Here is a 141966-nt window from a genome sequence, read left to right on the forward strand (position 1 = left end):
CTAAAGCATACATGGTGGAAAGTAATTATTTTTCATCATTCGACCATATTTCTCATCATCATTGTTCCACTTCTTACTCTATGTGGCAAAAGGGTTAAGCAGTCTCAATATCCGTGAGAGACGGACGATTCGAATCGAATTTATTAACCTGGCCAGGCAGACCTAAACACACGCATGGGGAATGCAGTCACCCACGCGACTTTTCCCCTTTTTTCCCCGGGCTTGAAACAGGCCCACTGTCCTAGGGTGCCCTGCACCCGTGCGTGACCATAGACCAGACAGTGGGGAGTATATTCCACGGCCGGTTCCATCAGGTACTTAAGCTTACCGATTACCATATTCTCGGCATGTGGTTAGTACGTTCAAATGCTTAACCACCACTACCACACACCGCGGCCTTATCCATTTTGACTAAACAGACGGGGTATCACAAGTACAACAACCCCGCCCGTAAACCTTATATTGCAGTGTGTAGTTAGCATTCAACTCCTATGAGCTCGCGAGTGACAGGAAATCACCCGACTTCTACCGAACCATTAGCATAGCCAACTAGCGACCTACACATGCTAGTGTTCAAGCATAGGTACCTAGGATCATGCAACTAAGGTTCCAAACAATTCCTGTAACTTAAATGCACAATAAACAGAAATACAAATAGTTGCATAAAATAAAATAGGTAGGACATGCTCCGGGGCTTGCCTTCCTGAGCGTAACTAGCTGTGGGCTCTTCCGAAACTGGGTTCGGGTCTTCAGTAGCTTCAGTTAGATTTACTTGAGCTTCACGCTGCTCACTCTCGGACTCCGGCACCAACTCGTACGTACCGTCAGGGAGAGTAGTCGAATCTATATGAAATGCATACGCGTGAGTTATTTTAGTGATATGATTTAATCAATTCTTCACTAAAGAATTGTACTCCAACACAAACTCAAGATGATTTACAAAAGATTATGTTACATCATTTTGGACAACCCTTTATAGAGTAATAATCATTGTACTGACTTCACAAAGTAACTCGGATGGGTTTTCTCTTTTATCCCTATGCAGCAAAAGAAGATTTTTCTTATTTATTACTAGGTTAAGCATGTCCTTATCATAAATAATGTTAAACAGAGATTATGGGTTTGAAATTTTTATGTATGATACATATCTAAATAACTTGCCTACTGTGAAATTTTCAGCCCATTTTATGCAGCCTATTAACCACGAAAAATAAAACAAACAGCTACTGCTGGAAACAAAAATGAATTTTACAGGTCAAAATATGCAAGTACTGGTAATGAAATTTTAACTGAAGGTTTTATACCTAAAGATAAGCCTGCCATAAATTTTTCACAATTAAACAAGCATTTTACAGGGCATGAAAAATAGCACAAAGTAATGCTGCATGGATCGAAATTAAATTCCATAGGCTGTTATACTAAGTTACAGAGCCTCATATTTTACCAGTAGGGTTATAAACTCAATTTAATCCCCTAGAAAAATTATCAGATTTTTCTATGCAAAATAACTATTTTTCTTGATTTAGTGTAAATAGCTATACTATTAATTAGTTGGACTGGTTCCACCTATCTAAAATTTCTCAAAATTTTTGTACAGTAACTAAACATTAATTTAAAGGCACTGTAAAAGTTTGAGCTCATTAAACCAAGCTAAACAGTATGTACAAACAAACTAATTTAAAGTAGGCATAAAGCAAGATTTAAATAAACCGATAGCTAGGCATATCAAAAGTCTATGAAACTTTTACACAAGGTTATACACATAACATGTACCCTACCGGCCAAAAATGGCTAACAACTCATGTTTGTAACTCGAGATCTAATATAAAGTACATTTTCTTTGTATTCTAAATGAAGTAAAAACTATTGAGCAAATGAAAAAGTGTATGTAACAAAAGTTGTAGATCTCTTTGCAAAGATTCCATAACAGTTGAGTTTGAATTTTTCTGATTTTTCTACGATTTTTAATCGAATTTACAAGTTCACTGGAAAATCCAGAAAATACAAAAACACAGATTGCAAAGGGGCCCCGGAATCTTTCACTTAACCCCCTGGAAACCTAAAACAAATTGCGCCGGGGTCCCTGGCCGGAGGTAGGAGACAGGGGAGGCGGCGGCGGGGGGTTTTCCCGGCGAGGAGGAGGCTCGCCGGCGGCGGGGATGGGGTCCAGGGGTGAGAGCTCACCGAGCTCTACCTAGGGGTGGGTGATGTGGTCGACGGGGATGGTCGGAGCAGGGTCGGCGGCGGCGCCCAGGGAGCGGCGGCGGCGGCTGCAGCGGGCGGCGGCGCTCCGGTGCGGGAGGAGGGGCAAGAGCAGGCCGGGGAGCTTCACGGCGCCATGAGGAAGCTAGCTCGGGGGTCGATTGGAGTCGAGGAAAGGCGGAGCAAGGAGTTCCGCGGCGGGCGGCGGCCGGCGGCGGCTCTGCTCGCGACGGCAGCGCTCGGCGGCGATGGGGGTGGACGATGCTTGGCCGTGGAGCTTCACGGAGTCGAGGAGGTCCCGTTCCGGGGTTCAATTTGGACCGAGGGGCACCGGGGGTAGGGGCTCCACGGTGAGCTCGAGCGGCGGCGGCAATGGCGTGGGCGGCGGCGTGTTCTGGCACTGGGGCGGCTTGGCTCGGCTTGGGAAGGGGAGGGGAGCTGAGTGCGAGGGTGGAACGCCCTTGGGCGAAGCAAAGGGGGAAGGGAGAGCTCGGTAGGGAGGGGAGGGCGTAGAATAAGGGCGGCGGCGGCGTGCGCGCGGTCTGGCGGTGGCGTGCTCGCCCGGCGGCCTTGAAGGCGGGTCAGGGCGCAGTGAGCGGTTTGGTGGTGTCAGTAGCGCGCGGTAATGAAGTCCGGCTGCGGTCCGCGGCTCGGCAGGGCACGGCCGGCCCGTTTGGGCGCCACGGCGGCGAGGCGGCGCGTCGCCGTGCTCTTGTCGTGGCTGTGAGCGTCAACGGCAGGGCGCGGCGAGGACAGCGTGCGCGCTCAAGTGGAGGGGCGTCAGCGGCGCGGCGAGGCAGCGCGGCGGCAGCGAGGCAGCGAGGCTGCGGCAGCGGCGCAGCGAGGCAGCGAGCGCACGCGCGCTCAAGTGCCTGCGCGCGCGCGCAGAGCAGAGAGGGGAGAGTCAGCGGGGAAGAGAGAGAGGGGAGAGAGAAAGAGAGTGGAGAGAGGAAGAAAAAGTCAGCAGTTTGACTTGGTTCAAACTTAAGATTTTCAATTGAAACTCGAAAAATTTTGAACACGAAAGTTGTTCAAAATTAAATTTCCTACAACTTTCCTTTTAGGCAAAAATTCATTTGAGCGTTGGTTTGAAAGTTTAAAATTTGAAATCAAGTTTAATGATCCCGCTCGTTTTCCGGGGTTAACTCAAAATTTCATGTTGTAACTTGAAAAACTTTGAACACGAAAGTTGTTTATCTTGTCAAACTCTATAACTTTCGTGTTGGGCAAAAGTTCATTTGATCAAGGGTGCGAGAGTTGACTTTTTGGTGTATTTAAACGGAATTTCGGCTTTGCAGTAATTGAGAAGTTGGGGGAGGGTTTAACGTGTCATTGCATGTTAATTGCCTGTTTTATATAGTGTTAAACACTGGAGGTGTTACACTCGGGTCTGGTTATCCACCTCAGTGGCCTTGAGCTTGCTAAAGAGCTCATTCACGGTCAGAGTCTCATAGCCTGCAAACTCGATGATCGTGTTCACCTTGAGATCCCACACAGAGCAGTCAAGTGCGTAGATCAACTTGAGAGCCTTCTCATGCTCTGTGTAGTCAAGGGCATCAGCAGATCTGTTCGCACCGACTTTGTTCACAATTGATTGAAACCGAGTGAATATGTCGCCAATGCTCTCACCCGGCTCCTGTGTTAAGTTCTCATATTCACGCCGGTGAGTCTCGAAAAGCCTAGCCTTAACCTGAGGTGTGCCCTCGTGGTAGTTCTCAAGGCACGTCCAAACCTTGTGGGCTTCCTGAAAACCCTGGATGCGTGAGAACTCCGCACGAGAAACGCCAGCGAACAAGGCATTGACAGCCTTGACATTAGCCTCGTGCTCGGTCACTTGCAGAGGAGTGGTCCGAACGGCAAGCACCTCGTAAGCCTGATTCTTGGTTATATCCCAAACCTCGGCTACTAAGCTCTGCAAGAAAGCCCGCATGCGAACCTTCCAGTAGGCATAGTCCTCGCCGGTAAACACAGGGATTTTACCAAGACTCGCCATGGTCGCCAAATGGTTTTCGAACCGGTTAGGGTAATGAAAACCTTAACTTGGCTCTGATAGTAATTGAGGGACCGAAAAGACGACCAGAGAGGGGGGTGAATGGGAGCCCATTAAAACTTTCGCCGAAGCAAAAGTACAGCCTATCTCCCAATTGCGCACCCAACACCTAGAGTTCCAGGTGAAGTGTGGAATAGCTATGGAAGAGCTAAACCAACACAAATAGACCCTAGGAGCGAGCGAGAGAAAACACGGAAGCGAATGAGAAAATCTGCAAACCTCACAGCCAGGGACCGGTCAGACCGGTGCAGCACCCCGGTCGGACCGGTCAGACCGGTGGTCGACACCGATCAGACCGGTTGCTCCCAGAGAGCTCGTGAACAAGACTTCAAATATTGAATCTTGAGCAAACGAAGTCCAAATCCAATGAAACTTGGAGGATACCTTCACAACTGTCCCGTGAACATACCCCCAAGAGATCTCTTCCAAAAAATTAAAGGAACTTTAGAATTCGAGGGAAGATCAAAGTGGATTGGGGTTTATTCAAGAACGTGAAAAACTCCAATTCGTGAGAACTCACGATTCCAGGGGGTTTGGCACTAGGCTAGATGGATAAGAATCGTCACAACGAGTTCAACAAAACACGAATCCAAGGGCTTATCTCCTTCAAACACAAAACACACCAAAATAGGAGAATTCGAGCCCAAAAATGCAAGGGAGGAAGGGGAGGACGAAAACTCAGCACACAAGGGTGAATCTTAAACCGATTTCATTCATGAATCTCAGAGGAATTCACCTATACAAGGCTAGAGCCTACCAGCCTATCATCCACCCTCTTGATTAGAGAGATTAGCTATAACCTAATCCTCCTTTGCTTTGGAGACCTTGGCCCTAACCTGGAGCAGAATGAAGGGGAAGGAGAAAACAGAAAAGGACTCAAGAGACTAAACTCCCACGGGTAGGTGAGAGGGGACTTAAATACCCCAGCCGCGCCCAGACCGGTCAGACCGGTCGGAGCTGTAGAACCCTATATTTAATGTTTTGATGTGACGGAAAGTTTGAAAACTTTGGAGGAACTAAACACAGGCTAAGAAGAGAAGAAATAGAGGTCCGTACAAGAAGTTAAGGAACAGGGCTCCTTAACTCACAGCAAACAAGAAGTTAAGGAATAGGTAAACGGTAGGTAAGCGGAGTTAAGCTGTCCAGCTGTGTTATGTTAGGTAGCAGCTCTCATCTGCTCTAATTTTCTGGGATATGTTCTAGCCGTGCTGTTGTAATGTTGTTTATTCATCTACAGCCCGTTTAAATGATATTCCCTTAAATGTTACACAGTGACCGATTTCGGTTCATACTACGAGTTACTCCTCTCAACTAAATGACTGTTTTTCCCAATAATTGTCTAGACAATGGGTGACTGAATGTTTGGCCTTTAGTGTTTCTTATGTAAATGTCAAGTAAAATGGATTGCAACAGGCAACAGCAGTACATCACTTTAAAATATGAGACTTTGTAAGGCATGTCAGACATGAACAAAACAGCAACCTAATTTTCATGCCATGCTCAGATAAAATAGCACACTTGGCCCTCATGTCCCAAGCCATTATTTTAGTACGCCAACTGACTACCCCCACTGTCCCACAGCACTATCACTCCGTCAGCAACGTTGCAATGATCATCAGAACAGGGTCGGACATCATTTTCCCCGTCAAGTTGCTGGCTAAGGTTACAGAGCCAACTTCAGAGCGATTTGGACGTTGTACTAGACTGCTACTAGTACAGCTCTGCAGCTAGCCAACTGCAATCCTTTGTCTCCCACTTGTGTCCCAAGCGGTAGGTAGGAGTGGCGACCTCATGGCACAAAGCAATCTGGCGTGCGCTCTGATCCCCCACTACGAGCTCATCATCAGCAATTCAGCACAAAGGCAACTTTATTTAAGCATTTGGCCCTTTTGCCACTCTTGCAAGTTAACAACAATATGCCACCATATAGAATAGAAAAAACTTCTATAATCTGTCTGCATGGTTTTGTTTGTTGGAAAGTGGCATCCTACTCCCCCTGAATCAGCAAAAAAAAAAAAAAAGGGGGCTACTCCTCTGAATAGCTTATACAAGCAAGAAGCTATGAATTTGATTGCACTGACCAACTGCAGCAGTAGAGGTGCAAATTGGTGACCTTAGGTGCACCTCCAATCCTATTTAGTTTAAAATTTTGTACTAATTCTTCAAATTGATATCTCATTTTGGAAAATTAGTACAAAAATTTAAACTAAAGATGGTTGAAGGAACACCTATGGGTTATCAATTGACACCCCTATGCAGCAGAAACATGAGGCATTATAGTGTAATGGAGCAAAACATTCTATTAGGATAATCAGAAGAAGGAATTGAGTACGTAGCATACGGTTCACCCCAAAATACAACGGTACAGGATCTTAGAAAACGCTGGCCCGCCAATCGCAGGCGGTGGCAGATCAGCTACACAAAGAACAACTCCACACACGCACGCACACTATATGCGTCGACCAATTGCAATGCAACCAAAAGTCACCCCCAACGAACGATCGAAGAACGACGGCACGATCTGGACATACACGTGTAGTTTTTATTTTCCATGTATCTTTTTTTTTTGTCTCCTCTTCTTCTCCTCCTCCTCCGGCCATGCACCACCGGTGCACGGATGGCGGCGCCTGGCGTGCTTAGTTGATGGGCAGGGGCTTGCCGTCCCACTCCTTGAGGCACTCGAGCATGGGGTCGACGAGCTTGCCCTCGCTGATGCCGATGAAGACCTTGTTGCACTCCTCGCCGGGGGACTTGAGCTTCTCGCCGGTGAGGAAGACGCAGCCGAGCTCCTCGCGGACGAAGCGGTACAGCGGGAACGAGCGGCTGTCCTTGATCCGGTTGGGCACGGCGGCGGCGCCCTCGGCGACGGCGACGCGGGCGGCCTCCACCTCCCGGGGCAGCACCGCGCGGAGCTCCTCCTCGAACTTGGTGATCTTAGAGAACACGGAGGGCTCGCGCTCGGCGTCGCCGCTGCTGAGGGCGTGGTCCACCAGCACGGCGCGCAGCTTCTGCATGAGCGGGAGGCTGGCGCTGGCCGCGTCCTCGGCGTAGGTGAAGACGGCCTCGCGGTCGATGGCGGTGATGAGGTCCTTCTCGCTGAAGCGCGCGGTGGAGAGGTCGCCGGTGGGGTTCATGGTGAGCACCTTCTTGGCCACCTGGGTGACGGTGTTCTTGACGGAGGTCTTGATGTTCTCCTCGAGGTGGCGCAGGTCGACGGCCTGGCAGAGCGCGACGATGTAGGTGGAGGACATGAGCTTGAGGATGTCGACGGCCTCGGCGGTCTTCCTGGCGGAGACGAGGCCGAGGGAGTTGACGTCCTGGTTGTGCTGCTCCGCGCTCTGGACGTGGTTGGTGATGGGGTTGCCGAGGTACTGGAGCTCGGAGCAGTAGGAGGCCATGGCGATCTCGGTGCCCTTGAAGCCGTAGTCCAGGCTGGGGTTGCGGCTGCCGGCCAGGTTGGAGGTGAGGCCGTTGTTGTAGAACTCGTTGACGAGCTCGGAGAACTGCGCGAACATGAGCTTGCCGATGTTGGCGATGGCGAGGCGGGCGTTGTCCATGGAGACGCCGATGGGGGTGCCCTGGAAGTTGCCGCCGTGGAGCGCCTTGCCGCGGTGGACGTCGATGACGGGGTTGTCGTTGACGGAGTTGACCTCGCGCTCGATGGACTTGGTGGCGGCGCGGATGACCTCGATCTGCGGGCCGAGCCACTGCGGCGAGGTGCGGAGCGCGTAGCGGTCCTGCTTGGGCTTGAGCAGCGGGTCGAGCTCGTTGACCTTCTTGGCTTGCTTCATGAAGGAGCTGCCCTCGAGGATGTGCTCCATGATGGCGGCGGCCTCGATGGAGCCCGGGTGGTGCTTGAGCTTGTGGGTGAGGTGGTCGGTGTACTCGGGCTTGCCGTTCATGACCTCGCAGAAGACGGCGGAGAGGACCTCGGAGAGCACGGCGAGGACGTTGGCGTCGTAGAGCACGGTGGCGGCGAGTGCGGAGCCGACGGAGGTGCCGTTGACGATGGCGAGCCCCTCCTTGGGGTTGAGGCGGAAGAAGCCGCCGTCGATGCCGGCGAGCTTGAAGGCCTCGGCGGCGTCCACCTTCCTGCCGTCGGCGGTGACGGCCTGCGCGTTGGGGCGGCCCGTGATGAGGCCGGCGATGTAGGAGAGCGGCACGAGGTCGCCCGAGGCGGTGATGGTGCCCCGGAGCGGCAGGCACGGGCTGACGCCGGTGTTGAGCAGCTTGGCGAGGGCCTCGAGGATCTCGAAGCGGATGCCGGAGTAGCCCTGGAGGAGGGTGTTGATGCGCACCAGCATCGCCGCGCGGACCGTCTCCGACGGCAGCGTGTGGCCGTCGCGGTCGTTGCCGAAGATGCCGGCGTTGAGATGCCTGCATGCAGCGGAGGATGGTCAGTCGTCAGTCTCAGGAGGTTCAGTCCAGGCCCCATCGCGACAAAATAGTTAACCGCCAAGTTGAAGCAACCCAAAAGACTAGTACGGGTGAACAGTGAACACGGCCTGCTGAGTGACAATTTGGATTTCGCGTTGGCTGGGTCTGCCTACTTGGGCATCAGTGGTGCTCTGCTCCATGGACTACACGAAAGGAAAACTTATCCAAACATCTGACTGCGTCCCACAACCTAAAAAATTCGTCACACGCCGCCGGCGCCGGCGCCGGCAAACATGTCATGCCATCCGGCAGAGCCGCGGGCGGCGCTTTCCCTGGGCGCATGTGAGCGGCGTGCGCGCTGTCGTCCGGCCGTATGGGTATAAGTGCAGGGCACGCAAGGCCTGCGCGCCAGCTGGGGCAAAAGAGACGCCGCGCCGAGCCAGGGCATCGTCTAAAGCCGCGGCGGCAGATCTGGAATTCTGGGTTCTGTGCGGTGACAGTGGCGCGCAAGGTTGTTTCTTAAGCTTCATCATCTACCGTGAGGTGCTGATCCTGATCTACTAGTTACTATTGCTAGACGTTACTGCACTAGTTACTACTACTCCATTTGCTGCATGCCTGCACAGCATGAGGTGTCTGCTTCAGTATTGAAGGCGAGCATTGATTTGCTCCCGTTTTTTTGCATGGATTGCAGCTGCAGCACATGAATCTCAGGAAGGAAAAAGAAAAAAAGAAGAAAGGGACGCCTTGATTGAGTAACGAACATGCCACAAAAGAATCCTAGGACCTTTATCTGGCGTGTGGGCCCCCGGTGGGAGTCGGAGGCCCTTCTTGAGTCGTAACCGTGCAATACTACTGCTCCTCCCAGTATAGTCCCAGCAGCGGAGGCAAGGAATTGATTACCGGGAGGATGAGGTCGACAGATCTGATCTACTCCTCGGGGGAGATCGAGCAGCAAGCGAATTAAGGAGCGAGACGGCGGCGGGGGAGTGTTGAATTCACCTGAGCAGCTCGACCTGGAGCGCGGGCCCGTCCTTGGTGCGGCGGTGCGAGGTGCCGCCGAAGCCGGTGGTGACGCCGTAGATGTCGCCGCCGTGGGCGATGCAGTCGAGGATCCACTCGCTGCTGGCCTTGACGCGGGGGCGGGCCTCCTCGTCGAGCTCGACGGCGACGCCGGACGCGTCGCGGGCGGCGGCGACGGCGGCCACCTGGCCGACGCGGAGGGTGGAGCCCTCGATCTTCACCACGGGCTGCCGGGCCTGCGCCACCATCCGCTTCACCTCGTCCAGGTGGCTCCCGGCCAGCTCCGCCGCCGCCGCGCCCCAGTTGAGCGGGTCGTTCTCCACGATCAGGCCGTTGCCCGCCATTGCTGCGACGCGGTGGTCGGGAGGAGGTGGTGGTACTGGTGGTGGTTGGGAAGAAGAGCCGGAGGAGAGGGTGCTCTTCTTGGAGGTAAACGGCGGGGGAGGCCGCGCTTAAATAGGGGCACGGGCGCGCCCGGTGGGCGGGTTTAGGTGAGCCAGCTGCTCTCTCTTGCTCGCCTTTCCTAGTGGGGATGGTTGGTGAATGATGGGGTGGATTGGATCTCAAAGTAAACAAGCTTTCTAATTTTCTGGTTTCAATCTTTCATCATCGATTTATTAGTATATAATAATGTTTCAGTCCCTTTCTATCGGATTTCTACCTCGTCTTGTTTAAATGCATGCCGTAAACATTTAAAGTACTAAACATAGACTAATCACAAAACCAATTGGAGAACTCGTATGTAAACTTCAAGATGAATATCTAATGAGTCTAATTAATCTATTATTAGAGCTTGTGTACTGTAGTAATTTAGTGTCTAATTATAGCCTAATTAGATTCGTTAGATTGTCTCGCAATTTACAAGCAAACTATGCAATTCATTTTTTATTTCGTCTAGATTTACTACTCCATACATGTAAAATTATCATTCGATGTGATAATTTTGAAATTTTGAATTTTATATCTAAACAAGAGGCTACTACTGCTGCTAGCCTGCTACTGAACTCTCTCTCTCTCGACCAAGGTTTATCTTTATCCGAGGGCAGAGCGTGAGATAATATTAAGGGGTCAATTTGTGAAGGCTCGAGTTCAAAGAGGCGACATGCCGCACCACAGGCAAACTTTAAGTGCCACATGTCATGGCGCCCTAGAGCGCAATGGAGAGAAAGTTTGGCGATGGTATTAGATAAGTATGCGTGAGACATCAAATAATATAAACCTAGCTAACTAAGTTTTTGAGGGTAGCAATTAGCATAAAAATCAAGTTATCAGCAACAAACTATGAATCTATGAACTTGCAAAGTTAAATTTTAGAAAAGAATCGACAAAGGGACTATCTGCAGCCTTTTAGGAGCCCTGTGCTCTTCTTCCTATGTCCAGGCGACAGTGCCCAGCGAGCTCCACAGCCGGTGAGGTAGTAACAGCTAGCGAATACAATGAAAAGAGAGCGTCGCGACGTATTATCCAACAATTATAGTCAAACGATGCAAAATGTAAGAAAAACAATAGACATGATTGCACGTGGTCCTCTTTCGATAGTTCTGCAAGATCCATGGATGAACATGAATACATGAGTTGTTTATAATAAGCGGACTAGCAAAGTAAATCAAAACCTCATTAATGTTTTTTTTTTGGGGTGGGGGGGGGGGGGGGGCCAGGCCTCCCAGAGGCTCCGCCAGTGGGTACCGGACCGGGCCGGAGGACGAACAAGCGCCACCAACCCTGAAAACGAAAACTGGGGTAGTTGGCGGGGGCAATTATTGCGTGTGCCGCTCGTAAGAAAATCGCCGGTTCGCCCAGTTCAGGCGCGCCACTCCACCACTCCTCTTCCTCCGTTTCTGTGTGCGCGGGGGGCTCTCTTTCCCCGGTTGTTGTTGCGCGGACCATCAGGCTCGCGCGCACGACACTCGTCGCTGCTGTGTCTCCTGGAGCTGTAGCTGGGCTGGCAAACCCAACTCCATCCGCCGCGGGGTCTGGGCTGGCCAGCAGCAGGAGATTTTTCCTCACCATCCGCGCGCTGCCGAGTGTTGACCGAGCCAGCCAGGAAGGCATGCGGCCTCGCACGGGCAGCGCCGTCCGTCCGCTCGTGAGGTCGTCCCGGGTGGGAAGAACGCGAACAGAGACAGGCGCAGGCTCTGCCTGATCACCATCACAACGCTGCGAAATAACAACGGTTTCCGGACAAAATTCCGGTCACCATTCAGCTGCTGGGATCATCCCCCCCCCCCCCACCCCCAATCTTTTTTGGGTTTTTTTATTGGTGCCATTACAATTTCTGGAGTTCGGATATATGCCATTACAATTCAACTATTCCGAACGATGCCATTACAATTCGTTTGAACCCTCAAACATGCCATTTTCTACGTCTTCGACGACCTTGGGCCCACAAGCAGACGTCCATATTATCGTATAGACCAAAATGCCCTTGTTGTAATCCTCTCTCTCCACTCACTGACATCGGGACCCCACATGTCATCCCCTTCCCCCCTCCATTCTTCTCCTTCCTCTGCTCTTCTTCATCCCCACGCCGGCGCCTGCACCTGCCTCATGGGGCGGCGAGCCCACGCCCTCAACCTCCCCAACGCCGGTGAGTCCTCCCTCCTCGTGCCTGCTCCCTCCTCCACAAGCGCCTCCCCGCCGGCGCCGCCCTCCTCTGCTCGCCCGCCGGACTCGCCCTCCTCTGCTCGCGGCGGGCGCGAGCGCCAGAGGGAGGAGCGGGCGTGTCCGCAACGCCGGCGAGCGCGGGGCCGCGGCGCCGGCGAGCGTGGGCGGATCTGGGAGGAGGGGCTCTGCATGGGCGAGCTCGGCGCGGCGCGGCGGGGCGGAGGGGCGCTGGCGATGGAGGACACCGAGCTAGGGCGCAGACCTCGAATGGCGCGGTGGAGCGCGGGCGTGGACCCCGAACGGCGCGGCCTCGGGGCTCGCCTGCGCTGCCGAGGGAGCTCGCACGCTCCGCCTCCGCTGGAGGGTCACCTCGCGCGCGAGGCGGGCGGACTCTCCGGCGCCGGCGCCGCTCCGACGACCGCCGTCTTCTCCACCTCCGACGATGCGGCCGCGGCACGCGCACAGGGCCGGGGGGTGCGCGCTAGGGCCTGGGGGTGGAGGGCGGCGACAGTGGCCGGGGAAGGAAAGAAGAAGAAGAAGCTGACATGTGGGGCCCATAAGTAAGTGAGTGGAGGGTGGAGAGGCAGCATGGGCATTTTGGTCCATACGAAAATACCAGAGCCTGCACGTGGGTCCAGGAGAATCAAATACATATAAAATGGCATGTTTGAGGGTTCAAACGAATTGTAATGGCATCGTTCGGAATAGGTGAATTGTAATGGCATATATCCGAACTCTAGAAATTGTAATGGCACCAATCAAAAAAACCCATCTTTTTTTGCTTGTTTGGTATAGTGGCTGGCTTAAAAAAAAACTGGTCTCAACTCTGCAGGTAAGGTCTTTAGCCCATTAGTCTCTTAACATGTTTCAACATATGAGGATGCATGCATACAGGGGCGGCGCTAGGGGTATGCCCCTGTATGCCAAGGCATATCCAAGATTTAGAGAAAAATACAAATAAGTATTCATAGATGTATATTATCCTATACAATATATGGGCTCAATTCACCAGTCCAAAGCCCAGCAAAGCAAAAGGCACAATCAATCCCTCTTATCTCTCGCTTCTGTCTCGCCCCGAGCTCCAGGCGTCGAGCCCCCGTCCCCCCCCCCCCCCCCCCCCCCCGCCCCGACCTCCCGGCGCCGCCATCCGCGCACCAGCTCCTCCCGGCCCGGCCCCAGTGCGCCTCTGCCTCCGCCTGTCCGGCGGCAGGGGCAGCCGGGCAGGCCCCTCGCCGCGACGCCGCCCCAGCAGGCAGCAGCAGCGAGAAGAAGGGGGCACCAGCCGGCCGGCGGCCAGCGGCGCCGACGAGTACTGCTCCTGTGCTCCACCATCCCTGCACCCTCGGCCCTTCAATTCAAGCAAGCCAACAACTCAGCAAGGTAAAGGTAAGAGGAACACCCTATATCCACATCCATCCACTTATCAGTGTAGTATTCAAGATTTCCTCCGTCCCGTCTGATCCCGTCGCTGCTGTCTGCCTGTTGATTCCCCTCATCCCCTGCCTCCCGCCCCTGTTAATCGACGCTCGCGGCTCGCTGCCGGGCTCACGTCCTGCTCCTGCGACTGCGAGTCGCGTCCTCCCCGCCCCCCGCCCGACGTCCGGCGTCCGGCGAGGCGGCAACCTGCCCAAGCCCAACTCCGACCGACCACCAGCCCCCTGCGGCTCCCAGCACGAAGGAGCCAGCCACCGGCGGCCTGCGGCCAGGTGCAGCCGGCGCCGCCGCAGCGGCCGACAGGACGGGCGGCGCCCCTTTTGTAGCACAGCAGCAGCCAGTGGCAGAGCCAGGAATTTGGCATACCTAGCCGTAAATTCCTGGCTCCGCCACTGCATGCATAAGGGATGCTCAATGCTTACCTTGGATAGCTATTCTTTCATTTTTCTAGTTATTAAATGTTTCACAATGTTGATGTCAAAAGTATTGCCCTTCACTTTGGGAGCTTTTAGCTACTGATGGGTGAACATTACAAATATATATACCTTTTAGTTCATGCCATATAAGTTTTATTATGTATTTCTTTTTTAAAAAATACATTATGGATATCATTATGAACATTATGTAGAGTATTTCTAAAGACTCACTTTTCACCAACTACAGATTTCCCAACAGAAGAACAACACCTTTCACACAAAACCTTAGCCCGATTGATCTGTCCGACGTTGCAAATTTTGCTTCTGTTGCCGGTCCCACGGCCAACAAAATTTTGGAGCGAGTGAGTCAACAGTCACATTTCACGGCCCAACCTGAATTTGGGCCAACAGAATATTTTAGCCCAATTGGTAAGTCTGTTCTCTCGGCCTTGGCTTCATCATGGCCTTTCCACGCTTCAGGTTCTTAATCTGTCTTCCCTCAATAAACACATCGTTAAAGTTTCTCTGACAGGCTTCTCAGTGCATCTGTTGCTTATACCTCCCTCATTAGTTCAGCATGTACACTTCTCTCTGTTGGGACCAGGGTTTTCCTTACCGGTAAGGAAAAAAAACCGGAGGTCAGCGAGAAACGTGTTTATCGGATTTCTCGGAAAATTATCAGATTTGCCATTTTGATTTCGGATGAAATTTAGAAAAAAATTCTCAATTTATGCAGGAAGTAACCTAGATTATTTCCAAACAATCTAATAGTATAAACAAGATACAACAATGCATATAAATATGACTTTCTTGCCACAACAAACAGTCTGTTTAATATGGCCACCGCTATATGGCGGCTTCCTATGATGTCGTGGAGGGACCGAGAGAGATGGGGAATGGAATATGAATAAGATTTAGTGTTAGGAGGCAGCGGGGGTGGCCTGATATTTGGCTGCACCAATTTGGTTTTGGCGGATATTCAAAAGGGCCGAAAATTTCGGGCGATAAGTAAAAAAAACCGGACCCCGCCGAGAAACAGGATTTTCAGTTTTCTCGGAAAATTCTCGCCGAGAAATTTTTCCTTGGTTGGGACACGTGGTCAATTGTTCACCTGAATACTGCTACAGATTTTCCTTCTCAAGTCAATCCATGACAACTACCCTGAGATGGACGTTTCGACTTTAGGAAGGAGGAGGACGAAACAAAACATGGTACTACCTAGCAAGCCAGAAGGAGCTCATCAGGTACGACTTCGCAGCGTGCTTTGTTGGTAGAGGTTTGTTGGATGCCGCCTCCAGTGGTTGGAACAAACGTTGCTGGTGACTGGTGACAGGAGCCACATCGCTCCAAGGTTTAGTCAGGTCAACAAGCCTAGATCTAGATGTCTGCTACCCTCACTCACCCTCGGCCTATGGGGTCTATGCCTGTTCAAGGCCAGTAATACAGTCAAGAAGCCGGATGTAAGAATTCTTACAGTCTTTTCTCAGTCTATTTATATAATACTAGTTAGCTCTTTACAATTAATACATGATTCACTCGTCTCTCTCACAGATTTTCTTGGTTCTTATGCCCAAGTTAGTTGTAAGCTTAGAGCAAGTATAATAGGAGGCGGAGAGCCAGCTTAGTGTCCTACATGGAGAGAGAAAGTCCAAGCGAGCGACTCACGAAGTGGCGACTCCCAGTGGGCGGATACCCATCTGCGCACTCCTATTAGTGGCTGAGCATTAAAATCAGTGGGGCCTGCCACCATCCCGCCCGCATTGCAGGTTGCAGCCGGCAGTGGGCGGACTTATTAGTCTTGCTCTTACAGCCCGCTTCTCCTTTCTCTCCTCTCCTCTCCTCTCTCTCCTCCATCTCATTATTTACCCGTGCGTTGCGAGTCGAGATGTACATTCTGAACTCTGAACAGCCCACTCTGAAGAAGACAGATGGTGGTAGATGTGAGGATGCGTCTTGGTTTTGCTCACGCATCTTCAGAGAAAGTGAGACGGTGACGCCAACATGGCTCACGGCTGTTGCTAGTCGCTGGTCTCTTCTCTCTTGTCGCCTTTGATCTTTCGACGTGAATATCCAGTGCTAGGAACTCAGAAGATCTACCAATCGCTATAGCTAGGGATTGTTTGATTTTCTTGTGCTACCATGCTATCAAACCATGCGAGCTTTTTACCCTTCCTCCGAAGAGAGACCCCGCCCCGCGTCGCCCGCTCGGGCGGACCCCCGGCCCCCCTCCACCACTCCCTCCTGACCTCGCCACTTCTTGGCGACGAGGCCTCATCTGCTTGTTGTGTACTTGCTCGTCTCGTCTCCACCCTTCCTCTTCCGACGGCGCTTCTCTCTACTGCAGGCAGGAGCTGGTCGTGTGGGTTCGATTTTTCCAGAGAGTAAATCTTTTTTTTATGGACTCATTATTTATTTCTAGTGGAACATTTGAAAGGAGCACAACAGACTAACGTTCAGGCAGGAAGAAAAAACAGTGGCACATATAACTTATCTAATCAGCAGTTTCAACAGGCGGTAGTCATCAGAATCATCCCAACCTTCTAGTGGTTTTTCTTATAGTTATTTGCTATTTTTCTCCTAGTGGTGCGTGGTGTTGCCCCAACCTCACTAGTAGTGTCTGTTTTTAGCGTGGCGTCTGTTTCGAGTGAGGTGTGATGTGGTGTTTTGAGTTGAGTATCTTTGTATTTTAAAATCTTTTCTTTGAATAAAAATTCGGCAAAACTTTTGCAGTCCTTTCAAAAAAAATTCAGATTCGGCAAGCACTTTTCGGACCCATTGATCCCCTGAGTTTTCGTGGACGGTGGTGGCACGGACGTGGCTCCCCTTGGTCGGGATCCGGCAGCTTGCGGTGCAGCTCCCCGCGGTGGGAGCCCGACGGCATGCGGGATGCGGCGCGGCTTCCCGCGGTGGGGGCACAGCGGTCGGCAACCGCCGACGGCGCGGGGTGCAGTTATACATCACAAGAGGTGACAATTCTATTATAAATCACTGGAAGAATTCTTCCCCACCAACTATATTTAGTGGGTCCTCAGCCCACTAGTGCATTGGTTGTTTGCGCGCAACTCACTTTATTAGACCCGGGGCCACGGAGTACCTGACGTGGCACGAACTTATATGAGGGATGGAGTAAGATATGTCATGTACATATATGCTATGTAACTATTAGTATCAAATCTTGTTCTAGTCGGATCGGATAGAAAGCACCCGAAAAGTACTCGTGAGGGATTCTAGGTGCCGCACTGACCTAGGGTTTTCATGCAACTCTGCTCCCTCGGCCTATATAAGGGCGAGCAGGGACCCTTCATTCATCAATCTATACCCAAGGCAATATAAACTACACAGAACGTAGGGTGTTACGCAACTCTCGCACTCCGAATCTATCTAAATTCTTGTGTTGCTTGCACCATCGTGTTCTTGATCTCGACGACTTCCCACGATCGTATCTCTACCTTAGTGTCGGATTGCTAATCCGTCAAGTCCACCAGGGGTACCCGATGGTAGAGTTTTAGGAGGAAAGATCTCGGAGCCAAAAGTTTGATGGTAGCTTGAAGACGCAAGGTTTAGACAAGTACGGGCCGCAATGAGCGTAATACACTACGTCATATGTTCGGTGTGGAATTAGGGTTTATGGTGGAGTTTACAACGAGTATTAAAGAAAGAGAGAGTCCTATGGATCTATCCAGGTCCCCATATATAGACCGACCAGGATCTGTGGATTATAAGTAAAGATCTGTATCTACTCGGTTGTAGGAATACGGTACGGACGTGGCTCCCCGTGGTGGGGCCCGGCTGCTTGCTGTGCAGCTCCCCTGCGGTGGGGGCCTGACGGCAAGCGGCGCGGCTTCCCACGGTGGGGGCATGGCGGTTGGGGACCTGCGACGCGGCTCCCCATGGGGTAGCCGGCGACCTGGGGTGCAGTTATACGTCCCAAGAGGTGATAATTTAATCATACATCGTCAGCCCAACAATCCGGTGCATTGGTTGTTTGCGGGCACCTCACTTCATGGTAAAAAGAAATATATAAAGAGTACAATAATCATGACAATATGCAGCACAGTACAATGAAAGCGACAAGTTAGAAAAGTAAAAAAAATCTTATTTAGTTGCAGAGTGTAAATTTTTTGAAAGAGAATCTTTTTATATTTAAAATACTAAATATAAACTAATCACAAAATTAATTACAGATATCGTCTATAAATCGCGAGACGAATCTAATAAGACTAATTAATCCGTCATTAGAGGTTGTTTACTGTAGCAATTTAGCTTCTAATTACGTCCTAATTAGGTTAATTAGATTCGTCTCGTGATTTACAATCAAACTGTGCAATGTGTTTTTTATTTCGTCTAGATTTAAGTCTCCATGTAAGTGCCGGAATTTTTTTTGGAATTTTGAATTATGCAATTAAACAAGGGCAAGATATAAAATGGTGACTCCATGTGTAAGAGGCATTCAATATAAAAAAGTCATCAATCCCAAACTGAGTATCTAAATTAAATTTTAATTTCAGCATAGTGATTGTTACGACGAGATCTTTATATCAAGATCACACTTAACTATATTTGAAACATTCTTTAAAAATATTTTTAATATTAGATAAGTAAATTTGACTATTACGACCAAATATATTAACAACAAGAATAAATAATTACTTTATATGAAGAAAAAGGTTACACATTACGAACATTTAAAATCTAAATATCATGAATAAATTAATGCACATCACGAAACAATTTAGTCTACATATCGAATAAATAATTGTATATAACAAAGTAAATATTAAACCTCAGGAATAAATTTTTTTAGAAAAAACAAAATATTGAACATTAGAAATAAGTAATTAATTATATGCAACAAAGATATTCAATACGAGGATCATTATATACCGGCTAAAATAGTATTAGATGTCAAGAATAATTGACTACAATACATGGACTAAGAATTAGCATGAGTATCGAGAAAAATATTAACAATATTACAAATAAGAATACTATGGGAAATTTATCAAGAACTTGTATACCCAAAATAATTATACGCACTCACGAAATAAATCACATCTAAAGTAAATTATATAAATTTGTGGAATGCGAAAATTATGCACCTTCAAGTAAATATATTATGAACAACAACACATGTTATAATCCATGAAAATAGTAAATTGATAAATATAATAACAAGGTTTGAAAAAGTGGAAACTAAAAAAATCGAATAAGAAGATGGGCATTGAAAGAAAAGATAAAAAGCAGAATAATACATTAAAGAATAGAATAAAAACATCATATAAGGAATGAAGAAAAAATATAAGGGAAAAATATATCAAATGTTAGAACCTTCAAAACGCTCACACATTTAGTCAGCAGGAAAATAAAACAAGCAAAGAAATAAAAATAAATAAGAAAATAAAGAAATCAGATTATATATTAGTGAAGAAATATTTATAAGTGCATTTAGAAAGAAAAAGGAAATAGGAAGGAAATGAATGAAGAAATAAAATAAAGAAAAGAATAAGTCTGGCCGCTCCGCATGTACTTGCCTGCATATGCCTGCATGGAGTCACTACCGGATTCAGTCGCTTTGCCGAGTGCCGGTTACACTCGGCAAATGACAGTTTGCACTCGACAAAATCTTTGCCGAGTGTAACACTCGGCAAACACCACTCGGCAAAACCTCCCACGGCACAGTGGTCTTTGCCGAGTGTCGGATTTCGAACACTCGGCAAAGTCTTTGCCGAGTGCCTTGGCACTCAGCATAGGAGCCACGTGGCGCGACCCTGGGCGGCATCTTTGCCGAGTACCTAACGGCAGGCACTCGGCAAAATGGGTCATTTTGCCGAGTGTTGGGTGTGGCACTCGGCAAACTTTCAAATCTTTGACGAGTGCCTAATGGCAGGCACTCGGCAAAACGGCCGCCCAGGGTCCCGCCACGTGGTCGCTTTGCCGAGTGCTGGGTCCTGGCACTCGGCAAACTTTCAAATCTTTGCCGAGTGCCAAGACTTTAGCACTCGGCAAAGTGGGTGTTCTGGTGACATTTGAAAGCCACTTTGCCGAGTGTTTTTGCATAAGCACTTGGCAAAGTTGACACATTTTTTTTCTTTTTTCTCTGTTTTTCAATATAAATACAACAACAATATATATAAATGCAGGGACATTACAGGCAGTTATAACAATAAATATATAATTCACAAATACGAGAATAGCATCGATACAAATAACGAGTCCATCACATCTAACAAGTCCAATACATAAAATATGTCCACAAGCTAAGAGTCCATCGACGTGCCAAGTCCACTAGTGTACAAGCTACGAGCAGGTGTCACTCACGGTCAAGTGGGGGGGGGCAAGATTGCCACGGAGTCGCATGCGAGTTCTGGTCCGGAGGAGGGTCGTTCGATGCGTTCCACGACTGATTCTGCAAATAGAAACACATAATTTGAGTAAGAATAACAAACATATAATAATTAATATCTACAAACAAAGTATACTCACGGGAGTGTCAGAAGGTCTCGCAGGAAAGTAAGGCTGTGCTGGTAAGGCGAAGGGAGGAGGAGGCGTCGCATAGTTCATCGATGCGCCAAGTCCTTGCATCCAGGTGACCATGCTGTGCAACATAACCGACTGCTCCTTCCTCAGCTTCCGCTCCTGCTCCAGCTTGGCCTCTATCTCCATTCGGCACCTCCTCTCCTCCTCAAACTTAGCCTCCATCTCGGCCTACAAGATTTAAACCTCCATGTTACAATACGAAGCAAAGTTTCATTTTAATCATAGAACGGCAACTAAATCTAAACTAACATGTCTCTGGTGCACGCTGGCCACTGAAGTCTCAGGCCGTGGGCGTATGGGCGGGGTCGAGTCGGTGGTACTTGCCCTAAGCTGCGAGAGACTGGGCGTACTCGCCGTGTCGACCAAGCTGTTGGCGATCAAGTACCGCTCGTGTTTCTTCCCTTGTCCCGCCCTCATGATGGCTTCTCCGGAGAGTGGCACAGTGGTCGGATCCCAAGTCTCCCCGTGGAGCGCCCTTCCCACCTCCGTGTATGCATTGATGCGCGCGTGGATGCTTGGGTTTGTGTAGGCCTCTGGTGGAGCCGCCGGGTTGTAGGCCACGTCCGACGTCGCCCTGCCCATGTGAGACATGGCATACACCGTGAAGTCGTTGAAAGACTGGCCTGGATGAGACTCCGACTGCCAAGAAGTCAACAAGATGATTAGTAAGAATTAAAAATATAGCTTTAGAAAGAATGAAGAAATTAGTGAACTTACCCAAGTATTCTTGTACTCGCCGAGACTAAGGCTCCCTTGATGATGTGCCGGACCCGGCATCATCAAGCGGCGCTCCCGGCATAAGGCGTGCTGGCGGGCCCAATCCTCGCTGATTCACTTGTCCACCATCATAGACTAGCACTCGGCCTTGTTTGCGCACCAGTTCGGAGGCACCTAAACGTAATGAAGTGCATGACATATTGTAATATCAAATACAAAATAAATGAGTAGATATGACATTTATTTACCTTTAAGTACTGGTCTCGCGTGAGAAAAATGTCCCTTGCAGCTGGTTTCTTGACACTCCTCTTCTCGAACTCGGCGCAGTACACAATGACGGCCTGGACACGCGCCTCGTAGTGCATGTCCTTCACCAGCTTGTAGCCTGTTGAGCCCGCTCGTTCGCCCGGGCCTCATAGCCTTCCTCGCACCTGTAGAAATCCTGCATATATACCCACAAGATAATTGCAATCATTATTCCAAAAATTGAAACATAATGTGATATTTCTAACAATTTAGTGCGAGGATGACTTACCCACAACTCCCCGACCACCCGCCTCGCTTTGCTGGTAAAGTTCCTTCCTTCGCGATCAGTAGCGTCCGGGCTGGCCATGTAGTGGTCCCACGTGTATGCCGGCTCCAGCACCCCGGCATGCATCACGAGTCCGGGGAAGTGCAGCCGGCACAAAAGACCCAAGATACCATTGGTCTTCCGTTTGTGCTCACCAGGCTGCACAAAAAATCACCCCTGCAAGAGTGTTTAAGGTAAAATTTTAGTTAGTATTGCAATTTTAAATATATGTAATGCATAATAAATAAGTACTAACATACTTACTTAGGCTCTAGTGGCCGAATCATCGGGCGTCTCGCTAGAGGTATCGGACGTCGCGGAAGTTGCGACGGTCCACGCAACCACACCACCCGCTCATCTCCTGCCGCCCCCTCCTCGGCCTCCTCCTCGTCCCCCTCCACGTGCTCCTCCTCCTCCTCGCTCCCCTGGTCTTCCACCCTCTCTTCCTCCTCCTCCTCCTCCTCGTCCTCTACAGGAGAAGGGGTCCTCTCCCTCCTCCCCCTCCTCACCTTACCTCCTCCACCACTCCCACTACCTCCTCCTCCACCCCTCCCTCTCCGTCTCCCTTTCTCTCCCCCTCCTCCACCACCTTTGCGAACACTACGGATTCATTGATTTCGAAATTTTGACCCACTTCTAATTTAATATTAACTTCGAACGATTATTCCCCGCAAACAAAAAATTAACAGAAAATAGTAAACCAATCAATAAAAGTTTTTTTTGTTACTAGGGATTAAATTATCAAATTTAACTAGAGACCAAAAAATTTTGAAGGCCAAATTTTTTTTTTACCTAATTTTGCCGAGTACCTAAGCTCCAGCACTCGGCAAAAGAAAATTTGCCGAGTGTCAAGTGAAGGCACTCGACAAACTACCCCCTTTGCCGAGTGCCAGGTGGTGGCACTCGACAAACACTTGACGCCATCAGCCCCACTAACGGGCGGCGCACGGCAGGCGCGCGTGCTGGGCACGTGCGCCGGCTTTGCCGAGTGCCGCCAGGCCAGCACTCGGCAAATGGGACAGTTTGCCGAGTGTCATTCTTTGCCGACGGCCGGCACTCGGCAAAGCTCGGGCATGCCGTGTGGCAGATGTTTGCCGAGTGCTCATGGCGTGGCACTCGGCAAACCACATCTTTGCCGAGTGCCCGTGTTCTGGCACTCGGTAAAGGCCGAGACACTCGGCAAATTTGGGTTTTCCGGTAGTGAGTCATGCGCACAGAATTAAAAGCTTGCTACCACACAACACGATGAAAGAAAATTAAAAGGCTATATTTATTAGTTTTTAAGAAGATAGTTGATGTGAGATTCTTATTTCTATATAAGGACCAAAGCAAGGTTGAAAGAACTTAGAAGAAGTTCAAAACTTAATCTTTCGCTTTCTTTCTTATTTCTTCTATTTTTATTTTTTATGTTCCTTGGTTGGAGGCTTGGAGTCTAAGTACTTATATAAACTTCTGACTTTATGGCTAGATGTGTTACTTTGTAGTCATAGACATTCACATGTGAATGTTTAAGATTGAATTTTCCCTGAATCCAAAAAAAATCAAACCATGCTGGCACCAGGATTTAAAGACTGCAGAGCGACAAGCAATTTTTTTTCTCGAGAACTGTAGGAAACCGAAGCAAGCTCTAGATGAGCGTTGTCCTTGTTCCTGTACTTGCAGTTGGGAAATTAAATGGAGGCTTGCGGCAAGATAACGCCATGTCCGGCGAAATCATCCAAAAAAAAAGTGCCAGTCTGGTGCTAATTAGTAATTAACAGTCCGTATTGTTCATCTCATCCATGGCACCCATATGATCACGCTTCATATAAATGATTGGAGGCGGCATGAAGTCTTCGGAATGTGGTTGCCATAATGTCACTTGCGCTGGACTAGGAACTGGAAGGCAATGGCGTCAAGTTTGTGGCATTGAGGTGTTAGCTACAGGGGAGATGGACAATATCAGTTAGGATTGGTCATGGCCTTATGCGTCATGGGTGTACAGCAAAGCTTGAGATGCAGCCACACAAGGCACGTTGACGTCTGAGCTAACCTGAGGACCTTATTAAAATTTTCTGCAGCCGACAGAACGTTTCTGCCCTGGATAGGATGAGCCGACATGCCATGCAGAGAATTTGGGTGCTGCAAGCATCTTCTAGGTCAGCGATAGCTCCTAAATCACTATGTTCGGCTGCCGTGCGGGTGCAATCGGGATTCCCTCACTTGCGCCCAAGGCAAGTCAGGGAACACTGTTCCCGTGACTTTTGAGCCTATGTGGGCCGTCCGATCTGAGATTGATGGATATGATCTGAGATTCACAGTAGGGAGTACTGTTTATCCAGACTCAGAACACTGTTTCTCTTTGTGACTTCGCTTCATGAAGTCAGAGAAGTTGGATCGGGGCGGGTGCGGCTGGCTGCTGCTGCCGCCGATTTGCGGAACGGCAGCCGCAGCCAGCATGCATATCTACGGCAAAGCAGCGGTGGATATTCTAAATTTGAATCAGCTCTAACAATATCTTTTTTAATTCTAACTTATAATAGAGACATCTTAAGAATAAAAGATGCAATAGGGAAATTGGATACCTTCCGAAAATAGAGAACCTAGTAGAGTCTATTAGAGTGTATTTTTTAGTTTAACTATCTATATTTGAGATTGAGGTTGTTTAAAGAGTCTGCTGGAGTCGCTCTTCATATCAATACACAAACTCGATATTTTTAGAATATTTTAAGTAGGACCGAACTGATAGTGTTAATTTGAGGGGAGACCGAACCAAACGGCACAGAATAGTTCCATTTCCTTTTTTTTTGCGGTAGAATAGTTCCAATTTGTCCACCACATGCCACAAATGTTTCATATGCACGTTAACGTTGGACCTACCTCTCAGCGTCACGAAAGAGTGGTGAGTGGCACAGAACATGGAAATTATTCAGCAGCATGTGGTGGAGTTTTTTTCCAGCCACCGAATCTCGACAGTGCCAGGGATCTAATTTTCCTGATGACAACGCCAGGCATCTGATTTCCGGGCATAGGCAGATGCCGCGCCGACGATCATATTTCCCGACGTGGTAGGTAAAGGATAACGAACTGCAAACAATCCAATCATCCTTGGTGGTTGATCGATTCAACGAACAGCGGTTGGCTAGCAGGAAAAAGTATGCGAGCCACCAGCCAACAGGCGCAGCCCAACGCTCGGAACATGGCTGTCCCTTGGACTACACTGCATCACGCTGTCCCTGTTTCAGAAACAGACAACCATCAACCTCTCCCGATCGAACACTGTGCATGACAGGGCTGCGTGCCTGACGAACGAGCAGTCCCTCTCCCTCTGGTACTAGTTGACACGCCTAAACGATCAGCATTGCCCAACTCAATCTGATGATGCTTCGTGGTAGAAGTAGAACAAAATAATTTACTTTACCCCCAACTTATACAAGTTAAAAAGTAGTAAAAGTTTCAGCTGATGCAGATGCCCAGGCCACGCACATTGCAGGCCATGGCGTCTCAGCATCAGGAACACAGCAAGATTCACATGAACTTTAGCTACAAGGGAACGGTAAGAATATAGAGAGTATCATCAGCTAGACTGATCGTAGAACTTCACAATGCAATGGTCTTGAAATGCTCTGTCTCGAGACGCTATACTTTGGTTTTCCTTGTGTGTGTGTTGGTTTTTGTCTCCTCTTGTGGGCAAGTTCAGGTTCAGCAGAGCGGCAGGGGCTCACCGTTCCACTCCTTGAGGCACTCGAGCAGCGGGTCGATGTGCTTGCGCTGGTTGATGGCCACCAGCACCTTGTTGAGCTCCTCGCCGGGCGACCGGGTCTTCTCGCCGGTCAGGTACTCGGTGCCGAGCTCCTCGCGGACGAACCGGTACAGCGGGTACGAGCGGCACTCCTTGATCCGGTTGGGGACCATGGGGTTGCCGCTCTCCACGGCGGCGCGCGCGGCCTCCACCCCCTTGGGCAGCGCGGCGCGGACCTGCTGCTCGAACTCGGCCACCTTGGCGAAGATGGACGTCTCCACGACGCGCTCGGCGTCGCCGTTGGCCAGCGCGTGCTCGATCAGCACCGCGCGGAGCTTCTGCATCAGCGGGTAGTTGGGGCTGCACGGGTCGTCCGCGTACGCGAACACCGCCTCGCGGTCGATCGCCGTCTGCAGGTCCTTCTCGCAGAAGCGCGCGATGTGGAGCCCGCCCATGGCGTTCATGCTCAGGGTCTTCTTGGCCACCTGCGTCACGCAGTTCTTCACCGCGGCCTTCATGTTCTCCTCCAGGTGGCGCAGGTCGATGGCCTGGCACAGGGCGATCAGGAACGTGGAGGTCATGAGCTTCAGGATGTCGATGGCCTCGGCGGTCTTCCTGGAGGAGATGAGGCCCAGCGAGTTCACGTCCTGGTTGTGCTGCTCCGCGCTCTGGACATGGTTGGTCACGGGGTTGCCCAGGAACTGGAGTTCAGAGCAGTAGGAAGCCATGGCGATCTCGGCGCCCTTGAAACCGTAGTCCAAGCTCGGGTTGCGACCACCAGACAGGTTGGAGGGCAGGCCATTGTTGTAGAAGTCGTTCACCAGCTCGGAGAACTGCGCGAACATGAGCTTGCCGATGGCGGCGAGGGCGAGACGGGTGTTGTCCATGGACACGCCGATGGGAGTGCCCTGGAAGTTGCCACCGTGGAGCGCCTTGCCACGGGAGACGTCGATGAGCGGGTTGTCGTTGACGGAGTTGATCTCGCGCTCGATGGACTTGGTGGCGAAGCGGATGACCTCGATCTGTGGGCCGAGCCACTGCGGCGAGGTGCGGAGCGCGTATCTGTCCTGCTTCGGCTTCATCAGCGGGTCGAGCTCGCCGAGCTTCTTGGCCAGCTTCATGTAGGAGCTGCCTTCCAAGATGTGCTCCATGATAGCGGCAGCCTCAATCTGTCCCGGGTGGTGCTTGAGCTTGTGGGTCAGGTGGTCGGTGAACTCCGGCTTGCCGGTCATGACCTCGCAGAACACCGCGGAGATGACCTCGGCCATGACGGCGAGCACGTTGGCCTCAAAGAGAACGGTCGACGCGAGGCCAGAGCCCACGGCGGTGCCGTTGACCATGGCGAGCCCTTCCTTGGGCTGCAGCTCGAAGAAGCCGTGCTCGATGCCGGCGATCTTGAACGCCTCGGCGGCGTCCACCTTCCTGCCGTCGGGGGCGACCGCGACGGAGTTCTGGCGGCCCGTGATGAGGCCGGCGATGTAGGAGAGCGGGACGAGGTCGCCTGACGCGGTGATGGTGCCCCGGAGCGGCAGGCACGGGGTGACGTTGGCGTTGAGCAGCTTGGCGATTGCCTCGAGGATCTCGAAGCGGATGCCGGAGTAGCCCTGCAGGAGGGTGTTGATGCGCACGAGCATCGCCGCGCGGGTGGCCTCCGCCGGCAGCACGTGGCCGTCGGCGCCGGTGCCGAAGGCGCCGGCATTGAGGAATCTGTCAGGCGGAACGGACAAAAATGGGATCAGTTCAGAGCTGCCAGTGCCAGTGGTTGACTGAAAAAAAATTGAACAATAATAACTGTGCCGACTTGAGAGTTTAGGATATGAAATTGGAGTAAGCCTACTGCTTAATTTATCGTCCATTCACATGGCAAGGAACTGACACAAGGTGGATTACTACTTAGTCAGACGCGCCTTTTTTTGTTCAGGAACCGAGTAACAGCTAATGGATATTTGCGATACACCGACAGATATGCAGAGCTGTCGGTGCAAGTAAAAAATTGTTTGCCTTCATTTTGCCAGCATGGGTAACCGGAAAAAAGAGGACTTTTGGAGCCTATCCGCCAAAAGTCTAAAGAAGCTTCGTGGATATGAGAAGTGTGGAACATGTCCACATGCTATGTCAAGTTGACGGCTAGACGATTTTCCCGACTTTTTTTTCTCATCGTTGGATCATGGATGTTCCATGGATGACAGACACGTCTATGCTCAACTACTACTCAAGTTCTTCATCCCTATCATGAAAAATGATACTTTTTTTTTCGCCCAGAAACGAATGATTGGCCTTTTTGTGTGTTAGGTAAGGCGGGAAGGAAAATGCTACTTCTCATGTTGCTGGGGGGGGGGGGGGGGGGGGGGGGCGTCCCGGTGACCGTTCCGGCCGCTGTCCGGCCCCGTGCGCGACCAACTTCCAGCGACGTGAGAGCGCTCCCGCAGGCCGCAGCGGGTCACCTAATTTCCAGCGGCGTCGTGACCAGGGTTCACCATTTCGTTTTCCGGTGAAATCCCGGTGATCGGCGGAAACGGAATTCCGTTCCGGAATTTCGGTGAATTTCGGACGAAATTTGTTGAATTTTGAATTTTAAAACGAAATATATCGAAAAATACCGAAATTTCGGATCTCGGTAACTAGCGGAAACGAAAAAAACCGAATTTTCGGCGAAATTTCGCCGAAAAGTTAAACCCTGGTCGTGACGCGAGCGCAACATCCCTATCCGGCGAGGCGAGCCAGACGGCCACCGCACGTCGTCTCGCCGCCATGTGCGCTCGCGAGCCGAGAGGACTCCGCGGCGCCGAGGACTTTGCGCGTCCACGTTGCCGCCGCGGGCACGAGGCGCACGGGCGCCAGCCCACCGGCACCAACCGATCACCCAACCAGGAAAAAGAAAGGAAAGAAAAGCTGGCGCGGCGCCGGCCGGGTTGGTCGAGTGAGTCAAAACTCGAACAGGCTCGGCGTCCCCCGCGAAACCAGCGAGCCTCTGGCTGGCGGTGGCTACCGGCCGCGGGCGCCGACGCGCCGGCCAACCTCGCGCGGGCTGTCGAGCCGCGGAGCCAGCCCCGGCCGCTTTGGTGTTGTGTGATGATCGGTGGGGCGGGGGGCGGAGACGGGCCCACCGAACAGTTGGGGTACACCTAAAGTTTGGGTGTCCGCAAGCGCACCGTGGGCCCGGTGACGGCGTCCATCAGCTCGTGCCGGCAGCCCGGCAATCGGTGGTTCGGTGCATGCATCCTGCTACCGGGTCTGCGCCGCGTGAAACGAACTGCTGGACAGCTAGAGCACAGATGGTTTAATTATGGGCTACTGAATCTCTGTTTAAATTTGGATTACATGACAAGGGCCGTGTTTGGTTACTTTGCAAATTTTTCGCGCACGTTTTTCGAGAAGAGAATTTCGTATGCATGGAGTACTAAATGAAGTCTATTTGCAAAACCTTTTCAGGGATGGGTGTAACTTTTCGAGACGAATCTAATGGCGGTAATTAATTGATGATTTACTACAGTGATACTACAGTACCCATCCTCTAATCACACGGTCAAAGGCCTCATTAGATTCGTCTCGCGATTTACACAGGGGTTGTGGAGGTGATTTTGTAATTAGACTTCATTTGATAATCCAAATTAGTGGTCAAAGTTGCTACAGTAATTCTATGGAAAGTACCCAAACACGGCCAAGTAGGCGTTTGATTGATTGATACTGCTCAACCGCTACTTGTTTATGTTCAAGTGTTTACCAATCCCTTACCCGATCGATTACCCAAAAAAAAGAGTTTGAGCTAGTAGTTTATGTCTATAGCCAACCCCACCAACGACCTAGCTAACACACCCGAAAGAGAATCTTTTCTTGCTCGGAAACTGATGGGAGTCCCGTGCAGTAACAGTAAACTGCAAGCCGGATCGGAGCACATGCAGGCGCGGCTCGCGCGAGCGCAGGATCTCGTGAGCGAACCACCTCGCATCGCACAGCTAGTTTCCTCGGATCATCAAACCACGAACTAGCACACTACTCCGAACTGAATCCTAAGCTCAGAATTAAAACTGATGCAAGAAGAAAAGAGTACGGTAATACTGACAGTAAAATGGAGCGAGCAAGAAAAAGCAAACGAAGCCTCACCTGATGAGCTCCCGCTGGAGCGCGCCGCCCTCCTTGGTGCGGCGGTGGGAGGTGGCGCCGAAGCCGGTGGTGACGCCGTAGCTGTCGGTGCCGTTCATCATGCTGCTCATGACCCAGTCGCTGCTGGCCTTGACGCGGCCGCGCGCGGACTCGTCCAGCTCGACTCGGGCCTCGCCGGCGCCGGCGGCCACGGCGGCCACCTGCGCGATGCTCAGGCTCGCGCCCTGGATCCGCACCAGCGGCTCGCGGAACTCCGCCACCATGCGCTGCACCTCGCCCAGGTGGCTCCCGGACAGGTCCTCCGCGGCCTTGCCCCAGTTCAGGGGGTCGGCGCGCGCCGCCGCCGGGGCCGGCACGCACAGGCCGTCGCCGTGCAGGGAGCGGACGAGGCCGGTCTCGCACTCCATTGTTGTCGCCGGTGAGCTCGAACACAAAACTAGTACGACAGGGTAGAGAGACTAGACTAGCTGGGGGAACACACAACAAGAGGAGTAGAGCGAGCTACGAGCGGATTACTATTAGTCTAGCTAATCGCGTGACAATGTTGTAGAAGAAGAGCTTGTGGTTGTGGAAACCCAGGCTCTTCCTGAGGACAGGGGAGGGGGGAGGGGGCGCTTAAATAGCGCGGGCGGCCATGGGTGGGGTGGGGGGAGGTTGTTGGGGGTCAGAGACTGGCATGGCGAGGCAACGAACGGGCGGTAGGTTGGTGGCGTGCCGGGCTGACTCCGCGAGGCCGCCCCCGGCCCTTGGATGGGCCGGCCAACCATCCGGCCGATGCGCGCCACGCCACGCCAGTGGCCAGCGCGGCGCGGCAGCTGGCCCCGGGCGCAGCCCGCCGTGGCCGCCTGCCGGCCGTCCGCGCGGGCCGGGCGCCCGGGAAGGGAAGCACGGGACACCGACCCGGCGCCGGCCTCGGTCCTCGGCTCGGCCGGGCGCCGGTCGCGGTTGGAGGCGGACGACGACGGGCGCGCCGCACCGGCTGCGGTTGCGGACCTGCGGTGCGGTGGTGTGGTGGGTGGCGACTGAGTGCGACGGGGTTGGTGGCGGAGCCCCCGTGTGTGGACGCGAGTCACGCGACGCGAGCTCTTGCCCGAGAGTCTTTACGGTCTCGGTCACAGTTGGTCCCACGCGTCGCCCGCCCGGGCCGTACACACACCGACGCAAACGCAACCACTTCGACCTTGGAGACGCTGCAAGCGTGCGAAACGTCGCGCGAAAATTGGCACGCAATGACGAGCTCACTTCGTTGCATTACCAGAGAACAACTGCTATTCAGAGACCGCGCAGTTTTCTTTTCCTGGCTGCAATTTCTGTCCGGTTCAGCGGTTCTGTTGCGAACCGGCAGATTCGGGCCGAACATGCCTCTGCACAAAAATGGAGAGGCTGGCTGGACTCGAAGTTTCGCACGGTCCTGTCGTTCCATGTCCGATTCTGCACCAGCAGGACTTCCAAGGGAAGCAAGGCGCTCCAGATCTGGCGCAGCAACCTGTTAACTTCCCCGCGTTGTGGGCACCCAGTTGGGATAAAACAATCATTGATCGAGACCATCTTCTGAAGCTCTCGGAGAACTGGAGAAGTGGTTTCATGAAGAGATTCCACGCTTTTTCCCCTTCGGACGCAGTCACGCGCAGGTATGCCGGGCAGGTAGAAAGCAGGTGCTGCAGGGCAACATCCATTTAGTGCACAAAGTGCTACTCTTTTCTATTTTTCAAAAAAAGCGATGGCCGTTTTATATTTTTTTTAAGCATCACTACCTGCTAGTATATAGCACACGGTTGGTAGCAACGAACTGTCAGGGCGAGCACCAGCCAGATCAACTCGTAGTGCGCGGCGACTAAGCAGGCACATGACTGTTGTTTGAAAAGGATGACACAAGATGACCATACGCCACACAGAGTTTTCTTGTCCGTGTATTGAGGATATTTCCCAACAATTGGCCCTTGTTTAGTTGCTATTTTTTTTTTGGAATTTTGGTACTGTAGCACTTTCGTTTGTATTTGATAATTATTATCCCATCATGGGTTAACTAGGCTCAAAAAATTCGTCTCGCAAATTACAGACAAATTGTGTAATTAGTTATTTTGTTTAGCTACATTTAATACTTCATGCATGCGTTCAAAAATTCGATGTGATGGGGAATCTTGTAAAGTTTTGGAATTTTGGATGCAACTAAACAATGGTCCAGATTTCGTAGTCAATCTTTCTTTTTTGATATGTTCATAGTCATTTACCTCTCCTCAAAGCTTATCAACCACAGTTGCCGCATTCTTAGTGTGGTTGCTGTGCCAAAAGGTCAGGTTAACACCATATTTCTATGAATGTGTCACGTTTCTTACCAAACCAACCTAACTTACCTAGTCAAAGTTGAAGCCATCCTATGCACCGGCGTTGTGTGTTTCGTACATTTTCCTCCGACCCACCAACATTGTCTACATTGCAAGCCTCCCGAGAAATTTTAACAACACCCTAATCCTAACTATGGTAGTTAAACTTGAAGTGAACATGTATGCATGCATCTTTTGTCCGTTGTGCATCATAACAATTTCCTTATCTCGAATAAAAAGAAACTACCCCCTCATTCAAATAAGGAAATTGTTCCCTTCCCACTGATGAACCGCCTCATTTTTCTAGTTTCATGTCAAATTTTCCCTCGGCCAATCAACATGACAATGGATACATGAGTTTTGTTGAAATAAGCTTTTAAAGCAACTCCTTAATTTCGTAACCTCTACTTTTTTTTATTCACGACTGCTCAAAGAAAGTCTTCTTTTTTAACCTTTTTTCTTCTAATTTTTAATTTTCCCCTTCTCTCCACACTCATCCTGCCTTCTTACTCTTGCCCACCCCTCCCTTCTTTTCTCTCTTTTTCACTTATATCAACACTCATCCTACTTTCTTGATCTAGCTCACTACTTCCTTCATTATAGTTTCCCAAAAAAAAGTATCTAGAAGTTTTATTCAAAGAAGTTTCCAAGAGACTTGTTTGTAGAAGTTGTGTTTTAAGAAGAGGATAGATCGTTGTCTCTTGCTCAGTCTTTTGAATGTGCTCTAGGCTCTCTTCATTTCACCTACCTAGGTTTGCCAGTTGGTCTTATCAATCCAAAGGTAATAATTTCTTTCTCTAGTGACAAGACGTGAAAGAAGACTGACCAGCACTTCAGCTTTCCTCTCACAAGCTGGCAGACTTGAAGTCATAAATGATATCTTCACAACTTTGCCTATGTACTTCATGAGTACATTCCAGCTTCACAAACTTGTCATCAAGCAGATAGATAAGTATAGAAAACATTGTCTTTGGAGAGGAGCTGAGATCAATGCAAAAAAAAAGTCTCCAAAAGCTGCCTGGGAGATGGTTTGTTTGCCATAAAAAAAATGAAGAGGCCCTAGGAGTCCTCAATCTTAAGACACAGATTAAAGCACTTCTGCTTAAGCACTTGCATAAATTATTTAAAAAAGTAGATATACCACGGGTTCAATTCATCTGGGAAAGGCATTACAGTAATGGGACCTTGCCTAGCCCAAAGAAAAAAGTTTCCTACTGGTGTAGAGATATTCTGAAACTTCTTAATTCTTTCAAAGGAATGGCTACGGTGCATATTTTGGATGGTGCTAGTTACCTTTTTGGGATGATCTCTGGCTTAATAGAGTTCCCAAACATCAGTTTCCTGAGCTCTTTTCCTTTGCCAAGGAAAAAAACCATCTCACTGAGATCAGTTCTTGAAGCAGATGGTCCTGCTATCTTGTTCCACATGCCTATCTCCAATGTTGCTCTGCAACAATTGATTGAGCTGGCTGAAGATCTCAACAACCTATAGGAAATCACAGAGCATGATGTTTGGTCCTACATTTGTGTCTCACCTTACTTCACCTTAGCAAAAGCTTATGTTCATCTTACAAGTCATAGAGTCACTCATATTGCTTTCAAATGGCTCTGGAAATCAGCCTACCAAAATAAACATAAGATGTTTTTTTGGCTGCTGCTAAAAGGTAGACTAAGTACCAGAGAGTTGCTTAGAAGGAGGACTATGATCCTTCCTTAATATACTTGTGTGTGTTGCTCTCTTGCCGTGGATGAAACTCTGACACATCTCTTCATCCACTACCCATTCACGCGGGCTTGTTGGGTTGCTATAGGGCTCCTTGTTGGACTTGACAACCCATTTTACACACTTGAGCAACTCAAACTTCAGCTGAGAGTACCATTCTTCACGGAGGTCATTATCATCATAAGTTGGTGTATCTGGATGCAACAAAACAACCTTATTTTTAAAGGAGTCTAGCCTAATCTAGAAACTTGTCTTCAGCACTTCAAGAGTGAATTTGCCTTAGTTATTCTAAGAGCAAAAGCTAGATACAAATCCCCAATGTCAGAATGGCTAGAAGCCCTTGTATAAATTTTTTCATTTTCTTTGTTTCTTTGATCTGTACCCTGTACTCTATTGTTTTCTTTCTTTAATATATAATCAGTAGGGGCTACCCATCCCGTTTCATTAAAAAATTGTTTGGAGAAGTTTTTTCTGAAAAATATATTAACAAAAAGTTATCCCTTTTGAAAAGTTAACTTGAAAAAGTTAATTGAAAATTGTGCTGAGAAGTTATACGCAAAAGTTGTGCAATAAGTTTTAACTTTTTAAAAGAAAACTTGTAGAAAAGAAAAATAAAAACCCAAACATACAAGTTGCACGAGATCACACATTCAGGCGTGGATTAGCAAGTCTTTCCCTAAATGAAAGAGCGTATATGTTTTATTTACCGATGATTTGAAACCATTATCATTTCAGAAAAACAAGTTCCTTTAATCCTCTCTATATATAGATAATTGGTAGAGAAGAAATGCATATCCTTGCCCATTTGATGTTTTTTGTTCGCTCTGCATACTAAGACGGCATAATATTTGGGTTATATTTGACAATCATACCATGCTTGCATGAGTTGGGTCAGTCACTAGTATATCAATCTATCTGTCTTACAAAATGTTGGCACACAGCCTTTGCACTATGTATTGCCTCCAAGATATGTTTGCAAGGTAAAAAACCAAGATGGTACAGATCATGTGTGAGCCTATATTATCCAAATATCCAATTAATCACTGTATGCTTTCAACATAGCAACCTTCCTAGAAGATGTGCTAGCCACACCAAGACCCATTTTGTAACGTAAAATTTCATGGGATTCGTGTAGGGATAAAACTTATATGAAAATTATTAATCAGTTAATTATATATTGCTTCCTCTAAAATTCATGTGATTCGTAATGTTGAACGTGTGCTTGATCTAGTTAACAGATATATGCCTTGCGTTATAATGGAGGAAAATAGACATCTCGCAGAGAAGGATAGGATGAAATTTGAATTTATTTTGACAAAAGATAACATGGATGCAAAAAATGGGTATATAGGCACCTAAAGAATCATTACCCTTTTGCTACTCAAGCAAACAAAACGCTAATTTTGAACAATTGAACACTGCATTCTTATTCTACTCGGTTTTCTCTGTTCAGCAGATGGGCAGGGGCTCGCCGTTCCACTCCTTGAGGCACTCGAGCAGAGGGTCAATGTGCTTGCCCTGGTTGATGGCGACGAGCACCTTGTTCAGCTCCTCGCCGGGAGACCGCGTCTTCTCGCCGGTCAGGTACACCGCACCGAGCTCCTCGCGCACGAACCGGTAGAGCGGGTACGAGCGGCACTCGGCGATCCTGTTCGGTATCGCCGCCGTGCCGTTCTCGACGGCCGCCCGTGCGGCCTCCACCGCCTTGGGCAGCGCCGCACGCAGCTCCTCCTCGAACTGGGCGACCTTGGCGAACACGGATGTCTCCGCGCTGAACTCGGCCGCGCCGTTGGCGAGGGCGCGCTCCACGAGCACGTTGCGCAGCTTCTTCATCAGCGGGTAGTTGGCGCTGCACGGGTCGTCGGCGTAGGCGAACACCGCCTCGCGCTCGATCTCCTGGAGCAGGTCCTTCTCGCAGAAGCGGGCGACGTGGAGGCCACCGGTGGCGTTGGTGCTCAGGGTCTTCTTCGCCACCGTCATCACGCAGCTCTTGACGGCGCTCTTGACGTTCTCCTCGATGTGGCGCAGGTCGACGGCCTGGCACAGGGCGATCAGGAACGTCGAGGACATGAGCTTCAGGATCTCGATGGCCTCGGCGGTCTTCCTGGAGGAGATGAGGCCAAGCGAGTTCACGTCCTGGTTGTGCTGCTCCGCGCTCTGGACGTGGTTGGTCACCGGGTTGCCCAGGAACTGCAGCTCTGAGCAGTACGACGCCATGGCGATCTCGGCGCCCTTGAACCCGTAGTCCAAGCTTGGGTTGCGCCCGCCGGACAGGTTGGAGGGCAGGCCGTTGTTGTAGTAGTCGTTGACGAGCTCTGAGAACTGAGCAAACATGAGCTTGCCGATGGCGGCGAGGGCGAGACGGGTATTGTCCATGGACACGCCGATGGGCGTGCCCTGGAAGTTGCCACCGTGAAGCGCCTTGCTGCGGGCGACGTCGATGAGCGGGTTGTCGTTGACGGAGTTGATCTCGCGCTCAATGGACTTGGTCGCGGCACGGATAACCTCAATTTGGGGGCCAAGCCATTGCGGCGACGTGCGGAGCGCGTACCGGTCCTGCTTCGGCTTCATCAGTGGATCGAGCTCGCCGAGCTTCTTGGCAAGCTTCATGTAGGAGCTGCCCTCCAAGATGTGCTCCATGATGGCGGCAGCCTCGATCTGTCCCGGGTGGTGCTTCAGCTTGTGGGTCAGGTGGTCGGTGAACTCCGGCTTGCCGTTCATGATCTCGCAGAACACGGCGGACAGGACCTCGGCAAGGATAGCGAGAATGTTCGCCTCGAAGAGCACGGTGGAGGCAAGTCCTGAGCCCACGGCGGTGCCGTTGACCATGGCGAGGCCTTCCTTGGGCTGCAACTCGAAGAAGCCGCCCTGGATGCCGGCAATCTTGAACGCCTCAGCCGCGTTCACCTTCGTGCCATCTGGGGCCACCGCCACAGAGTTCTCGCGCCCGGTGACGAGGCCGGCAATGTAGGACAGCGGGACGAGGTCGCCGGACGCGGTGACCGTGCCCCGGAGCGGCAGGCACGGCGTGACATTGGCATTGAGCAGCTTGACGATCGCCTCGAGGATCTCGAAGCGGATGCCGGAGTACCCCTGGAGGAGGGTGTTGATGCGGACGAGCATGGCCGCCCGCGTCGCCTCGGCCGGCAGGACGTGGCCGTCGGTGCCGGTGCCGAAAGCGCCGGCGTTGAGGAACCGGATGAGCTCCCTCTGGAGCGCACCGCCCTCCTTGGTGCGGCGGTGGGAGGTTGCGCCGAACCCGGTGGTGACGCCGTAGCTGTCGGTGCCGTTCATCATGCTGTTCATGACCCAGTCGCTGCTGGCCTTGACGCGGTCGCGAGCCGACTCGTCGAGCTCGACGCGGGCCTCGCCGGCGCCGTTGGCCACGGCGGCGACCTGCGCGATCCGGAGGCTGGCGCCCTCGATCTTCACCAGCGGCTGGCGGTACTCCGCCACCATCCTCTTCACCTCGTCGAGGTGGCTGCCCATGAGCTCCTCCGCGGCCTTCCCCCAGTTGAGTGGGTCGGCGCGCGGCGTCGCCATGCACAGGCCGTCGCCATTGGTAGCGACATTGCTCTTCTCGCACGCCATTGCTGGAATGCAAGCGCAGAGAACTAGAAACACAGAGAAGCTAAGGAATTCTTGTGAGGGGAATGGATGTAGCTTAGTTTTTCAGAAGCTGTTCACAGGAGAGCTAGTGCTGCGCTAGGATTTGGTAGTGCTGCTCTTCCTGGAGAGAAGAGGTCGGAGTGGCGGTGTTTAAATAGGGCAATAGGCTCCCGAGCCCGGAGAAGGGAACGAGCGGGGCGGTGTGGAGTGTGGAGACTGGTCCAAGACGACCAAGGCTGGGCGCGAATTATTTGGCCGAGAACATGTTTGATCTTGCGAGGCCAGCGGCGTGGAAATTTCGTGGTGGGCGCTGGCGCTGGGGCAGGAAGAAGCTTGGTCGCCGGGTATTGGTTGGTGAGCGTCAGGACTCAGGACCCAGAGAGTTGGTGAGGACGCGACCGCCGGGACGCATGCGCATTGGCTTGGCCTTGACTGGATGTGCTTGCTTTGAGAACTGGGCTGCGTGCCTGCGTTTGTGATCTTGTCTTTGGTTTGGACCTTTGCTGGCTGCTGCACTTTGGTGTGATACTCTGATGAACTTTCCATGCTTTCAGTTTCCGCGGATGCAGCATTTGCTGACCAAAGTCGACGGAGTGCTTGGGTCAAATGGAATTTTATGTCCTATTTCTGGTACTGTTTTGCTGATAATCATCTTATGAGTTATGAATTTTTTTTCATGCTTTGTCCTTTTTGAAAGAAAATTTGTCGTTTTAGAATACTATTTCCAAAGTACTTCAGCTATCTCAAACTTTTCTAACGTCGGAAAAAGACCACCCTTTCTTTGCGGGGTGGGGGCAATGTAATTTACGGGGACCGTAAGCAGCCTTCCGTACGGTCGATCTCTGGCCATGTTTGGATGAATGCATCAAAACTTTTTCACAAAAAGACGAATGCATGCATGAAGTACTAAACGAAGTTTATTTGCAAAACTTTTTTAGAAATGGGTGTAATTTTTCGAGACGAATCTAATGAGCCCAGTTTCATCATGATTGGCTACAGTGATGCTACAGTAACCGCACTCAATCATCTTCCAATCGTGCGGTCAAAGGTCTCATTAGCTAGAGCAACTGCTACAGTACCATAGTTGTGGAGGTAATTTTGTAATTAGACTTTATTTAATATCCCTAATTAATGGTCAAAGTATCATTTCTCTCTCATCAAAACTTTTACACACCTAAACCAAACATGGCCTCTAACACTAACAAATGATAACGTACGCAGCAGGAATTGAAGGCAAAGCCAGCTCCAAAGCCAACGCCCAACCCAGCAAGTCACGCGTCCCAGACCCCAAAGCCAACAACGTATAATTGAAGTAGAAACTATACACACAAAAATTTAGATAGAAATATTTATAACATAAAAGTTTGGTCAAATAACAAAGATAATATTGTAGACAAAAGAGAAAATATGTATAAAAGGTAAGAAACAAAAATCAAGAAAACAATTGGAAATTTTTTTGAAACATCCTTAGGGTGAAACTTCAAGAAAATTAAATCTGGAACAAAAATTTTAGGAGAAAAAATTTGGAAAGCAGAGGAAATGCTCACTTCTAAAAGGCTTAAAGGCTCTGATCAAGGCAATGAACATTTTGCACTTGGAAACTAATAAGAAAGGAATTCAAATAATAACTTAAGAACAAAATTGGCAGAAAAAATTTCAGGAATGAAAATTCAAAAGCAAGAAAAAAATTGAAAGAAAAAACTCAAGATCAAACTTTTGGAGAAAAAATTAGAAGTAAAAATTTTAGAAGCAAAACTTAATACCTAGTTTGGGAGATAAATTTCGGGAACAAACTTAGTAATGGGTTGGAGCTAGGCAAGGAAGATAAAAAATAAAAAATGGAAAGGGAATAAATTGGTGATAAATGTTTTGAGATCGAAAATTTTGAAAAGAAAAGTCGTCGTGCATAATTTTTTTACAAGAAAAATTTAGGAGCCAAAAAGGTTTATGCAAAAGATTATGAGATAAAGAAATTGGAGATAAATTTGTTGACACAAAATTTCAAGAAAATGAATCAAAGAAACAAAAAGAATTGAAGAAAAAATTTACAACATATAAAAGTTAGAAAAGAGAAGGTGAGAAAGTGGAGCCGGAAAGGCAGAGACCATCTACCGGCCCACGTGCATGTACAGCGTGTCGACTGTGCGGAGCGCTCCCCACGGTCGACCACAAAACCAGTATCGGGCCTTTCTGGTCGTAAGGCTCTCTCGCCACGAATGATTTTGTGATTTTGTAGGCAAAGGAATAATACAATATCTCAGCTTCTATATTACAGTGCAATATATGCAGCCTTTATTACATGTACAAAAGCGACCATTTGTTGCCAACAAAGTGGAATTAAATGTAGCTAGCTTATAAACAAAGTCTATTACTAAATTGCCACCCATTCTTCACAAAGATATCAATTGTTCTAGCCTCCAAAGATCGATAAGCTCTTGGTATAGTGTCGTGGTCCTCTTGATGTAGATTCAGTGGTTAAACAACTTCCTACAGATAAGTCCCCTGTCCTAATGGCTTTAACAATGATTTTCTAAAAAATGTGGGTAATTATTTGCAGTGACTTCTATGAGCTGTGTGAAGCTTTTCACCAAAACAATTTATGTTTGAGGAGTTTGAATGGTTCTCACATTACTTTCCTGCCTAAATTTGACAATCGTACTAAGGCAAGTGACTTTAGGCCTTTCTCCCTCCTAAACTGCTCCATGAAGTTTATCACAAAGCTGTTAGCGAATCAGTTACAATAGATAGTGCACTCATAAAAACCAGTATGGCTTTATCAAATCTAGAGCCATCCAAGATTGCCAAGGCATTTAATAGAATGGAACATCTGGCAATGTTGACACTGATAGAAGCCAAAGGATTTTGCACACAGTGGTTACAATGGATGAAGAATATCTTCTCCTCTGGAACTTCTTCATTCCTCCTTAATGGTGTTCCTGGTAACCGTAAGAGGGGAGTGAGACAAGGTGACCCTCTTTCACTTTGCTCTCTGTGCTTGCTGCAAACTTTCTTCAAACACTTATTCATCATGCCAAAGACCAGGGGAGGCTACAACTCCCAATTCCATGTCAATATACCACAAACTTCCCAATTGTTCAATATGCTCATGATACTTTGATCATAATGGAAGGTTGAACAAATCAACTCCAAACACTACAGTAAATTCTAGCTACGTTCTCAAAGGCTAATGGTCTTTCTGTGAACTTCAACAAATCTTTGTTGGCTCCTATCAACACCCTGAAAGACAAGCTCAATCTCTTAGCCAACTCTTTTAATTGTGTGATAGGCAACTTCCCTTTTACTTATTTGGGCATTTCACTGACCACTTCAAAACCATTTGTAGCCGACTTCCTACCCTTGATAAAAAAAATTGTGAAAGAAGGCTACTAGCCACTTCATCTTTCCTCTCTCTCTCAAGCGGGAAGATTACAAATGACTAATGCAGTCTTTATCTCCATCCCAATATTCGAACTCGGTACTTTATCTTGCAGTCTTGCCCAAAATAGTGATCAAACAGATTGATAAGTATAGGAAACACTGGTTGTGGAGAGGATCAAATATTAATGCAAAACAACCTCCAAAAGCAGCCTGATCAATGGTATGTTTACTGAAAGAGGAAGAGTGTTTAGAAGTTCTGAATCTTGCAACCCAAAATGAAGCCTTACTCATCAAAAATCTTCACAAGTTTTTCACCAAAGTGGACGCCCATGGGTACACCTTATTTGGGAGAAACGTTATAGAAAGGATAAAGTCCATTTTTGGCCATCCAACTCTTACCTCGGTTTGGTTTTGGCCATCGAACTCCAAAACCGGGTATCTTCGACCACTCAACTGTCAAAACCGTTCATATTTAGCCATCCGTCTGTTTTGGTGACCGGTTTCGCTGACATCGACGCCGCGTGGCAGTTGGGCCCACTTGCTAGCGTTACAACCCCTCTGTTCTCTCTATCTCTCTCTCTCCTATCTCATCTCCTTTCTCCTCTCTCCTTCCTGCTCGCCGGCGCGGCGGCGCGGCTTCCCCCGGCGCCCTCCCTCCCTCCCTCCCCTGAGCGGGGCGACGACCCCGTCCTCGGCGGCGTGGTCGGCCGGCGGCGGCAGCCCCGCGCCCTCCGCCTGTCCTCCGTGGCCCGCATTGCGGCGTCGAGGGCGTCGAGCAGCCGCCGCGCCCCCTCCTCCGTGGCGAGCCGTCGAGCACCTTGTCCCAGCAGGCGAGCGCGTCGGACCCGCCCTGGCGCACCCGGGCGAGCTCGGCCTACGCCTTGCCCAGCTTGGCGACGGCTGTAACACCCCGGGTGTTTACGCAGTATTTTAATTAGGTGCCTGCACAGTAATGGTGTAGGTTTGCTATGCATCTTGTGCTTGATTTACTTAAAAAGGATCTTTTTGTAATTATGAAAGGTTATATGTGTAATTATGATTTTATGCAAGGTCCTTTATATAGTTATTTCTGAATATAGCTTTTAGGGAGGGTGTTTGTGCAAAATTTCAGTGCATTTATTGCATGGCAACCAATTTTGCTTGTAAGTCTATGTTTGTAGTGAATTTACATTGAAAAAGACAAATTTCCTAGATTTCAAAATCCCTTCAATGATTTTAATTTTAGCTCTTGAATCTTTGGTCAAATAAATTTTTGCACAACATCAAAGTTGTAGATCTTGAAATTTTGAACAACTTTCATGTTGGGCACTTTTCCATTTGAGCTTTGGTTTAAAAGTTATCACTGGTTTACAATTTAGTCCCTGGAACTTTTGGAAATTGCAAAATCGCCCTTATCCCCTTCTTCCCCACCCCTGCTCTGTTTCGCCGCCGCCCACCGACGGCGCCGACGCCGGCGCCGTGGAGAGGCTTCCCGGCCGCCTTTTTCTGTCGCGCTGGCGCCCACGCGTCGCCCCGGAGCCGCTCCACCGCCCTTGCCATCGCGCTGTGCCTCTCCCGGCCGTGCCACGCGCGCTGCCGCGTCCAGAAGCACCCGCGCCGGCCGCCACCGCGACGCCGCCGTGGCGAGCTCGCCGCAGAGCCCCAGGACCCCTTCCAGCGCGCGCATGAGCACCTCAAAGACCCCAGCGACCTATTCCTCCCTTTCTTTTGCTCTCTCCGCGCCCCCAGACCCAGGAACACCACCGCCGCCATCCGCCGAACGCCGGTGAGCCCAGGCCGCCGTTGAACTCACCCCTCCGCCCTTCCCCGTCCCAAATTAACCCCTCCAGTAGCTCCTACGTGGTCCCGCGCGGCTCACCCACCCTTTTTCCTCGCCAATCCTTCACCGGAGCGTCGCCTCCGCTGACGCCGACCGCCGCCGACCGCCTGGTTACGCGGAGCCGTCGCCACAAGCCGCCATAAGCCGCCCCGAAGCCACCTAGAGGTGCTCCTGGACCCCCTATTTCTTTCCCACCCCGATCCCCTCGCCGCCGGTGCTCGCCGTCGCCGGTAAAGGCCGGTCAAACGCCGCCTCCCCTTTCTGACCCGGCCGAGGACATCGGGTTGGAATTCAAAGAAGCCCAGGGGGCTGTCTGCAAACCCCAAGACTCATTTGAATAGTGCCACTAAGGACTGCTTTGTAATATTTTCAGTGAACTTTGAAATTCTAGATCAATTCGTAGAAAATTCGTAAATTAGAAAATCTTGATGTTTTGGAATCCTCTTGAAGAGCTCTATGCAGTAGAACCATAATATGTTAGGCTTTAGTTGCAAGTTTTTGCCGTAAAAATGGTTTTGTGTCACTAGGTAAATAAATACTAGATGTTTAGTCTTTTTCTTATCTAAGGCTTGAAAGCTGGTCTTGCTCTGAAATTTTTGTGGTAGTTTACTCATGTTACACTAGCTTTGCTATAAAAATTTCATGATCAGTTCTCTTGTGTAGCTATTTATTTAATTTAATCCTTGTTTAGTATACTTTATTTATGATAAATAGTTTCTGTTCTTGTTAAATCCTGAAAATATTCCTGAGTGTTCTTCTGGAGTATATTAGCTTGTCCAGGAAGTTTGAGCCTGAGTTCATGGCTAGATTAGGGGCTAAAAATAAATCTTGCTAATCTGTTGTTTGTTTTAGTTATTTTCTCAGAGTTAATTCTGTGTAGATAAAATCATGAAAAATTCACTGTAGCTAGATCTTACCTTTGTAAATCTCCTGTTAAATTTTTAGCTTCTACTTTGCAATATTTTAGTCTGTATAATTCAAGCTTGTACTAGGTGTTGCCTGCATAAATGATTTATAGTGATTAAATGATTACATGTCTTGATATGATTTTTGAAGGGTAGATTACTTTGTTCATGTTCTGTTTAGTGTAATTTTGGTATAATTTATTACTTTTTGTACTCTGATTTGATGATTTATTTACAAACCATGACTTAGTGGTATGATAAATCACCACCACTCATTTTATGAAGTTAGTTAACTTCTTTTGTGCTGTTAATCATGATGCCTTGTGTAGTTAAATTTGTCATTTAACTACTCTATAAACGATTGCCCATGTTTGTTTATAATGTTGTTCTTGCATTACATATAGATACGACTATTTTGTCAGACGGGACGTACGAGTTGATTCCGGAGTCTGACGGAGGTGATCTCGAAGCTCAAGTGAACACTGCGGAACTAACTGAAGCCCCGAACCAAAGTTCGGAAGAGCCTAGCGCTGAAATAGTTAGCAACTACCGAGAAGGCAAGCCCCGGACATAACCTATATTTCAAATTATTATCATTTACTGTTATTACTTACTTGTGCATTTACAGTTCTTAGGATTTGAATTGAAACCCTAGATGCATGATCCTAGGAACCTATGTACTGAACTCTAGACCTAAGTTCGACTATCTGCTAAGCTTATAGGAACGGTAAAAGTCGAGTGATTGCCTGTCACTCGCGAGCTTTATAGGAATTGCTTGTTTTCTTTCTGTTATCAATATAAGGACGACGGACGGGGTTGTGTCGATATCATGTCCTATGTGAGACCCCGTCTGTGTTGATGAACTTGCTAAGGTCGCGGTGTGTGGTAGTGCTGGTTAAGTTTTTGAAAGTACTAGTCACATGCCGTAAATATGGTACGCGGCAAGCCTAGTAGCCGATTGGACCGGGGAGTGGATATACCTCCCACTCTCTCAGTAGGGATAGGTTTTATTATATGTTGCGCAACACTACGACTTCTAGGGACAAGGTTCGGCCTTGGAGCCCTGTAGTCGGGGAGAGTGGCACTATCCACAAGCCGGAAAGAAAGGTTAACGGTTGTTTGGGAATGACCCGACGGTATTCCAGACGTGTGTGCTAGGTTACCCTTGCAAGGTTGAATTTCGATTCAGAATCGTCCGCCTCTCACGATGAAATGAGACTGCTTGATCTCTTTGCCACACAGAGTAATAAGAGCAACAATATTCTTATTAATCTTGATGCTTGCTTAGAAGTTCCACCATGTTTGGTTAGTAGATGCTTACATAGAATGGTTAATCAACTAGAATCTTGAAGCTAAAACTTGAAAGTAAGGACCTACTCTTTATTGCTTTTCAGCAAAGGAAAACCAGAGCCTTACAAATGCCTTGCATAGTCTAGCTAAGGTGGGCTACTTATACCCGTTGTCGGTTAAGTCTTGCTGAGTATTAGAATACTCAGCCTTGCTGTTGAAATCCTTTTTCAGGTATGAGTTTTGAGGATCAGATCGCTAGCTTGACCTATCCTTGCGCTTTGCCTCCTGGCTGGTCCGTAGAATGGGATACGTCTTCGGCCGGCAATGACTATGACGAGTGATACCCGGCTTGGGCTAGCTTGGTATACTTTTGGCGACGTGTTGTAGAAATCGTGTTTCATCTTCCGCTGTTTAGACTCTGAACTTATAATTATGTTTTGTAGAACTGTTTTACTTAAGTTGGTTTTGTAATAATGGTTTGAACTATTTTGTAATCACTACTGAACTTGCCTGTGTTGTAAAATTTGTGGTTGTAATATCTCTGGACTCGCCTTCATGCGAGGTCTGCTTGTTCGATCCGAGAATCGGTGGTTGTATCGGGACGTTACCCGACAGACCAAAAATTGTTCCGTTTGAAGTGCGTTTAAGCTAATGTTGCCTTTATGGTGATGGTTTACGCACTTGAGCCGGGATAATTTAGGCGGTTCTGCCACAACGGCGTGGAGGTACGCCCGGTGCACGCGCGCAGTGCGCACCTCGACGCCCAGCGCGCGGTACCGGGCCAGCACGCCCTCCCTGGACGCCGCGTCGCCGTCCCCTAAGGCGACGACGAGCGCGACGTCGACGCCACAGAGCATGAAGAGCTCCCCCGCCCTCTTCTTGAACGCCTCCTTCCTCCTGCCGAACGTGCCGTCGCCGCCGCCGCCGGGGCAGGGGAGGAAGGAGGGAGTGTCGGTGGGGGCCACCGGGGCAGGGGGTGCGGCAGTGGTGGGTAGGAAGGAGGAATCGGCGGGAGGGGCCGCCGGGGTAGGGGAGCTACGGCGGCGGTGCCCAGGGGAGGTGCGGCGGCGGTGGGTTTGGTCTGTTCGAGGACGAGCACCGCCGCTGGCTCGCCTGCACGCCACCGCAGACCACGCCTACGACGCGGAGCACGCCCCGCCTCCCTGCTGCCATGCCTTGCTCCGCCGGGAACGGCACCGCGGGCGGAGCCGCCATGACCGCCAAGCAGAGGGACCGGGAGAGAGGAGAGAGGTGGAGAAAGAGAAAGAGAAAGAGGAGAGAGAGGATGGCTGACAAGTGGGCCCCGCTGCCACGTGGCATCCATGTCAGCGAAACCGGCCACCAAAACAACCGGATGGCCAAATGTGAACGGTTTTGATAGTTGAGCGGTCGAAGATACCCGGTTTTGGAGTTCGATGGCCAAAACCAAACCGAGACAAGAGTTGGATGGTCAAAAATAGACTTTATCCTTATAGAAATGGCAAGCTGCCAAACCATGTCAAAAATGCTCTTATTGGTGGAGGGATATTGCCAAGCTCTTGGATAATTCCAAGAGAATCGCCAAAGTCAACTTGAAAAGTGGAATTTCTTGCTTTGTCTGGACAGATATATAGAATGATCACATCCCCAGTTTAACATACCCTAAACTGTATTCCTCCACTAAGAACAAGGCCATCACTCTTCAAAAAGCTGCCACTACGGCTTCCATCATCTTTTTCATTTGCCACTCTTTGAGATAGCTTTTTCTCAGCTCTTGGTTTTGGGACAAACTCACATCAATGTGATGTTAACATAGGAACCCGACTGCTAGACATACATCTGGGGCAATAACTTTTACTCTTCAACAAAAGCTTACAAGCAACTTATAGGATATGCTCAAGTCCACCCAACTTTAAAATGGCTTTGGAATTTCAACTGCCAGGAGAAACACAAAGTTTTTTGCTGGCTCCTACTTAAAGATAGATTGAGTACGAGAAATATCTTATGGCAAAAATCAATGGTTCTAGACTCGTATAATTGTGTCCTATGCGATTTGCAGAACAACAATTTGGACAAACAGAAATGGACTCATTTTTTAAGGGCAACAACCAACAGTAGATGGTTGCTATTTCACTTTCGAAAAGGAACTCGACCCGCATCAGCATCGAGTGAAAACAAACACGAACAGCACCTTGAAGAATGGCTGACCTGTTTTGCATAGATTTGTGTCATGTTTTTACTCTCCTTCGTCTCCTTTTTTTTTTGTCTCTTGAGTTTTGCTTGTAGAAACTTTTGTTATTACTTTAATATATTTATAACCAGTAGGGGGCTAAACACCCCTCCTACTTCATAAAAAGAATATGCAAGCAAGATTGTGTATTCACTTTATCAATATGAAAAAGAGAGTTCCACGTGCCAGACCACTGCCACTTCAAGTTTCACAATTGAAGCAATCTTGAAACGTTAAGTTTTACGTCCAGACTCATACAGGGCCCGTTTAGTTCGCAAAAAAATTTCTATAGTACCTATCACATCGAATTTTTCGACACATGCATAAAGTATTAAATGCAGTTGGAAAAAATAACTAATTACACAGTTCAACTGTAAATGACAAGACGAATCTTTTAAACCTAATTAATTTATAATTGTACATTAATTACTAAATAACAACGAAAATACTATAGTATCCAAATTCAAAAATTTTACGAACTAAACAGGCCCACAGTGTGGTTGCCGCTTTGATGGGATGTGGGTTGTTATGATTCGGTGCACAGGTAGCTGTCATTCCTGGTTGTTAGGCTTCGCACAGGACTGAAGCAATAATGCACAAGAGTACGAATTTGATCCCTTTTACTTTTGTTATGAAAAAGCTTTGTATCGCACTTTCGGGGTTTTTTTGCGGATAAAGAGAGAGAGCTTTATTAACTAGATTGTTCCTGATACAATCGGTGGCAATAGGGTTAGTGACACACACTGGAGCCTAACATAACCACACCGCTGAGTGAGTATTCCGCCAAGCTAATGCAGCTAGTTCATTTGCTAACTTGTTACAATCTCTCTTTATCTTGACTATCTTCAACTCCACCACGAGTTGTGATAGTTCCTTGCCCTCGGCTATGACAAAGCCGATTTCTGATCTGTCCAAGCTCTTGCTCGTGAGAGCTTGCACTACTCTGTCGCAATCTGATTCTAGGATGATCGGGCCCTGGCACCATTGGGATGCTAATCTGATTCCTTCCACACATGCAAGCGCTTCAGCTTCTAATGCACTTACGCAGTTAAAGAGAGCTATCACACTTATTAAAGAAGGAAATTAACCATAATGGTACTATAATTGGGACAGGTATCACCTAACCCTCGCATTGTTTTTAAGTTCAACTTGGGAAAAAATAGATGGCTCATGTCGTTCGATCTGACGGCTGATAAATAGAGAGGTACCAAGATGTGCCCAAAATCAAGGTACCAACCATGCAATAAGTGCATGCTAAATGGTGGGCCAGCATGCACTAGGTGCATACCGTTTTGGTGAGGTCCGCACAAAAAAATATTATGTGAGATAATTGTTCTTTCGGGATTAATTTTCTGTGTCAAGGGTAAAATAGTCAATCTATAATGATTGGAATAATGCTTTGGTAGTATAGTTTTGATTGAGTGGTTGATTTAATATAGTTTGAGCCTACTAAGGTTGAACCCTACGTTGGCCCTAGGGTTCCTAGCGGACCTAGGGTTCCTACCAACAAGGGGGCGCGATCTGGTGGCGGAGGGAGGGATGCTGCGGCCATGGCGTCGTCAAGCTTGCGCTCATCACAGTGGTTCGCATCATCGTCGACAGGAAGAGGATGCGGGGAGATGGAGAGATCGAGGGCGCCGGTGCTGTGCTAAGTAGGTCTGTATGACTACTCCCCAACGGTGAAGTGTCGCTGCAATATGAAGGTATCTTGATGGACATCATGGAGCAACGATAACCCGAGCCGGAGGTACTATAGATGTCCTTCAGGATTGGTAAGCCTTTCTTTAGGTTTTCCCCTGGTCTGCTCTGCGATTAATTTTCTGATTTGCTGTGCAATTAATTTAAGTGTAGAAACTTGGGGATTGCGGCTATTATATGTGGATTGATCGTGAGGCCACCCAATATGAGCGAGGGTGAGGGCGAGCGTGCAACTAGGCAATGGGTGCGGTTTGCCGAGCACGTATAGGGTACCGACCGCGGATTAGGGCGACGTCCTCTGGCGGCGGCCGACAACGAACGAGGACGAGGGTGATGGTGACGGCGAGGTGAGGGCGACGGCGAGGGCGAGGGCGAGTACCTGGCTGGGCGATGCGTACGGTTTGTCGTCCGCGGATGGGTTGGGGATGAGGTTTTGGGTGGACAAAAGATCATACTACCCTTAAGGACTAAAATTACCTAAAGAAATTAATTTAGAGAGCTACCTTAAGGATTAAAATTACCTAAAGAAATTAATTTAGAGAGCTACCTAGAGCTACCTCCCAAGCGGACTCTTTTAAGTTACGCATGCCATTGACAAATTGGCCTCTTGCTCGTAACACAAAAATAAGAAGCCGTGTTGTGCTCGTCACCTGCATGCTTTCTTAGTCAGCTTGTTAGGCACCTGTAGGCTACGTACAGAGTTCCGATTAGCAGTTCCGGTTTGGAGAAGTGACGCGCGGCAGAGCACTGAGAAAAGAAAATGTGTGTGGAGGTAGGCATCGTGGAGCAGGGCTCGCATAGACAAAATTTTCCATTCTTGTTTTATATCTATCATGTGCCTCAGACTAGTAGCACTTCGCAGATGTAGCTCGTGTGCAATTTAAGCACGGATTTATCTCTACATTGTTCGTTTTGTTTCAGAAATAATAGACAGTTGATCGAAAAAAAAGAAATAATGAGACAGCTACTCACTTCGTTCCAAAATGTAAGGCGTTTCACTTTGGTCCTAAGTCAAACTTCTCTAATTTTAATAATTTTTACCTTCTTCAGTAATCTATCACTAATGGATTGATGTGAGATTCATTAATTCATAAGAATTTTGAAGGAAAACTATTATAATGTTAGACCTCACGGAAACTTTCCTTCCTGTGCGTCTCTCTTTGAATTCCTCTATTTTTTATGTGTTGCATGAAAAGGATATATTAGTAACCCTCCTGCATTTTGAATTCCTATAAAATTGCAAGTTTGGTGCAACTCCAATCTTGTGTTTTGGGAAGACTGCATAACTATGGACATGCTTGATTGGCTTCCAAAATGTGGGCCAAAACGCACTACTACAAAAAATGATTTACTGCGACCTTTATAAAGGACCTACGAAGCATGCAGGAATTTCAACCGCATCGATTGATGGTATCAATTAACCGAGACGGTCATTCTTTATTAACCGAGACAGTTAAAAAATCGTCTTCCAAAATCGATTAACCAAAACGGGCACCCTATGAGGCCCGCCATGGAAAATACCGAGGTCCAAAAAGGCCCAGAAGGTCCGTTACCGGATCCCATACATACCCGTTAGGGTTTGGTACTTGTCATCTCTCTCTTTTCTATCCCTCCCCTCGTCTCCCTCCCCTCCCGTTTCTCTCCCTCCACTCCCCTCCCCGCGCGCACTGCGGCGGCGTGGAGGCATGCAGATGGCGGCGCGGGCGTGAGCACGGCAATCGGCGGCGCCGCGGCGGGGCCGAGGCCGAAGTGGCGGTTGGCGGCACGGGCACTGCCGAGGGGGACGGATCCGGCGGTGACAGAGCCGGATCCGGCGACGGAGGAGTCCCAGCGACGGTGGACATACCGAGGGCGGATCATGCGACGGCTGGCCAGATCCTGGCGATGAGCACCGAGCGGCGGCGACGGTCATGGATCCGTCCATGGGTTTTCTCTTTTTTTTCTTCTATTCGATTAACAAAGACCAGCAGTCCAACTGCCTCCGTAGCTCACGATTAACGATGACTTTTCATTGGAGGCTGTTGCTTTTGCCCGCTTCCAAAAATAGAAAACAACCGCCTCCAAAAAGAATTCTGTAGTAGTGACGTGAGCAAGCCTATAAATTTTGTCACAATTCCAGAAAGTAGCAAACCTAACTAGGTGTTATTCTAAAATTGCCAAAAAATTTGGTAAAAAATGATTAGCATGTCCACATTTTGGTAGGCAACCAAGCAGGCCCTATGTTCCGACGAGGCCCCTGCCCCTAGCTAGTCAGTTTTACTGGGGTAGGTATCATGTCTTCGTTATACAACTAAGGGGAAATAATCTTCTCACAACCAGGCTAGTGCAAACCAACAACCAAGCAATTCGTCCCTCCAAACCTAGCCAAGGAGAACGCAGTCAACCAATCACACTAAAAAGGTCTCTAGCTATCTCTGCGAACATGTTGTTCAATTCCGCCATGGCATTTTTCCTGGCGAACCATACTCTGATTGCAGAGATGAAGGAATGAACCGTCGGAGGAATACGTCGATGCGTCGCCATGCCGGTAGCTGGCGAAGTTTGTGGGCAGAGCTAGTTCGCTGACATGGCCCAACCTGCACCCCTCGCCAGATCCTCCAGTCACCGCCGTCGCTCTCTGGCAGGCCACACTCGCCATCCTCCCCTTGAACACGATCACCACACCAGTTCATTGGTCATTGCCGTTGGGCACCTAACACCGGGAGGGACGGAGCTAGTGGCGGCCGGCAGAGACAGACACAGCAGGCACCAGACACCCCTTGCTTGCTCTTGCTCTACGACTTAGCATACGTTGCACGCCTTAGCGCTTCACACTTGCTGTGGCAAGGAGCCCCTGGCCCTGACATCCATGGACACACTGCATCTGCCTGCACGCGGCTCTGTAACTGTCGACGCAGCGCCATCACTTGCTGCTAGGACAACAAGAGTGTGAGAGAGGGCCGTGCCCTTGCACCAGCCACAGGATCGTACATAAATGCTGGTCCCGGACCGGTTCTTGTCACCTTCGTGTACATGTCCGTGTAAGGACCATGCGTAGATGCATCGATGAATGCAGATCAATTCACGCAGCCTGCCGGGTACGCGTCTCATGGCCTCAAGAGCCTCGACGTACCAGGCGAGAGAGGGAGACCTGGCCGCTTCGTGGCCTCACGCGATGGGCCTACGTCCATGTGAGGAACACGACTCGGGCTGTGAGCCATTGCATTGGTCGCCCTGGATCTCTGGTCTGGTTTACATGGCGGGGAAGGAGAAGGGGAGGGAGAAGGAGAAGGCTCGGCTTGTGGCCATTGCGGCCACTGTCGGGTCAGCTTGTCTGAATGTAATGTGCCTGCAGGAACGGAAGAACAAAGCGAACAAAGCGGACTGGGAATTATGGATTTAAAAGTACAAAATAAATATTTTTAAGTAAATGATTATTTAAATTTACTAATGAAGATGGCATTTGGCAACAGATACTCAGAAATAAATACCTTAAATCCAAAACTCTCACCCAAGTTGAGAAAAAAAATCTGGTGATTCACAGTTTTGGTCAGGGCTTATGCCAATAAAATAGGATTTTCTTAAATGTATGACATTTAAGGTACAGAATGGGAAACAAATCAGATTTTGGAAAGACAAGTGGTTGGGAAACTCAGCACTTAAAGATCAATATTCGAATTTGTTCAATCTGGTTCATCGCAAACATGCTACAGTCCATACTGTGCTTAATGGAGATTCTTTGAATGTCTCGTTTAGGAGACACCTTACGGGAAATAAACTGAGAGACTGGATGGATTTGGTACATCGCGTTGCTAACATCTAGCTGGTAGATAATGAGGATATTGGAATCTGGCAACTTCACAAAAATGGGCAATTTTCAGTTCGTTCTATGTACTCAGCTCTATTAGATGTTCGAGTTCTGCCCATAAACAAGCCTGTATGGAAATTAAAAATTCCTTTAAAAGTTAAAATATTTATTTGGCTACTCCACCATGGAGTTATCCTAACAAAGGATAATTTAGGCAAGCGCAATTGGAAGGGAAGCAAACAATGTTGTTTTTGCATGGATGACAAAACAATAGTGCATCTCTTCTTCGGGTGTCATATGACTAGGTTATTTTGGAGGATAATTTTCATTACCTTTGGTCTTACAAAACCTAATAATATTGTGCATTTATTCGGGTCTTGGCTGCAGGGTTTTATGTGGGAAAAGAAAAAAGTTATGTTCACGGGCTTATGTGCGCTTCTCTGGTTAATCTGGTTATCCAGAAATGATGTAGTTTTTCATAATACTGAAAAACAAACTGTTCTCCAGATTTTTTTCAGGGCCGCTTTTCTTACCAGGACATGGGCGATTTTGTAAAAGGAGGAGGACAGAGACGTGATTGTAGATGCATGCCACGCCTTGGAAGTGACGGCGATGGACATCTTTGCGCGGAACGGGTGGCAGTTTAGTAATAGGCTTAGTGGCTTATAATTTGCTTTCTGTTTATCTCTTAAAGTTTGTAATAGGGGCCGGATATATCTTTTGATATAGAGGCTAGGATATTGTTCAATATTCCTTTGTGAACGGAAGAACACAATGGGGGAAAAGCCGAAAAGGGACAGGGAGGGGGAAGATTCAGTTGCGGGTTTGTCAGTTCTGCTCTGTGGTGACGGTGAACGCCTGCCTACCCGCCGCGACAATGGGAATGGGCTGTGGTGTGGTCAGGTCAGTCCTACGGATCCAGATGCTGGTTGCTACTACTTCGTGAAAGAAACAAGTGATGAGTTCCATCCGTTCCTCTTCAGTTCAGTCACAGTGTAGATGCAGGTGACTGATAAGCAGATGTTAAGAACAGCAACGACAGGGCCAGGAGGACTAGATCGAGATGACCGGACCGAGTTCCTGCTGTTCCCACACCATGCATGTCACGTGCATACCTCACCCTATTCATTGTATCTTTACTATTTTTTAAAAATTATACTATTTGTTACTATACCTCACACTATTCATTATCGTTAATTGTGTTTTATTGTTGGTTAAAACAATTCAAATATGATCTACCTATAATAACAATTTGATTTGTTTAGCTTTAATAAATGCATATAATTATTCTTATTTTCTTTCTATTTTATTGATTGTTGTCAGCTTTAGTTTTTATTAATAGTATGTGTTTGTAACTGATACATAGTTAAATGGTATTTTATATTTAATTTTTCGTAATGGTATTGTGGGCACATAGGTATTTTAGGCTAAGTTTTATCGTAATGGCAGTGGTGAGTAAAGCTAATTTTTATCGTAATAGTAGTGGTGGATAATTTTTATTTTTCTATTTTTCTCCGATTAACATGAGAATTTCTAGACCTTGAGAGCGAACATGGAGGCTCGGTTTGTTGGCCAAATAATAAGATAATAGTATATATTTGTAACTTATACATAGCTAAATGATATTTTATATTTAATTTTTCATAATAGCATTGGTAGGTGATTTTGAATTAGGCACATGAGTATTTTAGGCTAATTTTTATCGTAATGGCAGTGGTGGGTAATTTTTATTTTTCTATTTTTCTCCGATTAACGTGAGAATTTCTAGACCTTAAGAGCGAACGTGGAGGCTCCGTTTGTTGGCCAAATAATAAGATAATAGATGTATCCGCGTCTGTTTCAAGGGAAATAGTAGGTCACTAATTTGTCTGACGAACACAGGGTAAGTAGTCGTCTGACTGCAGTTAGAAATACGCGTGATGCTTGAGGTGCGCAATCATGTTGGCAGTGGTCGCTGATGCATCAACAAGATCCAGAAATGGAGAGGCTGAGTTAAGAAAGGATATGATGGAGCCGGTAAACAACCAAGTAATTGCAGTAAGCATCTGATCTGTTCAAACAAATGGAGAAATGCAGTAATCTTGAGTCTTGACTGAAGAATTCTTTCAACTTCAACCCAATGATATTTCAGAGACCGGCGATCTGTTCAGACAAATATGTTTTGTATAACCAAGCTTGCTGACGATCAGGTGCTCAGCTGAAAATTTGGTCCAACTGCCCTTAAATCTGACCGGTTCCATGCTGATGGTCAGGTGCTCCATTTCCTAATCGATCACACGGTGATGCCGATGAGCCTCTAACTACCCCAAGATAACGGGCTCCAATCAAATCTTTTAGAAAAAAAGATAACGTGCTTTTTCCAAGACGAATGAAACTGATTTTTTAAGAAAATGGCTGACACCAATGGTCCTTCAAAACACTGTGTGCAACAGCTCAGTGTAACTGTCCTGAATCGTCCTGTCCCCAGTCAGTGCAAAAGCAAGATCAAAAACAGAGATCAGCCGCCCATCGTAGCCAGGCCCCCCGGAGCGAGCACGGTGGCCGGAGAGCCCTGCCCTCGCCACCCCGTGCCGCGCAGGCGCGCGCACCTACCACAACCCCAACGACCCAGCCCTCTCAGCCCCCACGGGCGAGCCGGCGACCACAGAAATCCGACGCTTTCTACGCCGCCGGCCGCCCAATTTTTAACTTGCAACGCGGCACTCGCCCTGTTCGTACAAACGGCGAGCCACCGGACTGGCCGGCACCCTCCGCCGCTTTTCCTCCGACCAACCCCGTGCCGCGCAGCCCATCTCGTTCCCCTATTTAAACGCGGCCTCCCCCTCCGTTCCGCTCCAAGAAGAGCAAGCACCAACCAGTGCATCCCAAAGCTCTTCTCCAACACAAAGCGACTCCAAATCAGCCGCCCATCGCCGCCCATCGCCTGCTTCTGATCACCGATCGCTTAAGGCTCACTAGTTCTTTCCGTTCAAACCCCCTGTACCATTTGCAATGGAGTGCGAGAACGGCCGCGGCGCCAACGGCGACACCCTGTGCATGGCGACGCCGCGCGCCGACCCGCTCAACTGGGGGAAGGCCGCGGAGGAGCTCATGGGCAGCCACCTCGACGAGGTGAAGAGGATGGTGGCGGAGTACCGCCAGCCGCTGGTGAAGATCGAGGGCGCCAGCCTCCGGATCGCGCAGGTCGCCGCCGTGGCCAACGGCGCCGGCGAGGCCCGCGTCGAGCTCGACGAGTCGGCTCGCGACCGCGTCAAGGCCAGCAGCGACTGGGTCATGAACAGCATGATGAACGGCACCGACAGCTACGGCGTCACCACCGGGTTCGGGGCCACCTCGCACCGCCGCACCAAGGAGGGCGGCGCGCTCCAGAGGGAGCTCATCCGGTTCCTCAACGCCGGCGCCTTCGGCACCGGCACCGACGGCCACGTCCTGCCGGCCGAGGCGACGCGGGCGGCCATGCTCGTGCGCATCAACACCCTGCTCCAGGGGTACTCCGGCATCCGCTTCGAGATCCTCGAGGCGATCGTCAAGCTGCTCAATGCCAACGTCACGCCGTGCCTGCCGCTCCGGGGCACGGTCACCGCGTCCGGCGACCTTGTCCCGCTGTCCTACATTGCCGGCCTCGTCACCGGGCGCGAGAACTCTGTGGCGGTGGCCCCAGATGGCACGAAGGTGAACGCCGCCGAGGCTTTCAAGATTGCCGGCATCCAGGGCGGCTTCTTCGAGTTGCAGCCCAAGGAAGGCCTCGCCATGGTCAACGGCACGGCCGTGGGCTCAGGACTTGCCTCCACCGTGCTCTTCGAGGCGAACATTCTCGCTATCCTTGCCGAGGTCCTGTCCGCCGTGTTCTGCGAGGTCATGAACGGCAAGCCGGAGTTCACCGACCACCTGACCCACAAGCTGAAGCACCACCCGGGACAGATCGAGGCTGCCGCCATCATGGAGCACGTCTTGGAGGGCAGCTCCTACATGAAGCTTGCCAAGAAGCTCGGCGAGCTCGACCCGTTGATGAAGCCGAAGCAGGACCGGTACGCGCTCCGCACGTCGCCGCAATGGCTTGGCCCCCAAATTGAGGTTATCCGTGCCGCGACCAAGTCCATTGAGCGCGAGATCAACTCCGTCAACGACAACCCGCTCATCGACGTCGCCCGCAGCAAGGCGCTTCACGGTGGCAACTTCCAGGGCACGCCCATCGGTGTGTCCATGGACAACACCCGCCTCGCCCTCGCCGCCATCGGCAAGCTCATGTTTGCTCAGTTCTCAGAGCTCGTCAACGACTACTACAACAACGGCCTGCCCTCCAACCTGTCCGGCGGGCGCAACCCAAGCTTGGACTACGGGTTCAAGGGCGCCGAGATCGCCATGGCGTCGTACTGCTCTGAGCTGCAGTTCCTGGGCAACCCGGTGACCAACCACGTCCAGAGCGCGGAGCAGCACAACCAGGACGTGAACTCGCTTGGCCTCATCTCCTCCAGGAAGACGGCCGAGGCCATCGAGATCCTGAAGCTCATGTCCTCGACGTTCCTGATAGCCCTGTGCCAGGCCGTGGACCTGCGCCACATCGAGGAGAACGTCAAGAGCGCCGTCAAGAGCTGCGTGATGACGGTGGCGAAGAAGACCCTGAGCACCAACTCCACCGGTGGCCTCCACGTCGCCCGCTTCTGCGAGAAGGACCTGCTCCAGGAGATCGAGCGCGAGGCGGTGTTCGCCTACGCCGACGACCCGTGCAGCGCCAACTACCCGCTGATGAAGAAGCTGCGCAACGTGCTCGTGGAGCGCGCCCTCGCCAACGGCGCGGCCGAGTTCAGCGCGGAGACATCCGTGTTCGCCAAGGTGGCCCAGTTCGAGGAGGAGCTGCGTGCGGCGCTGCCCAAGGCGGTGGAGGCTGCCCGGGCGGCCGTCGAGAACGGCACGGCGGCGATACCGAACAGGATCGCCGAGTGCCGCTCGTACCCGCTCTACCGGTTCGTGCGCGAGGAGCTCGGTGCGGTGTACCTGACCGGCGAGAAGACGCGGTCTCCCGGCGAGGAGCTGAACAAGGTGCTCGTCGCCATCAACCTGGGCAAGCACATCGACCCCCTGCTCGAGTGCCTCAAGGAGTGGAACGGCGAGCCCCTGCCCATCTGCTGATCAGAGAAGAGAGAGTGTCTCAAGAGTGTATTCTTTAGTTAATAATGCGATTTATTCCTGATTTATGTTTGTTGGTACGCTACGGACACTTGTTAGTAAATTAATAATGCGATTTATTCCTGATTTATGTTTTTCTTTTTGAAAGAGTTGTTTTTTTCCAACAGCAAATTGTAAGTTTTGGAGTGTTGTGAATCATATTTGCAGTTTAATTTACTTCAAGTGTTCACGCAAAACGACTAAACATGGCGTTCGAAATGAAACATTGGGATTTTTTTTTTCAGTTCCTTGAGACTCGGCAAAACTGTTTGTTACAAAATTCGACGTTCTTAAAAAAAATGATAGAACAGCCTCGACAATCGATACCCAATAGCCAAGATACAGTCGTTCCAAAAATTCAGAAAAAAGGAAAACAAAAACGATGGAAATATAAAGCTCAATGGCACGTAAAGTGAATTCAAGCAGTAATAGATATTGTTGGTCCATAACCTCAGGAGAATATGTCTCACAATGTTTGTCCATTGAGGGTATCAATATAGTTATGTCACGTTTGCATGCCATAACCCTTATTAGATGCTTTTAAAGAAGAGAAATGGTTGTACTAGTCGTGGATTTTCTTTGCCATTTCACAAATTTTTTTCTTGGAATTCATACTTTCTTGGCTAGTATGCGTGGTGTAGATGAAAGCGCTCTGCATTTTTTTGGATACTTCAAAGCTTAACCAAATCATTTTGGGATACCAAAAAGGGCTACGTAATAATTTAGTTTTTAACTTTATATTATTAGAACTTTGGATTAAAAAAGGACTAAATTTAAAATTAAAGTTGCTTCACGTGCTTTAAGTGAGGGATTTCACGATTACATAGTGCAAGTCATGTCAGTGTCTTTGAGCACCATTATCTTCTTAATGGAGAGATTCTCTTGCACATTATCTTTCTTCCTATAATACAGTGGCCGCTTTGTCACTGCATACCTAACAAGGAAAAGCAGAGGAAACAGAGCAAGAGAGTTTTTTTTTTTTTGAGTTTACAGAGCAAGAGAATTGGTCCATGCGTGTCTCAGTTTTCAAGTTCTAGGATAGCCAGTTTCTAGCTCTTCACCAACCCATCATGTGTTGGACTACAAAATCCTCTCATGTCAAACTTATGGGTCAACAAAATTTGCTCACCAACAAACTCATTTTGACCATAGTCCGTTCCAATGTATGCTCTGTTTTGAGACTTTCAACGCTATAGTATGTAGAGCGCAGCTGTTCAGGAGATATTCTTCACTTACCACAAATGAGATCTTTAATTTTGCAAGGACTTTTGTTGTCTTTTTTCTGAATCCCAACACATTTTTTTCTTAAATACAAGAGATCAAGTACCCGTGACTAGGGGTGATAAAGAGCCTTAAAATTTAGTCTAGATGATCAAAGGGCCGGGTTCTAAAATGGCTTGCTCTAACCTTATACAATTTTAAACTAAAAATACATAAGAGTCAAGTTATATTGTGAAGAGACCACTAGTACCATGATCCGTTACCACCCCTACATGCAACCATTCACATCCATGTGCATGCGATCTAGCACATGTCTAAACAAGATTACAAATCTCAATATATATAGCACGGGCATAAATCAGTAGGGGACCCGCGCCCCTCCTGTTGCATAAAAGAAATGTAGCACATGCATATATATATATATATATATATATATATATATATATATATATATATATATATATATATATATATATATATATATACTTTGACCAGCGGTTATGCCGATGTGTTTTTTTTCTTCTAAATATTGCAACTCTTCCAAGAAAAAACATCTTAAACATTTAGGAAGTGTTTGGTTGGAAAATTGTCTTAGATGTTTTGGATTTGGATAAAATTTGAACTAAAGAAGTCAGTAGCATTTTGAACTCTTTCCAATACAAACAGCCCCTGCAAAGAAAAGTACATGGACCATCCCCACATCTGGATCGTGATAGATGGCTGTACAAATACCCTCGTGTCTAGCACCATCATCGTGTACCATGGTAGATTCAGTTCGCAGGAACTCCCATCCAGCCGGGCAACAACTAATTTTTGTGGGCATTTGGAGTGTCAGTCAGAGGGCTACTTCGACTTTGGGATGCACTGCAGCGTGAAGATCGAAGGAAGACTCTCCATTTGACAAGCAAACGTCGAAGTCTTCGCTTTGGATATTTTGCTGAAAAATAGCTGAAGAAACAATAATAACCTTTGCTTTTGAATTCTTCTTATTTTTTTCTGAGTACAGTATTAATATTTATTTGTGATCAGTTTTTATAAGCTAACAATGATATAAGAATTTTGTTCTTTGCGGTCGTATGTAGCGGGCCAGAGACATTCTCTTTTTCTAAACAAAAAAAATGGAGTGCCATTCGGCCACTTTGATATCTTTTCCTTTGTGATTGGTAAGCATGCACATTCGTGCACGTTTTGTAATCATGCCAATATATAGCCCTTATCTTACCCTAGGTACGCACGTTAGCGTAAAAGGAAGGCCGAGCTATCCTTTACTCTTCTTCAGTCGCATCGCATCTACTGTCACACCAACAAGACTAATCCTAGTTTGGAGGTTGGCCAGCAACTTTGTGGATTACGAAAAGGCCTGGCCCCACCCAGTGCATGAATCGATCCAAAAACCTTATCGTCCACTTGTTCTTTTGCCTTCCTTTTATAGTTCCTTTACCCGTCTTTGACAGCTCTCACCAACCCACCCTTCTCCTAGATAACTTGAAGCACCCAAACTTCGTTTCGAACATGGTGCACGTTCATGTTTCACCAATCATAAAAAGGGGTAGCAGTTAGAAAATTCAGCAAAAAACACTAGGGAGCTGTTGGCCAAGTGGCTTGGTCATAGTACGCCCACGCGTCTAAAGTGGCCTCCAAAGGGCTGCTGCTCTGAATTCTGAATCGTGATAGTGCTTCACGGTAGGTGAAGGTGCAGACGCAGACGCAGACGCAGACGCAGGTGCAGGTGCAGGTGCAGGTGCAGGTGTAGATGCAGGCATAGGCATCACCATTCACTAATCACCGGTCGCCGCCATCTTGGAACAATGCGGCTTTACTGGCCTGTTTGGTTTAGTAGCGTTAGATACTGTAGTTAGGGCCGGCTCATAGTTTTCAAGGGCCCCGGGGCGAGCCAGACATTATGGGCCCTTTAGACCAACTATTTTTCATTTGAGACGATAATTAAAAGAAAGATAAAAATTCTGATAATATATGTAATTCATGAAGAATAATATCAATATTATAAACTAAAATGATAAAACATGAAACCAATTATAGCGATGATGTGAATTATGATTACCTCAAAATAAGAACCCTTTTGTGATTCAATCCATGTAGAGCACCTTTTTGTGATTCAATCAACTGCTCTTCTCATTTTCTTTTGTTTCTTTTCTGAGCACCCGACAAGTGCTTCGAAGACAACATCTAACATATTCAATAAATACATTGAATTAGAAATTGAGAACCCTAACAAAACTTATGGCTTATTAATCAATAATCATTACCTAGTAGACTAGTAGAGGGAGAGCTTGCATTGCAGTGGAGTTGTGGATCGCTAGTGCAGACTGTGCACGCAGCAGTAGGCAGCACCAGCACAGCAACACGCAATGACGCAAACCAGAACCAGCGGCCGGCAGACCCTCCCGATTCCCTGAGATGCACTGGCGCAGCACGGCACTACGGCAGCAGGACGCCGCTCGCCCGCTCGTGCAGTCGCGTGGCCGCGTGGGCCGCGGACCCGCGGTGCGCCTGGGCGTGCAGACTCCGGCGCCCGGCGGCCTCCGGCCGGTGAACCGCGATCGCCAAATCGCCGCTGTTGCGTGGCCCGGCTTTTGCGTGCGGGCCCGGCTACCTGATGTGCTTGCTTTATTCTCTGAGTTGGATCTTGAGCCAAATATTACTACTACGCGACGGATTGGCCAGGTCCAGCATCCTGAAGCATCGACTGATCACGCGGGCGTGTCCTAGCTCTCCGCTACTGTTCGTCTGTTCCTTCCCAGCATGTGAGCGGGGAGCGCAGCGGGGTTGTCGTCGTACGTGTTCTCCCCGCACCAACACGAGTATGGCGTGCGCGCGCGGCGGAATCATTTGCCCGCTGGCGAGCGGAGCCGGCGGCCGGGGACGGTTCGGCGCGGAGTCCTGGGCGTAGGACGGCCGTCAGGACAGGACGCAGGACGACGTCCTTGCCGGTGCTGAGTACCTGAATCGCTGTGGCCATTCATGGCGGGTCGCTGCAGACCTGCGGCGTGACTCACGCCGAGGGCCGCCGGGCCGGGCCGCGCCGCCGAGGGCCAGCTGGAGGGGGCGCCAGCGTCGTGTTGCTGGCCACATGTTCTACCGGACACGAGCAAGTTGCGACCGGACGGCGCTGTCAGGGAGGGGAACGTCCCCCTCTTCCCCCCGGCGTCCCGGCCCGGGCACGGCAGCGGCCGGGAAAGGCGGAAAGCTACCGCAGCTTTTGCCGGACTCACGCCTGTCAGCGTGCCACTGTAGGGCACGGCGCGGAGCACGGATGCATCGCCGACACGCACGGGGCCGGCCTTCCAAACTTCCTCCCGGCTCGATCGGCCGCGCCGCGATGGCCTCCGCAACCGGATTTCCGTTTGCTCGGCCGGCCGGCCACGGCGAGGAAGCGTCAAGCGTTGGGAAGGCCTGCCTGCCCCCGCTGGTGCGCTCGGCGTGGGAGGCGCACGGGCGCCGCCGGCCGGGCTCCCCGGGTCGTTTCGCTCGTCGCGTCACGCTGCTTTCGTGGTGGTGCCAGAAGCAAGAGCTCCCTGCTGCCCCCCGCCCGTGCCACGCCGTGGCCGCTCGTGGTGTGGGCGTGGCGCTCCGTATCCTGTCGCCCACACTGGTGCCAGTGCCGCGGCGTTCCGTCGTTGTAGGCACTGGCCGGTCTGTCTGGGCCTCGGAGGGGGAGGGCGGCGAGGACGATTTGCTTTCGGCTCGATGGAGGGCCCGTAATGGGCATTGTCAGTGACTGCTGACTGGCTGGCTGCAGCACAATGTCGGCCCAAGTACCTCCTCGGCCTTTCCTTTTGGACCGAAGATTTGTCAAAAGAGGAGTTTCTGGCCGACCGGCTTGCTCGCACATGACTCCCCAAATACGTGCCGGCTTGTGCTTGTGCGTGGGAGTTCTTGCCCAAACAGAATGCGGCGAGTGCATTTCGTCAAGAGGGGGACTCAAGCTTGTGGATGAGCAAGATAGAGCGAGAGAGTGGTTCTTGTCCTCCACCTCCACATGCATCAGACGTCTGCTTTTCTTCAGTGGCCAAAGCACGCAGGAGGTGAACGTCCTGTCCTGGTTCGTTTTCAGGTTGCTGCACCTGGTCTGAAGTACTCCTTCCGTCCAAAAAAAAAATATAAATCTTGTTTCTCGAGGAGTCAAACAATTCCAACTTTGATCGAATTTATACAAAATAGTACTAATATATATATTACAATATAAATATCTTTAGATTAATCATGTAACATATTTCTATACTACATCAATTGGGAGACACAAATATTAGTAATTTTTTGTATAAATTTAGTCAAAATTAAAAGTGTTTGACTTCTCGGGAAGCGAGATTTACATTCTTTTTAGAACGGAGGGAGTATCTAGCAATAGTAGTAACCACAGTGATAGTAACTCTTAACAGTAATACTGGAGGAAAATTTCTCAAACTATATCGAACAATTCTGCTCATGGCGGACTGAGTTCTTGTTGTCCCAAATCTTCTTCAGCTCGGGGATTTCCATCAGGGTTCGACAGACCTCAACTGGTTCAACAAAGCATACCTGGCAACCGGCACTGGTACCAAAGAAACCGCGCCCGCTCTACATCCCAAGGACTCAAAAGTGCTTACCTGCTACGCATGAGTCACACAAGATCCAGAGTTCCACCCACCATGAATGACCAGCAATCCGTCACTGACAAGGCTGCGACGAGTGCTCTCGGTCTCCAGCAGCAAACTATGCTGCTGCGCCTGCATCTGCAGACAAGAATTAAACAGAAAACATGCAGGAAAACATGCAACCCACGACATCAGGCCAGGGGACTACGAATCCACACGGCTCAGGAAGCACAAGTATTAAACAGAAAGCTCCAGGCATTGTCAAATTATTACAAGCTTCGGTTCACAACATCCACCGATGCCACAATTGGCATCAACATAGCTTTTGTCCAAGTTGCACCCATTACAGGTACTAGATGATAGAGGAAAACACAAATCTGTCATCACAGTTCACAGCTGCAGAGTCCAGCTTTTATTCATTATTATTATTAAAATACTATAAAAAGGAGATCTACTCCTGAGACGCCACCTTGGAGAACCAGTGCTTGTAGCGGTTCAGCACGATCTTCAGGTCTTCCTTTTCCTTTGCCATGACGCCACCTTGGAGAACCAGTGCTTGTAGCGGTTCAGCACGATCTTCAGGTCTTCCTTTTCCTTTGCATGGCAATGGCACTTTGGACCAAAGATGGAGGCCTCAACTTCCATCAGCTTCTCCAGCATAGCTTCTGCACTGGTGCGTTGGCTTGCATTGGGCACCCTCACAGATGGGACCCTGTCGGTGCACGGGCATATGGGAACTGGTTGAACAGGCTTCAGGAATGCTGGATCCAGAATACCCTGATGATGTACAACAAGAGCGCTAGAAATCAGTAAGCTGGCCCAGCAACACAATGGTAGTTACCTTTTTAGCTTAAAATGGGTCCACAGGAAACAAAAGATAAAATCAAATTATAGGAAAGAAATACTGGTGAAATTACGAATCCTATATGTGTGTCAGCAGAAGATAGAACAGTACTTATGATATTTGCTAATATTTCAGCCTCATGTTGAATGTTAATGCTAATGTGTAATATCTCTAGTGTCATTGAACTAATTTTCCACATTTACCATGGCTATCATCAGGGAAAGTCAACTATATTGCTCAGCATTATATGTCTGGCAGTTACAAATGCAAATTTCCCCTTATTGAAGCTCTTAAGAATAATAATTATCAAGCTTATATTACCATCTCTAGTACAAACAAAGCACAACAGGATAGCAAGTATATTTCATTTTCGGAGCAACTATAGTATCCTGTCCTTCCAACGGGATGGCTGCGAGTAAATTTCAGTTTTCACTAGCAGAACAATTTATGTGTATACATAGAGAATACAAATGACAAAACACGTACATAATTACTACTATGTGCAAATAATATAAGATGGTAAGACAATTCAACGATCAAACACAGGGGCCAAGGTGGGTAAATAATGTAAAGAGAGAGCTTTCAAAAAAAGGGTGGGTAAATAATGCAAAGTTTGGCGGAAAACGTGTAAATAGCGGTTTGATTGACTTGGCCTTACACTAGGAGTCTTATTAGCACGATTCCAGCTCTATTAAACCAAAGGAAGACCCAAGAAATTGCAGAAACAAAGCCTGACCCCAAAAAAAGGCAAGGCAATGGGAGGAATGAATTTGACTTGAACCATGAAATTTAACCCAAGTGCAGAGCTCAAACTTCCCCAAGATCTTTGAAATCTGAGCCTGGAGCAAAAGGTTACAATCGTTTTACGGATTGCAGCTTGTGATCAGGCGGTCAAGTAGGGTTAGAGGGGTGGTCTGTTGCACAGGAGAGCCGCAGACGTATTTTTCAAGGTGTCCAATCATCGGATGGCCAAATGCCATGAAGGCTGTAAAAGTTTACTAGTACTAAACATTTAGTCCGATGCAAGGAGTTTCTGCATGTCCTCCCACCAGCTACTTTCGAACGTTTAAGGCTATAAATACCCCTAAACCCTGCCATTTGAGGGTGTCCTGAACAATTGGAATGCATAAACACATACTACGTATTGGAGAGATTTGGAGGAAAAAACTAAAGTTTAAATTTAATTTTGTAATGCATAAATAAACACGGCCCTGAGGGGAAAGATCTCCCCTGGGTGTTGCACTAAGATGAAACAACTTGTCCACAGGACTGGAAAAACCTCCAAAACCCAGCTACCAGGACATGACATTGACTGGAGCATATTCCACTGTAACAGACAGTGGACACGTATTTCACTGCATAGCGGCGAGGGAGATTTTTAACCCAGCCCAGAAAATCTACTCCCATAGGGAGTCAAACCCGGGCCTGCTGGGTGCTAATAAGGCACTGCAACCACTAGGTTACAGGTCCATTTCTTTCTAATGCATAAATACAAGCAGAATTGAAGCATTTGAAAGCGATTTTTAAAAAAAGAAAAAAACAGGTGTAAACAAAAGATGAATTTTACCTGAAGGCGATTGAGAACCATACTATACTCCCCTCGCATCACAGGTTGCTTCTCCAAAAGCATAATGTCAAATATTCGAGAAATGCACCAAATACCAAAGCTAATAACAAGACTAGGTAACCACATACATGCATCTCCACAACCCAGGACCGAGGTGCAAATATTGAACATTTTACCATCAGAATCAACTACTACAATTGGACTGAATACATCACTTGGGTATATATCTCTAAATATCACCATTTCAGCAGCCAAGCCAATAAGCTTCTCATCATACCCGTCTCTGTACTGGAACAGCCAATCAGATTTCTCAAGCTCCGATATTTTCAAAATACAACCCCGAAAAGAATTCAAGAGTAGCCCTTTCAATTCATTGTAGGAGAAGTAAACATTTTTCTTGGAAGCCTGTTGATCTACTTGCTGTGATGGACATTTTTGAACCAAAACTGTCATTGCATTCAGCTCCTCAAATGGACAAGGGGCCCAATCAGATGTACAGTTGCCTTCCATGCCAATGGACTTAGCAACCCTGTAAAAATTTTCATATATGGGAACTTCATATTTTACTTGATCATTTTCCATAACAAAATATGATAATTCATCATCCTGAAATGGAATATGATCTTTCTGGAGGAATGAGTCCATGATGCATCTTCTGAGCTCCACAACAGCAGGCAATGTGCAATTTCCCTGTTCAGGGCACATGCTATTCTTGATTCTAAACAAAGATGGTGTCTTCATGGCACTTAAATTTATTAGATTAAAACGATCACATAGTTCTCCAGATGTTCCATCAAAACAGCATGGGCAGTTTTTTATGTTCTCCTCAACATCCAGCCCAATAAGAAGGTCCAACCTTATGATTTTTCCTTTTTCTGTCAATTTACCATGCAGGTCAAACAAATTCCCCCAGAAGTCATCAAGAATGTCAGTAAACCGGCCATGATCATAAAAAGGCTCTTGAACTTGTCCATAATTCATGCTACAAGCATATTCATTATAGAATTTCAAGGTTTCATTTTTCTCATTACGTCTTGCGGATATCAATTCAGCAACTTGTTGACTTAAGGCAGTAGAAACAGCATTCCTAAACATTTCTCCATTAGCAAAACCTTCAACAGCAAGATAATCTATCATGTCAAACATGTCCTTAGTTGAATGGATCTTAGAAGTTAAAGCTTGTCCACAGGGAGGAATCAGATTCCTTGCATTGGCTTCATTCTCAGAGAGGAAAAATGAATTGTGGCATGAAACTGAATCAGTAGGCTCAACATATAAGTCCTTAGAAATGGGAATTTCATTACCAACGGTTTGGCCCAAAAGATCTTGGGATAGATTGGACAAGGATGCCTCTCCAACGTCAAGTGTTTCATCCTCCTCATCAAAGACCACGACTTGTTCTAGTAAAGTAGTTTCACATGCAGATCCTAAAACTGGATCAAGCCCAGTCCCTGGAGCCTTGATGGTGTCCTCTAATTCTCCAAGTACATGATCGGTTTCTGTCGCACCAGTAAAGTGGTTCTTTTTGTTGCCAACTCTGTAATCATGACCATTTTCCAACAAGACCTGTGAGTATATTTTCTCATCCACCAAAGTTCTTACAGGCCACGATTGTTTGAATGCCAAATAGATTGCAAAGTCAAAGGACAGTAGAACAACCAGCTCAAGAAATGTGTTAGGGATTCTCATGAACTCAGAAAATCCACAGTCCTTAATTACCAATGCCACAATGAATGCAACATTCATGGCAACTGATATGGCCATGATAGTCAAGATAAGAGCCCTCATAAACAGGTAACATTTGGAGGTACCCATGAGAAACAGGAAGGACCGTACAGAATGAAGTAGGATGTATGGGGGCTGCAAAAGTGCTGTGATGACAATATGACAGAAGAGAAGCAATAAGTAGATATTCTCAGAGCCAATGTGGTGGAGAATGGTTAGGTGCTACCTGGGTGATAAGCCAAGATGAAGCGGGTCCCAAGCACTGCAAACAGGGCAGAAGGATAAAACTACACTGGTCAAAAATATCTGCAAAGTAGTAAAGAAACACAGGTTATTACATATGCATGTACTGAAACCAAACATATTGCATCTCAATCATTGTTCTGAAATAGCCGATTAGCAATTTTCAGATTGACAGTAGATAGTAGAAAAATTACAGCATGATTGTAGCAGTACTCATATACATGCATCTAAGAAAGCTAGAGAAAACTGTAACCCTAATATGAATAGACTAGTCTTCTGTGAACCTGGTTGGTTCGTAAATGGACTTTCATTGTGACATATATGTCACCCATGATGATAAGCGTGTGTACATGAGTTGTACAATTACTTGGGCTGTAATGGTTAGTAGAAATTCAATGGGTAACATGAATATAACCACCGGTTGACTGAATCAAGTTAGGATCAGATAACTAGAGAAATTTCAGGATACAAGGCACTTATTTTACTCTACTCTACTACTACTGAGCTAGGGTTCATCAAATATATCCATGGTTCCCAGAATCCCTTGTGCCATCCTACTTCCTCTATTACAGCTGAACAAAGTAAACTGAACAAAGTCGGAGGATGGACGATGAACAGTATTCCTTGCTTGCTCTGTTTGTGACTTGACTCCAGCGTCAAGTTGCTGAAGACGACGACTTCACTTGGTGGCTTGAGTAGATCAGTTCTGAAATTTCTGAACCTGCAAACTGAAGAATATGACATGCCCCCCTACCACTCCCCTCTCTGAGGACCGGACCCCTCCGCAACACCTCCTGTGCATGCCATCGCCACCCTCCTTGCCAGTGACAAAGGGATCAGCGACATCCTGTCCCTAACCCTCACACAAACTTTGTCTACAACCTCCGAAATTCTCCTCCAACAAACGCCGCTTGACAGATGCGCAAAAAATCTAGATGAATCCAGAACTCCGAATACATGAAAAGAAAATCGGTAGCGCAGATGCCATGAAAAATAAATCCAACCGGAATCGGTAGGGATCCAACCTATTTTGTAGGAATCAAATATAGGGAGAAGGTTACCTACCAAATCCAAAACCTTCTTCAGATCAGGCTCAAAGGGGTGCTTCGATCTCCTCGATTCCACCCCTCTTTTCTTCGATGGTATCGAAGGCGGTATGTCACTGCGAGGAGGCAAGATGAGGAACTTCCTTTGGAGTAGTATTTCCCTTGCATATAAATCCATGGGAAGTGACACAATATTTTGCAGAAAAGCCCAAAAATATATGGAAATAATATGTACATAATATAGGTCCGTGTAGAAGTTAAATATGACCCCACATGGAAACATATCGCTACATTTAACCTTGACTTCAGATTATGGGTTGACATGTCAATGGCAGTAAACGTAAGGGCATCTAGAAACATATTTTTCATATACCACACATCAGTTAACAAAAGAAATGCAGACGAATCAAAACCTGCATGCATACTGCTATTTCTATACTATCCACACTTTTGCCTAAACAAGAGAAGATACGGATACCATTTCATTTTCATCAAATATAAAATTCAGATGGTATTGAATATGAACACAAGGAATTCAGATAGCAATATCAGTAAAACCTGATATGGAGGGAATGAATAAAAAGGTACTTAAAAGAATGGAATGTATCCAAATATAATTGATGTTAGCAAAAAAAGCACATGGAAAGTAGCAATCCATGTGCCAAACCATGAACTAAGAAATTGATATTTCCTACTAGAAATTAAATACCATTTAACTTTTTCATACATTTTTTAAGAGAACCTGAAAGGTTAACTGCCAGTCTATGTGATAGTAGAGAAGGTGAAAAACAGAAAGAGCCACCCTGAACATTGAAACAACCACCGACCCACTCACTATCAATGAGACCACCACCACCACCAGGGTTCCAGCAACCAAGAGCCACCCTGCACATTGAAACAACCACTAAGAGGGAGGGGCTGTCCACAGAGATGCTTCCAGGGAGGATATGGCATCCGCAGATGCCACCACTGCCAACCGAACAAGGTTTTTCAACTCAAAACCTCCGGGCAACCACACAATTTTCTTCAGAAAAAAAAACAATATATGGAAATAATATATATGCATGTGGAAGTTAAATATATGACCCACATGAAAATGTAGCGCCATATTTAACCTTGACTTCAGATTATGGGATGACAACTACGCGGCGATGGTAGTGAACAAAAAAGGAAGCTAGGACGATATTTTTCACATATCATACATCATTTAGCAAAGGAATGCAAATAAATCAAAATCTAGATACATAGTGCTCCTTTTTTTTAAAAGCTACATACATAGTGCTGTTTCAATATCTTATCTACATTTGTGTCTAAACAAAGAGCAGATGTGAATACCATTTCATCAAATAAAAAAACTCAGAATGTATTGAATATGATCCAAGGAACTGAGAGGTCAGCCAAATCTAACATGGGAGTAAAGATAAATGATGTTAGCAAAAGAAGAAAATAAAAAATAGCAACCGATGTGCCAGAACCATGACCTATGAAATTGATATTTAATATACTATTATTTTGTACTATAATTTTTTTAAGCAAATTGGCAGGAGCTCGGCCTTTCATTTTAGGTAGAAAAAAGAGTTAATCAGAACAATAACCAAGGGCAAAAGACTATGGCGTGGCACCCTCCCACAGCCTCAAAAAATAGGATAGCTCAACACAATAAACACATGTGTAGGCAACACAAAAGGCACAAATGCACAATGGGGCAACATGAGCGACTAAACAGGATCAGCACATCAACATTACACATGCTTTTTGCAAAATGTCTTCTTTTGTTCTTAAGGCAACCTCCGACGCCAACAAGATGGTTTGTTCAAAGATTTTGCAGTTCCGCCCCTTCCAAATGTTCCATTAAGTATAGATGATCATACCATTGAATGAACATCGGGACTCCATAGGTTGAGATGCAGCCGAGGCTTCCCACCACTCAGCCATATTTCCTTTTATAAATACAAATACTATTTTACGCTTCCATACATATATCTTTTTAGCTCCTGTCAGGAATCATCTTTAGCCTACCCAAATTAAATTTGCTTGGGGCAAAAGGCTTGTGTAAAATATGGCCTGCATTACTCTAACAGAGTATTTGGTTTGCAGCTATATGTCATCCGAAACCATCCGATCCTAATCACGTTTTGGTTCAAAATGAGGGGCCGACCCGCCTGTCACCGAGTTGTCCGTCCCACAGGCGCGAATGGGCGACGAAGTGCTTCCTCGGATTTTTTTTTCAAACGACCCCATCGACAGAGATTGGATCCTAATAAGAACAATCACGTGGCACATGACTGATCCTGGATGGGGTCAGTCGCCAAACCGAACAAGCCGTAAACTTATAATTAACTATGCAAAGGCTTGCTTTCAAAAAAGATGGTGAAACATATATCTGTAGTGAACTGATGTGCAACAACCAGATTGCTTCCTTAGTTGTTGATCTAGTCGGTACACGCCTTCCAAAAAAAATTTCGACGAGCCAACAGGGAAATATAGTCAAAGCCCCATAGACCTACAATGTAGACACGCTTCCAATCTCGCTTCACCCTAATATAGAGAAAGCAAAGCGAACATAGCAACACAGTTGGGAAGAGGGGAAACCTAAGTGCCTTGCCTAGGTCAGTTATTAAAACTAGGAGGTAATAGCAGCACAGTCATAGAAAGTGCGACGACAACAGGTACCCGGAGGAGGACCCGGAATCGGCGAAGAAGCGGTAGAAGGAGGCAGCAGAGGTATTGCCCCCATTACTAATCGAGCGCGTGGAGGCCGGGGGCGACACGGGTAGAGGAGGGACCACGCGCTCGACCCAGTTCATCCCGCCACACCAAAGGCCAATGCCGCTGGCATTGTCTTCCACTCTTGTTTGTTCGATTGAGGAAGCGGAGAGGGTGGTGGGGTGGGAGCGACGGCGGAGATGGATTGCGCCCTGCGACGGCGGACGGGGACGGGGACGGCGAGGTTCATGGCGTTCCCTGCCTGGACAGGGGCCCAGGTCGTGCGTGTCCTTTGGAAGCCCAGTTGTCTTGGTAGGCCCATCAACATGAGGTCCAAATCCTTCCGATGATCTATGTTTTGGGCCGGAATTTCTTTTCCCGCGAAAATGTAGCCCATGCGAAGAAAGAAGGGAAGAGCGCGGAAGCCGTGTGTGTGCAAGTGCAATGGAAAACCACGGCACAAAATTGGGAAAAAAAATACAGTGCACCCCGGCGCACGGAGGCGTTCGCGCTTGTCGCCGACGACCTCCGCTTCGTGGCGTAACAGTTCCGGCGCCTGCACAGCGCGCGGGTCCGCGACAAGTTCCGGTTCTACTCGCACCAGGCGTACATGGGCCGCGTGCTTCATCCAGGCCGGCTGGCGGCGCCACAAGCGCAAGCGCCGCCGCGCGTCCACGGAGATCAGCCCCCTGTTCGGATCGCTGGTCTGGTGACTTGATTGGCTGGGCTGGGCTGGTTCCAGCTCCCAGCCGTTCGGCTGGAGAGGCTGCGCATAAGCCGCAGCGACTGCAACTCGGCATCAGCTTGTTTGAATTTGATAAAGGTGAGTCTAAATTGATTGGCTGGCTGGAGAGGCAGCAGCTCCAGCCCAGCCGGATATGTCCAGCCGAACAGGCTGCAGGGTGCGCGAGGGCGGCGACGCCGCGATAGGCGGGGCGTCGGGGGAAGCTTGAGGCGGTCCCGACTCCACAGCATCGACGGCAAGGCGCCGATCAAGAAGCCCACATGGAGCCGGACTTCACGGTCGAGGAAGAGGACTGATCATCGAGCGCTACTGAGCTAGCTAGCAACTTTTCTTAGCTCTTGCCTGCCTCTTGGGTGGTGTATGCATGATCTGTCTGCTAGTAAACTTTCCTATGTAAAGGCGCCCAATACAACCCTACTTTTGTATATACATATTTCAATATGTCATTCGCGCACCGCTCGGCTGCCAGTCAGAACATCCACGATAGCAAAAAAAATTTCGGCCGTCCAATCTAGATCCTACGGCGCACGCTACCTTCGAGACGTCTAACTTTTTAACATACTGCAGCTCGAACGCGCACCGCTCGGCGGTCAGTCAGAACGTCCACGATAGCAAAAAAAAAAAAAATTCGGCCGTCCAATCTAGATCCTACGGCGCACGCTACCTTCGAGACGTCTCAACTTTTTAACATACTGCAGCTCGAAAATATCTCGATTCGGATCTTTCTTTGACCTCCTCGGAGCATACTGTGAAGGAGACGGCGCCGGCGGCGATGCTTCTCCTGGCGCCGCTGCACCCGGCCTTCCTCCAACTCAGGCCCTGTTTGGTTTGGGTTAGCACAAGTAGCACAAAAATTTTGACCAATAATTAGAGGTAATTTACAAAACTAACTCCACAGCCCTATTCTACTTCGCGAGACGAACCTAATGAGGCCTTTGTCCGCACGATTAGAGGATAGTACTGTAGCATCGCTGTAGCCAATCATCGATTAATTACTATCGTTAGATTCGTCGTGAAAAGTTACACCCATCCGTGAAAAGGTTTTGCAAATAAACTTCGTTTAGTACTCCATGCATGTAAGATTCTTTTCTCGGGAATTGTGTGCTACGCTATGATATGGAAAACCAAACAGGGCCTCATCTTCGCCTTCGAGCTGCTTCTCCTTATCCTCCCCTAACTCCTCGCGATACCCCTGGCGAGTCCCCGCACCGTCGCCGGCGGCGGCCGTCGCCTCACCATCTCCGATCCCGCCGCTCTCTTCCTCTCCCTAGGGAAGCCCGCGCAGCCGTGCTCCAGTCGCGCCCTTCACCATCGCATCCTCGCGCCTCGAGGCTGTCTCCAACGTCACCATGCGCGTCAAGCTCTGCAGCGGCGCCGTTGGCTTGGGGAGGCGCCCGTGCTGCCGTCCGTCACGGCCGAGGACCAGCCGGCCACGCTCGCCGCCGCGGGCCGGGCCTGCCACGCGCTCGCGGGTGCACCAGCGACGTCGCTCGGCGCGATGCTCCAGAAAATCGCCGGTGTCCTCCCAGGACACGCCTTTGCCTCGGTGAGGACCCGCACCTTCTCTTCCGTCTCATCACCAAGTAAAATTTTGCTTCAGTTACACGACGGCCGCTGCTTCCTCTTCCTCTTCTCCCACTTCCGCTCACTACTCGCCGCTGCTTCCTCTTCCTGCGCTGCCGCCGACGCTGCTGTCGCTGACGCTGTGGACGTCGCTACACTTCTGAAAGGAATCGGGTGCTCTAGCCTAAGAGGGGGAGGGGGAGGGGGTGAATTAGGCACTCTAAAAACTTAGACCTATAGCTCCAACTAGTTTGCACAAAACTTAAACTAAAACATGCTATCTAGATGTGCAACTAGGTTGTTCTAGTGTGAAAACCATATCCCAAAAAAGTTTAGCAACCTATAGCCTTTCCTATCAAGAAACTATTTTATGAAAGTAAAGGCACACAAATTTCTAGTATGAAATGCAGAAGCTTAAAGAGCGGGATATGAGATAATAAACTCTTGACGCGGGTGTTTATCCCGTGGTTCGGTTAGCCACAAAGGCACACCTACATCCACGTTGTTGTAGCACTCACTAAGAGTATTGCTACTCGGCCACCAAGTCTTTTCCGTGAACACAATCACGGTCACCTTGGCCCCGGGTTCCACTAAGGAGCTTCTCCACAAAGGATGGGGTCTCCACACCCCCCGCACAAAGATGTCATCGCCGCTCCACACCAAGTCGGAGGGTCGATGACGTTGCCGGTGAGCTTCACTCTCCAAGGTGCCGGCGCACCAATCTCTTGTTTTGGTTCGCTAATGAACCACAGCACAAAGGCTCTAAGCCTTGCAATCTCACTCACTAAGAGCTAATCCTTTACACAACACTCTCAAAGTGTGCTAAGGGCTAAGGATATGATCTTGATGCTTTTGTATGGCTTGGAGATGTTCTTGGGTGTATGTGGGATGTCCAGCAACTCCAGCAAACTTCAAATGGTCGGGGTGAGGCATATATATAGGCCACCAAGTCTTGTAGCCGTTGCTCCAACGGTTAGCTGAAAATCTGCGTATCACCGGAAGAACCGATGCCTCTGGCAGGGGTAGCGTCGGTTCTTCTGGTCACTCATAAATCGAAGTAGCCGTTGAAGTCCTGACAGCTGATGCAGTGACCACCAGTTGAACCGATGCTTTGTTCCGATGCATCACCGGTTCATCCGGTGCTTAAGAATCTTCTCCTGACAGCTGACGTCATTACACCGATGGTATGCACCGATGCCTCACCGGTTCAACCGGTGCTGAAGAATCTTCTCCTGGGGTCTTGACATCGTCTCTGGAACATAGGACGCCCAATGCACCGATGCCCCCTTTTTGACCCGTCGGTTCAACCGGTGCCTATAGGCTGACTTGGCTTCGATTCTCTTCTGCACCAAACTTCATAGCGCCGGTTCTTCCGACAAGCGTAGGGGTGGCCCTTCGGGCCTTGTTACGCCTATCTTCTCTTTATTTTTGTCATTACTTGAACCTAAAAGCCTGAGAATGATCATCTTAACAATCATATTAGTCCAAGTATTGTGTTATCATTCGATCACCAAAATCACTCGAAATGACATAAATGATGCCATGTTCGTTAAACTTCCCAACCTACTCACCTTCCCAACGCTCCTTGCGACGCCAAGCAGGACAAGCACCCGGGCGCGCCTCCCTCAGCCCCTCCCCTCCTCGACCTCCCTCCCCTCTCCTCCTGCGTTCCTAAGGGCCGCGAGCCCCGCCACCCGGCCGGCCGCGCAGAACCACGTGTCCCATGCTCCCGCACGCGGCTGGAGGTCAGTGCACGCAGATCCGCATGCGGAGCATGGAACCGGCGCGGCTCCGACCACTCGAGCCATCGCCGTCCAACCAAACCCGAGATGCATTTCTGCTGATTCCCGTGGGCCTCAAGCCATGCACGCAACGTGTTCGTTCAATTGCCTGAGTTGGAGGATATGTTTTCTACCTGTCAAGTATGTCTGTTAGTTTATGAGCAGCACTTACGAGTGTTGATTGATCTTTTATTTCGATACTTTATTTGACCTCCAAGCTGTTTCCTAAGAAAGATCCTTGAGAGACTTTCTGAGAGAGGGAGGCAGAGGAACAAGCACAATGTGAACGACTGAAGAAGCAGTTGTTGCGTAAGCAGGAATTGATCATAGTATTGCCACATTGTGCTACCACTATTCACCTTTCATCAGCCTTCTGAAATTACATTTTCTTTTTGTACTTCTTTTTCTATAGAATTACCCATTTTGTGTCACATTTCAGATAAAGCTTGCTTACAGTTGCTGGGATGGAACTGGGCATAGGAGAGCTTCCCAAGTTAATTTCTAACTGTTACTGGAATGTTTCTTCAATGTCAAGTTTTTAGACTTTGCAGTTCAGACCTAATATACGATTACAACATAGCCTACTGGGAAAGGATTTTTTTCACAGGTCAGCAGTTTTGAGGTAGTATGCGAGTTCACATAAATAATCCTCAAGGTGACTTCTGATATGTCCTTATGTATAAAGCACATATATTTTTAATGATATGCCTTAATCTACCATATAGAAAGTTTTAATCTATACTGCTGTTGTGTAAAAGATTCATGAGCTTTTTAGGTGTTCTTTGTCCTTGAATTGTGGATCTGGAGTTTAATTATTTGGAGAAAAAATATTTTCCCAGTTTCATGAGGTCATCTCTTAGGTAAGTTATCATAACTGAAGCAGCATAAGAACTTAAATTGACCACCTATATCACCCTGAATTAACACACGTGGTACGAACTTAAATAATGCAACACATGTAGTACGAACTTAAATCTTCCCTTATGATTCCAAAAAAACATGATGTGCTGCTGTACCTTATAGGCTATGCTCTGGTTTGCTTTGCAAGTTGAAAATAAAGGGAGATGCATAAATTCAACAGCGTTTGACATCCAACTTAACTAAACTCATTATAGTACATGATTTTTGACCAAATTTAAATCACACAATAGCACTTCTGCTTTTATATGATGCCATAGGGTACAGACAGCCCCTGCAATTCAACTAAAACAACAACATTGCAAAGGCCAATAAGATTGGAAGCTGTAACGTAATCACAAATTGGTAGATGCAAGGTTTTGGAGTTAGATTACTGAAAGAACAATTAGGGAAAATAGACGTGTTCCATTCTTGAATATGGTGTTCACCTGATTTTTTATGTAGCCTTTTCTTACAATTGTATCCAGATACCTGCTGTTTGTGCACACTGTTATTCTAACAGTGCAATATATATTCAAGCATTGGTTTACATACTTGAGACAAGTGTTCTCGTGTACATATCTTTTGTGAATTTTGTCCAATCTCAGAGAACCTGACACTGTGTGCTGTGTAATTTTGACTCTTTAGGTGATCCAAGTTCGTGTATGGACAAAGACAAGGAGCAGTATTTAGCAGCTCCAACTGTGCAAGCTTTTCTTTTAAAAAAAAACATGTGTAAGCTTTTACCTCCTTCATCCTTTTCCTGGGATATCATTCTGTTTTTATATGCATACTCCTGCAGCTCAAGTATAATATATGTGAGCCACGTTACATGCTATGTAATGATATTGCACTTACCTATGTCAGTCAGCCCAAAACTTCCATGGCAACTTATGTTTTGCGATGAAAAGTTTGGAATTACACTTGAGGTAGCACAAATAAAAATTTGGACTAACTGACCAAGAAGTTGCAATGTTAGAGAATAGAGCTTCAGCCTATAAGAAAGCTACTACACCAACCATAATATGACAGTATATAAGTGTTTTTGGTTATTTATAGACTAATTAAAAGGATTTGTAATTTACTGTGCTTGCAGTATTTTGTTATGAAACTCACTCTATTTTGCCATTTGCTGTTGGGATTCTCAGTTACCTGGATCAACTCATGCCACTGCCAAATAGTTACAGAGCCGCTACTACTGAGCTATGATGTTGCAAGCCAAAAAAAAAGGAAAGAAAACTCTGACTACTCTCTTTTTGTGTTCTATTCATCATGATCTGCCATTTATCAATGTTAACATGGAACATTGAACTTCAACATGAATGTTGAAATTATATTTCGCTATTTTCTAGTTCTTTGTGTGTCAGCGCCCTGGACAAAACTTTCTCTATCGCTTGCAAAAACTACTGCTTCGTTACAAAGATGAATAGAATAACAAGGAAAGAATCAAGAACACTTACAAAAATGAACGTGTGGTCATACAACCAATGCATTACCTCTACTAGTTTATGAATTAGTGTACTCTAAATTTTATATATCTACATGCAACTTTCATGTGCCTTGCAAATATGAACACCATTTGCATACAACTTTATATGATCAACTCTTTTTTTCTGTTGTATAACCACATTCTGTTTACATACTCATTATACTAAAAACGTAAAATAACCATCTCTCCTTTAATACTAAAATATGCAAAGGCAATTAGCGCGCAAGGGACCTCCATGGCTGCGTGAACATCGACTGAGGCCTGGAATTGCTTGAACACACCAGGTATGCTACTTACTAGAGTGTTGGTATTCCCCATCCTCTTGGTGCTCTTGCTACAACACCTAACGGTATAGAAACCACCGATAAAAATCCATGTCCGCTCCAAACCATGCATCATCCAACATTCACAAGCAACACATCACTCATGTTGCTTCTCATCAACACACCTCATAGCACCACCACATCGCTATGCCTCATTTCCCTCCATTCCTAACCACGACCATCACTTGCCCAAGATCAACCGTTGCAATATAGTAGCAGTGTATCTACAAAACGATGCTCCAGCGACAAGATGTGCTCCCAGTCTTTATTACAAAAAAAACAAGGCAAGATCATGGCACTCCCCAGAGCACCAACAAAAAACTTAATACAAGTAAGCATCAGTCATATTCTCTTATTTATTTCAGGAATCAAGCAAACTGATAATATATATTTACAAATTCACATGTCCTGTAGGTAGTAAGAGCCGCGAAAAACCCAGGAACTTCATGATCGAATTTTTCTGGATCAATAAAATTTTTAGCTACAGAATCTCCCTACCAATATGTACTTCTGCATTTAAATTTCAATGCAAATTATAGATGCTAGCTTTAGTATCATTATGTGTAAATGCACTACTTTGTTTAAATTCCTATTGTACAAATAAACAGTATCTTCCATGATTAAATGTTCCATTACAAACATATAAATTTGAAATTTAACTATATCGGAAAAAATAAGACAAAGGCGCGTCAACGCGCGCCCAAAGTATTTTACATGAAGAATAATTGTACTTTACCATATAGCTATTTGCATCCATGGAAGGAACACCTGAAGAACAGGGCACGCTACTTCCAATACAGCGCAAAGAAGGATTTACTCCCAGTCTTCATCACAGACAAAGGCAGAGCAAAACCATACCAGTGCTTAGATCACTAAGCCAAATTCGAAAAATGTTGACATCATCTGCTCCTACCTTGATACCTTGCAATTAACACCAACTTATCACTAATTCGAATTAAATTGCAGTGATTGCAGGTCAGGAGCGGGGCAACCATTCCAGGGACTTTACATTCAGCACTGCCTGTAATAAGCAATAGCACTTCAGTACTAAAATATAGCTAATAGCATATCACAAATAATTGTACTATTACTACTAATATATGGACATACCACGCTAATGCTACGTGTATATGTATTAATGGCGTTCTACCTTAACCTAACGATAGCTAAGCGCGCCAAAGTACTCGTATACATATATACGCTAATGAGGTATTAGCTGTAGCAGATGATACTGAAGGATGCTGACATGGAGGGTTTTTTTTATCAGGGTATTTTAATTCGGTTCCGTTTAGTGTATTAGTTCCGCAATACATCTACCATTGATTAAGTGCTAAGCATATCAAATTTGCTGATCAACTCCGCTTCATATACTAATTATCGCCAAAACTTTATCAATCACCAGATTTAGTAGGATCATTGGGCATCACCTAACCTTCGTTGTTTCGTATCTGCGCACGGGCGAGGCCACGCACCGTATGGTTTCAGAAAAAAAAAAGGCCACGCACAGCATGGCATGACAACCGGATCGGTCTAGCTGAAAGGGATGTAAATGGATCGGATATGGATGAATATTTGTATTTGTTTTCACATTTTCTATCGAATTCGGATATGAATACGGATAGACTCAGATACAGATACGAGTGCAGATTGTTTCAGTTACGAATACGACTAGATATGATGTCTCGAATACAGCGCGAACTGGATGCTGATAATGTCGAACACGGATATTTCTTCGGATATCGAGTAAAGGCAATATTTATTCATATCACGTTGAACACCATATGTGTAACGACCCGGCCCAGGATAATGGCTAAGATCTACTCTACACGTTGAGTAGACCACACCTGCTAAATAACTCTCTTGCGCTTTCGTCCTCGCTTCGCGCAAAAGGTTCGAACCGGAGTTATTAGCTTCCCAGGGACCGGCTATTTAAGTCAGTCCAACTCCCTTTCCGTTTCCAGTCTGGGACTAAAGGAATACTGTGCCGCGTGCTACAGTAGCCGTGCGGCCCAGTCGGCCCGTGGGCCGTGACAATCTCCCCCCGTTAGGGTTCGACGTCCTCGTCGAACCAACTTACCCATACATGACAAGGGAGCAGGATCCCCCAGCAGCCCATGTGTGTTCGTCCACATGCTGTTGGCATCTGTGTTTCCACGCGCCGACGTGCTCATGTACGCGCACTTCTGCCCATACGTGGCGTGAACCGCGAGAGTATGGCTTTGATACCCCTTTAACGACCCGGCCCAGGATAATGGCTAAGATCTACTCTACACGTTGAGTAGACCACACCTGCTAAATAATTCTCTTGCGCTTTCGTCCTCGTTTCGCGCAAAAGATTCGAACAGGAGTTATTAACTTCCCAGAGACCGGCTATTTAAGTCAGTCCAACTCCCTTTCCGTTTCCAGTCTGGGACTAAAGAAACACTGTGCCGCGTGCTTCAGTAGCCGTGCGCTACAGTAACCGCGCGGCCCAATCGGCCCGTGGGCCGTGACAATATGAGTCCAAATCTGAACTAGATTATATTTAATGAAGCAAATAAACAAACAATTATGTAATATTTGTATCATATCATATAGATAAGAGAGATTCGATTACATGACATTCTAAATTGCTACACAACTTAGATCGGAGACACTCTATTAACACCATTATAACTTATTACATTAATGATACTCGACAAGCACTCGTATTGCCGGCTCGTCTGTTCCAGGAGGCTATTCAAACTAAATCCTAATTGATTAACCAAATTAAATACAGATGACATACCAGTTTGGGCACTACACTGCACAATATTAACATTCTAAATTATTACATGCATAAATATAAGGAGTAATCAAATTCTTGCTAGAGTCTGAATTGTTATATTGTATTGAGTTTATATTAAAATGGAACAAGTCTAAATATTGTTAGAGTTCGAGTTTAATTCTCGAACTATACTAGGAATAAATAAGATTCAACTCCAATAGAGTACCAATAGATAGATTATAGTTTTAGAAAAAAAATTGCTACTAATTTTATATTTTCTTATTAGAAATGAATTAGTTATAAATTTTTAGAGAGTAAATAAGATTCTTTTATTAATCCAATAGCGTACCAATAGAAAGATTATATTTTTAGACTCGTGCATTGGGCCAGAGCAGCAGCAGACTCTGTGCGCGCCACCGTCTCGTGGGCCGGAGAAGCTCTCAGCGAAACCACCGACGAGTATTTTTTTTTTGAGAATACGCTTTTGTATTTCTTAGTTAAGAATGACGTACAAGTACATGTAGAAATACAGAAACATACATGGAGGATACAAGGATAGCTGTAACCGCCAAACTACGCAAAGGACCCTTAAAAAACTAAAAATTACAACGGCACCCCTAGATCCTTCGCGAACCAACAAGACTCGAACTCGTCGCCGCCGGAGAAGAAGCCGAGCGCCCCTATGAACCGGAGGAGCCCCATCGTACGCTGGCTTTTGTTGGAGTCGCAATAGCAAATGCCATCGGCGGACGCACATCGACCAGGGACACACCCCAACACCTCCGGTCCCTGGTTCCAACCACGCCATCGACGACTGCCGCCGCCGAGGGGAAATCGGGCCGGATCCAGCCACCGACCATCCACAACACCCGCAGCCATCTCTGCACCCTTGAAGCAAAAGAAAGCCAGCAAGCACCCCATCAGGCAGAAAGGGAGGCTCACCAGCCGCAGGCTCCGACACGGATCTCCACGACCTCGCCGGTGAAGCTGGAGCAGGGCACCACCGGGGCGAGGAAGAAGCCGGGAGACTTTATTCCTCAGCGCCGCCGTCGCCATTGCCTCGCCGACGCCGCCAGAAACATCATGCCGCAGAGGACCACCCCCCCGGCAAAACCTAGCTTCGCCTACGACCACCGACGGCAAGCACCACCTTGGACTAGGGAAGAAACTACCTATCCTATATACACCCGCACGTCGATTCCCCGGCCCCACTCCATCTCCGACGCCACTCCGGCCGCCGGAGAAGGAGGAGTCCGGCAGTGTGGGACCGAAGCCGGCGACCAGAGGAGGGGGGTCAATGGGAGCCGATCAAAATTTCTTCCGAAATTCAAACCGTCGGCCTATATCCCGAAAATCACCCGAACCCTCAAGCGTTCTAGCCAAAGTTTGGAATAGCTATGGAAAAACTAAACCAACACAAAAGACCTCGAACGAGCGAGCGAAACCACAAAGCAAATCGGAAGCGAATTGGAAAATCTGCAGCACTGATCTGCCAGGACCGGTCTGACCGGTGCGCTGGACCGGTCTGACCGGTGTGCTGGACCGGTCTGACCGGTCGTGCCTACCGGTCTGACCGGTAGCACCCAGAAAACCCCCGAGAAATTGGATTCAAACGGTGAATCCCGAGCAAACGACCACGAAAAGCGATGAAACTTGGGGGATTGCTTCGCCCCTACCCCGTGAGCATATCCCCAAAAGATCTCGTCCCAAAGATCAACGAATCGTGAGAATTATGAGGGAGATCAAAAGGGATTGGGGTTTTCTCAAACACTCAAGAACTCGAATTTAAACACGCCAGTGATTCCAGAGGGTTTAGATCAGAGTTGGGAGCACGGGAATCACAGCAAAGAACTCGAGGTCTCCTCTCAATCAAGTGTGCCAAAAACGAAATCGAAAATCCATTGCACAAGGCACAAAACCAGGGGATTCAATCAAATCGAAAGCCCAGAGGGCACGAGGAGGATAGGGCCTCCTTTCCCAATCAAATCCCTTACAAGGTTTCAACAATCCATGGACAAAATCAACTCAAACGAGAGGAACAGAGGGAGGAGAACACAGGGGCGGCGGCCTGGAGAAACAGAGAGTCCACGAACAGATTACAAAAGCCGCAATTGACCTAACACAAGTGAAGGGGTATTTATACCCGCGGGACCGGTCAGACCGGTACGCTGGACCGGTCAGACCGGTTCGTTAGACCGGTCAGACCGGTGCCAGGGACCGGTCAGACCGGTTGGCCTGCAGCACCCCCTGTACAACGATCTCATCCGACGGCCGAGGTTCTTTCTTCGAAACGAAGTCTTCTCCGCGATGCCACCGTCTTGATGAAGATCCAGTCCGCCGTTTTGGAGGGTCCGCGAAACCCGGGTAGGTGGCCGGTTTTGAGAAAACCGCCAAAACCTCACGCGCGGGAAGATTCCCGCCTCCACGCCGTGGCCCTAGACGCCGTTCCCGCCTCGGCTTCCTGACGGCCCTAGACGCCGCCCGACGCCCGTCACCTCCTCGCCCGCAGCGAGGCCCTAGACGCTGTCGACGCCCGTCGCCTCCGTCAGTCCCGAGACCGACGCCCGTGCCTCCACAACTTGGCGTCTTCAACCGCCGTCCGCCTCCTTGGTTTTGTGGCGCAAACCAAGAAACCCGCCTTTCGTCGCCGCTTGCGCCCTCGATCCAGGAGTGGACGCCACAGCTGCCGCCCGGTCCAAGCTCCGGTCCCGGCTGCCCTTCACCGCCGTCCACCGCACGGTCCATCGGCCACAGCACCTCCACGGCAGCTCCCCGTCGACACTCGACGCCCGTGTACCTGCAATCCAAAGACCAAGCGCACGATCTCACCGCACGGTTGACAATTCACTCATCACAAGCAGGATAGAGTACTCAACATTCCTCAGGCAGAATCGCCGCCGGGAAGACTTTCCGCCTCCTTTTCGCCTCGAGCAACTGTAGCCGGAGGAAAAGGATGGAAGGACCGAGAAGCAGGGGCGGAGGACCATGGTGGCAAGGTATGGCAGCTGCCACACCTTGAATATAGTACAACAATAGTATCTTAAATGTTTTTTAACATCATTTGCCATTTTGTACTTGATTATGAAGGCATTTCTATGTGTATCTTATACCTTACTATCTATGTTGTCAATTTCGCCATACCTAAAGATTTTCCCGTCCTCCGCCACTGCCGAGAAGTCTCAGATCCACCGACGAGTATTGTCAGCAAATGCCGATGCCTAGTCAGTTCCACAGTCCTGAAATGGCTGGAAATGAAGTAACTGTCAAACTCCACAGCCCCAGCTTTAGAAGAAGGCCCAACAAGTAATGCAGTCACTCAAGTGGTTGAAGACTGAGAACGAAATCCGAGGACGATGGTGCTACAACTCTTGCTAAAGCATTGGAAGAAAGGCACATAGATGATAGATCCAAAAGAAGTTCGTGTGATTTGAGGAATAAACGTGTCAGCAGCTGGTTGGAGCATGACAAGTTCAGCTAGAAATATATACTAGCGATTCTGTGCTCCGGAACACAAATGGCAATTTCATCTCCGATTAATGGGTTGATGGGTTGAAGAAAATTTTGAACATACTCGGCTCACTAGAAGATGATGAAGAGGACGTCGAGATGGGTTGATGATTGATTAATCATGCTTAGGTCATCTAGCTTTGACCTCTGCTTCTGAGTGTTCACCGCCTAAGTTTCTTTCCTCTTGAAATGGTGCGCTGTGGCTCCAGTTGTAATTATGTTGAACCAAGCCTAGATGGCCTCGTGGTTTACCTGATTTTTGTGTAACTTCAGATGCAACTTATTTCATGGTTTTAGCAACACCTTGTTTGTCCTGAAGGTCAGGTAAGCTGGACCCTTGATCTGTGGCATGTCACGATGTTTTACTATAGCAAGGCGCTGGTCAGGAAGAAGACAGCCATGGAACCGGCCTTCGCACTCAGAATGGAAGAAGATCCCAGATCAACGAATCGGTTTTTCAACTAAGCTACCGACTTTTGTGAAGTCCAGGGTAAATCTTTTTTTTGAAAACTTAGTCCAGGGTAAATCAGAAGCCTTTTGAGCCTTGAGAAAGTTACTGCCCGCTGTTTGTTACAGTGGCAGTAAATCAGTACCCAATTGTGTAGCCGTGGGGCCACCAAAGAAGGATTTGGGAAGCCCGGGGCATCACGGTTCACGAGCACTATAGAATTAGGCATGTCATGTCATCGCGTTGGGCGCCTGCAGCCTCTCCGTGCCCAAGGGTTGAGCAATGAGCAAGCCTACCCTTGGGACACGGGAGAATGATGGTGAGCATTGAGCAATGAGCATGCTTGCCCTGATTTTGTACGGGGGAGTGTGGTAAAAGCTTGAGCGGGACATGCACTGTCTTCTGGGCTCGCCGGCAGGACGCCCATTGTGTAGGGAGCCGGTTCATCTATCTATTATCTTATTATTTTGCCGACAAATGAAGCATCCACATTCGCTCTCAACGCTTAGAAATTTCCATGTTAATTAGAAAAAAAAAATTAAAATTACCCACTACTGCCATTACGAAAAAATAGACTAAAATACCCATATACATGTTTATAAATTACCCACCAGTACCATTAAAATATATTTCTATTTATAAATATAAATCTATCCATTGTTTAGCATATCAAGCTATATATCTTGCATACCTATCGGATACTAGCTACACACATGTATATCTTATTATATTACCAAATACCAAATGCACCTTCATAATTATATTATAATTAGTCAAAATAAACAAGATAAATCTAGGCTTTGCGCTATATTAGACTACCACCTAGCTTACAGTGATCATGATGAGAGGGTGATCAAAGTTGGGCCAGTGATGAAGATAACAGAGTTGGAGGCTAAGAGCAAGGGTAAGCGCCACGCCGCAAGCTTCTTCATCCTCTGTGTAGTCTGGAGAGTGTCCATCATCTACTGCTTACTGGTAATGTCTGAATGTGCATGTCCACATGTCCAATGCAAGCACAAGGCTACTGCACGTCCAACCTAACCATTTTTTGCAATCCTCCTACATCTCTGTCCTTGCCGAGGGAGGGTCCTTGACATTACTCCAAAGTTTTGTTGCCGACATTGCTATAAGACACTACCGCACCTCACAATTAACACCACAAGCAAATCAGGAACTAGGACAATATCGATCAAGCCATGATTTGTATAGTAAACTCATCAAGCTTGAACATGAACATAGGTTGCTGAAATTCTGAACGGAATCTTATGCTTTGCACTATTGAGAATTGTTGACTTCTAAAAGCAAGAAACTTGAATCGATTGCTTTCCAAAAGAAACTAGGTCATGGAGGCATGGCGCCATGCAACAGACAACAGATTTAGACATAGTAGCAACAGACGACCAAGAGTATCATAAAGTAGAGAAGCTAGCAAAGGAACAACTGAGTCAGTTGAACTGAGTAGTGAGCAACATTACTGTAAGGGCTGATAGATAAGAAACATGTTACTACTACTAGCCAATGGTAAGATAGGTAGTTGTGACAGAAATAGGGTTGTGAGATTACCACGCGGCCACATCACTGACAAAGAAAGATGTACGTAAGGAGGCAAGGAGGCACCACTGCACTGGCAGCACAGAAGCACTCTTGATTACTGAAGCAAGTAGCATGTCATGAGAAAGATTTAAGTTTATGAATAATAATTTATCTTATTATTTGGCTAACAAACAGAGCCTCCACGTTCGCTCTCAAGGTATAGAAATTACCACGTTAATAGGAGAAAAAAAGAAAAATTAGAATTACCCACCATTGCCATTACAAAAAAAATTAACCTAGAATACCCATATACATATTTATAAATTATCCAGCAGTGCCATTAAAATATATTTATGTTTATAAATATAAATTTAACCATCGTTTTGCATATCAATCTACATATCGTGCATACTTATAGGATACTAGCTACACAAATAATTAACATATTTTACCACACATATATTTTATTATATTACCAAAATCTCACACCTTCACAATTATATTATTATTAGTCAAAATAAATAAAATAATTCTAGACTTTGCACTATATTAGACTACCATCCTCCAAAGATTTGTTGCAAGATGAACATAGGTTGCACCTCACAATTAACACCACAAGCAGATCAGGAACCAGGACAATATCGGTCAAGCCAAGATTAGTATGGTAAGCTCATCAAGCTTGAACATGAACATAGGTTGCTGAAATTCTGAACGAAATTTTATGCTTTGCACTATTGAGATTTGTTGGCTTCTAAAAAGCAAGAAACTTGGATCGATTGTTTTCCGAAAGAAACTAGGTCATGGAGGCATGACGCCATGTAACCGATAACAGATTTAAATATAGTAGCAACAGACAACCAAGAGTATCATAAAGTAGAGAAGCTGGTAAAGGAACAACTTAGTCAGTTGAACTGAGCAGTGAGCAGCATTACTGCAAGGGGTGGTAGATAAGAAACATGTTACTACTACTACTAGCGAATAGTATGATAGGTAGTTGTGACAGAATTAGGGTTGTGCGCTTGTCATGCGGCCACATCACTGACAAAAAAGATGTAGGCAAGGAGGCACCATTGCACTAGCAGCAGAGAAGCATTCTTGATTACTGAAGCAAGTAGCATGTGATGAGAAAGATTTATATTTATGAATAATAATTAAATAAAAAATACAAGATATATTTAGAATATTAATACTAGCCACGCAAATGTGAGGGTCAGTTCACTAGTTACCTTATTATTTGGCCAACAATCGGAGCCTCCACGTTCGCTCTCAAGGTTTAGAAATTCCCACGTTAATCGGAGAAAAAAGAAAAATTAAAATTACCCACCACTGCCATTACAAAAAAAACTAGCCTAAAATACCCATATACATGTTTATAATTTACCCACCAGTGCCGTTAAAATATATTTCTATTTATAAATATAAATCTATCCATCGTTTTGCATATCAAGCTACATATCGTACATACTTATCGGATACTAGCTACACAATCAATTAATATGTTTTACCACACGTATATCTTATTATATTACCAAATATCAAATGCACCTTCATGATTATATTATTATTAGTCAAAATAAATAAGATAAATCTAGGCTTTGCGCTATATTAGACTACTACCTGGCCTGCAGTGATCATGATGTGAGGGTGACCAAAGTTGGGCCAGTGATGAGGATAACAGAGTTGGAGGCTAAGAGCAAGGGTAAGCGCCGCACCGCAAGTTTCTTCATCCTCCGTGGAGTCTGGAGAGTGTCCATCACCTACTGCTTACTGGTGATGTCTGAATGTGTATGTCCACAGGTCCAATGCAAGCACAAGGCCACTGCACATCCAACCTAACCCTTTTTTGCAATCCTCCTGCATCCCTGTCCGTGCCGAGGGAGGGTCCTTGACATTCTCCAAAGTTTTGTTGCCGACATTGCTACAAGACACTACCACACCTCACAATTAACACCACAAGCTTAAAAAAAATTAACACCACAAGCAAATCAGGAACCAAGACAATATCGATCAAGCCATAATTGGTATAGTAAGCTCATCAAGCTTGAACGTGAACATAGGTTGTTGAAATTCTGAACGGAATTTTGTGCTTTGCACTATTGAGATTTGTTGACTTCTAAAAGCAAAAAATTTGGATCGATTCTTTCCCAAAAGAAACTAGGTCATGGAGGCATGGCGCCATGTAACAGACAACATATTTAAATGTAGTAGCAACAAACGACCAAGATTATCATAAAGTAGAGAAGCTGGCAATGGAATAACTGAGTCAGTTGAACTGAACAGTGAGCAGCATTACTGCAAGGGCTGGTGGATAAGAAACATGTTACTACTACTAGCGAATGGTATGATAGGCAGTTGTGATAGAATTAGGGTTGTGCGCTTGCCATGCAGCTACATCACTGACAAAGAAAGATGTAGGTAAGAAAGCACCACCGCACTAGCAGCAGAGAAGCATTCTTGATTACTGAAGCAAGTAGCATGTCATGAGAAAGATTTTAGTTTATAAATAATAATTAGATAAAAAAAAATACAAGATATATTTAGAATATCAATACTAGCTGTGCAAATGCGCGGGTCAGTTCACTAGTTCTATTGAAACGACAACAAATACTGCATCGTCTGAAGAATGAATATGCTAAATATTTATGGTATTAAGATTTTAAAATTTCGTTTGAACTTTTATAAGAAAACACTTTTGGCAATTGCTAGATATTTGCCAATAGATTTCGTGGAGTAAATCTGCCGAATTTCTCACCTTCCGATCTGACGTTGCTCTGGTGAGCTTCATGTCCTCTACTCCTCTCTTCCATACTCGGTGGTTGGCGTCGGACTCTAATGAGGTTTAGGGTTAGGGATTCAAGTTAGGGATTTGGAATTGGGAGGATGTTGGGGGGGGTGTTGTATGGCCTCTGGATATATAGAGGAGATAGCCGGGAAGTTGGCTGACACGGCGGCAATGGTGGTCGTGGGGGGCGGGACGATGAGGCGGCAGAGATGTCGCCTACCATGGTGGTGAAGGACGGCGGTCGAGCGGAGTCGGCAGCGAGGGTGTCATGCTTCACTCGGATTAGTGAGGGAGCGGTCCCCAGGGACGGCGGCTCTAAAGGTGGAAGCACGACCGGAGTTGGGTGGTGGCGAAGGTGGTGGTGGTGGCCAGGATGGCAGTCGATTAGGGGGGAGAGCTCGGTGTCGGAGGAGGTGGTGGTCATTGGGGTGGCGGATGGACAACAGGGGCACTCGGTGAGGAAGATTCTGCGGGGTCGTGCCAGAAAGGAGAAGGTGGGGTTGTGTGAGGCAGCAGAAGGGAAGAGGATAGAGTTAGCTAAGGTTGAGATCCAACGGTTGGAAATTTAATAGATTTTTTAGAGTTAAATCTGTTGACAGGCTTGACACTCTCAATACTTTTGTAAAAAAAATTGACCAACACTTAATAAAGATATGCCATCCAAGAGTTTTTTTTAAAAGAATGCAAATCTAGCAATTTTTTTTGACAGATTAGTACTACTAGCATTGAGAAAAGATAGGGTGCCCCTGTATTAATGCATATGCAGTCGAGAAATGTGACATTTTACCAATTGATCTTCTACTGTGCCGTATGATAGAAAAGAAAAAGATTAATCGATTAATCTTTTTAATTTGCTGTTTGTGCAAAAGTTACAAATGCATGTCTCATGAGATACATTTTGAGTGTTAGAATTGCATTCTCTTGGGACTGTGAAAGTATATACAGTATATGTTATGAATTTGGGACCTTTAGATTCAAATTTGAAAGAATTTCTTACATGGAGTTGATTTTATGGTCATGAGCAATTTAGCATAATCGAAGTGTGTTGCTGAAAACCCCAGTGGGTTAATCGAATCAAATGTTCCACCACTTTAAAAATGGTTCCAACCGTATAATAAATTGTATTGGTAGTATAATTTATTTGTTTAATGGAAAATTACCGAGGTAAAGACGTAAAGTAAAATGTATGACTTCTTAACCACAAGTGAATTATGTGTGCATCAATGGTCAAATACGCTATATGCATCGACTGATCGTAATCATTATAAATCCCAATCATTATATTTGAAGTCTAGGAAGTGTGCGTATATAAATTGATATAGAATAAATGGAGTATCTGATCATTTGAAGTCTAGGAGGAGCGTACAAATTTTATACTTAGATGGAGGATGCAAGTGTCTGAACTCGGACTTTAATAAGTAATAAAATAATTGATGTAGGAATGCATTATATAAAGAATTGTGCCGATCCTCGTATCGGTTTGGCTGGCGAAATCTATTATCTCATTATTTGGCCAACAAACGGAGCCTTCATATTCGCTCTCAAAGCCTAGAAATTCTCACGTTAATCGAAAAAAAGAAAAATTAGAATTACCCACTACTGCCATTACGAAAAAATAAGCCTAAAATACCCATATACATGTTTATAAATTACCCACCAGTGTCATTAAAATATATTTATATTTATAAAAATAAATTTATCCATCGTTTTGCATATCAAGCTACATATCGTGCATACCTATAGGATACTAGCAGTAGAGAAGCACTCTTGATTACTGAAGTAAGTAGCATGTGATGAGAAGTCGCTCCGTTCATCTGACCAATGTTACTGTGTTGGGTTGGGTTGACTGTAAGTGGTATTTGTTCAAACCTCAATTAAAGTGGTGAATGAAGTGGCCATCAAATTGATATATAACTATTAGATCCAAGCCAAATGCTCAGCCAGACCACCAAAACCCAAAGAAAGAAAAACTAATTGTCATTTTGGTCTATGGCCTTTCTTGTGTTAGCGAACCGATTAATAATTTAATGTTTAATAAAGTCTAAAATAGAACTAATATTTCTACACTTTTGCAAAATTTGAATGCCTGGGCAACCACTGAAATGACCGAACTTCAGAACAAGAACTTATTCGTCTATTCAATCCCTTCTAGCGGTGATCAGTTGCCCTTCCATCCAAGATCCTAAATGCCCATATTGTCTTATTGGATCATCTGCCCTCCCATCAACTGGCACCATGCATCTTTTTTCAATTTGAACATTCCCCCTAGAGAAAATGTAACACAAACGATGGAATCAATGGTACATTTATTTTGTTCTTGCAATAAATAGCATGATCCCAAGTCATCCCCAATTCTCTTTAATCTCAAGTTCTACGCTAATATCTTCTTCCTCTCGACCATCGGTGATCCGGAGGTGGCGTAACCGGTTGGATCCCAATCTAGCGTGAACTGTACACCGCTAATCTCATTCTTTCTTACCAAAAAAAGGGGGGTTAGGGTGTATCCATTGATCTTGAGGAGGTAGGGGGCATGTGCCCCCATATAGATCTGTCATTGCTATAGCCAGACTTAGCTGGCCTGGCTTAGACCTTAGCCACGTTAGACACAAACCAAGCAAGCAATCACTACTTTATTGATGTGACAAGATAATTAAAGAGGAGATAGAGAGGTTCCACCTATGTGGAGCCAACACAGCAGCGTTGACCGCAGCCGCCATAGTCATGGATCCTGTAAACTGAGAGGGAATCAGCACTCACTTGGATGAGTAGGAGGATGGTGCCCCACGGGATGAACATCTCCTCACGGAAGGGACCTTCCTGCAGCAATCCGATGGTGTAGGGGCCAAGCACGGTGAAGAGCGTGTACACCGCCCACACGAAGAAGCGGAAAAACCCATGGCTATACCGCCGCCGACGTGAGCCAAGCAACTCAACAAGGATCCAGATCAAGGCGCTGAAGAGGACGAGGACTTCACATGCACCAGCCGGCCTTGAGTGCTGCTCCAGTTCTGGGCAAAGGTTGTGGTGGAGTTATTGATCGCCATGGCTTCTACGGTGTCTGTGGCTTCTCCAAACTACTCCATGCCAACAGACACTATCGCATCTCACACTTTACTGTTTGGTGATCGCACACTTTATTTTGTACGAATGGTTCACCATCTGCCGCATTCTTTCCTTGCCTCTGCAACTTTGTCTTCGTCCACTCCAGGCAAGAAGTGAGCACCGGCTGCTTCTGCTGCTCCCGCATTCGTTCCTTGCCTCTCCAACTTTGTCTTCATCCACTCCAGGCAAGAGGTGAGCACCGGCTGCTTCTCCCGCATTCCTTCTCCTTCCTTCTGGTCTCCAGCCGCCGCTTGCCGTGGCAGTAGAAGCAACGCTTGTCTCCGACCGCCTTTGCTTAAGCTCGCTGCCGCATGCCAAGCGCATGCCCGCAAAGCCAGGCCCCCGCTCTCTTGGATGTGCTTGTTCTTGCTCCGCTCTCACGCACACAACCGGCCACGCAACCCGACCGCACACTGCCGCTGGCACCACGCCATGCCGCCCACCGCCGCATCACAACCTCGCCTAGGCCGCTGCAGCTGTGCACGCCGTCTCTTTCTCCTGCAATCCACCCCACCTGCAAGCAAAAGCTCGGACCAAAGGCGCAAAGTATTCACCCTACTTTAGTCTGTGTATTCACCTTTTGTAGTTAATGAAGGTTTTTTTTCTTCTCAATTGATATATGATCTCAGGTAGCTGTAGATCATGGCGTTTAGGACCGATCTGTTGCTCGTCCTCTCGAGGAAGCTCTGCTTTGCTACTGCGGCTGCTGCCCTGATAATATACTCTGGCCACAGCACCTCTGGCATTATTCGGATGAGAGCTTTTAGGTACACATATTTGTTATTTAATAGCTTATTATCAGTAGTCAACTAGAATGATCATGTGGCATTTTATGATTTGATATATATCATGATATCTAGTGGCAAACTGCTGTAGCTATTTGATGGGTTTACACAATGCAGATACTTAATCCTGACATTGATGATCCAACTGACGGTAGTCACACTCGAGTTGTTCGGCTAGTTCATAAGCATGTGCTTTGGGTCTACAACCCCAGTGCCTGTGAATCCATCATTGTGCCTACTACTCATTGTTACCCAATGGGTATGTTTCTCCTTTATTTTTATCATTAATATGTTGGTACATACTGTATTCCACGAATAAATAAATTAATAGCATATTCGTGCATGCAATGCAGTTGATGGCGCTCTTGATGGTGTGGGCAGCGTGTTCTGCCCTTGGCGTTCTCACATGGTTCATGACCACCAATTCTTTCGCCAGGTCGGTGACATACGGGCCATGTTTCACTGTGTGCTGTCACTGGTGATAGGTGCATTCTCTGTTCTCTTAGCATATTTGAGCGTAGCGATTGCCAAATCTCACCGGCGTCAAGCACATGAGTAGTGTGTACGTCTAAATCCACTTGTGCCCTTGTTGTGTATACGCTTGATCATGCTACCTATATCTAGTATAAAATAAATTGGAAGGTGTGGGTATATAGCCGCTTGACTAGCTAGTTTGGAACCGGGACTTCTTCATGCCGGTAGTGTTGGTAATGAATGTAATGAGATTGTGTGTGAGAACTTGTTGTGTAATAAGGTACTCATGGCTGGAGGTTGCATTACTATGTAAGGTAATTCAGCATCCGCTCCATGGCTCGGTGTATGCCAGCAATGTAAAATGTGCACATGTATGTCTATATATTTTTTTAGTAAATTGTTTTGGTGATGAATTTACCTCAGAGCAGACTTGGCTTGGTGGGCAACATTGTTTTGACAGTGAGTAGTGGTGCTTCAGTGTGTTGGAGCAAATAAAATCTGCTTGGAGAGAGAGAAGATGCTCGACTACGGGCTACGGCTATAGGGTAGGCCAAGGGGTTAGGTTGGTCTCTTTAGTCAAAGTCCAGCAGCAGAAAAGTCAGTGGAAGATTTTTTGAAAGGTGACAGAAGAGTCTCTGTCACCTTCCATCGCTTTGAATTCCTTCACAATCACAAGAATTATTTAGTTATTTACTAGAAACCTGGCGCGGCTTTGCCGCGCCCTTGGTGTGTCTTAGCCAGTGTTAAGTATCATAGTACTCGGGCTGTTCTGCATTGTGCTTTTTCGCGATGGAGCAGCCTCTCCGACTGACTGACTGAAAAAGAAAAAAAGAGGCTTACGGCCCAGGTTCATGCATCACATATATCTTTAAGGTATCAGTTATGTTTGCTAAAAGAAAGGTTTGGAGTACAGAAATCGGAACTGTCGCTAATTGTACATGAAGGGATTTGAAATTACGGATACTTAAACATTTATCTATTTGTATGCATTGATACAGAGTTTTTAGATGAACAAGCGTCCAAGTTACATGTACTGATGGTGACTTTATCCGTAGAATCCAAAGAAATGAGTTGTGCTAATCTGAGCTGGCTTGTGTTAATCCTGGGAGCAACAGCTGCCTGATTTGATCTGACTTGTAGTGTCCACAAAAGATTGTCCTCTAGTGCTGATCTTCAGTGGTCGCTAGAGTTGTTTGCTTCGTATCTGGTTTGACACACTGCTCATTGGAACCTGTACTCAGCTGTGGAGGATCGAATTTGCAGTTACACATCTACTTTGGGGGGAAACACTGACAGTTCAGCATAGCTAGGTACATATGTGATCCCTGAAGCAAAATTCAAAATTGTTTGGTCTTTTGAACCTGTTTAGGCGTGTCTTGACCAAGTTGAAAACTCTTTTAATGTGGCAATCGGAGGTGCCAACAACAATAGAGGCTGCAATGATAGGATTATTAATTTGCAAGTTGTGAAGTCTTGACTTCTTGCATCAGCAATTTTAACAGCTAAGCACACATGGACCATAGGAATCGACATGGCTTTTAAAGAATGGGAAATTCCATGGGGGAGAAAAGCCGTTAAGAAATTTACCTTTATGGAGTGTCGACACTAATTTTTTTTCTGGTTGACATAATAGGATATAAGCTTAATATATCCACCACGGCACTTGATATTCTGCTCAAACTTAATGGAGTAAGCACATGGATCAATAAATATACTGGAACTAAGCCGGGTTGTATGTGCAGTAGAACAACTTATTTGCATCTAGTAACTTACCCATGTCAGATGCATTTTGTACAGATTTTGCTAGGGGTACAATATGCTCTAGAAAAAGTTGCAGCAGGGCTCCATATGTATACTTATCCAAAATAGGTAGAAGCCAAGAATTTGAGCATGTCAACCGATCTTCATGAAAAGCTATTGGAACCAATGAAAGAGCTTTATCTGGTCCCATAGGAACCACTGCTGCTCCAATGCATTCTTGAACCTGCAGGTGACATATGTTCAATGAAAACTACAATCTAAGAAGCACTTAAATATAATTTTGTTAAAAAGTCTCTGAATTAGAACTTGAACCGGTTGAAATATGCCCATTTGTAATTGCAAAAATCTATAGTCATTTGTAATTAAATCATTTCAAGTATTTCCTTATACACAATATTTTTTGTGACTGATCCACATGTTCCATCCTGATTTTCTATCAATATTTTGAACCCAGTTTTACTTGTAACTCGTGACATTGCAACATATAATTGGCCATGTGTGAATACTGGTTTCTTTAAGTATATTCCTACATTTGATAGAGTCTGTCCTTGGCTTTTATTTATAGTCATGGAGCAACAAACTTTTATTGGAAATTGGCGTCGGCATAATGTGAATGGCCAACGACATCCTCGTGTTGTAAGATTTATCCTAGGTATATATGCGGTTTCTCCAGTATGTGTCCCTGTTATTATCATAGCTTCTATGACATTGTCTCCTAAGTTAGTTACTATTAGTCTTGTCCCATTACATAGCCCTATATTCTGATTTAGATTTCTTAGGAGCATTATTGGAACACCAACTTTGAGTTTTAATCTGTGAGTTGGGAAATTATTTGCTACTAAAGTATTGAGGTATTCAACAGGATATAGTATGTCAGCGTCATTACATGTATCTGTACATTGTGATATTGTATCTGCACTAAAATATTCCTTCTCAGTAGTTGGAATTAAGTTAAGCATATACTCATTGATTTCATCAACAATATCATTAGTCGTTGCTAGAATTGCTCTGTCTTTGAGATACTCTGGCTTCTGAAAGTTTGTTTTGAAATCTTGGTATGTGAATTGAACTAATGCTTCTATTTTATTTCCTGTAGTATGGATCAACAGATCTTCTGGTATTTGGACTATAATGCAATCTGGATCTGCTTCGTCATCATCGTTAATGTTGGATTCATGTTTGATAGTTCCATTTCCAATACTAAGTATCCAATCGTTAAAACTATTTAATTCTTTGTACTGTGTACTTTCTGGATCAATTTTTTGAAGTCGCATATTTTCAAACAGGTAGAGTCTTTTAACATGGTTCCAAAGATATGATCTAAATATTGAGGCACTTATGATTTGTGATTTCGATCCATTTTCGATAACAGGTAATATTTGTTTGGGGTCTCCTCCAAGTACAACAACTTTGCCACCAAATGGTATATCCAATGCTTTTGTATCTTTTTCTGACAATATATCTCTTAGTGATCTATCGAGAGCTTCAAAACATTGTTGATTTGTCATCAATGCTTCATCCCATATTATGAGGGCAGTTTGTGTAAGTAGTTCAGCAAGTTTGGTTCCACGTTTTATATCACATACTGATAATTCATCTATATCTATTGGAATTCGAAATCTTGAATGGGCTGTACGTCCATTTGGAAGTAACAAGGATGCCACACCTGATGATGCAACTGTAAGAACAATTCTTCTTTGTGCTCTTAAGTATGTAACCACAGTGTTCCATAAAACTGTTTTACCAGTTCCTCCATGCCCAGATATAAAGAAGAAATTTGGTTCATTTTTTAAAACACTATTCACAATATTGTGAAAAGCATTCTTTTGTTCTTTGTTTAGTTGCTGGTATAGTATGTTTGCTTCTTCTTCTAGATTTTCTGTATTGTAATTTAATTCTTGTTCAACAAGTTGATTGGTCCCATTTGATGTATATTGATTTGATTTTTGAGGTAAGTTGTAGTTATTTATGTTAAAGCCATTTTTAGAGAAGATATGTTCTAATTCTTCAAGCAATAAGTCTTGTAGTTCTATTTCGGTAGGACAATATCTGATTGGATTGTGCTTTAGGACTAATTGATGTTCAATATCATCTACCATTTTTCTCCAATTTTTTTCATAGAAGTTTCTTTCATTTTGCAAATTACAAAATACTAGCATAGTTATAAATAGAAATCATAGCTGGGAAGATGTTGCCCAGTTCGCAGCTTCATCAAATGTTTTGTACCATTCATTATCATCTTGTAGTAAACCACGTGCTGCACATGCTTCTTTGAAAGTTTTGTATACATTTCCGTTGTATGTTCTTAAGTCTTTGTAATCAGTTGCTCCTTTTACTATCATTAGTAACATGCGTTGATAAAAAAGTTCTCCTTCTGTTGGATTGACATAATACAATCGCCCTATTTTAAATCCAATTTTTCGCTTTATCCATGTCTTATTTGTTTCATCGCATCTCCAATGTTGCGGAAACTCACAATATGTTAATTGTCTTGCTTCTTCATTTTTCTTATTAGCTTCGAACCATTCTGTAAGCATTGTTTTCCGACTTTTTGGATCGTTGATAATATTTTGTAGTTTTTGCCCTTTTTTAGTTTGACTGTGTTCATTAAAGGTAGATGAACTGGTAGCCTTTCGATAGGTGGCCAATGATGATGAATCTCGAAGCCTAATAATCTCCACAGTGCGTCTTGCTCACAAATATGTCTGCACTCTAGGTACTCTTTTATCTCATCTATATCTTTAGTTTCTTTATTTGTAGGTGGAGGTTCACCATTTCTTATCCGTTCAAAAATTATTTTTGCCTTATCTGCTCCTTTGTTAACATATTTGCAGAGATATTTTAAAAGTTTGCTCTTGTTTACAAATTCGACGTTTATATGTGCTTGGTATTTCTTGAGGAGTAATATATTGTGTGGCACCACCCATTTGTTATCTAAGTTGACATTATCTCGTCTTATGTAGATTCCAGTATCTCGACGGTGGTATATTGTGAAACCAGTATCAGTGAAAGTAGTTTCATCTTGAAATTCTTTTGGATAAAATTTTGAGCATTTTCCTTTTTTCATAGATGGACAATTTTTATTTTTATTTTCTCCACATGGCCCATGCATCATATGTTCAGATATAAGAACATATCCCAAAGGATCTTCTCTTGGGTCAGGTATTTCAACTGATTTCCACTTGTCTATCATCTCTGGTGTTATTTCATTTCCATTTTTATCCAGCCAATCTAATATATGAACATGTGGTAATCCCCTTTTTTGAAATTCTATCGAGTATAGAATTGCTACTATGGGACCAAAGATTGAACCTGAACGTATGTCATGTAGCAACTCTTGAAGCTTCATATGGAATACACGGACAATGATATCAGGTCTGTCATTAGGATGTTGACCCTCTAAAATGGTTGCTGTTATTTCAGGCCACTTAGAATTACACGTGAATGTTATAAAAAGATCTGGAGGTCCATATACACGACAAATTGCTATTCCATCATGATAGTTTTGGATGACATAACGTCTTGAACCAGTGTGGCTTGATGGTAGTAGTGTCCTTTTGCCTATTTGGTTAGCATCATTTAATCCTTTCTCTACTGCATCAAATATTCCTTGAAGATATTCAGCTCGTAGTTTGTCTTGGTTTCTAGCAATGAACATAAGTCTATCTTCATCTTCCATTGCACGAGCATCTACGATTGCTTGTTTTGATAGTCTTCCATAGCATAGATAAGGATTTGGTTGATTTGGTCTAAAATGCATATGGTACTTAAAAAATTCATGCATGGTAACTGTGGTTCTTTTTGTTTTCATATTCTTTTTTGTTTCCTTTTTTGATATGCTATACCTAGTTGGAATCCTCTTTCTCCATAAGGAAATAATAGAGGGTACTGCAATGGCATATATGCTGAATGAAATATGCATATGCGTTGGAGACCTTTATTTTTGTTGCTGATTATGATATCTCTTTTATAATTTTCTACATTTAGGTCTCCTACAATTACTATTGCTAATTCTTCTGTATGTGGCATTTCATATTGTATTGCACTGTCTTTGCTTGCTCCTATAATACGAATACTAATATCTATACCATTTTGCTCCTCAAGGATATCACGGGCATGGCGAAATGTTTTTACTAATGGATTATATTCATCGAGCATTTTTTTAAGCTGCTCCACTATATAAGGGTTTATATCATTTTCTTCAGGGTCTTGTTTGTGTAATGCTTGTATTCTATTTTCGATCTCGTTCTTTGTATCAAAAATGTATAGTTCAGCAAACTTTGGCATTTTATCTGGTTGGGGTAATAAGGAGCCTATACGATGGTGTATTTGGCCATTTACACGAAATACATATGGACCTTCGCCTTTGTTTATATTTTTGTCGATGTTGCCACCCATTGATGTAAAAGCAAACAAGCTATTATATTGCCGTATTTTCTGCATGAAATGCTTTGATAAAGGTTCTTTGTAATTAAGTAATCTAGCAAGAAATTGTGGTGGTTCTTTAAATGGTGGTAATTTAATTTGCCCATATTTGCAGCAATTTGAATACATTATTTCTTTGTTTTTTCTTGTATCCTCTTTGTTTTGTTCATGATACCAAAATATTGCATTGCAGTATTTGCAATTGTATTCTGGTAGTCCCAAATATGATCTTTCATTATATGTTTCTTTTAGAGTAAATGTCACTGGCGGTCCCCAAACTTGTGCCGAGATTTCAAGTAGGTCCCGGTACTCTCAAAATGCACATCTAGGTCCCTGAACTTGTCCCGAGTTCTCATCCCGGTCCCGGTACTCTCAAAATGCACGTCTAGGTCCCTGAACTTGCTAATCCATTTCATATAGGTCCAAATCTCCATAACATGCTCTCCAAACAGTACGATTAAGTGAACTAACAGGTGGGGCCCATATGGCAGTCACAGCGTCATCGATCAGAGCGTGTACAGCCCCTGACTAAAAGAACTGAAGAGAGAATGAGTAGTGTTAGCTTAGCTCTACTCAATGTTCAATAGCTGACAACATTCAGCAACGTCCTATTGGCTATTGCTGAATGTTGCTGAATGGTGTCAGCTATTGAACATTAAGTAGAGCTAAGCTAACACTACTCATTCTCTCTTCAGTTCTTTTAGTCAGGGGCTGTACACGCTCTGATCGATGACGCTGTGACTGCTATATGGGCCCCACCTGTTAGTTCACTTAATCGTACTGTTTGGAGAGCATGTTATGGAGATTTGGACCTATATGAAATGGATTAGCAAGTTCAGGGACCTAGATGTGCATTTTGAGAGTACCGGGACCGGGATGAGAACTTGGGACAAGTTCAGGGACCTAGATGTGCATTTTGAGAGTACCGGGACCTACTTGAAATCTCGGGACAAATTTGGGGACCGCCAGTGAAATTTACTCTTTCTTTTAGATGTTGAATATATTCTGGTGTGAAGGATACCATGCCATGTGAAGAAGATAAATATAAATGTCTATGATTGATATCTAGACAACGTTGTTTTAGTGGTATCTGCATGTCATCTGAGTTATTTTTTATATTTGGACATTGTTGTTTTAATGCTCTCTGCATGTCATCTGAGTTATTTTCTTCTTCTCGTTTTCTTTTCTTTTGCATTTTTTGCATTCTGATATGTCTTGATTTTTTGCTATCTGGCTCGATGTATTCTATATCTTTTTCTTTATGTGTTTGATCTTGATGTATTTTCTGCATTCTAGTATATCTCATGTTTTTGTTATCTGGCTGAGTATATTTTGTATTCTGTATTGAGGCTTTTCTTTTTCTGGTATTCATTTCCATATATTTATGAAACTGTAAATATTGAACGAAACATTAAAATAATCAGTTATAGATAAATGAGACAAATATACCATGTAACAAACACAGGTAAGAAAAACTAAAAGCTCAGGCATGTGATAAATTCCTATAGGTCATATGATGAGTTGAAAAAATCTATTAGCTTAAATAAATTATTTTTATAAATGGATCATATGTAATTCTTTAATGGATATAAGAAGGCAATAGCTGTAGATCTTTTGGGACGAAGCTTTCATCAAGCAAAGTAATATTAATCTTGGGAATACTTTACATAAAAGTACAGCTTAAATTTGTATGGAAAAAAAGAAGTATCAAGAGGGGTATTTACCTTTTTGCTTCTATTGTTTTGATTCCGTGCTAGTGATGAATATAATCTTTGTTGGTGTTCTTTGTCTTCCCAGTTCTGCTACAACATTTTGTGACAATTTTTTTGTTAGATATAGTCTAATCTAAATATAAGGTTATTATCAATAAAATATAGTAAACCAAAAAATTTGCGCTGCATTGACATTTTATCAAACAATAAGTGAGCGTCGGAGCAAATGAAGGCACGTTGCTACGAGCTGCGGTTGGGCAGGAGTCGTGGCGAATCGGCCATTTCCAAACCATAGCAGCCCACTGCTTATCGGCTTTCGGTAGCAGGAAGCAGAAGAGCAGAAGCAAGGGGGCCAACGCCCGCGGGGTGTTTCGCTGCGTTCGCGGCTTGCAGGGACCGGCGGTGCGGCAGCCTGCGCCCGCGGTGGCCTTCGCGGCGGGTGCCGTTGCGACATGCGGGGCCTTGCGCCGCGACGAAGTCGTCGCCATTCTAGGTGGAATGGATATTAGGAGAAATTGATGCTAATTGCAGGATGCGCTCGTAAGGCAATTTCACTATATAATTTTGATCTAATGTATAGAATCTGAATCACGGATTTGGGAAAACAGAGGCAATATTGTTTTAGGAAGGCTTACCTATTATATGAACCTGGAAGCATTCAGGAAGACAAAAGTTTTGGATCTTGCGGAGAGGGTGTGAACCAGATTGGATTGAGCTATTTGATGATGGGAAAATCTGTGCTGAAGTTGTGTTCTTGTGGATGGGATACTTCAAAAACAAGAGGGAGGAGAGATATATGGAGAGACGGAGGAGGCACGCTAGCCGCGCGGCGACAGAGCGAGAGGGACCACGAGAGGTCGAGATGCTTTGCGAGAATGATTTCCAACCGTCAGATGAAGATCGTACGGATGACGAATATGGGCGACGTGTCTAAACAAGCGGTCGAATCGGCCCAATTGCAGGGTCAAGTTTCGTCTTTTAAAGATTACTTTTTTAAAGGTCTCTGATTTGAATCTATCATAGACACGATTTGGCTAGACACGTCTCTGATCTGTATAAAAAAGGGCGACTTTCTGAGCAGTTGCTCACCGGAACCGTGTCATGATTAGGCATGATACAGAGAGTTACAATCAACTGTAGCACAAAAGAACAAGTGTGAACCTTGTTTCCTCTTGGTGGCACGGATCAAATAATTTTACAACATTTCAAAAGTGTTCTGCAACAACTCAGCCTATTTACTATCAAAGAAGTCTCCACTGATCTCATTACAATATGGGCATTCTTCAAAAACTGTGCAGGGAGAAAAATAACAAGTAATTTCGGCTGAACATGTCTAGTAGAAAATACCCACAGTAAAGCTTATAAGGGAGACAAATTACAATATGATAGAAAGATAGAAGAAAGGTAAAAACTTTATAAAGTATATGCACTGTAACCATGACACATTCACACTTTTGTAATATCAATACTCAGACATGTGGTATGCATACATCATAGCACATCACTACAAAAACGTATTTGAGCATGGTAGTACAGGAGACAGAGACTCATCTGCAGTGCACCAGTGGCATTGATAAATACCATATGTTACTTATTTGTCCTAACAGGAAATAAACATTTCAAAGTCATAGAAGTGAGCAACATTACAGGGAATGATAAATCGGATAAAGATAGACCACTTCTAGAAAGTAAACAAAATTTCAAGAAAAAAGCGACCCAATTGTTCAGTGGTGTGGCATTACCATTAGCACAGAAGGTGGCACTTCAACATTTATTTATACTGGTTAAGTTCTTCAAAATTAAGAGTAGATATGAGCAAAATAGCTATCTACTACAAAACTGAACTATAACAACTATCCAAACTCAACAACAAATGAAAGAAGAAAATCAATAATGGGGCATACTGAAAGAGTAGTCAGGAGGCGTTTAGGACCGATCTGTTGCTCCTCCTCTCGAGGATGCTCTGCTTTGCTACTGCGGCTGCGGCCCTGATAATATACTCTGGCCACAGCACCTCTGGCATTATTCGGATGAGAGCTTTTAGGTACACATATTTGTTATTTAATAGCTTATTATCAGTAGTCAACTAGAATGATCATGTGGCATTTTATTTATTAGGCATTTTATGATTTGATATATATCATGATATCTAGTGGCAAACTGTTGTAGCTATTTGATGGGTTTACACAATGCAGCTACTTAATCCTGACATTGATGATCCAACTGACGGTAGTCACACTCGAGTTGTTCGGCTAGTTCATAAGCATGTGCTTTGGGTCTACAACCCCAGTGCCTGTGAATCCATCATTGTGCCTACTACTCATTGTTACCCAATGGGTATGTTTGTCCTTTATTTTTATCATTAATATGTTGGTACATACTGTATTCCACGAATAAATAAATTAATAGCATATTCATGCATGCAATGCAGTTGATGGCGCTCTTGATGGTGTGGGCAGCGTGTTCTGCCCTTGGCGTTCTCACATGGTTCATGATCACCAATTCTTTCGCCAGGTCGGTGAACATAAGGGCCATGTTTCACTGTGTGCTGTCACTGGTGGTTGGGGCATTATCTGTTCTCTCAGCATATTTGTGCGTAGCGATTGCCAAATCTCGCCGGCGTCAAGCACAGTAGTGTGTATGTCTAAATCCACTTGTGCCCTTGTTGTGTATATGCCTGATCATGCTACCTATATCTAGTGTAAAATAAATTGGAAGGTGTGGGTATATAGCTGCTTGACTAGCTAGTTTGGAACCGGGACTTCTTCATGCCGGTAGTGTTGGTAATGAATGTAATGAGATTGTGCGTGAGAACTTGTTGTGTAATAAGGTACTGATGGCTGGAAGTTGCATTACTGTGTAAGGTAATTCAGCATCCCCTCCGTGGCTCGGTGTATGCCAGCAATGTAAAATGTGCACATGTATGTCTATATATTTTTTTCAGTAAATTTTTTTGGTGAAGAATTTACCTCAGAGCAGAGTTGGCTTGGTGGGCAACATTGTGTTTGACAGTGAGTAGTGGTGCTTTAGTGTGTTGGAGCAAATAAAATCTGCTTGGAGAGAGAAGATGCTCGACTACAAGCTATGGCTATAAGGAAGGCCAAGGGGTTAGGTTGGTCGCTTTATTCAAAGTCCAGCAGCAGAAAAAAGTCAGTGGAAGATTTTTTTTAAAGGTGACAGAAGAGTCTCTGTGGGGAGGGGATGCGGAGGTAGCAAGCCGTGCCTATTTTTAAGACAAGAAAGGAGGATTTGCCAATTGTTAGAGGATGGGAAATTAGAATAGTAAACAATTGGAGAGAGTTTTTTCCTCTTTTTCCAAAAAACGAATGATGGGGAAATGAGATTGGGAACTATTAGAGTTGCTCAAGCTTACACCTGTAACAACTATCACTGTGAAGATATCTAGCAATTAGTGTTCAGAAATGTTTTCGTTATCTTATCTCAGAACTGACCAAATTGAGCAGTAGCTAATTAAAGATGCAAAAGAATAGGCAGAAGACCTCTAATTGGGCTCCTGGTAGACGCAGTGAGCAGGCAGAGATCCTTCCACCCGAGCTGCTCGAGCGCACCATTCTCCTCGACGAGCGTGTAGCCACCGGTGGGGAACATGCCGAGCAGCAGCGACGCCTGCGCCGCGTCGCTCGCCTGCGTCGCCGCGCTGCTGGCGAGCGACGCCGCGCACGCGGAACCCCGACTGCGCGAGCTGCTTCTCTCGCGCCAGCTAGCTGCCGGACTTGAGGTCGCCGGAGCGCCGACGGCGAGCACGTTGCGGATCTCCCCGGACAGCGCAGGTGCTGGATCGACGACGTGGTGCTCCTGCCTGTCCTCACTGCAGCTGGCGTCCAGCGAATCGAAGAGCACGTAGTAGTAGTGTGGAACTGTGGATGGCCTCCACGAGGCGCGCCAGGAAGCTTAGCTAGGAGCCCGAGTGGCTCAAGTCCTGCTCCACCATTTTTGTTGTAACCAGCCGTCGAAGATCGACACCGGCGAGTTCGCAACACCGGCCGGTGGTGACCGCGAACGCTAAAACCCTAAGAACGAGAGTAACAAGAGATGACACGAGATTTTCGGCTGCAATGCGTACAGCTCTCACAGATGCAATCTTTGTTTATTTATAGCAGGCTTACCCCGCATCCCCCCACCGCAACAAATCGCTGCACGGTGCGCCGTTATTCCCGGAACGCCCAGTGCGACATGCAAGACGTATCTGTTGCGGGGTGGACCTGACAATGCGGTCACGGCGTGAGGCTGGGCAGTCTCCAGCTCACCCGCGATTCTACGCCTAACAAATATAGTTTGTTACTAAAACAAACTACCTACATGCACCTAAATGAGATACGTGTTCATTTGACACGATTACAAAAGGATCAATGCAACATTTCACCCCCTTAATCTGTCAAATGCTAACCACACCTAGCTGCCTCCGCAACTCTGCAAACCGGATCCTCGCAAGTGGTTTTGTCAGTACGTCGGCGAGCTGATCTTCAGTGCTTATATGCTGCACCTCCACCACCCCATCAGCAACACATTCCCTGATGTAGTGATACCTGGTGTCTATATGCTTCGATCTCTCATGAAACACTGGGTTCTTGCTCAGCTCCTCAGCAGACCTGTTGTCAATGAAAAGCTTGAACTTCTTCACATCACTACAGGTTATGTCTGCCACCAATCTGCTAAGCCACACTCCCTGACAGGCTCCAGTAGCTGCAGCTATGTACTCAGATTCACAAGATGACAAAGACACCACCTTTTGCTTCTGTGAACTCCAAGAAACTGCATTGCCACCATAAAAGAACAACACCCCTGATGTGCTCTTCCTCTTCTCCAGATCACCTGCGTGATCACTGTCAGTGAACCCAACCAAGTCTGAATGTGCTCCTTTGACATACTTGCAACCAAGCTTGGCGGTACCTGCAACATATCTAATGATTCTCTTCATTGCCCCCCCAATGTTCTGAGTTCGGTGTCTCCATGAATCTGCTAATCATGCCCACAGAATAAGCAAGATCAGGCCTTGAGTTCACCAGATACCTCAAACTCCCAACTAGGCTCCTGTACTTTGTTGCATTAGCTACCAGCTCTGGCTTGCCCGGCAACAGCTTGATATGCTGTTCCATTGGTGTGTCAACAGGGTTACAACCTTTCATTCCTGAGATCTCAACAATCTTTTCAGCATAAGCACTCTGACACACAGTGATTTCCCCTGGCTTCTGCTTCACCTCTAGACCCAAATAGTAAGTCAACAGCCCAAGGTCACTCATGTCAAAACTTTTTTTCATCTGCTGCTTAAAAACAACAATGTTCTTGCTGCCTGGCCCACAGATGATCAGATCATCTACATAGACTCCAACTAGGATCAGAGAGTTGCCTGTACCTCTTCTGTACACAGCATGCTCTTCAACACTCCTATTGAAACCCAACACCTTCAACTCTTGATCAAGTCTTGCATTCCAGGCTCTGGGAGCCTGTTTGAGGCCATACAATGCTTTCTTGAGTCTTAGAACCTTCCCTGAATGTTTAGGATCAGAGAATCCAGGTGGTGGGTGAACATACACCTCTTCTTCCAGATTGCCATTCAAGAAGGCCGACTTCACATCCATATGATGCACTTGCCATTCACCCTGTGCTGCAAGAGCCAACAACAGCCTAACTGTTTCCATCCTTGCAACTGGAGCAAACACCTCATCATAGTCAACTCCCTGAACTTGGGCATATCCTTTCACCACCAGTCTAGCTTTGTGTTTGACAATCTTGCCAGATGGATCTTTCTTCACCTTAAACACCCATTTAAGGCCTATAGCCTTGTGATCCTTGGGCAAGTCAGCATAAGCCCAAGTCTTGTTCTGCTCTATAGACTTCAATTCAGCTATCATTGCATCCCTCCAACAACTTTCTTCAAGAGCTGCTTCAACACTAGCAGGTTCATCTGCTGCCAGTAAACACATACCACTATATTCATAGTCCTGCACTTCATCAGTTGTATCCAGCAGTTCTGACATTAGCCTGTATCTGAGTGGCCCTTGATCAGAGAAAGCTGAATCCTGGCTCGGAGGTGTGACCCAACCATGCCCTTGTGCAACGCTCGACTGTGGTGTGTTAGGTGTGCCAGGTGCAGTTTGATCAGAATCAACAGCACCCCCCCGATCTCCTGAAACTGCATCTTCAGCAAACTGTTCTGTAGGTTCAGGATATCCTATTGTCGGATTACTGTCAGAGTCTTCATAATGAACAACAAACTCTCCTGACAGCTGATCTGTGTTGCTTGCTGCATTGGCCCAGTCCCATGACACATTTTCATCAAACACGGCATCTCTCCCAACCACTAGCTTGCCAGTAGCAGGATTATAGAATCTATAGCCCTTGGTTCCACTTTCATAGCCGATGAAAATCATCTTGGCTGATCTGTCAGATAGCTTTGTCAGACCAGGTCCAACCAACTTCACATATGCAACACACCCAAAAGTCCTCATGTGCTTCACGTTGGGTTTTCTTCCATGCCAAGCTTCATATGGGGTCATGTTGTTCAGGCTCTTTGTAGGACACCTGTTCAACACATACACTGCAGTACATATAGCTTCACCCCAAAATTCAGAAGGTAGTGCCATTGTCTTCAACAAGCATCTGGCCATCTCAACTACACTCTGATTCCTCCTTTCTACCACCCCATTTTGTTGAGGAGTATAAGGAGTAGTAGTGTAATGCTTTATCCCACCTTCACTGCAGAAAATTGAGAATAGATTGGAATTGAACTCCCCCCCCCCCGATCTGTTCTCAATGCCTTCAACTTGCCATCACATTCAACCTCAGCCCTGTTCTTTATTTTCTTAAAACATTCCAGAGCCTGATCCTTGCTCTTCAGCAATTCCACCCACATATATCTGCTGTGATCATCAACCACCAGCAAAAAATAGGATGCTCCCCCCAGAGACTTTGGAGAGATATGCCCACACAAGTCTGCATGCACAAGTTCTAAGCCTTTTTCTGCCCTGTAGCTAGACACTTTTGGAAATGGAGATCTATGAAGTTTCCCAAGAGCACACCCATCACACACTTTCTCTACCCTTGTTACTGTTGGCAAACCAGTGACCATGTTTTTGGATTTTAGATCACTCAAGGCTTTGAAATGCAAATGCCCAAATCTAGCATGCCACCTCCAGGAAACATCATCAGCTTGAGCTTGCAGACAAACTGGTGAGTCTAACCCAAACTTAGCTAGATATAATCTGTTCCCAACTCTAGGTGCAGAGATTAGCAGTGTTCTCTCTTGATCATACACACACAATCTCCCATTCTCCCCAACATATTTGAACCCCTTTTCTTCCAACTGTCCCAAACTAACAATGTTACTTTTCAGTTCAGGAATGAAATACACATCAGTGAGGACCTTGTGACCCTTTTGGCGATCTTGAATCACCACTGAACCCACGCCTTGGATTCTAACCCTAGAGCCATCCCCAAACCTTACTGAGCCTTTAACACCCTCATTCAGCTGTGACAGCACTGATCTGTTCCCTGTCATATGATTACTAGCGCCGGTATCCAATACCCACACCCCATCAGGAACAAGCACAGGTGTTACCTTCTTAGTGAGATGAATCTGGGACGTCTCCCGTTCGATGTCGCATGTTGCCAACATCAAAGCACCAGCGTGGTCACCGCCGCCGACAACCACGTTCGCCTCCGGCTGCGCCACTTCCTTCTTCTCCTTCTTTGGGCGTTTGCAGTCCTCCGCCCAATGACCGTAGAGGCCACAGTTGCGGCATCGGCCCTTCCTCCTTGGCGTCCCCATGGACGTTAGTTTTACCTGACCCGTGGCGCCGCCGTCAGAGCGCGCTACTGCCTTGCCCTTGGAGGAGACACTGCCACCACCGCTCCCTCCAGCCTTGTTGCCGAGGTGAAAACGATGCTTGTGCTTCTCCAGCCAATCATCTTCGGCCAGCAGCAGCCGCCCTGCCTTGTCTACGATCTGATCGACCTTGTCGTCAAACCGCTCCTCCGCCGCCCTCAATCGACCGACCAGTTCTTCAACTGTCAGGGTCTTGAGGTCGACGAACATCTCGATGGACACCACGATTTGTGAGAACCGTGATGGCGCCACGCGCAGAAACTTCTTCACAACCCGGAGATCGTCGATCGTCTCGCCCAGGGTCTTGAGATTACCAACCAGATTGGTAATTCTCATGCCGAAATCGTCGACAGACTCCCCCTCCTTGAATTGAATGTTCTCAAATTCTTTTAGGAGCTTTTGGGCATTAACCTCCTTGACGCGATCTGCGCCCACACGCATCGTCTTCACAGCCTCCCACGCCTCTTTCACCGTGGGCTTCCTCCCCAACGTCTGCCACATCTCCTTCGGGACCGAGCGCAGGAGCGCACTCATGGCCTGTCGATCTTGTGCACGCTTCGGCTTGTCACCCGGGGTGATCACTTCCCAGATTTCAAGCGCTTCGTAATTGCACTGCATCAACATGGCCCACTCGGTGTAGTTGTCGCTCGTGAGCATTGGCCACATGAGGGAACTCTCCTTCACGGTAGACTTGGTGGATGTGTCGCCCATGGCGGCCGACGGTGATTTGGCGGCGGGGCTTGTGATCTCTCCCTCGGTTTACTCTTTCTCTCGATGGACCACTGGATCCACCGTATACCTCTCCCCTTGGCTCTGATGCCACGTGTTGTAACCAGCCATCGAAGATCGACACCGGCGAGTTCGCAACACCGGCCGGTGGTGACCGCGAACGCTAAAACCCTAAGAACGAGAGTAACAAGAGATGACACGAGATTTTCGGCTGCAATGCGTACAGCTCTCACAGATGCAATCTTTGTTTATTTATAGCAGGCTTACCCCGCATCCCCCCACCGCAACAAATCGCTGCACGGTGCGCCGTTATTCCCGGAACGCCCAGTGCGACATGCAAGACGTATCTGTTGCGGGGTGGACCTGACAATGCGGTCACGGCGTGAGGCTGGGCAGTCTCCAGCTCACCCGCGATTCTACGCCTAACAAATATAGTTTGTTACTAAAACAAACTACCTACATGCACCTAAATGAGATACGTGTTCATTTGACACGATTACAAAAGGATCAATGCAACAATTTTCACCACCTTGGGGGGCCAGCCTGCTCAATCAGACACACTGGTGGTCCGCAGAGACAGAATGTGCACTTCATTTCTGCTGGCAGGTCAAGATTCAGAGTACAGCAGAATTAATTAACAAACAAAGGTTCAACTGGCAATCAAACATGCAGAGGTTTTGACGTGATTGTAGGAATCATCACAGATGTCTACCAAAATGAGCACAGTCACTACTACAGTACACTGGGAAACTGAATGTTGGCAATCAAACATGCTGATGTCGCCTGTTGATAATAAGGACGTAAAAGACTAAAGGAGACAGCAGACACATGATTGGTGACCAACGATGAGCTGTGATTGTAACTACTGATCTTGCCCATCACCAGGTGCTGGTGCAGGAGGCTCGACTACATCTTCAGTGTGTGGAGGACTGACATTGACGCCAGGGATCACTTGGGAAGCTACATCTGAAACTCCAAAACTTCCGGCAACTTGATCCACCGAAATCCTGATGCTGCCAACAAGCTGCATAATTTTGTTTACGTCTTGGTTCAAGTTATCCTTCCTCTGATGCAGCGCTCTAATTTCACAGGCTACTGTCAGCACCTGGTCTAAATCAAGATTGATGTCCTCAAAGTGATTTGTTCCATGGGTTCTTCTGCTCACTGTTGTGACAATCTGATGAGATTTCCTAGTGCTCTTATGGCCATCAGTTGACAAATTTTCATACTTCCTCTTGACACCTTTGCCTCTTTCATCTGCATCAATTGACTTGCAAAGCTCTAGCGCATATGATGTTAGCTTCTGACAACGCCGACCTCCAATGTGATGAAACACACCTTGCCTAATTGAATTGACTTTCATGACCCCTTGGCAGAGCATGCAATGACATGTGGCAACACCCGGAGCTTACTCAATCCTCAAGGTTCTCAATAGTGGGCTATAGCCACCGCTATAGCTTTTGGGAGACGAGAAAGTTAGGACATCCGTCTCTTAGCTCTAAACAGCTAAATCCGCTAATAGCGAGCTATATCCCACTATAGCCACTAAATTAAGAGTTATTTAGCCAACTAAATCATATAATTAGTCTTCATTTATTTTTAGTTTAGTATTGAACTTTGTCATTTACAAAATTTAGTATTTCGTCAACGATGTAATGAGGGAATAAAGCCCAAGACGTACTTCAGTACATGAAATCTTTTTGATTTCATGTTTATATGCAAAATTACTTAGAAATTTATGCATGATGTTGAGGTAGAAATGCATAATTGTGAGAAACTCCTAGAAGGTTAGAGAGTATGCATGAACCATAGTCACCATGCTTCTTGGTAAAATATGGAATACTCTAGAAATTAGATATTTGTATGGTTAAGTAAGTATGAAAAAATTTTAGAGTTAGATATTTGTAAAGAAGTCCGCAGAAGATGGACACATGGAAAAATCTATGAGCCATGGAGTCCTATAAATAAGGGTACTCCCCTCCCCTCTTGCCATAACGTGGCATAAGAGGTCTCAAGTAGGAGATGGCAAGGTTGCCATGTAGTGTAGTAGTATCATGGTAGGGTAGGCACATATAGAGTGCAAGAGTCATGTGTTGTACTAAGTTATTGTGAATAAAGAGTTGAGTTTCCATATATAGTTGATCTCTCATATTAGTGTTTAGGTGAAGGTCTTTGATGTAGTTTGGGCATAGGGTCCATAGAAGAAGTGATATCAAACTAGGTACAACTTCTCGGAAGTTGGTGTTAAGGTTAGGGGCGCCAATTTCTCAACACATTATATTTATAGAACCGCTAAATGGATTAGCTAGGCTGTAGCCCGCTATAGACTTTCTTAGCCTCTACAAACACCAAACATTAAATGTCGTAGCCCGCTATTTTAAACATTGTCAATCCTTAGCGCAAACCTCCAAAAGACACTTGTTAACCCTGTTTGCCGAAACCTAAATTGATAGAAAATAGACAATTAGTTTGCAATTAAATGTGTGCATATCCATATGTATATATATGAATGAGTTTATAAAAATACATGCAGTACAACATAGTTATACCCTATTTCCCCTGGCAAGTAAAATCGCATGTAGTCGTGTACTGCATCCATGATGTTGGGCTCCAAGTTGAAGAGTCTGTCCACCAGAGAGCAACAAAATTTCAGATACATTTACATAGATAACAATTCGCAGAGGAGGAGGGGGTTGGAACTTGGAAGCCTTACTGATTCTGATAGACGTAGTTAGATAGTCAATTTCTGTCTTGAGCTTGTCAACGTTTACATAAGGGATAATTGATTCTTTCAACGGTATGATTTCCTTGGTTAGAAACAAGTGTGCTTGAGAATACTCTTGTCTGTTCAAATGTTGCAGCAGCCGTCCTCTTCGGCAACTCAAGATAACCTCAGCTGCTGAAGAGTGTTATCTTGCCCTGGCTCATTGGGCATGTATTGCCTAAGATAACTTTCCAGATTCATTCAGTAGTTGTCACCGATCAAATCTTCAACAATATTATAGTCGTATGGACCACTGAGGGGGAAAATATCAAACAATAATGGAGAATGAAAGAATATATTAACATGGTGATATTAATAGTAACTATTATCCTTAAAAGCAAGGAGAAATGGTGCATCTGATTTTGTGGACACCCTTTCATATCCTATCTGATTTTGTGCATTATTCTAAATTTTTTCTTGTATGAAGGAAACGAGTGATAAGTGATAACACATGGACCCACTAGATTGGGGATGCCTAATTTTTTAAAGCATGATTTATGTGGTTGTGAAACATTACTGATGGTGCACACCCATTATTGATGGGGCTATGATACGGAAGGACATTTGGGTTGCATGCATGGTACTTAATAATCCGTTTCAAATTATATTTGTTTTGGATTTTCTAAATATATTTGTTTTGTTGTGCATTATGTCTAGGCACATACTAGTAAATACAATGTACTACTAGAAAGACCAAAACTATCTAACAATTTGAAACGGAGGAGTATTAACTATGTGATGATGTACCAGGGTATTTATTGTGCTCCCTCCTGTGAGTACAATAAACTTAACTATTTAGCATGGCATGATAATCATGGTTCTAAACTTTATTTTTGCAACTAGCTAGTAAGATGTACACATGAAGGATCAGGAGCTATTTAGTACTAAATGGTTTGTATACAACGGTTACCTTGGGATGTTAAGTTGAGGTTCTTCAGCAGCGCTGAGCACTCCAGCTGCTGCAGCGTTCTGGTCGAGCCTTCGACGCGAGGAGCGGCACTACCCGTTCTGTGCCGATCACCTGCTGATGCTGCACGACGGGAAGCTGCTGCAGGTGTCCTCCGCCTCCAGCAGCTACTGCAACCGCGGGCACAACAGGGTGCAGTGGAAGCTCCTCCGTACCGCGCCCCTGGTGGTGGTGGTGCTGCTGATGATGCAGGGCAAGCTGCTGCTGCAGCAGGTCCTCCACGGTGGGCAGCCGCTCTTCCTCTCTTCTGAACATAACAAAGCCTCTCACAATTAGAGGACAGAGATTGCAGATCCTTTCATAGAAAACATTCTAATACCTTGGCATGACAGCGTCAAATGGCCCAGCCGCAGCACCAAGCACCCCAGTTGCTGCGGCGCGCGCGGTTGAGTGGCGTGGAGCGCCACAGGCCCGTGCAGCTGCTCCAGCAGCATATTCACTCTATTCAGCCCATCCCAGTCTATGCCATCTAGTAGGTCATGTAGATTCCATATCTCATCAACGTCCATGGCTCTCGGCGGCGGCGGATCGAACCCTAGCCTAGAGAGGGGGGAGCCGAGGGAGCGGGGGAAGGGTGGAAGAGGGAGGGAGACAGAAAGCGGGGGAATTGAAGGCTGTCGCGGCCGCTGCCCTAGTGGTGGCCTCCGCTTTTGAACCTCAAGTGGGTGGAGCCCTCGGCTCTACTTTGGGACACACAGGCTTGCTCGTATCATTAGCTTATGCTCTCTCTCTCTCTCTTCATTACTGTCAGTGTGAAGTAGTTAAATCAGTAGTAGATCATACTTAAGCTCAATATATCGTGCCTTCCCTGCATTATATTGTGCTGCAATGCAAGAGATCAGATCGATCGAGGAGCTACTCGTAGTATTGTCTACAACCTCCGAAATTCTCCTCCAACAAACTCCGCTTGACAAATGCGCAAAAAATCTAGATCAATCCAGAACTCCGAATACATGAAAAGAAAATCGGTAGCGCAGATGCCATGAAAAATAAATCCGACAGGAATCGGTAGGGATCCAACCTATTCTGTGCTCTTCTTCTTCTTTTTTCAAAAGCTATTCTGTGCTCTTGGAACTCCCATCCTGTACGAAGAAACTGTTAGATATCTAGGCAATTTTCAGTATAATTTAATTCCAAAATTAAATGTATAAACTAACAATATTTCTATGACTTTAAGGAGTAAAATAAAACATGTGAACATGTTTATACTTATCACACATATAAGCATAAACAATATAAATAACCAAAGTTTCAGGGAGTACCCTGAAGCGGGGCCGTTGCCGGAGGCATTGCCTGCGCTGTTACCAACTGGAGTAGACATCTACTCGGTTGGCCTCAGTCGAAGTAGTCGAACTAAATCGGTGCAGGAAGAAGTTCGCAGTGCAGTCCCGCGAACGGTCACCAAGATGTAGTCGACGTAGTCGTTCGGCCACCAGAATGTAGTCGACGTAGTCGTTCGGCTCGTCCACCAGGAAGTAGTCGTACAATCGGGCAAAGCCTTAGTATTTTTGAGCAGTCACGCTAAAGCGTTACCCAAAAACCTGATTGCCCGCCTATCCCGTGCAGGATCTCAAGGCGAGCAAGGTTTCGGAGGCCTGCTCACGCTAATTCTGTGCGCGCAGAAATTAGCGTTGGGGAACTCAGTTGTTGCAACTGGAGAGGGAGAAGAGAGGAGCCGAGTTGCCTCAGTGCTCTGGTGCAGAATGGATGAGGGGAATGGCACTCCTTATATAGTGACTCAGGTGCTCAGGATCGTTGAACCTGGACACCATCAGAGTCATTTAGGTGATGCGGTTATGGCCATTAATTACAGATTTAATTGCACATTTAATCGCACGATTAATTGCTGTCAACGGCAAAATAGCCATCACATCGCGCCGCGCCGCGCCGCACCGCACGCGCACCGCCCTGCCGGCCTCGCCTAGCCTCGCCTCGGCCACGGCGAGGCGAGCGAGCGCGCGCGCGTGTGGTTCACCGTCCTCCTCTTACCGGCTTCACAAGTGGTGTACACGAAGTCCACCTTTTAAGTCGGTTGAGATCCTCCTCAATTCCCGGTACGGAATTAAGCATTGATTCCCTAGCATTAATAGTGGGCTTTAAATTCTTTTAATGTTTTAGAATGAATGGGCCAAGCCCATTACTCCAACAGAAACGACTAGAACCTGCGGGTCACGTAATTCAGGGCACCGTGGAAAGCGAAGCATGGCAAGACACATTCACTTCTTTGAGGTCTAAAGTCAATTTCTCATCTTAAGTTGCCCTGGCAAAATGGTTATATTCTCTATTCTGCCAAAGTAAACATAATGTTCATGTCTAGTATCTTTGCTTTTAACTATAACTTTTTGAAGTTTATTCAAGAATCAGTCAGGAAACTTGAATGAACCGAGAGATTTTATTTGGACAGACAGATATCACTACGGGAGAACCCCCCCCCCCCCCCTGCCGTGTGCCAGGGGCACACGGTAAAGCCCCAAAAGCCCACGGCAAACCCTTTGTCGTGTGCCGCACACGGCAAAGCACACACGGCAACCAGGGATCGGCAAAGCCGGCCTTTGCCGTGTGCTATATATCGGGCACATAGCAAAGGGTTTGCCGTGTGCAACTATCGACCCACGGCAAAAAAAAGTTGCCACCCAGGAACGATGACGTGGCCAGGCCTTTGCCGTGTGCCTGTAGACGTGGCACATGGCAAAGTTCAAATGTTTGCCGTGTGCCTTGGCTTTGGCACACGGTAAACATTGGTTTCTTTGCCGTGTGCCATGGTTTTTGCACACGGCAAAGGTCCCTGATCCTGTATTTTCTTTTTGTTTATTGCGTATATGGTACCCCAGATAATACAAACAGTTGACATATATCATAATAATCATCGCATGCAATCCAAATAAGCATCGGATGCATTCAATATTATCCATAAATGCACAAATACAAATAAACTCTAGTATCGTTCATCGGCAACCACAAGTTTAAGTCAAATCCATACAAGTCCATACAAGTTCAAGTGCAAAGCTTGTCTCTAGAAATGAAGTCCATACACTTCACGGGGCCGACGGCGGCGGCGGCGGCGGTGGCGGGTGCTGCGGCCACGGCGGGGGCGGCCATGTAGGCGTCTGCGACCAACCTGGCTGCTGCTGCTACTGAATCCAAGCCACCTATTGAGGCGGTGGCCACACAAGCTGCTGAGGCTGCTGAATCTGCTGCACCGGAGGCGAGAAGTCAGGATTCACTGGCCCATCATTGGATGCCGCCGACTGATTCTGCACATAAGCGAATATATATTGAGTTACATAAGAATGAAACTACAAGCATTAGCCTAAGTTCTAAGTCATTGTAGATGTATCATAAGATATTATTTTTAAGTAAATCTAGGTTAATGCTAAGTCACTAAGACATTCCGAAACTCGATAGGAGTCAAAACCACTTACGGTAGGAGGAGTTTCTGCACGACGAACAAGTGGGGCCAGAGGGAATTGTGGAGGCCAAACACCCATCGCCGAGCCCAGGCTTTGCATAAATGTTAGAGCTTGATCCAATTTTTGCTGGATGTCGTCCTGCTTGGCCCTCCACCTCTCCTCTGCCGCCTCCTGCCATGCTTGGAAGGCTGTTTCCATCTGGGCCTAAAGGATTTGATCCCAGGGTTAGAATTCAAAGCGAACATATGTAAAAACGGAGGAACGACGGATGAAACAGAAATAACCTTGACAGCCTCAATCTGAGTCTGTGTAGTGTCTGGCCGTGGGCGTATGGCAGGGCTTGAGCTGGTACTCCTGGTCGAATCTGCGAGAGAGTGGGAGTAGTTGCCGTGTCGACTAAGCTGTCGCCAAACCAGTACCGTCCATGCTTTTTGCCTCCTCCCGCCCTCATGACGACTTCTCCATCAATGGGCTCATTGATCGCATCAAACTCCGGCCCATGAACTTCTTGTGCCATCGAGGTGTACCCACTGAGGCGGCTGTGGACGCTTGCATTGTTGTACACTTCGGGCAGATCCTGCGGGTTGAAGGTGACATCGGACGTCGCCTTTCCTTTGTGGGCCAAATAGTATGCCTGGACTTGGGTGCAAGGCACACCACCATGTGACGCCGACTGAGAAAAAAGGAATATGATTAGAAATTATGCAGAATTGAGTGTTAGAATAAAGAAATTAATTAACATACATATCTAGCCGCGTACGCCTTGAGGTTACGGTTGCCCTGATGGTGCGATGCACCTGGCATCAGCAAACGCCGCTGCCGGGTAGCTTCGTGCATCTCCACCCACTCTTGCGAGCACCACCGGTCCACTATCATTTCCCAGCATGGATAATCATTGGCAATCCACCACGGAGGCACCTGCACATCATCAATATCTAATACATTTAAGAAGAACAAATGGAGCATAGTTGATAACTCCTTAAGATTGAATCTTTACCCGCAAGTATTATTCCCGGGTAAGTCTGATGTCTCTCGCAGGTCCTTTGTAGATCCTCACTTTTTCGATCCTGGCCTTGTAGTCGATGACGGCCTGGATGCGTGCGTGGCTTCGGTGACCGGCAGGCGCGGGCGTGGCGGGGCCGGCGTGTGGGTGAGGGTGGCGGCGGCGGCGTGCAGCCCAGCGTCGTGGCGTGGGCGAGCGTTCAGGCGTGCGGCGTGCGGGCATGCGGCGTCGGCGTCCGGGTGGCGTGCGGCATGCGGGCGGGCGAGCGGCGGCGGGCTTGCGGGCGAGCGGGCGGGCGGGCGGCGTCAGCGTCCGGGTGGCGTGCGGCGGGCGGGCGGGCGCGCGGCGGCGGCGGCGTGCGGGCGAGCGGCGGCGGGCTTGCGGGCGAGCGGCGGCGGGCGAGCGTGCGGGCGTGCGGCGGCGGCGTGCGGGTGAGCGGCGGCAGCGTGCGGCCGTTGCGAGCGCGGCGGCGTGCGGGCGTGGCGTACGTGGCGAGCGCGGCGGCGCGAGCAGAGTGTGAGTGTGTGTGGTGTGTGAGCCAGCCGGCCGTTGAAAGGGGATAAGGGAGGAGGCCTTTGCCGTGTGCGCCGATTTGGCCCGCAGCAAATACACCACCTTTGCTGTGTGCCCCCGATCCGGCACACGGCCAAGGCATGTCTTTGCCGTGTGCCGGAAGGCAGGGCACACGGCAGAACCTCTTTTTTTTTGCTTCAAAATTATTGTTTAATTAGTGTTTCCACTATTGTTTAATTAGTGTTTGAACTGTTGTAGTGAATAAGTAATAATTCAAAAAATGTATCGTTCATTTCGTGCAAGAATAAATACTTCTTGCTTCATTATCACATGCGGATTAAATGTACTATTTCATGCTATTTGAATCCGATATGTACCAACTGAATCACCATTACGTGTTTAACTAAAATTTGTTCAAAACACTCTAAATATCACAAAAAAAAATCACTCAACCTTTTCTGTTCTATGATTGCACTGAATAAATCATTATTTCATGCAGTTACACCTCCATTTCAATGTATATCACATGTTACTATTTATTGGGGACAAATTATAAAAAATAACAAATAAATCTAAAAAATTATGAAATTTTGGCATGATAGATTCTAAGATGTGTATTGCATGTACAAAAATGTTTGAAGTCAACACCCAATTCGACTATCACTTTCACTTGAAATATCAACAACTCATTCACAACTCTATAGATTTTCTTTGAAGATCCTTCGGTTTATAAGGAGTACATGTGATAACTTGTGCTAAATATTTTCAAATTTTTTCCATAGCCTCCACTTATAAAATCATGATAGCATAACAAATCTTATATTTTTAAAAGTAAGTTTGCTTTTTATAGAATTTTAAAATTATTGGGGCACATGGTTCATGGCATGGCTCATGAGCAAGATCTTCAAATTTTGCATCTATTTTTTAGATTAGAGCTCAAATGGGAAAAAAATGATGTGAACAACATTTTTTTGCTTCATTATCACTCTATTTAGAATTAGTGCAGTTCAAAGTTGACTTATTCTTTAATATTCCTTTTCACGAAATAGAAATGTTAAATATAGCAAAATGACCGAGAAATTTACCAAAACCTAATGTAGAGTCCCACATATAATATAGAGATAAGCAAAAAAGTTTCAAACACAGAATTAATTTTTTTAAAATCAAATTTGCCGTGTGCTTAACAAAAACACACGGCAAAGAAGCCTCTTTTGCCGTGTGTATGTGTTTCCCGTGTGCTGTATTGATCGGCACACGGCAAAGATGGGGCTATGCCGTGTGTCCATCTGTTTGCCGTGTGCTAAACATTTGGCACACGGTAAAGATCCTATTTGCCGTGTGCCTGAATGTTTGCCGTGTGTTACCTTCTAGGCACACGGCAAATAGCATGTTTGTCGTGTGCCCGACATAGTGCACACGGTAAAAGTTGAAGCACAGGGTAAACAACGGGTTTCCGGTAGTGTATGAGCGGATCTAACGATACATTTGAAGAGGAGAGCATCATGTGGCTGGTGTTTGCTTGTCCAAATCACCAAATGAAACATCCCATTGCAATTTGCCTTGGGGGCATTTAACTGTAATCACAAGATCCCTGTTTCGGTTAGTTGCAGGTGGTCTTTTCAGTTCTTATGGCTGAGCACAATGCTGCAGTCACTTTCTGTCCCATAGCTGAAGATCTATTGGCGCGCCAAGTTCCACATCGATCCTATCTAGCACCAGTTTCTGCTTTTAAGTTGTATCAATGGATACCTTGATCCTCGTATCCAGAAGCTGTGAGAGATCACCATGGCATCCGCTGCTTCACAAAATGTCAGGTGAGCGCCTTCCCAGGCGATCAAATTTATCATCTCTTCTCATCAGGTTGAAACTTCAGTCCTGTTTAACAGATCAACCTGATGAGACTGTATTTGTCACGGCTGCTTGATTGCCCACTTTCAGATAGGAGTAGTTGAAATGCCACAATACTAAACATAGGTTTCAGCAATCAGCAGCATTATTTGAGTGCGTTTTCTCTGCGAAACTACAGGTTTCAGAATGACATCGAGGTTCAGCACTTCAGAAGTAGCCCCCTGGAGAACCTCGGCAGGAAGCACGGCAAAGGTCACGACCCCAGGAGATGCCGCCTGGGTGGCTTCCGCGGCGGGTGCCTGGAGAAGGCCTGCCGGAACCCGACGCTCAGGGACCGGGTGCTGTCGCGCGCCTTCTCGGAGGAGCTCGAGTCCCTGGTGCACGCCGGCGGGCGCCTCTTCTTCGACCCGCGCGGGCACCTGATCCACCTGTGGAGCAAGATCTTCCTGTCCGCCTGCCTGCTGTCGCTGTTCGTGGACCCGCTGTTCCTGTACCTGACGGGCACGCGGCGCGGCATGTGCATCGAGTTCAAGTACCCGCTGGCGCTGACGCTCTCCATGATCCGGTCGCTGCTGGACCTCTTCTACGCCGCGCACATCCTGTTCCGCTTCCGCACCGCCTTCATCGCGCCGTCGTCGCGGGTGTTCGGGCGCGGGGAGCTCGTCATCCAGCCCTGCAAGATCGCCAGGAGGTACCTCGGCCGGACCTTCTGGTTCGACCTCGTCACCGCGCTGCCGCTGCCGCAGGTCAGCACGCAGCAGCCACCGATGTCGTGGCGGTTGCAGGAACTGAGCTAGAGAGCTTTGGCAATTGGATCTGACAACTGAGAGAGGTTTCTTGTTGCCATGTGTGCAGTTCGTGATCTGGATCGTGATACCGCGGCTGAACGAGTCGCCGACGGCGAACCGGAAGAACATCCTCCGCTTCAGCATCCTGTTCCAGTACCTCCCGCGGCTGTTCCAGATCTTCCCGCTGTCGAGGCAGATCGTCATGGCGACCGGGGTCATGACGGAGACGGCGTGGGCCGGCGCCGCGTACAACCTGATCCTCTACATGCTCGCCAGCCACGTACGTCGTCGTCGGTCGCCGCCGTCGCCTCTACCCACCATTTCCTTGGGCAGCAGGTGCTGATGGAATTCTCTGGGCAGGTGCTGGGAGCGCTGTGGTATCTCTTCTCGGTGCAGCGGCAGGAGTCGTGCTGGAGGGAGGCGTGCCTGCTGCAGGGCACGGCGTGCCAGACCATGTTCTTCGACTGCAAGACGGTGAGCGGCAACAGGAGCATCTGGTACGAGCTGAGCAACATCACCAGCCTGTGCACGACCAGCAACGGGTTCTACCCGTTCGGGATCTACGGGGAGGCGCTGGACGCCAAGCTCACGTCCTCGTCCTTCACCCAGAAGTACTTCTACTGCTTCTGGTGGGGGCTCAAGAACCTGAGGTAACGTAGATCATGTGTCGCAAATTTAGAAGTTTGGGATCAGATTTTAACTTAAGGTAGTACTATATATATATATACCAAACAAAAACTGGACAGTTGCCTAGGCCAGAATCTGTCGACGAGCCTGTTCATCGGTGAAATCGCCTTCGCAATCGTCATCGGCGTTCTTGGGTTGGTGCTGTTTGGCCTGCTCATCGGCAACATGCAGGTAATAAGCTAGTGGCAACTGATCGACACCTTCTATATCATCTGTTGAATGAACGAAAATGGTGGTCTGACATGTGTGTTCGATATGTGTCTCGATGCATGAGCTGGGCACAGTCCTATCTCCAGGCGACGATGGTGCGGCTGGAGGAGTGGCGGTCGAAGCGCACGGACATGGAGCGGTGGATGCACCACCGGCAGATCCCGCAGCCGCTGAAGCAGTGCGTGCGGCGGTACCACCAGTACAAGTGGGTGGCCACCCGCGGCGTGGACGAGGAGGCCCTGCTCCGGGACCTGCCCATGGACATCCGCCGCGACATCAAGCGCCACCTGTGCCTGGACCTCGTCCGGCGGGTGCCCCTCTTCGACGAGATGGACGAGCGGATGCTGGAGGCCATCTGCGAGCGGCTGCGGCCGGCGCTCTACACGCGGGGCACGCGCCTGGTGCGGGAGCTGGACCCCGTGGACTCGATGCTCTTCATCATCCGGGGCTACCTCGACTCGAACACGACGCAGGGCGGGCGGTCGGGTTTCTTCAACTCGTGCCGCATCGGCGCCGGCGAGTTCTGCGGGGAGGAGCTCCTGACGTGGGCGCTGGACCCGCGGCCCGCGGCAGCGCTGCCGCTCTCCACCCGCACCGTGCGCGCCGTGTCCGAGGTCGAGGCGTTCGCGCTCGTCGCCGACGACCTCCGCTTCGTGGCGTCGCAGTTCCGGCGCCTGCACAGCGCGCGGGTCCGACACAGGTTCCGGTTCTACTCGCACCACTGGCGCACCTGGGCCGCGTGCTTCATCCTGGCCGCCTGGCGGCGCCACAAGCGCCGCCGCGCGTCCACGGAGATCAGGGTGCGCGAGGGCGGCGACGGGCGGGGCGCCGGGGACAGCTTGAGGCGGTCCCGACGCCACAGCATCGACGGCAAGGCGCCGATCAAGAAGCCCGTGGAGCCGGACTTCACGGTCGAGGAAGAGGACTGATCATCGAGCGCTACTGAGCTAGTAGTACTAGATAGCTAGCAACTTTCCTTAGCTCTTGCCTGCCTCTTGGGTGGAGTACATGCATGATTTGTTAGTGAACTTTCGTATGGAAAGACGCCCAATGCGACCCTTCTTTTTCATATTGTATTGTATAAGCTGATGAGGTATTTTTTATCAGGGCATTTTAATTCGGTCCAGTTTTTAGTATACTAGCTAGGCAATATATCAACCAATGATTAAGTGAGATGCTATCATGCTAAGCATATCAAATTTGCTGATCAACTCCGCTTCATATACTAATTATCGCCAAAATTTTGTCAACCAATTTCATCTTTTATCTAAACACTTGACACAACACCTTTTAGAAAATCATATTTAATTTATATGAGAATTGTAAATCTCGATGAGATCTATAACTTTGGTGTTCAAACTTTTTTATTCGAAGTTATGTGCTCAAATATTTGACACAAGCTTCAGATCTAAAATTAAATTTTAGATCTCAAGCTTTTATCGATTATTTGAGCTCCAAAATGGCTCCAAATGAAAATGTTGGAACTATAAAGTTGTAGATCTCGTCGAGTTGTAAAATTTGTATATAAATTTTATCTTTATTCGAGTTTATATGAATTAGTTATATTTTTTTTGAAAATGAGATGTTTAGGTCAGGAAAATTCCACCGAATGAACCGGTGGTAAGGTTGCTACAATGCACCTACCGCCGTTTCATTCGGCTATAGACAATTCGTTTGGTGGTAGTGGTATAGATCCGCAATTTTTTTTATTAGATGTATATTTTTAAAAATTTGTAAAATAAGAAATATAAAAAATTCCTTACTTGTCAGACAGGAGGCCACGGCCACCTCACTAACGCAACAAAACAATTGGCGCAATGCAAATCGTGGACCAAGTTGGGCTGCTGCTCTGCTTCCCTTCCTCCCCGTAGGCTCCGCACTATATCAACCAATGATTAAGTGCTAACCAATGATCAGCTCCTCTTCATATACTAATTGTCGCCAAAGCTTTGTCAGTCACCAGATTGAGTAGCATCACCTAACCCTCGGCCCATCGTTGTTTCGTATCCGCGCAGGCGAGGCCACACACGGTATGGATAAAAAAAATAGACTTGTCAGAGGAGGCCGCCCCATGACATTGTACTAAGGAGAAGATTTTCTCATACAGATCTAGATCTAGATAATTACGAATTTCTATCACATCCGTATATAGTGGTCCTTTACTCATGAGAAGCGTCAGATCCCAACTATACTTTGAACATGGGAGAATTTTTTTAACCTAAACTTGAAATTTGAGAAATACTACTAGCGTAAGCTAACCAAAGAAGAGAAAGAGGCCAAGCACAGCACGGCCGGCGCCGTCAAACCGCTTCACGTTGCCGGCACGACAACCGGATCGGCCCAGCTGAACCCACACTAGTCAGGCGGAGGCCGCCTCACTAACGCAACAAAACAATTGGCCCAATGCAGATCGTGGACCAAGTTGGGCTGCTGCTCTGCTTCCCTTCCTCCCTCCCCGTAGGCGTCCTGCGAGTATTCCCTGGGTTCCTCTTCCTCGCGGCCGGCAGAGAAGCAGCAGAGTCAGTGCGCGCCTGCCACCGCCATCTCGTATCCCCGGCGTCCAACTGTGGGCGGCCTCTCTGTCGAGGAAATCCACGCCCCATGACACTCGGAATCGAGGCAGAGACGAGCGAGGAATTTTTTTTTGAAACAAACCATGCGAGAGCTGCCGATTATATTAAAAAAACAACACTCGAATTGGGCACAACCAACAAAGAAAAAAGACACACCTGCCAGTTGGATTGGGACATCAACACGGCCACACAACTCCACTCAAGCTTTGCTCTACAAGACCACCACTCCACGCGATGACGGGAGCAAAACTGAAGCACTACCATAGCACCCACCCACAACCCACATTCCTGTAGTCGTCGAAAACCTCAAACGTGATCATGCTGCAGTAAAAGTCGAAGGAGGCAGACGACACCACACAAAAGAAGGCCACCGCCATGCAGGACCAATCACCGCGATGCCGCTGCAACAACACACTCCACCCGACGGGGTGAAAAACACCATATCCGAGCCACTCGCAGGCTGTCTCGCAGTTGCCACCACGACAACACAACGCGCGGGGGCCTCGCCGCATCCGCCATTGGACTCAACCTCTCTCTCGTCGCTTCGAGGAAAACACTGCAGACAGGGGCCTTGCCACGCCTGCCACAGTACTCCACACTCCGGATCCGTTTCTTAAGTTGCTGTCGAGATGGAGAGCAAAGATGCCCCTCCATAAGATCTCTAGCAGCAACCAAGCCATCGCCGCAGGTCGACTTCACTTCGTTGCTTCACCCTCGCAGCTAGCGACTACTGCCAGAGTAGCGAGCTAGAGAAGTCGCTTGCGCCATCTTCCGACGTTGCACCGCTAGAGTAGCGAGCCAGAGTAGCTGAGCAACCCGCGCGCAGTCCGCTGCAAGCCAAGTCGACCCACGATGCCGTTGCCGCAAGCGCCGTCTTCCGACGCAGTCCCACACCGCACTGACAGTCGCCAAGCAACGCTAGCCGCCGCGGTCCGCTGCAAGCAACCAACCAACAACCATGTGCCAACCCCCGGCTGCCACCAAGACCACGATTGCCGCTGCGCGGGCTCAACAACACCCTTCGAGCTTGTCACGTGGCAGAAATATCGACCCCGGCTCAAGCCCCCGTGGACAATGGGCCGGCAACGCCACAAACCGAGCTGGGTCTCTAGAGACGATGCCTCCAAGGAGGGAACGACGCCGAAAGCGCCGCCGTCGCTCGTCCAGGATATGGACAGGGTTTTCACCCAGAGAACCCCGTGCGGAAGAGTTAGAGCTCCAAAATGACGTCCCCAACAGGGAGAACGACGTCCAGGAACGTCGCCGTCATCCCACCGGCAAGAACGCCGGCAAGGGCTTTCGCCCGAAGCATCCAAACCCCATGCTGCACGTGCACGGCGCGACATTCGGGCACCACATCCACAATAGCCCTTCCGGGGCAACGCCGCCGCCGCGCCTACACGCACCATGCCGTCGTAGCTCCACCTTTGCTTCGTCAGCCCCGGACGACTTCGGCCGCAGGACCTCCTCCACGCCCTTGCTCCCGCACAGGGCCACTGCCGGCCGGCACCACGCCCACGCCAGCACCTCTGCAGTGCCTCCCGCCGGCACCACCACGCTGTCTCCCCGCCGCCCCGGGCCTCGTCGCAGCTCACCACTTGCAGCCCGCGGCCGGCCGTCGCCGCCGCGAGACCCCAAGCGGCCTCCACCTCCTTTGCAGTCGCGCCGGCAAGGCTGCATGTCGGTCCTCGCGGTTCCGTTGCCGCGAAACAGCTCCCCGCCCCTCGCGCGCAGCCCCGCAGCTACCCCCGTCGCCGACCCGCAGAGACCGCGCACGAGGATGAAGGAGGATGAAGGAGCGAGGGAGGCCGCGGGAACGTAGATCTGGTCCTGCAGTCACCGGATCTGGACCCCTGGACGCCGGAACCGCCGCCCCCAAGCCAGACGCCGGAACCGCCGCCCCCAAGCCAGGCGCCGGCCGCCCGGACGCCGAAACCGTCGCCCCCAATCCGACGCCGTCGTGACGCAGCAGGAGCCCCTGACCGGAAGATGCCCCGCCGCCGCCATCCTAGTAGCGCCCGGACTTCTGGAGCCCAGCTCCGGCGGCGGCGAGGAGGAGGGGAGCTGGGAGGGGGTGACGGCGGCGGGAGGGACGGGGTGCCGCCCGAGTCGCCCTAGCAGAGGGGACGACGCGGGGGCCTGACCAGGTGGAGACTATTGAGACAGTTGTTAGGGAATTTCTTGTGGCTGAAGTTCTGTCAAGGTGACACAAAACACCAGCCACCTGCTCTTTTCGCCTGCTGTCTGCGACACCATGTCTGATGTATCGTGCCAAGGGTGCTTGTATCGATTAGACGGCCAAAGCTAATGAAGCTCCAATTACCTTACCAGTAAACTCATGTAAATGGATGGATGTGCTTCTGCCTGCAAGAGGGCTGATGCCAATGTTGCCGGACCGATTCGTCTGGAACAGCTTGCTCAGTGTTGGACGCCGGGACCGGGAGGGCTCTCAGCGAAACCACCGGAGAACTTTCTGATCTCATTTAGACATTGTCAGCAAATGCCGATGCCTAGTCAGTTCCACAGTTCTGAAATGGCTGGAAATGAAGTAACTGTCAAACTCCACAGCCCCAGCTTTAGAAGAAGGCCCAACAAGTAAATGCAGTCACTCAAGTGGTTGAACGTGACGAGACAACTGAGAACGAAATCAGAGGACGATGGTGCTACAACTCTTGCTAAAGCATTGGAAGACAGGCACATAGATGATAGTTCCAATAGAGGTTCATGTGATGTGAGCAACAAACGTGTCAGCAGCTGGTTGGAGCATGGCACGCACAGTCAGCCAGCAGAAGATGATGAATGTGTTCATGGACTGAACTCAAAATGCAGAACCCTCAAGGTTGAGCAGGATGATTGATTAATCATGTTTAGGTCATCTAGCTTTGACCTCTGCTTCTGAGTGTTCACCGCGCAAGTTTCTTTCCTCTTAAAATGGTGCGCTGTGGCTCCAGTTGTTGTTATGTTGAACCGAGGCTAGATGGCCTCGTGGTTTACCTGAACTTTTGTAACTTTCGATCAGATGCAACTTATTTCATGGTTTTAGCAACACCTTGTTTGTCCTGAAGGTCAGGTAAGCTGGACCCTTGATATGTGGCATGTCGTGATGCTTTGCTATAGCAAGGCGCTGGTCAGGAAGAAGACAGCCATGGAATCGGCCTTTGCACTCAGAATGGAAGAAGATCCCTGATCAACGAATCGGTTTTTCAACTAAGCTACCTACTTTTGTGATGTCCAGGGTATATCAGAAACCTTTTCAGCCTTGAGAAAGTTACTGCCCGTTGTTTGTTACAGTGGCAGTAAATCAGTACCCAATTATGTAGCCGTGGGGGCCACCAAAGAAGGATTTGGCGAGCCCGGGGCATCACGGTTCACGAGCACTATAGAATTAGGCGTGTCATGTCAGCGCGTTGGCCGCCTGCAGGCTCTCCGTGCCCAAGGGTTGAGCAATGAGCGAGCCTGCCCTTGGGACACGGGAGAATGATGGTGAGCATTGAGCAATGAGCATGCTTTCCCTGATTTTGTACGGGGGAGTGGGGTAAAAGTTTGGACGGGACATGCACTGTCTTCTGGGCTCGCCGGCAGGACGACCATTGTGTAGGGGGGGCAAGTTCATTAACTGTCTTCGGTCGACATAATATTGTGTTGTGTATAGTACAAAATCAGCACCTAGCAATATTAACTAAAGATTTAAATACAACATGCAGCTCTTCTGCCAATTCGTTAAAAAAAAGATTGACCAAAGATAACCTAGCTAGAGCATTTTTTTAGTAAATGCATGCGTGTTTTTTCATGAAGATGTCTTGGATTTGCAGAACTTATCCTCATTTTTCATTGTCTTGACATTTCTTTGATATATATCACGTGATAATCCTAAATAGTAATTTTTCTTACTCTTTTAGCCTGTAAAATCATTTTTTGCGTCCAATTTGGGTTTGTAAATTTGTCCTCAAATTGCTTGGAAGCACATTGGATGGTTACAGGTTGTTTGCTATCATGTTACTTTAGTGAACCACAACGTGCACTTTCCGGACACAATAATTGTTATCTAGATTTTGGATGGAACAGGACTTGGTAGTTTAGTTGCGGTCTCGAGAGGATCCAACTATTCACGCCTCTTTTCTCAAAACGTTTCTTAAAATCAAAACACCTCCTTGCATGGATATTACGTAGGAGATAATGGCAAAAATAGATGTCAGGCAGGGAGCAACTTAACACACTTCTGCTTTAATTTTATTGAAAGGATAACAATAACCACATCGTCTGAAGAATGAATATGTAGGGTATGTTACATACCACTGAAAACAGTCAGGATCAAACTCCAGAGATGTTCATGGCGGCGTTCGAATTCCTGGAGGACATGCTAGTTTCAACTTTGAACAAAACATATGCATGTGCATATTCAGATTTCAGAGGCAGAGGCAGCCGCACACCATACGGCCCTGGCACAATTAAACCTTGTTGCAGGGACACTGCATCCTTCCTGTCATCATAGGTTTGGAGATGTACTGAACAAGGGACAGTTGGTGTCCCTGTAATTCTTCAAGGTCAGGAAAATGGCTCCATCACACATGTGAATGAACAAACAACGTACCTAATAGCTTTGCAGGCACTGAATCGATCAGGCAATCAAGACATCTCTTAAATGGAATTCTCTTGTCCTTCGTTAGTGGCAGAGCCAATTCATAGATGCTGGGCGCTGACATGACGTCCACCTGTCCTGTGTTGTCGACTGAGTGCAGTTGTAGAGGCTCTGCGTGTTTCCTTGACGTGGGATCACCCGTATGCCACTGCAATTTACTGTTGTCCGGCAGCCAATGCCCTTCTGAACTTGATCACATTGACATTCCATTATTTGAGCAAATGCATATGCACACTGAAAGAAAATTTATCTACACTAAAGGAATCAGCCAATCATGACATTCTTGACTGTTCAAATGGACTGCGTAGTTTAATTTGTTCAAAGCATGCTGGATGCTCCTTTAAATATATAACGACTCCACACGTAGCGGTGTGCACTCAAGTGCAGCCAACCGGGCCAAACTTGCTGTAGTGGGATATCCCATCTCCATGCTGTGTCACCACCACCACAAGTAACACCTGCTGACTTCGACGAGCAACCAGAGAAGGCGAAGAGAGAAGCAATGGAGACCAAGGTCGACGAAGAGGCACCAGCGGTGGCGGCGGTGCCGTCACGGTTCAGGAGGATATGTGTCTTCTGTGGAAGCAGCCATGGCAAGAAGAAGAGCTACCAGGATGCTGCCATTGAGCTTGGAAAAGAGCTGGTAATTGAAGTCTGTCTTGCTTCTTTCTTTAGTTCCTTTATGACTTTTAGTGCTTGTTGCTTTGTCTGTTTGGTCAAATAGATAGCTATACATTAGTGTCATCTTAATCATACCATAGCTTTAATCTTAATTGAAGTATACTCTCTTCTTTTGACCATCGAAGCATCAACCACACCCAGGTGATGCTTTCCCATGAGAATTTTATTTTCAGTGATGGACTTTAAGAGGCTGTACGATCGTACGTTTTTACTCAAAATCTTCAGGACTTTCTTGTTCCTTGTTCACTGCATACATTTGATGAGATATTACCTCATTTTTATCGTTTTTGCTTTACCATCTAATATTAATATTAATGATACGTAAGATGATTAACGTGACAATCTCCATACCTTTAAGGTTTTATACCAACCATAAATTTGTGCCTTTGAGATCATTTTCCTGGGTCTGTTTAGGTGGCAAGAAACATTGATCTAGTGTATGGAGGAGGGAGTGTAGGGTTGATGGGCCTGGTCTCTCAAGCAGTGTACAATGGAGGAAGGCATGTCATTGGGTATGTAAGAAAACAATAATTTTTAGCATATTTGGAGTTATCAATTCTAATAGTACTAGCTGATAGTGCATCAAAAGAATAGCTTAGAGATTGATGAAACAGCCTCATGTCGGAAAAGTGTTCGATCAATCGTGTCTGCCTCTAATAATAAAATTTACATTTTATCATCTTTCTGTCCCTCTATGCAGGGTGATTCCCAAGACACTCATGCCTAGAGAGGTACCCATATTCTTCCTACTCACCATCTCTAGCTTCTGATTGTTTAGTGTCACGTGGTATCATGTCCTCAAACATAACAATAATATTCCGGAGAAATTCAGTAATCGAAGTTCCAAATTATCATGGTGCTCACTCGGAGTTCTCACAATAATCATGCTTATTTACTTGACAAATTTTTGTCTACCATAATAAACCTAGTGTTTATCTTCAAGTGCAGAAACAAATCATCATGGACTCATGTTTATCTTCGGAAATAGTCTATTAGTGGGTGCATTAAGGAAGAGTAAAGAAAGAAAAATGCATGATATTGTCTTAGATCCTTCTCGTTTGTCTTTCTCTATAGTGGGAAAGGAAATAAAGCGACGTATGATGAAAGATCAGGAGAAATGCTCACTGAAATTGTGTTCCCCACATGATCGATGAAATCTTGCTGATCTTGACCACAATCTCTCCAGCAGACGCTGGCTCAACTAAACAATGAAAAAGTCCATCACATTTCCTCCTGTCCCCCACACCAGCATGGCAGCACCATGATTGCCTCCCCTAAACTTGTGTCCTCTGATTTAAAAAAAAAACTATCAAGTCATCCTCCATTTCTTTTTCCATCTCCAGAAAGTTGGTCCTCTTTAGGTCAAGCAAAAAGCTGGTGCATTCTGGTAAAATATTATTCATGTTGCTTGTGATGGCTGCAGATATCAGGTGAGATGGTGGGGGAGGTGAAAGTGGTGGCTGATATGCACGAGAGGAAGGCTGAGATGGCCAGGCAGTCCGATGCCTTTATAGCATTGCCCGGTGAGAGTGTATGAGTGTGTGTCACCTGAGAAAAGGAAAGTGATGAATCGGTAGTTGTGATTGGTAAATTTGGTAGTCGTTTTCTTCAGCCTTTGCAATGATAGACTCGCAGTGGAAATGTGAGTGAAAGTTTAAAGTTCAGGTTGCATGCTTTTCCATCAGAAAAAAAGGTTGCATGCTTTGAATCTGACAAAGCTATCTGCTTCAAATCTTCAGTCATTTTCCCCCTGCACAAGCAAAATAAGTGGCAATTGCAATTAGGGCATGGAAATCTTAAATAAATTTCAAGAATAGATCCTGAAATGCTGAATTAAGAACCTTCATAATCTCGAAAAGATAAAACTGAATTTGACATTTAGAAGTCAACCTTACAAATCTACATACTAAAAAGTGCCTTGGATTGTTGAGCTTTACCTTGCAGGAGGATATGGAACACTTGAAGAGCTGCTAGAAGTGATTGCATGGGCTCAACTTGGCATTCATGATAAACCGGTACCAAATCGTTCACTTGTCTACAAAAATTCATCAACTCTTTGCTGTGATGACTGCTGTTATTTCTAGAACAGTTCATCAACAAATATTTCTGCTATTCTGCAGGTTGGGCTGCTGAATGTGGACGGCTACTACAACCCACTGCTGTCTTTTATCGACAAAGCAGTGGAAGAAGGGTTCATCAAACCAACTGCTCGGAATATCATCGTCTTGGCTCCAACTCCCAAGGAATTGATCCAGAAGCTAGAGGTGTGTAGATCATTTTTCTTTTCTTATACAAACTTATTTCAGAGCAGACAAGGTCCATGTGCCACAAAACTTGAAATGTGGCAAGACATTCAGGAACATACATGCAAACACAGTTTGTTCTGTACTACACTTAATCTTTGCTTCTAAGCAATGGTTTAGTTGTCTGCTTGACTTCTCTACAAATACTATAGCTTGTATGTTTTGCCTTCTTAACCAATCGTTGTCCAGTTCAGTCTTAAAACATGAAGCACTGAACTGTAGCAATCAGGTATAAAAGGCTTTTTAATGAGACCACCAAGAAGTATTATACTATGTTCTTGGTCCACTGTCAATGTCTTAACTAGTACTGCAAGAACAGCCTAAGTACAAATCAGGTGCAACTGTAGCTTTAAAGCATCGCTGCCTTTAAGTAATGCAGATGCACATGGTACGATGCAGAGGACTTGAGCCTAACATATAAAACAATAATAATAAACTGCAATGTCGGCAAAGCCTGAAACTTGGATCGATTTTCCCTTTCCCCAGGGGTACTCGCCTCAGCATGAGGAAATTGTGCCGAAGATGAAATGGGAGACGGAAGAGGTGAGCTACCCTCAGAACTACGAGATCCCGAGGCCAAAGGAGGGGAAGACGATCGTGGAACCGCAGCGGGGAAGCAAGCTGTGGATGTAGTGCCAAGCTACTAACACCCCAGTAATGTAAGATAGATTTGCATATTGGCATGATGAGAACCACCTCACTGTATCCTCCTCTTCAGTGTGTCCTGTAATTTCGTCAGGATTTGCGCAATCCTGAAACCTGCAGGTTGGTGTTGGTCATTGGTGTAAGATTACCCTATGTTATATGTACTGCAAAATCAGTAGAGCTATATTGCTGCATGATTACTTTTACCACTGGAATGCCGAGGGGAAAGAAGCTCCAGACCTCCAGCCAGTGTAGGAGATGGTTGACGCACCGGAGTACCGGACGAAAACTGAATTGGTTTTTATCTGAAGGAGCGGTGAAAAGTTGGGGCTTACGATAGATGCCAGTTTGGCCTCGCCATACAAAGCTCCCAAAACTTGACCTCCTCGTCGAACTCCCAATACCTCACGCCGGCGCCGCCATAAATTCAGGCGTCGTTGGCCCGTTGCCGCCGCTGGAGAGGAGGGAAACGAGGAAAGCCCGTTTCAACCCTAGGGCTTACTTGGGAGCCCATGGGCCTTGATCCTAACCGGTATGTGGGCTCCCCAGAAGACCATGGCCGTCGAAAACTTATGTCAAGTGGGTCCACACGACCTCCTGGGCCCATCCTAAAAAGGCCGCCGCCACTACTGTGCGTACAGTACTTCCGCCTCATCCGGCCCGCGAAGTTTTATCGGACGCCGCCACCGCGCGACCGTCTTGGCGAGCACCTGAAGAAGGTCCATGGAGGCGAGGCTTTCAGCTGCGCCTCCACCTCGTCACCCAGGACGCATCAACGGTGCGCGAACCTCCTTCCCGGCCCATCGATTTGTATTGTTCAAGCGTCCGTCTGATCCTGAAACTGCAAAGATTCGCTGTTCTAGCAGGGATGTCATGTACCTGCGGAACACAGGTGACAACTGGAAAATCTGCATCTCCTTTCCTCTTCTGAAACTACCCGGCGCTCCTTCAGTTTGGCGATCCACATCGAGTGCCTGCGAACCAGCTGCATCTGCAGAAAAATTTCTGTTCATCAGTCACACACAAATCACAAAACTCAGCACGTGTGCCACCGACAAGCAGGTGCAGGTCCAACGAAACAGGTGCGGTACGCGCAGAGCACTAAGGCTGTCAGCAGCGGAACACTGAATAAACCTTAGAGGAAAAAGACGCTGCAGCGGGGGACGGGAAAGCTCCCGCTACCGTCCCGGACCCGCCAAATCTAGCGCGATACCGGACGCGCGCTACCGGCCACCGTGGCGCGGGGCCCGCCTCCCACCGTCGCGCCCATCACCAGTCAGCCTCCGCTCTCCTCCACCGCCTCGCCATCGTCTCTGCTCGCCTCCACCGCCGCGCGGACCTCTGGTCCGCACCCGCCGCCGGAGATCCGCCGTCGAGGCCGCGCCGCCCGCAGGGTTTTTTTTCCCAACCGGACACCCCAAACCGGTTTCTACCGGTTCCGGTAAAACCGGACCGGTTTCACCGTAAACCGGTAGAAACCGGTCAAATCCCAGTACAAATTCAAATCGTCCGGCGCATTTGGGAACCGGCCGGTTTGACCGATTTACCGGCCGGTTTGACTGGTAACCGGTCAAATTTAATTTTTTTTTCTTTTTTGGTTTAAATTCAAATGCCCGCAAAGTATACTAAATAAATATTTTTATAATATATTTTAGTCTGAATGAACCCTCCAACCCTCTTTTATAATACTTTTACATTTTATTTGTATACTTTTGTATGCACGTTTTTTGTTTAACTTCAAATCCTCGCAAACTATATTAAATGAACAAATTTTTGAGAAAATTTGACACCATTAGATTCGTCGCACCTTGAAGTATTTTTAGGAATTTTTTCAGAATTTTTCATTTTTTGAATTTAAATTTAAATTTTGAATTTGGACCGGTTTGGTACCGGCCCAAACCGGAACCGGACCGGTTCCCACCGGTTAGGTGAACCCTGGGAGGGAGAGGAGGACAGCCCGCGCTCGCGCCGTCGTGGTCGTGGCCCGTCGGGGCCGCAGTCCGGCCGCCGCCGCGCGCAGGGGAGGGAGCTCGAGACGCCGCGCGGTTCTTCCGAACGCCGATCGCTGCTCCCTCCGCACAGGCCCTGTGCCGGCCACGCCGCACGCAGGGGCTGCCCCGCCGCGTGCCGGTCGCCACCAGTCCCGATGCCGCCGCGCGCCATCGCCTCACCGCCGCAGAATTCGTGCGCCGCCGGGAGGGGGACGGTCGCGGCACAGCCGCCGTGCGCCGCATGTCGCTGCCCTCCGCCCCGCCGCTGCCGCCCGCGCGCCATCGCCACCGTCCCGGACGCGCGCCATGGCCGCCGTCCCGCACGCGCGCCGCGGACGACGAGGAGTAGCTCGGCTCGGCCACGGACCACGGGCGGGAGGGAGCTCCGGGGAGGGAAGGAGGCCGGCCGAGCTTTGGAGGGTGCGGATCCGGCCACCACCGCCGATGGGAGCTCGGGAGGGAGGGGGAGGAAGGAGGGGGCGGCGCCCCGGAGGAGCCGCAGGCGTGGGGATGGCGCGGCTCGTCGCCGGAGAGGAGGGAGAGCGATGGGAGGACGGCCCGGTGATGGAGCCGCGAGATCGGCCCGGCGAGGGAGGAGGGAGGACGGCGCGGCTCGGTCCCTCGGCCGCCGGCCTCGTGGTCCCCCGCCGTCGTCTGCCCGGCCGCGTGCTGCGCGTCGCGCAGCCAATGCGCGCGGGGAGGCAGCGCTGGCGGCCTGCTCGCCCCTGTTCGCCACCAAAGAGGCGCGCGCCGTGGCGGAGGAGCAACGGCCGGCGACGGAGGAGGGGCGCGCGGCGGAAGAGGCAAGGAGAGAGTGGGGAAGGTGGGAGGCCGCGGCGGCTGTAAAAAAAGTGAAAATATTTCTGACTTGTGGACCCTGTGAATGGTAGTTGGTATAAAGTAGACATATGAAGAATGAATGAATGCAGCGAAATTGAATATAGAGAAGAGAATTTCGATGATCAGACAAGAATATTTCTTATAGAGGAGGATTTTAGAGAATGACCGCTGTGAACAGCCTAATCCAGCATCCCATGCCGTTTTGCATCTAATCCGAGACAGCACTAACAAACGCCATCATCTCAAATCATCGCAGCCAGTTTACGGATCTTTTCCCACACCGCAATTATCGGCCATGGCCGTCAAATAGAAAATCATCAGAGTGGTCATTGGACATGCTGAACTCGTGATCTGACATCTTGATTTGATCCGGCACCCGGGGCCGGAGGTTCAGAGGCACCCTGCCGGGCCGCCGGCGCCGAGCTGACTGGTGTGAGGTCTCACCGACCGGGCACCAGAATAATGGAGCTGGTCCGGTTGCTCCGATCATCGACGGCTGCGCGGTGCCGGCGCGGCGCGGTGCTGTTGGGTTGGGCCGCGGTTGCCTTTGCTTGCGTTCACGGGAAGGCCGATGCTTGCTTTACTACTGCTGCAACCACCTGCGTCCCGCCAACCTTGCGCCCCAAGTGACAAGAGGAAGAAGGTAAGGTCTGTGTTTTCCTTGCCAATTATTGGAGAGACTGGTGAAAGCTTTGATGTGATGCTACCCATTTGCCTTAGTTTTATTTCATTAGTGCCTTTGTTAGGTCGAAGAATCAGCTTTGGAGATGGTGCACTCTTGTTCCAGCTGGTTATATTTTAGTCGGTGAAGGGGGTCCATATGCATGGATCCATGCTTTCAGCAGTGCCACCCCAAGCTGAATTTTGCAGTTTTGAACTGATTATCAGTTTTGTCGGTTAAAGACTCAGCTAAAGTCACACATATATTTGTAAAAGCAAATATTCACATGATATAAGTGCGGTCATAGGTGATTTCTACTTTGCATCAGCTTACTGCATTCCACCTGTCCAAAAATAATTTAAAAAGAAAACAGGAAAAATTGCTTGAGATTTGCATTTTACCTATCACCTACTACCATCCAAGGGTAGCACAAGCGAATATCCGAATTCAGAAACCTCAGGCTTTCTTGTTATCTAATCATCATAAAGTTAAGTGGTCATCTTTTATTAAGGGCAAGCTAATTCATTTACCGCTCACGTCGTATGATTAAACATTTGAAAAACACTGATTAGTGCACTAGTACAGAATGATCTGTTGGCTCGTCAATGAAGATCAGACGTCGTCTTCTTCACATTGCCTTTACTAAAAGCTGGAATAATGTAGGGTGATTGGTGGCGGTAACCAACCCTTAGTACACAAATTAGTTGTAGTGCTAAATTGGACAGCAATGGTGGACCACAACGAAGATCTCTCTCGCTCGGTCCTATGCTTTTCTGAAAAAGAAATGTGCGTCAATTTTTGGCGGTGCCAAAATGGTCCAGCCGAGCATTGGCCCGGTTATCCGTGTCAATTTTTGGCACTACCAGTTTGCTCTAAACTATGCGCAACAAGATCTTCAGACTCATAGTTTGGCTTCGATGACTCGGTAACTTGTAGGCATTGCAAATATGGTGGCGACATCAGTCTCTACTGTCTGCACCATTATTCAGGGTTTCTCTGATCCAGTCTCCTATGCTGAAATAATAAACCTGCACTGCTTAACAGTTGAACTGAACTTTGAAGGTGTCAGATAGTCTCGTATTCGATCGAGATCCGAGATAATTTCAAACACCCTGGTTCGACTGCCATCCTTTTCGGTGTCGGTGATGTGGACTCGGCCCATCGGCCATGTTGGTGACAGGTCGGCGAGGAGGCTGTTGCGCTCCTCGAACGCACGCGTTGCGCTCCTCGAACGCACGCTGTTTTCTCTGGTTGCCAGCGCCCAGAAAGGACGCCAAGGAGACGCACCGGCGTCAAATCACGGGACCAAACTGCCCACCGTGCGTCCACACACACGCGCCATGGCGCCACCAACACCTCCCCTCCCCCGGCCCACTGGTGCCTGCACATAAAAATGACTCTCCGTCTCTTCGTCTTCCTCCGAGGCGCCACCGCACGGGACCAGCGCCATTAGAGGCCGCACCTCCATCCATTCCTTCTCCAACACAGACAAGAGGAGATAGCAGCAGAGGAGAGGGAGGAGCCAGCCCCTGCTGATTGGAAAGAGACGTCGATTTGAAGTGAGTACTGCTCTTGCTGTGTTTTTTTTTTACCCAAGATTGCCTCTGTGTCAAGGATGTTCTGCTTTGGTTCTTATGGTTTGTTAGGTTTACAACAATTTAAAAGATATGCAGGCTAAGTGTGTAAACACTGCCTGAATACTCTTCAGGCGGAAGCAACCGTAAAAACATTCGATTGCGTTTTGGTTGTTTTTTTTTCGAATTCAGCTAGCCTGTTTGATGAATTGGGTTGGAGTGCATTTGGCTGCAAACTGGGTGCCCAAGGATCATGCAGTGACGCAAGCAACCAACCGAGCGGTTAGGCTATCCAACTTGCATAAGCGGTGATGCTTTTTTTAAAAAAAAATAGAAACAATTTAGTAGTGGGAAAAAAATACTCTCTCCGTTTCACACCTTTCAATTTTTTTCGTTTCAAAAACTATTTAAATTATGCGAATTTAAATTCAACTGCCCATTTAATACTTTTACTGTGCGGTCATTTCTTATCTTTCTTTTAACAAAAATATTGCTTCTCTAGTTCTCTCAAAGGCAAAAAAAATCATGTATATAGTTTCTCTATTAGGGCAGTCCCAATGGTAGAAACTAACACGGTTTCCATAGCAAAATAAATCATCTATAGAAACCATTCTTCACAGTGGTAGTGTCTTCGAGTAATAATTGTTTTCTCTTTCTCTCTCCCAATTCCACCAATGGGGAGAGTTGCATTAACCCCATAGAAATTAGTGGTTTCTCCCCAATGGCAAATTCATGGTTTCTTGTGCATTGGGTCAAGAGTAGACATGGTTTCTCCATGAGGAAATCATTTCTATGATTTGTGCTCTCTTTCCTCATTAACTAGACTGCCACGTCACCATTTTACTTATTTGACAAGCTATTTAATAGAGATAGAAACTACCATTAATACTCCATTGGAAGTGCCCTTAAGCGCCTTCCTTTAACAACCAACAACTCTGCAACGTGGTCAATCATTTCGTAACAACTAGAATTCCTTTCAATCATTGTACCGCCTGGGCCCAGAGCGAACTGTGTCGTTTCTCGGTGAACTACTGCTATCTGGAGCCATGTTTAGGCATTTTTATCCGTCAACCCTGTAAACACAAAAACAATATCACATCGAATATTTTGATATATGTATGGAGTTCTAAATGAAGTCTATTTACAAAACTTTTTTGCATGGATGAGCTGTAAATCGCGAGACGAATCTAATGAGCCTACTTAATCCATGATTTGCAACAGTGATGCTACAGTAACCATCCACTAATTATGGATTAATTAGCATTATTAGATTCATCTCGCGATTTACAATCCATCTGTGCAAAAAGTTTTATAAATAGACTTCATTTAGTACTTCAAATTAGTAAGATTACTTTGCAAAAATTTTACATGTAAACAACTAAACAAGCCCTAAAACGATCAAGTGAATATATATAGTTCTTCAAGTTCAGTACAGAGAGATGTGCAGTCGTATTTAAGGGTGTGTTTAGTTAGTGAAAAAGTTTGGATTTTGGTACTGTACCACATTTCATTGTTACTTAACAAATATTATCTAATTATAGACTAATTATGCTTAAAAATTTTAGCTCGTGCTAATCAGTTAGGCTGTGTAATTAGTTATTTTTTCAATTGTATTTAATAGTCTATGCATGTGTCCGAAAATTCAATGTGACGAGTACTATAGAAATTTTTTTGAGAAGAGCAGCCATGATTTCCGAGTCGTGGTCTCGTACTCTCGTCGAAACACTTGGCCACGCAGCGTGTACAAGCTCGCTGGACGCCTGGACCTAGTCTGTCAAAGGGGGTCAGTGAGCCAGCGACCAGGTCGGCGTTATGTTCTCAGCTGAGCGCCAATTCCCCAGCTTCGCTAGACGGCTACACGCCTGTTTTCCACTTGGAGTCGGCATGCTTGACCAGTACCATGTCTCGGGCTCTCGGCCCTTCACTGCTGCACCTCCTCCACGCGAGGGCGCTGTCGTCAGCCGCAAGCCTGCAGGCTGCAGCTGCAACTCTGCAAGCGTGTATAAAGCTCAGGAACTTTCGTCAGCTCGACTGCACGGCGAAACGACCACGGCGAGTTGCTGCCATATTCTCAAGAGCTTCGTCACAGCGTGATGGCACGACAAGAAGACGGCCTGTGGGAGTTGGGGAAGCATCCAATGCCAGTGTTGGAGCGGAATCTTTCGGACATCGGCTACGGTCTCCTTACGCAAGCCAGCCATTTGGCGGTAGCTTATTCGGGAGCCCACGGCAGAGGACACCTTTGTCTCACCTGTTCAACGTCACCCTTTTCATTTTTCTGGAACACGGTTGCTGACGCCGCTGGTCGATAAGGCCGGCGCGGGTTCAGGCATTCCAGCGGAGAGCTCCTTTTGTCCCCCACCCCACCCCAGGTTCAGATCTTCAGTGTACTGCGCGTGCGCTGGAAACCACCTAGACTGAATCAACAGGTTATGACTGCGCGTGGCATTGACAAGTGGCCACAGTATACATTTCGCATTGTTTATGTTCTTCAGTTGATATACCTTGCTCTGGTATTTATCGGTGGATATCACCTATGCAGGTTCAGGTAAGCAGATTCGGAGTCCTCAACTGACAAGGGCGGCGCATACCGCAGCTGGGCAAGATGACCGCCGGTTTCCAGCTCGGTGTGATTGGGTCTCTCACACTCTCCGTCGCATCGTCGGTTGCCATTGTCATCTGCAACAAGGCCCTCATCAGCACCCTAGGGTTTCCATTCGGTAAGGGCCCGATTGAGCTCTTCAGTCCGCAAGCATGGATGGTACCTGATGAACATCAGGGCACAAATCATGGGCTTTCAGCCTGTTCTTGAACTACTATGCACATTGAATTTTGCAGAGTTACATGTATTCAGTTCAATACTTACCGGCAAATCATATGTATTTGTGATCAATGCAGCTACAACATTGACAAGCTGGCATCTCATGGTGACCTTCTGCACCCTTAACGTTGCGCAGCGCTTGCGCTTTTTCGAGCCAAAGGCAATTGATGGACAGACGGTGGTTTTGTTCGGGTTGCTGAATGGAACCTCAATTGGCCTTCTCAATCTTAGTTTAGGATTCAATTCCATCGGATTCTACCAGGTCAGTCTACTTTCCGTTGGGTACTGTTTTTACTGAAAATGAAGGGAGCATGCTCAGATTCGGTATATTCTGCAGATGACAAAGCTGGCCATAATACCCTTCACAGTGCTGTTGGAGACTATATTCCTGAAAAAAAGATTCAGGTTAGAAAAGTAAAAGTAGTACTGCCTGTGAACTAGATGTTCTGATTCTATTTCATTAAGATTGAGGCCAACACAAATGATGAATATAGAGACCCTGCAGTACAATGGTCTATAGCCAAGATTTCTGTTTGCACATTTTCATTCTCTGTGATGACTAGAACAATTCTATATAACTATTTCGTCCAGAACAGTTATCCATCAAACAAAATGAAATAGAGAAGGTCTAGCCAAATAATTAGATAATTGAAAGTATGCTTGCTTTTTTTCCCCTGGTACTGCTGTATTGGACAGATCCATTTCTTCTTCGGCAACTAAATCCTTTCCTATAATTCATCACTATGCTGATAATGATATAACTAACAATATGCAGTGAGACTATCAAGTT

The 141966-nt window shown here is 47.1% G+C and overlaps 8 protein-coding genes and 2 long non-coding RNA genes across 20 annotated transcripts in view; 5 read left to right on the top strand and 5 right to left on the bottom strand.

The window, feature by feature from the left end:
- Positions 1-6529: 6529 nt before the first annotated feature.
- Positions 6530-10105, bottom strand: LOC120656506 (phenylalanine ammonia-lyase). Its single transcript, XM_039934611.1, has 2 exons — positions 9632-10105; positions 6530-8629 (listed from the first exon to the last, which is right to left on the bottom strand). The coding sequence occupies exons 1-2, from the start codon at positions 9994-9996 to the stop codon at positions 6889-6891; spliced, it is 2106 nt and encodes a 701-aa protein (XP_039790545.1). The 5' UTR covers positions 9997-10105; the 3' UTR covers positions 6530-6888.
- Positions 10106-25299: 15194 nt separating this feature from the next.
- LOC120656507 (phenylalanine ammonia-lyase-like) lies at positions 25300-30359 on the bottom strand. The gene is made up of 2 exons (XM_039934612.1): positions 29757-30359; positions 25300-27359 (listed from the first exon to the last, which is right to left on the bottom strand). The coding sequence occupies exons 1-2, from the start codon at positions 30161-30163 to the stop codon at positions 25613-25615; spliced, it is 2154 nt and encodes a 717-aa protein (XP_039790546.1). The 5' UTR covers positions 30164-30359; the 3' UTR covers positions 25300-25612.
- Positions 30360-35078: 4719 nt separating this feature from the next.
- Positions 35079-37544, bottom strand: LOC120656508 (phenylalanine ammonia-lyase-like). Its single transcript, XM_039934613.1, has one exon. It carries the CDS (start codon positions 37391-37393, stop codon positions 35252-35254), a length of 2142 nt encoding a protein of 713 aa, XP_039790547.1. The 5' UTR covers positions 37394-37544; the 3' UTR covers positions 35079-35251.
- A 17665-nt stretch (positions 37545-55209) lies between these two features.
- LOC120656509 (phenylalanine ammonia-lyase-like) lies at positions 55210-57840 on the top strand. The gene has a single exon (XM_039934614.1). The coding sequence runs from the start codon at positions 55489-55491 to the stop codon at positions 57625-57627; it is 2139 nt and encodes a 712-aa protein (XP_039790548.1). The 5' UTR covers positions 55210-55488; the 3' UTR covers positions 57628-57840.
- A 5859-nt stretch (positions 57841-63699) lies between these two features.
- On the bottom strand, positions 63700-71840 carry LOC120656510. 3 transcript variants are annotated; one of them, XM_039934617.1, is made up of 5 exons: positions 68924-71840; positions 67842-67921; positions 65891-67761; positions 64085-64256; positions 63700-64019 (listed from the first exon to the last, which is right to left on the bottom strand). In XM_039934617.1, the coding sequence occupies exons 3-5, from the start codon at positions 67703-67705 to the stop codon at positions 63931-63933; spliced, it is 2076 nt and encodes a 691-aa protein (XP_039790551.1). In that variant the 5' UTR covers positions 67706-67761; positions 67842-67921; positions 68924-71840; the 3' UTR covers positions 63700-63930. The 3 variants fall into 3 exon arrangements, with proteins under 3 accessions (XP_039790551.1, XP_039790550.1, XP_039790549.1); XM_039934616.1 differs by having other exon boundaries at positions 63700-64256; positions 68924-71837; XM_039934615.1 differs by having other exon boundaries at positions 63701-64256; positions 65891-67770; positions 68924-71837.
- A 3634-nt stretch (positions 71841-75474) lies between these two features.
- Positions 75475-79537, top strand: LOC120656512. Of its 4 annotated transcripts, none has more exons than XR_005667932.1 (3): positions 75475-77331; positions 77745-79300; positions 79375-79537. It is a non-coding gene; the product is annotated as an uncharacterized LOC120656512 (long non-coding RNA). The 4 variants fall into 4 exon arrangements; XR_005667933.1 differs by having other exon boundaries at positions 77745-78739; positions 78823-79537; XR_005667934.1 differs by having other exon boundaries at positions 77745-78739; positions 79152-79537.
- A 15096-nt stretch (positions 79538-94633) lies between these two features.
- LOC120656513 lies at positions 94634-102604 on the bottom strand. 4 transcript variants are annotated; one of them, XR_005667938.1, is made up of 6 exons: positions 102319-102600; positions 101696-101770; positions 95559-95769; positions 95373-95456; positions 95147-95219; positions 94634-95026 (listed from the first exon to the last, which is right to left on the bottom strand). It is a non-coding gene; the product is annotated as an uncharacterized LOC120656513 (long non-coding RNA). The 4 variants fall into 4 exon arrangements; XR_005667937.1 differs by having other exon boundaries at positions 94634-95219; positions 95373-95465; positions 102319-102604; XR_005667939.1 differs by lacking the exon at positions 95147-95219 and having other exon boundaries at positions 102319-102592.
- A 17965-nt stretch (positions 102605-120569) lies between these two features.
- On the top strand, positions 120570-123621 carry LOC120656514 (protein CNGC15b-like). Its single transcript, XM_039934619.1, has 6 exons — positions 120570-120729; positions 120942-121509; positions 121619-121831; positions 121912-122201; positions 122298-122409; positions 122523-123621. The coding sequence occupies exons 1-6, from the start codon at positions 120701-120703 to the stop codon at positions 123375-123377; spliced, it is 2067 nt and encodes a 688-aa protein (XP_039790553.1). The 5' UTR covers positions 120570-120700; the 3' UTR covers positions 123378-123621.
- Positions 123622-127099: 3478 nt separating this feature from the next.
- Positions 127100-133483, top strand: LOC120656515 (probable cytokinin riboside 5'-monophosphate phosphoribohydrolase LOGL2). 2 transcript variants are annotated; one of them, XM_039934620.1, is made up of 7 exons: positions 127109-130303; positions 130756-130853; positions 131042-131072; positions 131765-131864; positions 132286-132356; positions 132462-132605; positions 133131-133483. In XM_039934620.1, the coding sequence occupies exons 1-7, from the start codon at positions 130163-130165 to the stop codon at positions 133275-133277; spliced, it is 732 nt and encodes a 243-aa protein (XP_039790554.1). In that variant the 5' UTR covers positions 127109-130162; the 3' UTR covers positions 133278-133483. The 2 variants fall into 2 exon arrangements, with proteins under 2 accessions (XP_039790556.1, XP_039790554.1); XM_039934622.1 differs by lacking the exons at positions 130756-130853; positions 131042-131072 and having other exon boundaries at positions 127100-130303.
- Positions 133484-138072: 4589 nt separating this feature from the next.
- The window catches only part of LOC120656516 (UDP-xylose transporter 1-like), a 5081-nt gene continuing 1187 nt past the window's right edge, over positions 138073-141966 (top strand). The window contains exons 1-5 of one of the 2 annotated variants that reach the window (XM_039934623.1): positions 138073-138340; positions 140898-141075; positions 141254-141438; positions 141514-141581; positions 141952-141966. The exon at positions 141952-141966 is cut by the window's right edge and continues 118 nt beyond it. In XM_039934623.1, the coding sequence (XP_039790557.1) occupies positions 140961-141075; positions 141254-141438; positions 141514-141581; positions 141952-141966 (383 nt within the window). In that variant the 5' untranslated portion in view covers positions 138073-138340; positions 140898-140960. Of the gene's footprint in view, positions 138345-140897; positions 141076-141253; positions 141439-141513; positions 141582-141951 lie in introns of both variants that reach the window. The other variant, XM_039934624.1, reaches the window with a different exon arrangement.

The sequence above is a fragment of the Panicum virgatum genome, chromosome 1N (genome assembly GCF_016808335.1).
Source record: "Panicum virgatum strain AP13 chromosome 1N, P.virgatum_v5, whole genome shotgun sequence".
In the NCBI taxonomy this organism is placed as follows: Eukaryota; Viridiplantae; Streptophyta; class Magnoliopsida; order Poales; family Poaceae; genus Panicum; species Panicum virgatum.

Bases quoted from the DNA above. Each gene is read 5' to 3' on its own strand.
- LOC120656506 (XM_039934611.1), bottom strand. From the start codon at position 9,996: ATGGCGGGCAACGGCCTGATCGTGGAGAACGACCCGCTCAACTGGGGC. The intron at 8,630-9,631 runs GTGAATTCAACA...CGCTGCATGCAG, and splicing joins CTCCAGGTCGAGCTGCTCAG to GCATCTCAACGCCGGCATCT.
- LOC120656507 (XM_039934612.1), bottom strand. From the start codon at position 30,163: ATGGAGTGCGAGACCGGCCTCGTCCGCTCCCTGCACGGCGACGGCCTG. The intron at 27,360-29,756 runs GTGAGGCTTCGT...TCCGCCTGACAG, and splicing joins CTCCAGCGGGAGCTCATCAG to ATTCCTCAATGCCGGCGCCT.
- LOC120656508 (XM_039934613.1), bottom strand. From the start codon at position 37,393: ATGGCGTGCGAGAAGAGCAATGTCGCTACCAATGGCGACGGCCTGTGC.
- LOC120656509 (XM_039934614.1), top strand. From the start codon at position 55,489: ATGGAGTGCGAGAACGGCCGCGGCGCCAACGGCGACACCCTGTGCATG.
- LOC120656510 (XM_039934616.1), bottom strand. From the start codon at position 67,705: ATGGGTACCTCCAAATGTTACCTGTTTATGAGGGCTCTTATCTTGACT. The intron at 64,257-65,890 runs GTAAAATTCATC...GTACATCATCAG, and splicing joins TGGTTCTCAATCGCCTTCAG to GGTATTCTGGATCCAGCATT.
- LOC120656514 (XM_039934619.1), top strand. From the start codon at position 120,701: ATGGCATCCGCTGCTTCACAAAATGTCAG. The intron at 120,730-120,941 runs GTGAGCGCCTTC...GCGAAACTACAG, and splicing joins GCTGCTTCACAAAATGTCAG to GTTTCAGAATGACATCGAGG. The intron at 121,510-121,618 runs GTCAGCACGCAG...CCATGTGTGCAG, and splicing joins CCGCGCTGCCGCTGCCGCAG to TTCGTGATCTGGATCGTGAT.
- LOC120656515 (XM_039934620.1), top strand. From the start codon at position 130,163: ATGGAGACCAAGGTCGACGAAGAGGCACCAGCGGTGGCGGCGGTGCCG. The intron at 130,304-130,755 runs GTAATTGAAGTC...GGGTCTGTTTAG, and splicing joins TTGAGCTTGGAAAAGAGCTG to GTGGCAAGAAACATTGATCT. The intron at 130,854-131,041 runs GTATGTAAGAAA...CCCTCTATGCAG, and splicing joins GGAGGAAGGCATGTCATTGG to GGTGATTCCCAAGACACTCA.